This window comes from Mytilus trossulus, chromosome 6 (genome assembly GCF_036588685.1).
Source record: "Mytilus trossulus isolate FHL-02 chromosome 6, PNRI_Mtr1.1.1.hap1, whole genome shotgun sequence".
Classification (NCBI taxonomy): Eukaryota; Metazoa; Mollusca; class Bivalvia; order Mytilida; family Mytilidae; genus Mytilus; species Mytilus trossulus.
This window is the reverse complement of record NC_086378.1, coordinates 17,717,140-17,831,891: the sequence shown is the minus strand read 5'-3', so window position 1 is coordinate 17,831,891 and position 114,752 is coordinate 17,717,140. Positions and strand designations below refer to the sequence as shown.

At 32.5% G+C, this 114,752-nt stretch overlaps 1 protein-coding gene across 1 annotated transcript; it reads left to right on the top strand.

Moving 5' to 3' along the window:
* Window positions 1–23,639: 23,639 nt before the first annotated feature.
* LOC134722374 (uncharacterized) lies at window positions 23,640–104,602 on the top strand. The gene is made up of 11 exons (XM_063585991.1): window positions 23,640–23,660; window positions 26,169–26,265; window positions 27,003–27,167; window positions 47,987–48,250; window positions 50,326–50,450; window positions 56,392–56,488; window positions 89,613–89,870; window positions 94,312–94,430; window positions 97,817–97,913; window positions 98,860–99,024; window positions 104,328–104,602. Exons 1-11 carry the CDS (start codon window positions 23,640–23,642, stop codon window positions 104,600–104,602), a joined length of 1,683 nt encoding a protein of 560 aa, XP_063442061.1.
* Window positions 104,603–114,752: the final 10,150 nt, after the last annotated feature.

Below are 114,752 nucleotides of genomic sequence, written 5' to 3'. Positions count from 1 at the left end.
GACTATGCTAGAGGACAGGCTTAATGAAAATGATTTGAACTGAACACTTTCAAAATGGATTCAAACAATCAGGTATATGAAATAACGTCACATGACCGTTTAAAGAGACAAATAGGCTGTTATATTCTGACAACTGGATTTAATTTTTATTTGAACCTAACTTTCTTTTGAATGGAAATTGAAAAAAGAGATAACTTTTACTGTGGAATCATTTATTTTCGTGGGTACCTATTTTCGTGGATTAAGGAAAACTAGCATATTCGTGGATATTTAATTTCGTGGATTGCTGAAGTATGGATATAAGCCTATAAAAACTTTATCATTTATTGAACATCTAATTTATACCAACGAATAATAGTGAATCCCCAGTAGACCAAAGAGCAGAAAACAACCGAAGGCCACCAATGGGTCTTCAACACAGCAACAAAATCCGGCACCCGGAAGCGGGCTTCAGCTGGTATCTAATGAGTATTAGACGAAAATAGACGTCACACCGAATTAAAGAAAATTATAAAAATGAACTAAAAATTAAAAACATACAAGACTAACAAAGGCCAGAGGCGCAGTCCTAACTTGGGACAGACGCAAACATGCGACAGGGTAAACCGTTTTATGTAAGATAATAATCCCATCTATACATTTAGCAAATAAAAATGAAACACCACATAACAATATGCACAGTGAAACCCTGTTCAAAAGAATTCCAGGTCCGATGACAGAATAGGTAACACAAAAAACAAAATAACATTGATAAATAAATAAAAAAGGACTCGGACTACAAGCTGTTACTTACATGCCAGCTCCAGACCTCAATAAAAATTATTGAAAGATTATGTCTTCAACATATCAAAATCAAACACAATCCCTCCTATTAAAGATTTTGGATCATACCGACACAAAGCATCTGTCAATAACATAACCGCTCTTTGTCTGGCAAACAGCCACAAAAAAGAAATGCATAATTAAAAATACCAAAAGAATATAAAAAAGAAGATGTTGTATATTACAAAAAAATAATTGCCAATGAGACAACTCTCCACAAGAGACCAAATGACACGGAATGTAACACCTAATAATTCACCGTACGGCATTCAACAGTGAGCAGAGCCCATACCGCAATGTCAGCTATAAAAGGCCTCGAAATAAAAAATGTAAAACAATTCCAACTAAAAAACTAACGGCCTAATTCATATAAAAAGAATGAAAGAAAAAAAGCATGTAACACTTCAACCACAGAATCACAGGCTCGCTCCATACTTTGGACAGACACATTGATACATAATGTGGCTGGGTTAAACATGTTAGCGTGATCCAAACACTAATAACCTGGGACAGTGGTGTAACATTACAACTTAAGAACTAACTATAAAAATCAGTTGGAAAAGGCTGAACTCATCACATGAATACAAATAAAAATACCAAAAAGAGTGAACGTGGTCGGGAACTTATATAATCCATCAAGAAAAGGACATTACGTATATATCTGAGAGTACTCGCAGTGGCTGAGAGCCCACTTATAACTAATAAAAACAAATTATGCATTTAAGACTAAACTATCAATCCGTACACATCCAACATCCAGGGGATTACTTGTAAAGACGTCATAAACAATCAGAGAAAAACATGACCATGGGCAATGCCAAGATATTAGTATCGACAGATAGTAGATTCATGAATGTAAATATGTATGTAACAATAAAATTTAGTTTGCTTTTAATTTACTAATTACAAAATAAATATCAATAAAATATAAACCAACACAATATTCAAGGATATAATTATAGTTTTGAATTGTCAACCTTTATAGAGAATAAGTTTATATTAAAAGGATCGATAAGTTTACCAGGATCGTTTCTAAACATTTACGTAAAAATGAGGATATGTTATCCCGTTTGAAATACATTTTCTACAGATATAACCAAACTTTAAAATCAAATTTATATATTTATGGAAGAATTCAGTAAGAGTTTTAAGTAATTTATGGTAACGAAATCCCTGGCTTCATAATTTACCAGTTATATATAGATTGCGTTCGTTAATTCAAACACGCCACAACAGACACTGGTATTGCAAACTTGTTGTGAAATAGAAACACCGTAAGATGGTGTCATAGAATCAACAATGTCCAATAATGGAAAATTAACAATAAAGACGAAAAAAATGGAGTTTCTTCTGTAAAGCCGAAATATCTAAAACTAGAAAAGGACAGTTATTATTGTTTAAATTTGATTGATTTAAAATAAGTTCTTTTGGGTAATTTTCGGCAGTATTTGTAGAAAATTATCAAGTATCTAACGAAAGAAAAAGAATGCTTATTGCAATACACGTATGATGTCAGTTTTTTTCAAACCACTTGTACTGCCTACTTAAAAGTACCAAGTCTACATTGAGATTCAATTTTGGATAATATTCATGTAAAAGGACGAAACTCACAAGGCCTTACTGATTTTAAGAACTGAATTGCGTTATTTACACATTTACGTCCATATTTGAGGTAATGACAACCATGTTCTATTCTTAATCCCTGATTTAGAAACTATATGTCCCTTTTTACTTCTGCACTTTCCCTCACCGAGATCAATCATTTATAACTTTCCTTCTAAAGTTCGCCGTGCCCTTAAAATAGCCTAATACTAATTTTGAGTGTTAAGCCAATCCAAATGCAAGATGGCCAACACACTAGACATACTTTAAAAAACCAAAACTATGAAAAATGCACAACCAAAGCATTTCCTCATAAGATATCTCGCATATTTAAAACACAATGTAACTTGTATGATCCTACATGAGTATTTTTGATTTTGAATGCCACACTGAAATAAGACATGACAACCTTGGAACATTATAAATTTAAGCCATACTAGAAAAAATTAGCCTTTCTAAAACTATATCGCACACTATAAAAACAGAGTAGGTTTTTCGTTAACTCACTTTTTAATTAAAAAAAAGCCACAAAATTATTTATTTTAGACAATAATCATAGTAAAATGATAGTCTATATAAGAGTAAAAATCTGTTAACAGCGCTTTATTTGTGAACTATTCAGATCGGACCTGGTTAATTAAGGGAGACTGATAAACACTTATATAAGTTTGAGATCAACTTAAATTATTGACTTACATGTACAATGTACGTAAATCTTGAACGAAATTTAAATGAATAAAAATAAAAACAAAAATATGCATTCTCAAATCCATATTTCGGTCCTTAACGAAGTCATGCAGTCATAAGATGTCTAACTTTAATGACAGGGTAGTTAATTATAAATTAATGCTAAAATCCACATTTCATTTCTTTATGAAGTGACACAGGTAACTCGATATCGGATCTATCATTTATTTTTTGTTTTGGTGTTAAATTTCTCTATTAGTACGTAAATTAATTTTGCTATTTTCAATTAATTAAAAATATATAACTGGCGACTGGAGATCAAAGAAAAAGACGTTATACTGCTCGAATTATTTCGGTTCTTTACCATGTTTACATATGATACAACTTATTATGAATTTCATAACGTAACAATGCATTTTGATTGTTTCTATTATATACTTGTGATTTAAAGAATTTTAAGTTTTTCATTCTGCCGTCGATAGCCGAAAACCTACCCTCCCATTATTTATCCCATCCAAGATTGATAATCAGAAGTTCCAGTCTCATTTCCTGTGGAAGTCTTTCAGCGTATGTTCCTTGCTGATGTTACTGTTGTAGACGAATTTACAATATAATTGACAGATTAAAGGACGTTCAGAATTATCGTTACCCGCTGGATATAGCCGGACGTGCGATCAAAGTGTTGTTGATGAATGGTGCTGAACATTGATTGAATTAACTTATATCTTTGATATATCTGCGTCTATATACTTCGCAAGAGCAAAATATGTACTTTTCAACGAATGATTAGACCCTGAGTTTTAGCGGGAAATTTTGACTGTGACATTCAATATTTTCTGTTACTGCAATTACATATAAAAAACGCCTTTTAAAATGTAAAGATATGACAATAGAGACGATTTGTATTTTACTGATTAATTTTTGGACGGTAATATTTTTATTGTCCCTTCTGATGGGGGTCTATATTTTCAAATTATTTCACTTTTCCGAGACTGTTATTGCGTTTTACAAAGTTTCTAGACATGTTTAGTAAATCCTGTAGCCAATCAAGTATTTCGTTGACAAAACTTTCTATATGTTCTTTCATTTATACAAATATTTGATACATACATAAGAAGGTGGTATGGTATGATAGCTTAGGATTAATATATTGTTGGTTGCTTAAAGTCCAGTGGCAAATAATTAACGAAACGAAGGCCCATCGCTTAATCAATTTTGACAATTTCTGATAGATATTTTGTCTTTGGTTCTCATCAAGTTTTATGACTAAATATACAGGAGGAAAGTATGCGAGGAAAGGTACAATTTTAGCTGACTAGCTAAACTACAAATACGATTCAGCAAATTAATAAGTCAGTCTTGAATAACATTTAGAATATATACATTGTCAATTTTGAAATTACCATAGCAATTATTTCGTCAGCGATCTTTTAGTCTACCACAAAAGCCAAATAGAACACTTCCATGGAGGTCGGATCTGCTTCCGACAACGTAAGCTTGTTTGCTTAGTTTACTTTCGAACAGACAAGAATCGCAACAATCTTTAAGTTTGCTCAAAATTGAAATTCTATTAAGAAATCCAGAACATTAAACATACCTTGAAATTTCTACTGTATACATACATTGGTAATGTTACATTGACACCGACCAAGGGTGCTTCACATATGGATGACCAGTAATATGCAAACACGTAGGAACCTGTCTAAATAGCAAATAGAAATGCATTCTGGAAAAAAATGTTCTGTGTGTGTAACAATTTAACGTTGTGTTTCCGTTGTGTCGTTTGTTTTCTTTTATATTTGAGTGTGAATTCACATTACTATAAGACGGCATTTTTCTATCCCATATTCATGTATTTGGTTTTGATGTTATATTTGTTATTCTAATCGGATTTTGTCTTATGCTTAGTCAATTTCTGTGTGTGTTTCATTTGAATATTGTGTCGTTGTTCTCCTCTTATATTTGATGCGTTTCTCTCAGTTTTAGTTTGTTGCCCTATTTTTGTTTTTGTCCATAGATTTACGAGTTGTAAATAGCGGTATACTACTGTTGCCTTTATAGATTGATTTAACGTAAAAATAAAATGTCTTGCCCTTTAGGCTATGGTTAATAAATTTCTGATTTTCAATTATACAAGCCTTCTAATATTTAGGTCGCGTTACCCATTGGGCTTATAGCTTGGAGTCCGTCGTCTATCGTTTATCGTCGTCGTCAGATAATTTTTTCAAATTCATTCTCCTCTGAAACAACAAGGCAAAATTTAACAAAACTTGGCTAAAATATTCATTGTGATGTCTAATGTAAAACAAATATGTGTCCGATAAACTATCCGGCCATAGAAGATGGCCACGATGGCTAAAAATAGAACAATCGGGTAAAATGTAGAATTTGGCTTATATCTTTTGAATCAAAGTATTTGAATTAAACCTGATATCGTTGAGTTGTCCACCAGGTCAAGATCTTTCTGTCCTGAAATATTCAGACAACCCGTTGTTGTGTTGCTTCCCTTGAATAATTTCTTTTAAAAGGAAACTTTCCAGTTTTTTGGCTTATCTCTTCAATTTTATTATCAATTGGCCCCTTTAGGAGTTATTGCCCTTTCAAGTCATTTTTAACATTTTTATGAATTTGTTTTTTTGTAATCTTTTACAAAAATCAATTGAATTCATTCAGCCTGGCTACAATAATCATCATCGTATCTTGTTGAATCCATTGACACTGCCTACCAACCAACATGTCAAACGTGGCTAAAAATGGAACGCAGGGGTAAAATAGAGATTTTGGCTTAATATATCTCATAAGCATTTAAAAGAGCAAATCTGACAATGTGTTAAGATTTTTACTAGATTGAGATCTATCTGCCTTATAAATTTTAGACGAATTAGACAATATTTTGTGTGGTTGCTGCCCCTGAATTTGTAGTTTTACGGAAATTGTGCAGTTATTTATTATCATATTGAATATTATCATATATAGAGATAAACTTTAAACAGCCATAATGTTCTTCAAAGTTAGATATACAAATCAGAAAGCATGATCAAATGTCAATTGAACCCTTAAGGAGTTATTGCTCTTTAAAGTCACATGTTAACAATTTCTTTATTATTTTTTCTTATTCATTATTAGTTTAGTTTTGAACAGTCGACATCATCAGAATATTTATTTTTGAAATTACTATTGCCATGTGTTTGTTTTCCTCTTTTCTGATGCAATCAGCAGTACAATTTCTGTTTGTGTCTCATTCATAAAGGACGTTTCATTATTGTAACGGCATCAATGCTGTCACAAATCTTTATTCAGATTCTGAAATACCGACATTGAACAAAAACCATAAAATAAAAAAATCTATGCAAAAAGGAAAAAGGGAAATATAAAGCATATAAAATCAATGTATTCACTACATTATAAAACACTAAAAATATCAGCGTGCTACTTTTATTACCACTGTCAAGCTGTTTGGATTTTGCAGGCATGCGTTTGTAAAAATCACTGACAATCTCATAATAATAGCATGTACCCGACACATGAATGTACCTTTATTGATTTTTTTTTTAAAGAAATGTCTTCAAAGCAGCCTGTTTAGTCATTTAAAAGTGAATATAGACGATTAGATTTTTTTATATGGATAACAAGAACAAACATGGATATTTTGGCTTCAATGGCATATACAGATACAATTTTCATACGGAAATACTGACGATAAATATAAAAAAGAAAAACAAAGAACCATACTTTGATTATTATGTGTTCTTACTAAACCAGGAAGAAGTTCTCTTTCTTCAATCATCAACAAGCTTTGTTAGTTAAATGAATGGTATGACACTTTTGTTTTAAATTTAATAAACTTAAGGCAATAGAAGTATACCGGTGTTCATCAATCGGTTTAGAGAAAACACACCCGGCGGGTTATAAACTAAAACCAAGGGAAATGCACCAACTATAAGAGGAAAATAAAGGAACAAAAGAAACATTGGAGTGCAACAAAACCAAACCCAACAAAAATAGAAACAAAATATTTGTTAACAAGTGCCATATTTCTGACTTGGTACAGAACATGTCAAGAACAAGTGGTTGACCGAACTTGGGTAAATTGATAGCCAAACATCCCGCTTTATTAAAAAAATATCCATAAAATAACGTGACAGAAATACAACAAAACACACACAATAACATTCACCACAGAGAAAAACACAAGTAACATAATATTAACCTCTGAATCTGGCTAATTCTAAAATTGCAGAAAAATAAAATATTGAAAATACAGATATACTGTACACATATTATACCTAAGCCTGTATGCAGAATACATCTTAACTTATATGCTTCTCTTATAATTTCTTTAGTTATTTGAAATATTTAAGTCTGCATTTGTTAAGCATTAAAATGTTTCAAAATGACCCATACACATCTTTTATCAAAGTTTTCAGTAAATTCTGAAATTCTAAAACCAATTCCAAAGATTTCAAATTCAGTGTAAATATTAATCAGATGTATCCCGTTTCTAAGGCATCGACCTTTTATTTTCCATGGGGGTTGGGAATAAGGAGGGACAAACACAATTGTTCAACTCTGACAGAAACAAGACCAATACTATGTCTGGGTCTGCGTTGCTGCATGCAATTGATTGTGGTAACAAATTAACTTGAGCAGAACTGAGCATTTTTTATAACCAATTATCGAACGAAGCCAACAAATATCTTCTATGAAAACTTTTTAATATGCAATAAGTGTTGTAAATTCGATAATGTCGACAAATATGAAGTGGCTACATGGCGGATATAAAATTTGACTACACTCTTAAACTCAACATGGGGGTGGGGGTCTGTTGCTACACATGGTTATATTCTTTCTGCCACTTTGCTTTTTTTCTTTTGTACAAATTTGTACCCTGGACTGTCCTGCATTCTATGTTACAGAGTATTCTTGCAACTTGATGAGACTGTCATCAACATGAAAGGTTTAGCGCTATAAAACCATGTTTGATCCACCATTTTCTACATTTGAAAATGCCTGTACCAAGTCAGGAATATGAGATTCTTGTCCATTCGTTTTTGATGTGTTTTATTATTAGACTTTGCCATGTGATTATGGACTTTCCGATTAGAATTTTCTCTAAGTTCGGTATTTTTGTGGTTTACTTTTCAATTGTAATTGTTTCTGTTTCGAGAGGGTTGGCGTCATCATAAATGTTTGAACACGCCACATTCAGAAGGCTGAGATTCAATGTTTGGAGTTTGTTGTTGTGTGTCATACATTTGCGTAATTCTTTTCGTTTATTGTTTAGAAATATATTAGGTCGTTAGTTCCGTCATATGAATTAACCATTTTTGGGTCTTTTTTTATTCGAAAATGAAGGTCATACGGTGATCTGTAGTTGTAACTTTATACGTCATTTTGGTGTTTGCTGGATAGTAATCTTATTGGCCATCATATCTCCTTACATTTATATTACAGCCCTTTTTTAATACTTGTAGAATAAAACGTCGTTTGTTTCTCCTGCTTTGATAGTATAAACGTTTACGCAAGCTTGGTTATCAAGTTTGACATCTTTAAACAATATATACAGGCATAGTTAAATCTTTATATATTATATTTAAATTTGATTGGACTTTATTCCAAATACAATTGTACAATATACAAACAAAGCTAGTAAATTAACCAAAGTCTTGCTTTACATGCATTGAGAAATTAGCTCGCACATATTTTACGAATTATTGTTCAATATAAACAAATGAGAATATTTAGCACATTAAAAACATCCGGTAGAAAGGCGTATTACACTACTAGAAAAATTTACTAGTAAATGAAATCGATACTTTCTACCTTCCTTCTGAAAATATATTGGATACTATATATATAGGAATTAAATCTTTACTGTATCTTTGCATCAATTCTGTTGACTGTGTCATCCTGCTATAAAAGAGCTAGTTTTATTAATGAACACATATGTCATCTATTTTAACTACTAATGAATAGGGACAGCATGATTCTCATCATAATTATGTATGGTGTCTTTGTAATATACCCAATTTGCCATGGAACGTCAGATATTAAGAATAAAATGAAATTCATATTAGAAAAGGAAGAGACAATTATTTCAAGTGGTTCAACAATCACAACTAAAGCAGATTCTGTAATAGAGTGTATCATGATGTGTACGAGCGAACAGGGGTGCGAGACTGCAAGCTATGATCGTACCACAGAACAATGCAAATTGGATTCCAGCTGTAACCCAGAGACAGAAAAAATTAAAACTGGAACTCTCGTCCTTAAAAGTAAGTAAGATTAACATATATAAGATACATGTAAATATTTCACTTAGCAATATTTTCACCGATATTTAAAACAAAATATTGTTTCAGAAATTCACACATTCGAAATATGAAATGGGTTTGAAATTACTTTACAAGGATTTGAAATCTTCACTTCCCTCCTGTTTAATATATGACCTTGGTATCGTGATCCCATTTTGTACAGCCTATATAGTTTCTGAGCTGTACAGAATTAAATGGATCAACATCAACAGAATAGCTTGACCATGCGTTGTTGGTCATATTTAGTCTTTGTTGGTAGATCTTTTATTAAAAAAAGAATAATGTACTGTGTGAATCTAACATCAGTGTGATGCATTGCAAATGTAATGTCTTTATTTAACAACAGACTGGTGTGATGTTTAAATTTATTAGTCAACACGGAAGAGACACAATTGAATTATACAGATGTGGTCTTCTTCAAAATGCAATATTAATATACTTATAATAATTTTAATTGTGAGCACGCTTGTAAGAATTACGTTAAGTAGGTTAGGTTTAAAAAAGGCAATAATTTTTCAAGGAGATATATTGCGATTGAGCTAAATTAGTATCCATTTTTTCTTGGACCGGAATATGACAGTTGCTATCCATTCGTTCGATGTGCTTTTTCATTTGCTTTTGCAATTTGATAGGGACTTTCCGATTGAATTTTCCTAGGAGTTAAGTATTTTTGTGATTTTACTTTATACTACGTTGTCAATGTACATAGCAAACAACTTATTTTAAAATTCTTTCCGAAGAGAAAAGAGGCGAAAGATGTATCAAATACCAATCTGCTTTGATGTGACTGGTAAGAGTTTATTCAACACCAGTATAAAATTAAAATTGAGAATGGAAATGGGGAATGTGTCAAAGAGACAACAACCCGACCAAAATAAAAAAATACAACAGCAGAAGGTCACCAACAGGTCTTCAATGTAGCGAGAAATTCCCGCACCCGGAGGCGTCCTTCAGCTGGCCCCTAAACAAATATATACTAGTTCAGTGATAATGAACGCCATACTAATTTCCAAATTGTACACAAGAAACTAAAATTTAAATAATACAAGACTAACAAAGGCCAGAGGCTCCTGACTTGGGACAGGCGCAAAAATGCGGCGGGGTTAAACATGTTTGTGAGATCTCAACCCTCCCCCTATACCTCTAACCAGTGTAGAAAAGTAAAAGCATAACAATACGCACATTAAAATTCAGTTCAAGAGAAGTCCGAGTCTGATGTCAGAAGATGTAACCAAAGAAAATAAACAAAATGACAATAATACATAAATAACAACAGACTACTAGCAGTTAACTGACATGCCAGCTCCAGACTTCAATTAAACTGACTGAAAGATTATGATTTCATCATATGAACATCAGGCACAATCCTTCCCGTAAGGGGTTTAGTATCATACCATCATAACATATATGAGAAGAACATAACCCGTGTCATGCCAACAACTGTTTTTAGAATAAATGTGTTTAGTTCCGACGCAAAGACCTTATCAGTGACTCAATATTAACTCCAAAATATGCAATCTTTAATGACTTGACAACAGTATCGTAATTATATCCCTTCTTAATAAGTCTATTCAAAGGTTTTGTAAGTTTATGAGGTGAATACTGACACCTTTGTGCTTTATAAAGAATATTTCCATAAAAAATTGGATGTGAAATACCTGAACGTATAAAAAGTCTGCATGTTGAGCTATATTTTCGAATGATGTCTTTATACCGATGATAAAATTTAGTAAATGTTTTGACTAGTTTGTGATATCGAAAACCCTGGTGTAATAATTTTTCAGTAATACATAAATTTCTCTCGTTAAAATCTAAAACATTGTTACATACACGAGCGAATCGTACAAGTTGAGATATATAAACACCGTAAGATGGTGACAAGGGAACGTCACCATCTAAAAACGGATAATTAACGATAGGAAATGAAAAATCATCCCTTTTATCATAAATTTTAGTATTCAGCTTTCCGTTAGTGATATAGATATCAAGATCGAGGAAAGGGCAGTGGTCATTGTTAGTATTAGCTTTATTTAAAGTGAGTTCACCAGGATAAATTTCATTAATATACATACTGAAGTCGTCATTATTGAGAGCCAAAATATCATCCAAATATCTAAAAGTATTATTAAATTTGTTTATCAGATGTTGTTTTGATGGGTCTTTGCTTATTTTTGTCATAAATTGTAACTCGTAACAATACAAAAAGAGGTCCGCAATAAGTGGTGCACAGTTAGTCCCCATTGGAATTCCGATAATCTGACGATATACGGAATCCCCAAAGCGAACAAAAATGTTATCTAGTAAAAATTCAAGGGCATATATAGTATCAAAGCATGTCCAATTAACATAGTTTTTTTGTTTATTGCTACTAAAAAATGACCTAAAAGAGTTTGAACATATATATTCACACTCTGATTTTTTGAATGCCCATTTAATAAGGTGTGTGAATTTTTTCTTAATGAGAATGTGAGGCAATGTGGTATACAGGGTAGAAAAATCAAAACTTTGAACAGATTCAAAATCACCAATATAAGCATGCAATTTATCAAGTACTTCCAACGAGTTCTTGACACTCCAAAAGTAATTTATTCCACTATTTTCGAAGGCCTTATTTGAACAATTTATTATAAGGTTTTTAATTGTACCAAGTGTGCTGGTAAGAATAATAGACAATTTAGTAGTTGAACAATGGCTTGAAGACGAAATAAATCTATATTTGTAAGGGGTTTTGTGTAGCTTCGGAAGCCAATACATAGTTGGAACTTTCATTGTATTTGGCTCTGCTTGTAAAGCGGTGGCTAAAAGTTTATGTTTGTTACAGATTTCGTTTTCTGAAAATGGAGTCAGTTGGAATGTTGGTGAATTGGTGATTTCCTTTTTCAGAACCTCGATGTAAAATTTACGTCAAACAATAATAATATTATTAGCAGCTTTATCGGCCGGGACAAAAACAAATTCCTTGGCTAGTTCTTTTAGTTTATGTTTGATACGAGAAATAGGTTTATTGTGGTTATTGTTAATAGTAAAATGTTCTTTAAAATGTTGAATACGTATATCAACTATCTTCATTACTGAATTAAAAAAAGAGTCCAAAGATTTTTTGTCAGCTTTTTCCCGTTTTATCCATTTCATACAGTAAGTATGAAGTGAGTCGTGGATGATATTACGACACTCATTCCAATTAATAATTGACGGGGGACGATATTTAGGTCCTTTACTGAGAAATGATTTTAACTCTCGGTCTTGAACGATGTTAAGATCTCCTGTTATAACATGGGAAATGGGTCCATAAATATATTCGGAATTACTGCAATTACATGAAGTAGGTGTATTTTCACTGATATTAACATCTTTACACAATTGACTATAATTAAACACAAATTTCCGGGTAGATTTCTTATAAATATAACAAATAAGAGGTAGCTCAGTATTGTCAAAATATCCAGGAATTTGTTCTTTAACAGAATGGTCGTTAAATATACCGGCAATATTTACAAAATCAAAGCCTTTATTGACATACTTAATTTTAATAAAATGTTTTTTATGATCTTCAGGGCGATCAATTTTGGGAAATAATTTAGAATAACAATATGCCATAATAATTTGAACAATTTCATACTTAGGACTGCTATATGAAATTGTGTTGCAATCCTCCAAAATTTTATTTAACTTATTAACCGGTAACGAACAGAGTTTTGTTAACAGATAATGTCTGCCGTTGTTTTTTGAAATAGAAATTAGGTCCGAAATATTGGTATGATTGGCCCGAAATTTTCTTTGATTGCGATTTGTTCTACAACCGTGAGAACGGTTTTTACGAACAGTTTTAGAAACAATATCCAAAATGTTAACGGAATTGGTTCTAGATATATTACCAATTCCCATGATATTATCATTTAGACCGAGAGGGTAAACTGTCTGTAATTTTTTAATCCAATTTAATTCAATTATTTTCCGTGATCGTACAAACTTTGAATGCGATTCACCAGGCTGCTTATTATATGAATGAATCTTGTGGTATAATCGTCAATCAGTGGGGTGTTGTGTGAATCAATTAGTTTAACAATCACCAGTTGTCAGTGATATGACTATAAATATCGTATCACCGATTCAAATGAGTTTTTTTAGCAGACGTTTAGCGTGATCTGATATAAAGTGCTTATCAAACACCAGTTTGGTTTGATGTAAATGTACAATTTTATTAAAAATCTGTATGGTGTAGTATTAATTGTAATCAGTTGATGTAACCCCAGTGTTGTAATGTGAATGCATTGAGTTTATCTGTATGGTGTTGTATTAATTGTAATCAGTTTATGTAACCTCAGTGTTGTAATGTGAATGCATTGAGTTTATATGTATGGTGTAGTATTAATTATAATCAGTTGATGTAACCCCAGTGTTGTAATGTGAATGTATTGAGTTTATCTGTATGGTGTAGTGTTAAATGTAATCAGTTTATGTAACCCCAGTGTTGTAATATGAATGCATTGAGTTTATCTGTATGGTGAAGTATTAATTGTAATCAGTTGATGTAACCCAAGTGTTGTAATGTGAATGCATGGAGTTTATCTGTATGGTGAAGTATTAATTGTAATCAGTTGATGTAACCCAAGTGTTGTAATGTGAATGCATTGAGTTTATCTGTATGGTGTAGTATTAATTGTAATCAGTTGATGTAACCCAAGTGTTGTAATGTGAATGCATGGAGTTTATCTGTATGGTGTAGTATTAATCGTAATCAGTTGATGTATCCCCAGTGTTGTAATGTGAATGCATTGAGTTTATCTGTATGGTGAAGTATTAATTGTAATCAGTTTATGTATCCCCAGTGTTGTAATGTGAATGCATTGAGTTTATCTGTATGGTGTAGTATTAATTGTAATCCGTTGATGTAACCCCAGTGTTGTTAGTGAATGCATTGAGTTTATCTGTATGGTGTAGTATTAATTGTAATCAGTTGATGTAACCCCAGTGTTGTTAGTGAATGCATTGAGTTTATCTGTATGGTGTAGTATTAATTGTAATCAGTTGATGTAACCCCAGTGTTGTTAGTGAATGCATTGAGTTTATCTGTATGGTGTAGTATTAATTGTAATCAGTTTATATAACCCAAGTGTTGTAATGTGAATGCATTGAGTTTATCTGTATGGTGTAGTATTAATTGTAATCAGTTGATGTAACCCCAGTGTTGTTAGTGAATGCATTGAGTTTATCTGTATGGTGTAGTATTAATTGTAATCAGTTGATGTAACCCCAGTGTTGTTAGTGAATGCATTGAGTTTATCTGTATGGTGTAATATTAATTGTAATCAGTTGATGTAACCCCAGTGTTGTTAGTGAATGCATTGAGTTTATCTGTATGGTGTAGTATTAATTGTAATCAGTTTATGTAACCCCAGTGTTGTAATGTGAATGCATTGAGTTTATCTGGATGGTGAAGTATTAATTGTAATCAGTTTATGTAACCCCAGTGTTGTAATGTGAATGCATTGAGTTTATCTGGATGGTGAAGTATTAATTGTAATCAGTTTATGTAACCCAAGTGTTGTAATGTGAATGCATTGAGTTTATCTGGATGGTGAAGTATTAATTGTAATCAGTTTATGTAACCCCAGTGTTGTAATGTGAATGCATTGAGTTTATCTGGATGGTGTAGTATTAATTGTAATCAGTTTATATAACCCCAGTGTTGTAATGTGAATGCATTGAGTTTATCTGGATGGTGAAGTATTAATTGTAATCAGTTGATGTAACCCCAGTGTTGTTAGTGAATGCATTGAGTTTATCTGTATGGTGAAGTATTAATTGTAATCAGTTTATGTAACCCCAGTGTTGTTAGTGAATGCATTGAGTTTATCTGTATGGAGTAGTTTTAGTTGTAATCAGTTGATGTAACCCCAGTGTTGTTAGTGAATGCATTGAGTTTATCTGTATGGTGTAGTATTAATTGTAATCAGTTTATGTAACCCCAGTGTTGTAATGTGAATGCATTGAGTTTATCTGTATGGTGTAGTATTAATTGTAATCAGTTTATATAACCCCAGTGTTGTTAGTGAATGCATTGAGTTTATCTGGATGGTGTAGTATTAATTGTAATCAGTTTATATAACCCCAGTGTTGTTAGTGAATGCATTGAGTTTATCTGTATGGTGTAGTATTAATTGTAATCAGTTGATGTAACCCCAGTGTTGTAATGTGAATGCATTGAGTTTATCTGTATGGTGAAGTATTAATTGTAATCAGTTGATGTAACCCCAGTGTTGTTAGTGAATGCATTGAGTTTATCTGTATGGTGTAGTATTAATTGTAATCAGTTGATGTAACCCCAGTGTTGTAATGTGAATGCATTGAGTTTATCTGTATGGTGAAGTATTAATTGTAATCAGTTGATGTAACCCCAGTGTTGTAATATGAATGCATTGAGTTTATCTGTATGGTGTAGTATTAATTGTAATCAGTTGATGTAACCCCAGTGTTGTAATGTGAATGCATTGAGTTTATATGTATGGTGTAGTATTAATTATAATCAGTTTATGTAACCCCAGTGTTGTTAGTGAATGCATTGAGTTTATCTGTATGGTGTAGTATTAATTATAATCAGTTGATGTATCCCCAGTGTTGTAATGTGAATGCATTGAGTTTATCTGCATGGTGTAGTATTAATCGTAATCAGTTGATGTAACCCCAGTGTTGTTAGTGAATGCATTGAGTTTATCTGTATGGTGAAGTATTAATTGTAATCAGTTGATGTAACCCCAGTGTTGTTAGTGAATGCATTGAGTTTATCTGTATGGTGTAGTATTAATCGTAATCAGTTGATGTAACCCCAGTGTTGTTAGTGAATGCATTGAGTTTATCTGTATGGTGAAGTATTAATTGTAATCAGTTGATGTAACCCCAGTGTTGTTAGTGAATGCATTGAGTTTATCTGTATGGTGTAGTATTAATTGTAATCAGTTGATGTAACCCCAGTGTTGTTAGTGAATGCATTGAGTTTATCTGTATGGTGTAGTATTAATTGTAATCAGTTGATGTAACCCCAGTGTTGTAATGTGAATGCATTGAGTTTATCTGTATGGTGAAGTATTAATTGTAATCAGTTTATGTATCCCCAGTGTTGTAATGTGAATGCATTGAGTTTATCTGTATGGTGTAGTATTAATTGTAATCAGTTGATGTAACCCCAGTGTTGTTAGTGAATGCATTGAGTTTATCTGTATGGTGAAGTATTAATTGTAATCAGTTGATGTAACCCCAGTGTTGTTTGTGAATGCATTGAGTTTATCTGTATGGAGTAGTTTTAGTTGTAATCAGTTGATGTAACCCAAGTGTTGTAATGTGAATGCATTGAGTTTATCTGTTTGGTGTAGTATTAGTTTTAATCAGTTGATGTAACCCCAGTGTTGTTAGTGAATGCATTGAGTTTATCTGTATGGTGTAGTATTAATTGTAATCAGTTAATGTAACCCCAGTGTTGTAATGTGAAAGCATTGAATTTAACTGTATGGTGTAGTATTAATTGTAATCAGTTTATATAACCCAAGTGTTGTAATGTGAATGCATTGAGTTTATCTGTTTGGTGTAGTATTAGTTTTAATCAGTTGATGTAACCCCAGTGTTGTTAGTGAATGCATTGAGTTTATCTGTATGGTGTAGTATTAATTGTAATCAGTTTATGTAACCCCAGTGTTGTAATGTGAATGCATTGAGTTTATCTGTTTGGTGTAGTATTAGTTTTAATCAGTTGATGTAACCCCAGTGTTGTTAGTGAATGCATTGAGTTTATCTGTATGGTGTAGTATTAATTGTAATCAGTTTATGTAACCCCAGTGTTGTAATGTGAATGCATTGAGTTTATCTGTTTGGTGTAGTATTAGTTTTAATCAGTTGATGTAACCCCAGTGTTGTTAGTGAATGCATTGAGTTTATCTGTATGGTGAAGTATTAATTGTAATCAGTTTATGTAACCCCAGTGTTGTAATGTGAAAGCATTGAATTTAACTGTATGGTGTAGTATTAATTGTAATCAGTTTATATAACCCAAGTGTTGTAATGTGAATGCATTGAGTTTATCTGTATGGTGTAGTATTAATTGTAATCAGTTTATATAACCCAAGTGTTGTAATGTGAATGCATTGAGTTTATCTGTATGGTGAAGTATTAATTGTAATCAGTTAATGTAACCCCAGTGTTGTAATGTGAATGTATTGAGTTTATCTGTATGGTGTAGTATTAATTGTAATCAGTTGATGTAACCCCAGTGTTGTAAAGTGAATGCATTGAGTTTATCTGTATGGTGTAGTATTAATTGTAATCAGTTTATGTAACCCCAGTGTTGTTAGTGAATGCATTGAGTTTATCTGTATGGTGTAGTATTAATTGTAATCAGTTTATGTAACCCCAGTGTTGTAATGTGAAAGCATTGAGTTTATCTGTATGGTGTAGTATTAATTGTAATCCGTTGATGTAACCCCAGTGTTGTAATGCGAATGCATTGAGTTTATCTGTATGGTGTAGTATTAATTGTAATCAGTTTATGTAACCCCAGTGTTGTTAGTGAATGCATTGAGTTTATCTGTATGGTGTAGTATTAATTGTAATCAGTTTATGTAACCCCAGTGTTGTAATGTGAAAGCATTGAGTTTATCTGTATGGTGTAGTATTAATTGTAATCAGTTGATGTAACCCCAGTGTTGTTAGTGAATGCATTGAGTTTATCTGTATGGTGAAGTATTAATTGTAATCAGTTTATGTAACCCCAGTGTTGTAATGTGAATGCATTGAGTTTATCTGTATGGTGAAGTATTAATTGTAATCAGTTTATGTAACCCCAGTGTTGTAATGTGAATGCATTGAGTTTATCTGTATGGTGAAGTATTAATTGTAATCAGTTTATGTAACCCCAGTGTTGTAATGTGAATGCATTGAGTTTATCTGTTAGGTGAAGTATTAATTGTAATCAGTTGATGTAACCCCAGTGTTGTTAGTGAATGCATTGAGTTTATCTGTATGGTGTAGTATTAATTGTAATCGGTTTATATAACCCAAGTGTTGTAATGTGAATGCATTGAGTTTATCTGTATGGTGAAGTATTAATTGTAATCAGTTGATGTAACCCCAGTGTTGTAATGTGAATGCATTGAGTTTATCTGTATGGTGTAGTATTAATTGTAATCAGTTGATGTAACCCAAGTGTTGTAATGTGAATGCATTGAGTTTATCTGTATGGTATAGTATTAATTGTAATCAGTTGATGTAACCCCAGTGTTGTAATTGGAATGCATTGAGTTTATCTGTATGGTGTAGTATTAATTGTAATCAGTTGATGTAACCCCAGTGTTGTTAGTGAATGCATTGAGTTTATCTGTATGGTGTAGTATTAATCGTAATCAGTTGATGTAACCCCAGTGTTGTAATGTGAATGCATTGAGTTTATCTGTATGGTGTAGTATTAATTGTAATCAGTTGATGTAACCCAAGTGTTGTAATGTGAATGCATTGAGTTTATCTGTATGGTGTAGTATTAATTGTAATCAGTTGATGTAACCCCAGTGTTGTTAGTGAATGCATTGAGTTTATCTGTATGGTGTAGTATTAATCGTAATCAGTTCATGTAACCCCAGTGTTGTAATGTGAATGCATTGAGTTTATCTGTATGGTGAAGTATTAATTGTAATCAGTTGATGTAACCCCAGTGTTGAAATGTGAATGCATTGAGTTTATCTGTTTGGTGTAGTATTAGTTGTAATCAGTTGATGTAACCCCAGTGTTGTAATGTGAATGCATTGAGTTTATCTGTTTGGTGTAGTATTAGTTTTAATCAGTTGATGTAACCCCAGTGTTGTTAGTGAATGCATTGAGTTTATCTGTATGGTGTAGTATTAATCGTAATCAGTTGATGTAACCGCAGTGTTGTAATGTGAATGCATTGAGTTTATCTGTATGGTGTAGTATTAATTGTAATCAGTTTATGTATCCCCAGTGTTGTAATGTGAATGCATTGAGTTTATCTGTATGGTGAAGTATTAATTGTAATCAGTTGATGTAACCCCAGTGTTGTTAGTGAATGCATTGAGTTTATCTGTATGGTGAAGTATTAATTGTAATCAGTTTATGCATCCCCAGTGTTGTAATGTGAATGCATTGAGTTTATCTGTATGGTGTAGTATTAATTGTAATCAGTTTATGTAACCCCAGTGTTGTTAGTGAATGCATTGAGTTTATCTGTATGGTGTAGTATTAATTGTAATCAGTTGATGTAACCCCAGTGTTGTAATGTGAATGCATTGAGTTTATCTGTATGGTGAAGTATTAATTGTAATCAGTTGATGTAACCCCAGTGTTGTAATGTGAATGCATTGAGTTTATCTGTATGGTGTAGTATTAGTTTTAATCAGTTGATGTAACCCCAGTGTTGTTAGTGAATGCATTGAGTTTATCTGTATGGTGAAGTATTAATTGTAATCAGTTGATGTAACCCTAGTGTTGTAATGTGAATGCATTGAGTTTATCTGTATGGTGTAGTATTAATTGTAATCCGTTGATGTAACCCCAGTGTTGTTAGTGAATGCATTGAGTTTATCTGTATGGTGTAGTATTAATTGTAATCAGTTGATGTAACCCAAGTGTTGTTAGTGAATGCATTGAGTTTATCTGTATGGTGTAGTATTTTATAAAATTGTAATCAGTTGATGTAACCCCAGTGTTGATAGTGAATGCTTTGAGTTTATCTGTATGGTGTAGTATTAATTGTAATCAGTTGATGTAACCCCAGTGTTGTAATGTGAATGCATTGAGTTTATCTGTATGGTGAAGTATTAATTGTAATCAGTTGATGTAACCCCAGTGTTGTAATGTGAATGCATTGAGTTTATCTGTATGGTGTAGTATTAATTGTAATCCGTTGATGTAACCCCAGTGTTGTTAGTGAATGCATTGAGTTTATCTGTTTGGTGTAGTATTAATTGTAATCAGTTGATGTAACCCCAGTGTTGTAATGTGAATGCATTGAGTTTATCTGTATGGTGTAGTATTAATTGTAATCAGTTGATGTAACCCCAGTGTTGTTAGTGAATGCATTGAGTTTATCTGTATGGTGTAATATTAATTGTAATCAGTTTATGTAACCCCAGTGTTGTAATGTGAATGTATTGAGTTTATCTGTATGGTGTAGTATTAATTGTAATCAGTTGATGTAACCCAAGTGTTGTTAGTGAATGCATTGAGTTTATCTGTATGGTGTAGTAATAATTGTAATCAGTTTATGTAACCCCAGTGTTGTAATATGAAAGCATTGAGTTTATCTGTATGGTGTAGTATTAATTGTAATCAGTTTATATAACCCCAGTGTTGTAATGTGAATGCATTGAGTTTATCTGTATGGTGTAGTATTAATTGTAATCAGTTGATGTAACCCCAGTGTTGTTAGTGAATGCATTGAGTTTATCTGGATGGTGAAGTATTAATTGTAATCAGTTTATGTAACCCCAGTGTTGTAATATGAAAGCATTGAGTTTATCTGTATGGTGTAGTATTAATTGTAATCAGTTTATATAACCCCAGTGTTGTAATGTGAATGCATTGAGTTTATCTGTATGGTGTAGTATTAATTGTAATCAGTTGATGTAACCCCAGTGTTGTTAGTGAATGCATTGAGTTTATCTGTATGGTGTAGTATTAATTGTAATTAGTTTATGTAACCCCAGTGTTGTAATGTGAATGCATTGAGTTTATCTGTATGGAGTAGTTTTAGTTGTAATCAGTTGATGTAACCCCAGTGTTGTAATGTGAATGCATGGAGTTTAACTGTATGGTGTAGTATTAATTGTAATCAGTTTATGTAACCCCAGAGTTGTTAGAAAATGCATTGAGTTTATCTGTATGGTGTAGTATTACTCGTAATTAGTTTATGTAACCCCAGTGTTGTAATGTGAATGCATTGAGTTTATCTGTATGGTATAGTATTAATTGTAATCAGTTGATGTAACCCCAGTGTTGTTAGTGAATGCATTGAGTTTATTTGTATGGTGTAGTATTAATTGTAATCAGTTGATGTAACCCCAGTGTTGAAATGTGAATGCATTGAATTTAACTGTATGGTGTAGTATTTATTGTAATCAGTTGATGTAACCCAAGTGTTGTAATGTGAATGCATTGAGTTTATCTGTATGGTGTAGTATTAATTGTAATCAGTTGATGTAACCCCAGTGTTGTAATGTGAATGCATTGAGTTTATCTGTATGGTGAAGTATTAATTGTAATCAGTTGATGTAACCCAAGTGTTGTTAGTGAATGCATTGAGTTTATCTGTATGGTGTAGTATTTTATAAAATTGTAATCAGTTGATGTAACCCCAGTGTTGTTAGTGAATGCATTGAGTTTATCTGTATGGTGTAGTATTAATTGTAATCAGTTGATGTAACCCCAGTGTTGTAATGTGAATGCATTGAATTTAACTGTATGGTGTAGTATTTATTGTAATCAGTTGATGTAACCCAAGTGTTGTAATGTGAATGCATTGAGTTTATCTGTATGGTGTAGTATTAATTGTAATCCGTTGATGTAACCCCAGTGTTGTTAGTGAATGCATTGAGTTTATCTGTATGGTGTAGTATTAATTGTAATCAGTTGATGTAACCCCAGTGTTGTAATGTGAATGCATTGAGTTTATCTGTATGGTGAAGTATTAATTGTAATCAGTTGATGTAACCCCAGTGTTGTAATGTGAATGCATTGAGTTTATCTGTATGGAGTAGTTTTAGTTGTAATCAGTTGATGTAACCCCAGTGTTGTAATGTGAATGCATGGAGTTTATCTGTATGGTGTAGTATTAGTTGTAATCAGTTGATGTAACCCCAGTGTTGTAATGTGAATGCATTGAGTTTATCTGTATGATGTAGTATTAATTGTAATCAGTTGATTTAACCCCAGTGTTGTAATGTGAATGCATTGAGTTTATCTGTATGGTGTAGTATTAATTGTAATCAGTTGATGTAATCCCAGTGTTGTTAGTGAATGCATTGAGTTTATCTGTATGGTGAAGTATTAATTGTAATCAGTTGATGTAACCCAAGTGTTGTAATGTGAATGCATTGAGTTTATCTGTATGGTGTAGTATTAATTGTAATCAGTTGATGTAACCCCAGTGTTGTAATGTGAATGCATTGAGTTTATCTGTATGGTGTAGTATTAATTGTAATCAGTTGATGTAACCCCAGTGTTGTTAGTGAATGCATTGAGTTTATCTGTATGGTGTAGTATTAATCGTAATCAGTTGATGTAACCCAAGTGTTGTAATGTGAATGCATTGAGTTTATCTGTATGGTATAGTATTAATTGTAATCAGTTGATGTAACCCCAGTGTTGTAATGTGAATGCATTGAGTTTATCTGTATGGTGTAGTATTAATTGTAATCAGTTGATGTAACCCCAGTGTTGTTAGTGAATGCATTGAGTTTATCTGTATGGTGTAGTATTAATTGTAATCAGTTAATGTAACCCCAGTGTTGTAATGTGAAAGCATTGAATTTAACTGTATGGTGTAGTATTAATTGTAATCAGTTGATGTAACCCAAGTGTTGTAATGTGAATGCATTGAGTTTATCTGTATGGTGAAGTATTAGTTGTAATCAGTTTATGTAACCCCAGTGTTGAAATGTGAATGCATTGAGTTTATCTGTTTGGTGTAGTATTAATTGTAATCAGTTGATGTAACCCCAGTGTTGTAATGTGAATGCATTGAGTTTATCTGTATGGTGAAGTATTAATTGTAATCAGTTGATGTAACCCAAGTGTTGTAATGTGAATGCATTGAGTTTATCTGCATGGTGAAGTATTAATTGTAATCAGTTGATGTAACCCCAGTGTTGAAATGTGAATGCATTGAGTTTATCTGTTTGGTGTAGTATTAGTTGTAATCAGTTGATGTAACCCCAGTGTTGTAATGTGAATGCATTGAGTTTATCTGTATGGTGAAGTATTAATTGTAATCAGTTGATGTAACCCCAGTGTTGTAATGTGAATGCATTGAGTTTATTAAAAATGATATGAATCAATGTAATGTACCACACTGGTGCTAGATACACTATATATATGCAGGAATATTTTTAAATTATAGGTCATGAACCAACAGACTGTTCAAACATTCCACAGGAAAATGACAACGGTGTGTACTGGATTTTTGCAAACAACAGATGTAGAACTGTGTACTGCGATATGACAGGCGGTGGATGGCTGGTATGTACATTTTAAGATTTAAGGGGAAATGAGGGAACCAATCCATTTTCTTTCTTAACATAACACTATGTTTTTCTGTAAACAAACTTTATCATATACTTAATAGAAAAATTAAATAAAAAATGGAGTCACAGTTCATTTAAGCTCACAATCTGCCTTTAAAAGAATTATGCATTCGTGTTTATGTACTTTTATGGGCATAATGTTGGCTGGGCTGTGCGTCTGTTCGTTCGTAGGTTGGTTCGTTCGTCCATTCGTTTGTCCGTCCGACTGTCCCGCTACAGGTTAAAGTTTTTGGTCGAGGTAGTCCAAACAACTCTAAACCAAGTACACGCCATGTTCCCTTTGCTATGATCTTTCTAACTTGAATGCCAATTTAGAGTTTTTATCCTAATTTCATGTGATAACTTACTAACGTCATACTTAATCCGAAATATATAAAAGAAACTTGGTAAGTTTTTTTTGTGGAGGAAGCTAGAATGCCCGGAGAAAACAACATAACTTCGATAGGAAACTATGTTATTTATTAATAACGCTAGGTAGGAATTAAACAGTTTTAGCTTTGTTATATAGTGATGATATAATCGGACGAAAAAAGTATCCTTTTTGTGAATATTGATGAGTATCGTCTTCAATTGAATACTAAATTTTCTTGTTTTAAAATAAAAAAAATTTCAAACACATTAATCGATAATAAATTTCAGTTATTTACAACCGGCAGAAAAGTAACGTTTTGAACTTTATCAAAAAGTGCTTTATAATTATGAACATTAATGAGTGTCGTCTTAAATTGAATATTTCTTGTTTTTAACTATCTTTATTTCAAATACCCAAATTGATTTTAGTTTTTTGCAATCTAATCTGTTTCCAGTTCATTTTAAAAAAAAATTAATGCGAACAAGAAATGTATTTTAAACTTGACTTCAAAAGTGGAAATTATCGCTTTTTTACTAAGTTTTGTCATAGGACAATACTCCGATTATTATTGTAGAGAGGTAAATAATACATTGTAATAAAAGATAGATTTTATCGGAAAACTTTGTTACATTTTAAAGATTATTTAAAAGTAAAATCATAAAAATAATGAACCCCGAGGAAAACTTAAATGGGAAGTCCCTAATCAATTGGCAAAGTAAAGAGCTCGATCTCATCAAACAAATAAATTACAACTGTCATTTTCTTGACCTGGTACAGGCATTTTCCTATGTAGAACATTGTGAATTCAACCTGGTTTATAGCTGGTCAAACGTGTCATTTGTATAACAGTCGCAGCAAATTCAATCATATTGACAACAATACGTGAATAAAACAAACATACATTGTAGGTAAAAAATGGTTACAGTTGTCACTAATGTTTAATCATTTTAATCATTAAAAACCAAACAAATATCTTACAAAGACGCTCAAAGTAGCATATAAATCAAGCGTATTAGCAATAATTAAAGACAAGGATATACTGATGTACTATGGAACATTAACTCAATGCAGGATTTATACATACAAATCCAAGTCATATATTTATCAACGCAACTTGTAAACTGTTCATTTCTTTGTAGCAACATTCCATCAGCGCCTGCGTATGGATTATATTTATCCAAATTAAAACAATACTTCAGGGCTTGTATTTCCTACCATGATTTTCTTGATAAAGGTTTGCTGCCCACAGGAAAGCTATTAAACCAAGAGTTCCGAATCGGGAAGTTGAAATCATCCCTTCGTAAATTTTACGAACGCCATCACGAGTTGTTAGATCGGTAAGGAAAAACTGGTTCACAGATGCTATCGAAAATGTTTTTAACGTCGTTAGTGAAATCCCCCTCTCTTTTAATGAATGTGACCTTCCTAATTAGACTTTTTACTGGGTTTGTAATAAAATGTGGAACACGACGGGTGCCACATATTGAGCAGAACATGCGTACCCTTCCGGAGCACCTGATATCACCTCCAGTTTTTGGTGGGGTTCTTGTGGCTCAATCTTTAGTTGTTCTATGTTGTTTCCCGTGTACCATTATTTCTCTTGTTTTTTTTAAATTTTAGTCATGCCGTTGACATTTTTTTCCCTTTCGATTGATGAGTTTAACCGGTCCTCGGGTATCTTTCGCCCGTCTTTCATTTAATTTAATTAGTATTATATTCACTTGATGTTAATTACCCAAATATTAGAATTGACGAAAAGACGGCATTGATGACTTTTTGTATACTTCTTCACTGTAAGACAGATATATATTTAGTAAAAGTTAAGTAGAAAATACAGACGGACGCATGGCACAACATGATATGCTTACCCTTTTAACGCACCAAGTACCATTATTTTCAGGATTTATCCGAATACCCAAGTTTTTGTTTACTTTATCGGTAGACTAATGTCGCCTTAATTTATACAAGTAACTAAATCGATTAGCCTTCAATGGGACCAAAACTTCTTAGTTTGTTAAGATTGAGTTCTTAATACACCGTTCCTTTATTTAAACTGGATTACTATGATTAGATTCATTATCTATGTTATAGGTTATCCAAAGACGACTAGATGGGTCGGAAGATTTCTATAGAGATTGGACAGACTATAAGAAAGGATTTGGAAGCGTTTCGGGAGAATACTGGCTTGGTAAGTTTGAGTATAAGTAACATATTGTTATTTGTGTTTTCGTAGTTACAAACCAAATTAAAAAGTGAAATTTAGCACCTGAAAGAGCAAGAATCTAAACACAACTTTAGTTTCTCTGATAAATCTTATCATAACTCAGGTAAAAATTCACATAACATAAGATTAAGATTAAGCATTTTCCATCGTTGCACTTCTATGTTGACATGGATTTTAATTGATAAATTATGGTCAAACTTATAAACTAACTATATCAGTGATAGGTTACATTAATTGTACCTGTCTAAACTTTTAGGAATTTCTTGTCCTCAATATTCTTCAACTTCGTACTTTATCGGCAATTTTAAGATTATTTTATTCAAGCGTCATTGATGAAACTTTTACTAACGAAACGCGCGTCTGGTGCAAAAATCAAATTGTAATCCTTATAACTATAATGAATTTATTTCTTTGTATTATGAAAATAGTAATAAGAAGATGTTGAAATCAAACAGAACATTGATTGAATCTTAAAAGACTTATGTTACAGAAGTCAGTCAGTCAACAGAGAAAAAATAATAAATAGTTATCACGACGTTGTATGTCGTTATTAAAAATGGAAAAATATTCCGTATGACGACAATTTATGTTGTTTTAAAATGATCACTATAACAGTCTGCCGTGCAATGACATCATCATATTGTCAGTAAAATAATACTCAAAATTAACCTTGAAAAGACAATCTTGTTTGATATCTAAAGGTAACGACAACATCTTTAATTTGTTGAATGGAAAGTCGTATAGTTTGAGATTTGACATAGAAAACGTGAATGGAGAATGGCGCTACGCCCAATACGATACTTTCAAAATAGCAGACGAGTCTGACGATTATAGATTAACATTAGCTGGGTACAACGGAACAGCTGGTAAGCTTACAAGTAAGAGTACGACATATACTTTGGACCACACGATAATGTTTTGATTTTCTTTTACGGAAGCGTATTAGCACCATAATCTATTTTTTATGTTTAAAGTCTTTTCTTTTCAAAAAGGGAAATACCGTTTTGTATTTGTTCTGATTATTATAAGGTTTTTCCTTTTTCAAACGTAAAAGACTTTACTGTATTTCTTCTGATTAGTTTTACTAATATGACCTTTCCTTTTCCAAGGGGAGAAGACCATACAAGTGAATGTGTACTTTCGATATATGATCACGTCTCTGTGACCTTCAAATTGAGGTCCGATTCAAAGCTCAATTAGACATTCTAAAGTTGACCCTTGCTAATAATTATATCTGGTTCGTTATAAACAATTAAGTCTTCTGCATTAATTTGTAGATATTTCACCGTTTATCAGTTCAACCAGAAATTAACGTATCAAAACCGGTAGTAGCCTTCTTCAGACTATTTCTATGAAAAAAATACCTAGGACTTTTATTTTTTTAATATCAGTTCAAAGTAACTAATTACATGAACCTGGAGATAAATTTTCCAGCACACTTTTTAAATTTCCTATTTTATTATCGAGGTGGAAAGACCTTCAATCATTCTCTGAATAATTGGTTTTTAATATTTATTTCTTTTCTTCTGCCGTCTGAGATGTTTTTATGTTTTACGACACATTGGTTAGAATGTGTTGCGAATGATGTCGTAAAGTTATTGGGATTTCAAAACTGTGCCAAATACTTGTTTTACGGTAGGGCGCTACTTCAACCTTTTTAGATTGAAATGTTTTGTTCATCCTTTATAGGAGTTTTCTCCCCTTATTCATTTGAAATCAGTATTGCTCCTCAACAATACAAGTGAACGACAAAGAATGTTTCAGTTTGAAATTATTGACCTATGACCTTGAAATTGAGATCAAGGTGAAGGTAGATTTCATATTCTAGATTTTGACCTGTGCTATAAATTATACTGGTTCATAAAAAAACACAAAAACATTAGTTTTTGTTTGCATTTGGTTTAGTTGACATTTGAATGGTGAAGCGGAAGTGACATTATCTTAAGTGGAAGTATCCTATTTCGATGAAAAATACCAAGAATCTTATTTTATAAGATCTGTTTGAAGATACAAATTACACCAACAATTATACCTTAAACACTGTTTTTGAAATTTAATTCTATATTTTAGAAGTTCAGTTGGAAATACCTTCAATTGTTATTATTCTTTTTGTGCCGCCAAACTTTGAAAAAATATACTGCCGTAACCATAACTCATGTTGCTTTCAGGTTCACACTTTGTTATGAAGTCACACCTATCCGAAACTCACTCTTTGAATCGTAAAATTTTGTCGGTCTGAAGTTATATGCCGAAAGCCTAAAGACCCCTGTTATCATTCAAACACCGTTTCCGTAATAAGAAGAAAATAAACTTTAGGATGGAATTAGTTAGATACTAAAGCCTGGATCTTGGTTATATTTGGTCCAATGATTCTATGACTCTTTAGTAGGGTTATTCCCCTTTGAAAATTAACCGATGTCGATTGACACTAGTCGTATTCACCTAGGATTTTCACAAATGATCACCAACTTATTAGACTTTAAAAATGCATCAAGGTCACAATTGCATGTTGACCTTGGTCTTTGACCTTAAACCTTGGTTTAGGATAATCTCCAAAATCATTATTCTTAAAGTCTTAAATCGTGGAAAATGCTTTGATCATTAAGGCACAACTGCTGTTCATTTCGACCGAAGAGATTTTACCTTCCTGCAAGAGGCATAATCCCATTTTTAGGTTTATAAAGACAAAATAAGCTTTACTATTAAACCAAAGGTCCTAGACTCATTGGTCTTTAACAATGCTCGTTTTAAAGCTAAAAATAGGATTAGGAGTACATTGTTTTTTTTCGTAAAAATCGAACAAGGAATACATTGTTTTTCGTAAAACCGAATAAGAAATACATTGTTTTTTAAAAGTTCTATAAAAAATCATCAATTTACATCAACATGCAGACATCTTATAAGTTCAGGTATTTCACATCAAATCTTTAGTGAAAAAATAAAATCACAAAAATACTGAACTTAGAGGAAAATCAATTCGGAAAGTTTATTATCACATGGCAAAAATATCACTTCAAAAGCATAAAAATGTCGGTAGTCACCTCAAAATGTAACCAAACCTTTTTGTAAGGAGACTTATGAAAATGTATAGGATTACAATTCTGTTGTCAGGTCATCAAGGATGGCATACTTTGACATTAATGACGATTCAATTATTGGATCTTTGCATCGGACATATACATGTTGGTGACCTTCTGTTGTTGTTATTTTCTGTGATCGAGTTGTTGCCTCTTTGACACCTTCCCCATTTCTATTCTCAATTATTAATTTTTATACTTTTCTAAAACCATTTGTTGTCACGATACGGGTAATGTTCACATATGTTTTATGGTGGTATAATACTTAGCCCCTAACGGAACAGTAAATTCTTGTAGTCCTTTGTTAATTTATGTATCATTGCCATTTGACTAGTTTTTTTATACCAATTCTTATATCGGACTCGGACTTCATTTTAAGTTTGTGTTACTGCGCGTATTGGTGTGGGTTTCTTTATTCTACATCTCTTAGAGGTTTACCGAAGGGTTGAGATCTCACAAAACATGGTTAACCTCACGGGATTGTTGTGCCTTTCCCAAGTCAGGAGCTCCTGACCTTTGTAAGTCTTGTAAGTCTTGTTTTTTTTTAGTTCAGTTATATGCTTAAGAGTTTAGTAAGAAGTCCATTTTTTTTCTGAACTATTGCCTCTTTGACATATTCCCCATAACCATTCTCAATTTAATTAAATCTATACATTCTCATCATCGAAAACTCCATATTCCTTCAAATGACATTTACTCATTCTTAATTTAAGATTGAGTTTGTTACGCTGAATCTAATGTCTACTTAACTTTGTTCCTGCTTATATTTAAGGTTGAGTTTGTTACGCTGAATCTTATGTTTACTTAACTTTGTTTCTGCTATTATTCTTTTTATCTTTACCAACATTTGTTTTGTCTTTTGTTTATTAATTTTCCAACTGTAAGTGTCTACTATAGTTTTATCATTCTACTAGACTTCCGAGACTGACATTTTTATTCTATTTATAAAAACTTAGGGGATGCCGTGGCGGACACCTACCCTCAATTATCCGGTCAACCATTTTCAACCAAAGATCGTGACAATGACAACTGGTCCGGAGGGCAATGTACTGACTATTTGAAAGCTGGATGGTGGTATGCTAAAGAATCATCGTCTTATGGTCGGTGCACCTATGTCAATCCAAATGGCAAGTACGTAAAGGTATTTGGAGATTCATTCTACGCTACAGTCTACTGGTACCCATGGACAAATTCATTCGTTAGTATGAAATCTGTCACAATGAAGATAAAACATTTTTGAATGCACAATTATGTAAACTGTCAGCAGATGACTCCAGATAACGTGTCAAAAGCCTCATGGACTGCCAAACGTTCACTTTCCATTCACTTGAACTGCAGGTATCACGAAATTCTTTTATGGCCAGGCCTTGCGGCCATAAAACTTCAGAGTAAGTTTTTCGGAGTCGTACTCGAAAATCAACAAATCAAAACGTTGGGTTTCATGTTAATAGCATGATTTTTATGATCCAAGCAGCGAGCAAAGTTATATTGACTTCAACCCTAGACCTACTTCGAGATAAAAAGAGTCAATTTTATATTTCTTGATTTAATTTGAGAGCTTAGACGCATGTTTTATTTTGTATTTGGATTGTCTAAAGTCTATCAGTTTTTTGTAGTTTATTGTTTTCTTCATAAAGAATACTGTTATTATTTTACTGTTGGAATTTATTTTTATGCCCACCTACCTAATATGTTTTCTGGTCCGTGCGTCTGTGCGTCCGTGCGTCCGTGCATCCGTGCGTCCGTTCGTTCGTCCGTTCGTCTGTCTGTCCCGCCTCAGGTTAAAGTTTTTGGTCAAGGTAGTTTTTGATGAAGTTGATGTCCAATCAACTTCAAACTTAGTACACATGTTGCCTATGATATGATCTTTCTAATTTTAATGCCAAGTTAGAGCTTTTATCCCAATTTCACGGTCCACTGAACATAGAAAATGATTATGCGAGTGGGGCATTCGATACTGAGGACACATTCTTGTTCATATTATTTTATGTCAGATTATTTTACAGCTCACTGTATGGGTTTTGTTTATTGTTTGAGGCCATCGATGACATTTGGGCTTTTATTGATAAATGTCTCATTGGCATTTATGCACCATATTCTTATGTTTATGTTCCGGACCATATGAGTATTTGGACCATACGCGTATGGTCATGACCGTATGCGTATACTCATATGGTCCGACCGTACGCGTATGGTCGGACCATATGAGTATAATACTCGTTTGGTTATTAACGGGCCGGACCATATGAGTATTTGGACCATATAGGTATATGTATTTTTTCAAATTACATTATAAACGTTTCAATAATACAAAAACTTTATCTAAAAAAACAGTGATGGTTTAAAACATGACAATTTTTTTTAAATTTTATAATCCAAAAAACTACGTAAAAAAAGTATTGATGCCATAGTTAGTTTTCATCGCTAGTTACATTCGTGCATATAGGTTTGGATGACATTAAATTCCACACGGTATCATAGCTTTTTTGCATTTGCAAGAAATTTGTGTACGATCTTTTTCATTTACACATTTTGTTTGCGAGTGAAAAAAAAGCCTTTTTGCAGCGGCGTTCAGTGATACCAAGGTGTTTGGCAATTCTGATGTCTACGGTGTTTTTAAGAAGCTCTAGATCTCAAATATCGTAAAATGACTGCAATACACCATCTTCACAACACAACTTAAATAAACTAGTAGTATGCTACTTTCCAGTGACTTCTTATGTAACAGTTCATTAAGAATTTTTTGGAATTTAATTTTTTAGTCGACATATTGCCAATTACTCGTAATAACTAATCGGTAATGACCATCGGTATAAAATGTGTTTACTTTAAATTCGACAATTAAGTAAAATTAACTATGTGAAAATCTTATTTTTATTTAGCTTATCTTTTTATTATAATATAATGATAGAATTACCTATATGATAGCGTATTTTGAATGAACGGTCATACCATATGAATAGTTTAGAAGTATTAAAAGTAAACTGTAACAGAGTGTTAATTACCCCGACCATACGCGTATGGTCGGACCATATGAGAATATACCCATATGGTCATGACCATACGTGTATGGTCTAAATACTCATATGGTCCGGAACATTTATATGAACTGTTTGTACATTTTGTTTTTGTGTATTAAAAGCTAACTCATTCAAAACTTCAGGCTTATAGTTGGTAAGCCAGACGAGTGTGTAATTAAGACGCACAAGTGGAACTAGAACTAAAAAAAGCTGAATCGTAAAATCAAAACAAAGTTGATTCAGAAAAGTTGTGCTCAGACATTTTATAACTTGGTTTTAAAAGCCATTGTATTTTGATCATTTCAACACTTTAATAACACTGAACTACAAGAAAACTAACAAATCAATGATAATTCATATCTGCACGGAGGCAGATAACATTACGTAAATATTTACAAAGTGTACATCCTCTCATCTTTGCAGATTAAACCAACACTTGTGATTATAATGCTGCGCCATCTACAGGAATTTAAAAGACACGCTTATTCCGAAATCATCCGCCTTGATCAATGACATGACTCGAACTCTCTTAAGTGAAGACTTGTAAACATAGTTTTGTCTTGTTTTTTTTACAAATTGCCGGAAGCATACGCGTATGGTCCAAATACTCATATGGTCCGGAACATTTACAAATGGAAAAGAAAGATTTCACGGAACACTTTTGTGTTAGATTGACAGATTTAATACTTTAAAACTCAAGTTGAAGTACATCAACATGCAGATCAAACAATATAGAAAAGATAGTAATGTAAAAGATTCCTTTACATCAGCACAAGCAGCCCAAATAATAATAAAACTCAAACAGTCAAACTTCATGATGAGAGCAAAAACAACACGCAAGAATGGAAAACGCTTAATGACAATGTCACGTTACAACATAAAAAAAGGCAAATACACTGCTTTGTGCTCTATACCGTCTAATAAGTTCATGATGATTTGTAATATTTACAATTCTTTGACTCATTACGTTAGAACAGAATTTTCAATATATTAGCTTTAAACGCTCATAACTACAAGCAGATAGTACACATGTTCCAAATGTATAGTAATCGTATATGATTCCAGAGAACAGTTAGAGCTAACCCTAATACCTTCTTTAGGTTAACCATAACCTGAAAATATCAAAATATGCAATGGAAACTCATATACCTAAATGGAGTAATTCTCTTTCAGAACCATAGGTCATTCTATCTCAGAATCAAGCCGGACAATACCATGCTTCAATGAAAATATGCTCCAAGGCATAAAATAATGACCTGTGTTTATTTTCCTTCATTAAAATGCAATCTATAATTTAGTTCTAAATTATATTCATTTCATCGTTTTTTATTGCCGATTTTGGAATTTATTTTTAAAAGTTCAATCGATGATAGGTGTTAAACAGCCATACAAGTGCAGATTAAAGAGCATTGAAGACCAAAAACATCCCAAAATATGGCTAAGATAATCTATTCCTGGGATAAGGATTTCTTTAGTATTTCGACAAATTCAAAAGTTTTGTAAAATAAAAATGACCATATAATTGATATTCATTCAACACCGAAGTGCTGACTACTGTGCTGGTTATACCCTCGGGGACGAAACGTCCACCAGCAGTGACATCGACCCAATGGTGTAAACTAGTTTTTAAAGGTACCAGGATTATAATTTAATACGTCAGACGCGCGTAACACACACAGAAACGAACTACAACATAAAAATGGCTATTTTTGATCTTCAGTGCTGTACAACTTTGTACTTTTTTTCACTTTCGATCTTGTATATCTGGGCGTTATGTATTCGGGTTTAGTTTTCTGTAATTAGTTTTTACTTCAGTTTCATAATGTATATCTCTTTCATATTCATTTGTTAAAATTTACTGTTTGCAATAGTGTTAATTGTTTTATATAATATGAATGTTCTTATCCTGGACATACAAACAATGCCGTATTTGGCAAAACCTTTTCAACTTTTGATCTTCAGTGCTGTACAATTTTGTATTTTTTTCGTCACTGGTGAGTCTCGTGTGGACAAGACGCGTTTTTGGCGTATTGAATTTTAAACCTGATGCTTTTTGTTATCTATTAATCATGCTTTTCTTTGTCTAATATGTTCTGCTTTTTATTTGTATTGTAGTCCTGTAATTTTTTGTTTTCATTTCAATGTTATATTTAACTGTGCCATTAAAGTGCGAGGTTTGGCATGCCTTAAAACCAGGTTCAACCCACCACTTTTATTCCCCTTTAAAAGTGTCCTGTACCAAGTCAGGAAGATGGCCATTGTTATAATATTGTTCGTTTCTGTGTGTGTGTTGCATTTTAACGTTGAGTCGTTTCTGTTTTCTCTTATTTTTGAGATAAGACGTGGCACGGTACTTGTCTATCCCATATTCATGTATTTGGTTTTGATGTTATATTTGTTATTCTCGTGGTGTATTGTCTGTTGCTTGGTCCGTTTCTGTGTGCTGTTGTGTCGTTGTTCTCCTCTTATATTTAATGCGTTTCCCTCGGTTTTGGTTTGTTGCCCCGATTTTGTTTTTTGTCCATGGATTTATGAGTTTTGAACAGCGGTATACTACTGTTGCCTTTATTTCTAACTTAGTTTAGGACATTTTGGACAAAAAAAAAAGATGTATTAAACCTGTGTGTGTGGTATGCGATCCCTCTCGAATTTTATGGCGATGTTAAAAATAACATTAAAATGACAACATTACAAATGTACATGACAGGAGTACAATACAAACATATAGGACAGAGAAACACACGAATAATAGCTAACACAAGGTACCAGGTTTAAAATTTAATACCCCAGACGTGCATTTTGTTTATACAAGACTAACCAGTGACGCTCAGATAAAAAAAAATTCGAAAGCCTAAAAAGGTGTGCAGAATACGGCTAGTGTTTCTGCCTGGAAGGTGAACATCCTTATTATTTAGAATAATTCATACTTAAGCAAATTTAAACAGTAAATTTTATAAAATGACTATATAAAAGATATATATACGATACAATCGAATTGGGGACTTACTATAGAATAAAGCGGATAAATTACGTAAAACAAACTAAACCAGCATATAGGAATACACAGTCGAGTAAACCAAAGCCATCAACGCACAAATTGACGTCACATTTCAATTTTTAGAAAGATTTCATAAAAATAAGATGGAATAAGGATATAATTCAAAATTAGATATGTAAGACTGATATAACATTTATTAACGACAGTGAAAGTTACAATACTAATAAATATCAAATTGTGGAATTTATTAAAGAATTTACTGAGAAAAAAATGAATTGCGTGAACAATTAAGTTGATGTTATAAGTTCAACAAAGGCAAATATGAGAGAAGAAAGCTGAATGTATCATTGGTGAACGTATATTACTAGCTAAAGAAGTAAAGGAACAATGCAAGAAAATCACCAAACAACATGTACACCCTGCAAAATGTAGACTCAATAAAAACATTTAACATTAAATTATCACAATTGAAGAAGACATACACAATATGTATAGATTCAATTGAGGACTGCGCTAGAGCACTGGCTTAACAAAAATGATTTGAACTGGACACTTTGTCAGAATGGATTCAAACAATCAGGTATATGATATAACGTCACAAGACCGTTTTCAGAGACAATGAGGCTGTAATATTCTGACAGCTGGATTTAAATTTTATTTGAATCTAACATTATTTTGAATGGAAATTGAAAGAAGAGATAACAATTAGACCAAAGAGCAGAACACAGCCGAAGGCCACCAACGGGTCTTCAACACAGCAACAAAATCCGGCACCCAGAAGCGGGCTTCAGCTGGTTTCTAATGAGTACTAGTTCAATGAAAATAGACGTCACACCTAATTAAAAAAACATATATAAATAAACTATGAAATAAAAACATAAAAGACTAATAAACGCCAGAGGCGCAGTCCTGACTTGGGACAGACGCAAACATGCGACAGGGTAAACCGTTTTTTTTGTAAGATCGTAATTCCATCTATACATCTAGCAAATGAAAATGAAACAACACATAACAATATGCACAGTGAAACCCTTTTTAAAAGAATTCCAGGTCCGATGACAGAATAGGTAACAAAAGATACTTAACAAAATGACATTGATAAATAAATTTAAAAAAAGGACTCAGATTACAAGCAGTGACTTACATGCCAGCTCAAGACCTCAATACAACTGATTGAAAGATTATGTCTTTATCAAACAAAATGAAACACAATCCCTCCTATTAAAGATTTTGGATCATACCGAAATAAAATATATGTCAATAACATAACCGCTCTTTGTCTGGCAAACAGCCACACAAAGAAATGCATAATTTAAAATACAAAAAGAATATAAAAAAGAAGATGTTGTATACTATAACTATTGTCAATGCGATAACTCTCCACAAGAGACCAAATGACAGAGAATGTAACAACTAATAAGTCACCATACAGCTTTCAACAATGAGCAAAGCCCATACCGCAAAGTCAGCTATAAAAGGCCCCGAAATGACAAATGTAAAATAATTCCAACTAGAAAACTAACGGTTTTATTCATATAAAAAGATTGAAACACAGGCTCCATACTTTGGACAGACACATACATACAGAATGTGGCGGGGTTAAACATGTTAACGTGATCCCAACACTAATAACCTGGGACAGTGGTGTACCATTACAACATGAGAACTAACTATAAAAATCAGTTGGAAAAGACTGAACTCATCACATGCATACAAATAAAAATACCACACAGAGTGGACGTGGTCGAGAACTTAAATACTCCATCAACAAAAAGACATTACGTATATATCTGGGAGTACTCGCAGTGGCTGAGAACCCACTAATAACTAATAAAAATGAATTATACATCTAAGACTAAATTATCAATCAGTACTCATCCAACATCCAGTGGATTACGTGTAAAGATGTCATAAACAGTCAGAGAAAAACATGACTATACGCAATGCCAAGATACAGGTATTGACAGATCGTAGATTCATGAATGTCAATATGTGTGTAACAATAATATTTTGTTTGTTTTTCATTTACTAATAATAAAAATCAATATCAATACAAAAAAAACCAACAATATTCAATAATATAATTAGAATGTTGAATTGGCAATCTTAAAAAATAAGTTTATTTAAAGGATCGATAAGTTTACCAGGATCGGAATTTGATGCAACTGTCATACAAGTGAGAGTTTTAGCTAGCTATAAAACCAGGTTCAATCCACCATTTTCTACATTAGAAAATGCCTGTTCCAAGTCAGGAATATGACAGTTGTTATCCATTCGTTTGATGTGTTTGGACTTTTGATTTTGCCTTTTGATTTTGGATTTTCCTTTAAGAATTTTCCTCGGAGTTCAGTATTTTTGTGTTTTTACTTTTGTCTAATTTTTGGTGTAAAAATGAAGATATGTTATCCCGCTTGAAATAAATTTTCAACTGGAATAACCAAACTTTAAAATCATTTTTTTATATTTCTGGAAGAATTCAGTAAAAGTTTAAAGTAGTTTATTGTTACGAAATCCCTGGCTTTATAATTTACCAGTTATATATAGATTGCTTTCGTTAAATCAAACAGGTCACAACATGAAAGTGGCATAGCAAACTACTTGTGAAATAGAAACACCGTAAGATGATTTCAAAGGATCATCACAATCCAATAATGGATGATTAACAACAAGGAACGAAAAATATCCCATTTTGTCGTAAAATTAGTGTGGAGCTTCTTGTGTAAAACCGAAATATCTAAAACTAAAAAAGGACAGTTGTTATTGTTTTTAAAATTTTGATTGATTTAAAGTAAGTTCCTTCGGTAATTTTCGGCAGTATTTGTAGAAAATTATTAATTATTTAACGAAAGAAAAAGAATGCTTATTGCAATACACGTATGATGTCAGTTTTTTTCATTACAACTTGTACTGCCTACTTAAGAGTACCAAGTACACATTGACATTCAAGTTTGTATGATTTTCATTATAAAGGACGAAACTCACAAGGCGTTATTGATTTTTAGAACTAAATTGCTTTATTTACTCATTTACGTCCATATTTGAGGTAATGACAACCCTGCTCTATTCTTAATCCCTGATTTAGAAACTATATGCCCCTTTTTTACTTCTGCACTTTCCCTCACCGAGATTAATCATTTATAACTTTCCTCACAAAACAGATGTTTAAAAATGGTTGATTATGCAACAAATACTAACTGAGGGTGTTAAATTTGTATGCTTCATATTTCTCTTATTCTCCCTCGTAGAAATATATAATCATTAAACAATAAATGGAAGTTACCAGTTCATTAAAAGTAAAACTATATTTGAAAAAAACTTTTATATTTTTTCAACCAAACCATGGGACTTATGTAAGTACTTGCTTTCTAGAAACACAACAATAGTTAAGTTTATGCTCCTACAATGTATGTATAAGTTCACCGTGCCCTTAAAATAGCCTAATACAAATTTTGAGTGTAAAGCCAATCTAAATGCAAGATGGCCAACACTCAGGCATAGTTTAAAAAACCAAAACTATGAAAAACGCACAATCAAAGTCTTTCCTCATGAGATATCTCTTTTGTTTTAACATTCATAAATTCTTTATTGCACTCTTTGCTGTTATAATTAATTACTTAATGTACAGCATTCCATCAAGTATCCCTGTTACATACAATTATAACTGATATCCAGGGAGAATATACAGTAAAACTTATTTTATTTTATACATAGTCATTTAATACATTTCTATTTTCTATAATTACTTAATAAATAAACATAATATCATATAAAATCTTATCTCATGAGATATCTTGCACATTTAAAACAAACTGTAACTTGTATGATTCTACATGAGTTTTTTTGATTTTGAATGCCACACTAAAATAAGACATGACTACAACCTTGGAACATTATAAATTTAAGCCATACTAGAACAACTTAGCCTCTCTGAAACTATAAAGCCCACTATAAAGACAGAGTATGTTCTTCGTTAAATCACTTTTTAATTAAAAAAAACAATAAATTATTCATCCTAGACAATACCGAGAAACTTGCTGATTTTTTGATATTTTATTTTTAAATATAATCATAGTAAAATGATAGTCTATATAAGAGTAGAAATCTGTTAATGGCACTAAATTTGTGAACCATTTAGATCGGACTGGTCATTCAAGGGAGACTAATAAACAATTTTATATAAGTTTGAGATCAACTTAAATTATTGACTTACAATGTAAGTAAATCATGAACGAAATTGACATGAATGACAATGAAAAAAAAATATGCATTCTCAAATCTATATTTCGTTCCTTTACGAAGTCATGCAGTCATAAGATGTCTAACTTTAATGACAGGGTATTAAATTATAAATTAACGCTAAAATCCACATTTCATATATTTAAGAAGTGACGCTGGTAACTCGTTATCCGATCTATCATTAACCTTTTTTTGGTGTTCAATTTCTCTGTTAGTACGTAAACTAATTTTGCTATTTTGCATTAATTAAAAATATATAATTGGCGACTGGAGATATAAGAAATAGACTGTATACTGTTCGAATTATTTCGGTTCTCTACCATGTGTTTACACACAGCTCATGATACAACTTATTATGAATTTTAAAACATAACAATGCATTTTGATTGGATCCTTTTTATACTTGTGATTTAAAGATTTTAAGTTTTTCATTCTGCCTTCGATAGCCGAAAACTAACCCTCTCATTATTTATTCCACCCAATATTTATAATCAGTAGTTCCCGTCGCATTTCCTTTGGAAGTTTTATTTTTCAGCGTATGTTCCATGCTGATGTTACTGTGGATATGCAAATTCTCAATATAATTGACTGATTAAAGGACGTTGGAGCAACAGAGTTTACAATCGATCATTTGGATTTGGATTTATTCAAAATGGTGTAGATGTCATTACCTGCTGGATATAGCCGGACGTGCGATCAAAGTGTTGTTGATGAATGTTGCTGAACATTGATTGAATTCACTTTAACGCCTATTATTGTTTTTTCATTAGAGATTGTAATAATTTGCCAAAATGAAATGTTCTATTTCAATTCGTTTGAATTCTTGAGCATTTATTTAGTATTGCTTTGCATCCAGTCTCATATTTTATCTATCTGCGTCTATTTACTTCGCAAGAACAAATTATGTGTTTTTCTCTAGAATGATTAGACCCTGAATACTAGCGGGAAATTTTGACTGTGACATTTAATATTTTCTGTTATTGCAATTACATAAAAAAAAAACGCCATTTAAAACTCTATGTAAAGATATGACAATAGAGACGATTTTTATTTTACTGATTTATTTTTGAACAACAATGTTTCTATACACCTTATCGCTATTAGTCTACTTGGCCGGCCGACCCGGCCGCTTGACCTTTTGACGCATACAACAATCACTTTTCCATTGTGCCGTCAGATATTTTGTTTTATGATGTCAAAATTTTACGGGAACCTGTGTGATGTCCAGTAATGGCGGACAAATAGCGATTAGGTGTATTGTCCCTTCTGATTGGGTCTATATTTTCAAAATAGTTGGCTTTTCCGAGACTGTTATTGCGTTTTACAAAGTTTCTAGACATGTCTAGTAAATCCTGTAGCCAATCAAGTATTTTGTTGACGAAACTTTTTATATATTCATTCATTTATACAAATACTTGATACATACATAAGAAGGTGGTATGGTATGATAGCTTAGGATTAATACATTGATGGTTGCTTAACGTCCAGTGGCAAATATTTCATGAAACGAATGCCAATCGCTTGATAAATTTTGACAATTTCTGATAGATATTTTGTGTTTGGTTCTCATAAAGTTTTATGACTACATATTCAGGAGAGCAGTATGCAAGAAAAAGTATGATTCTTAGCTGACTAGCTAAACTACAAATACGCTTCAGCAAATTCAGTCAATCTTGAACAATCTAGAATATCTACATGGTCAATTTTGAAATCACCATAGCAATTATTTCGTCAGCGATCTTTAAGTTTACCACAAAAGGCTTAAAGAACACATCCACTGAGATCGGATCTGCTTCCGACTACGTAAGCTCGTCTGCTTAGTTTACTTTCGAACAGACAAGAATCGCAACACTCTTTTAAGTTTGCTCAAAATTGAAATTCCAATTTACAAAGTTTCCATTATACAAACCTTCTTATATCTAGGTCGCCTTACGCATAGGGCTCATAGCTCGATGTCCGTCGTCTATCGTTTATAGTCGTCGTCCGTTACTTTTTTCAAATATATTCTCCTCTGAAACAACAAGGCAAAATTTAACAAAACTTGGCTAAAATCATCATTATGATGTCTAATTTAAAAAATTGTGTCCGATAAACTGTCCGGCCATACGAGATGGCCATCATAGCTTAAAATAGAACAAAGGGATAAAATGTAGAATTTGGCTTATATCTCTTGAATCAAAGTATTTAGATTAAATCTGACATCGTTGAGTTGTCCACCAGGTCAAGATCTTTTTGTCTTGAAATATTTAGACAACCCGCTGTTGTGTTGCTTCCCTTGAATTATTGTGTTTTTAAAGGAAAGTTTCCAGTTTTTGACTAATCTCTTGAATATCATTATATATAAAGATAAACTGTAACAGCTATCATGTTCAGCATAATAAGATCTACAAATAAGTCAAAATGACCAAAATGGTCAATTTGCCCCTTTAGGAGTTATTGCCCTTTTAAGTCTTTTTTTTACATTTTTTATGTATTTTTTTGTAATCATTTACATAAATCTTTTCCTTAAAAACTACCGTATCAAATTTGAGTCAGCTTGGCTACAATAATCATCATTGTATATTGTTGAATACAATGACCTGCCTACCAACCAACATGTCAGACGTGGCTAAAAATTAAACACAGGGGTAGAATAGAGATTTTGGCTTAATGCATCTCTGAATCTTAAGCATATAAAATAGCAAATCTGACATTGTGTTAAAATTTTAACTACATTGAGGTCTGTCTGCCATGAAATTTTTAGACAAATCAGACAACCCGTTGTGTGCTTGCTGCCCTGAATTGGTTTTATTTATGCCCGCGTCACACTGTCCCGATTTTTATATACTAAGGACACCCGAATGCGAAAATTGTAAGTTCGTACGAAGTTGGTCCCGATCTCGTTAAAATATCAAAAAGTGACCGAAGCAAGTACGATGAATAGCGAAGTCTATTCGATGGTGCCGAAATTATATACGATAGCAAAAGATGGACAGACGAAGGTTAACCGAATACGGGTATTTAAGCTTCATATCTCAGCCGAAGCCTACACGATGGATCACGAAGGCTACACGGTAGATTACGAAGGCTACACGATGGATTTCGATGATGGCGCGATGGCCACACGATGTCTAAAAGACGTTGTGTACAGCTTACGATGCATTTAAATTATATGCAAAAGGCATAATGTGTTTTTGTCTAATTCTTATAAAAATTAGTTTATTATCCCCTCGCCTACTACATGTTAGTTGCGTGTAGATAAAATTGTTATGGACACTCTAGAACCAAAATGCTCAAAACTTGGTATGGTGTTACTCGTTGAGAATATCTTAATCGCTATTGACTTTAAAGTTCAAAGGTCAAGGTCACAGTGGCAGTTGTAATAAAAAGCAATATGACCCTTGTGGACATTCTAAAACCAATATGCTTCAAAAATTGTTAACCACATTTGGTATATTGTTCCTCCTTGTAATGATCTGACATTTTTTATGTTTAAGGCCAAAGGTCAATGTCATGCAGATGGACTTGTTTTTTCTCCTTGAATAGCATAATACACAGGAAATTGGTTGCCCATTTTTTACCTGCTGGTTCTTAAGACAATATTAAAGGTATTTTCAGTTACTGAATGCTTTGGTTGATTTCTAAAAAAATAGTATATGTATCAAATATGTCAATTTCCCATTTTCTGCATGTGTCATATACAAATATATTGTCCCTATTAGTCCCCAATATGTTACATACGAGGGGATGCCATGCTCGGCATTGCCTTGTTTGAACTGTAAAATGTGTGCACTAGTCTGAATAATCACCCATAATTATGCCCATGTTTACTGATCTATTTTAAAGGTAAGGTAATGGGTTCGTTGATCCCTTTTACTCAAAAAGAGCTCTTTCCAGGAGAATATCATAATAATCTGAGACGATACATAAAAAATTAGAATCATGAAGAAAAAAAATGGTTTCCCTATATACGTGTACCTGCAGTTTTGGTGTATGAGGCGCGTTTATGATTTTCATTTTTGATATGAAAAATTGACAAAAAATAATATTTTACTTTGAAAAGTAAATCCTGAGCCTTTAATAGTTGCTCTTCTTGTTCCATTTGAATTAATTGAAACAACGCTGTCGCCTTTCTTGATCTCAGAGAATCATATGACATGAGCTCCATGTTTTGTGAACGTCTTTCTTAACTGTCGTATCAGACTGACCAGTGCATATCGCGCATGGCACTTTAAATGTATTTTAGCGCGAAAATTAACTTACATTTAGCTGGATTTATTGCCGTTGTAGTTCCATCTTGTCGCCTTCGTACTTTTATTCGATGGCAACACGACGGAATTATGAGGTCTTTACGAAGTCGTGTTGCCATCGTAAGACCTTCGGGTAGCTTCGTGATTCATTCGTGTAGACATCGTAATGTCAAAACTGCCCGATGGAAACGATGGAAACACGAAAGCAATACGATGTTTAAAGATGCATTCCCGGTGACATTACGATGGTGAGGATGGTGATATGAACTCAATACGAACCCTCAACATCGGACGCACCTTGGGGAATTTTTTAACATGTTAAAAAATTTAGAACCCTTCCCGAAGTTGTCCCCGAAGGCTAGAAAAAGTGGCCGATTTTTCTACGATGATAAAAAAGGGCACTACAAATTAGCCCGATCTGGATACCATCAGTCCCGATTCTGAAAATTTCCATAATCGTGTATCCATCGGCGTAAATATCGGGACAGTGTGACTCGGGCATTACACAAGTATTCCACATTCCAAATTAAAAGACAATTTGAGAGAGTTGGTATTGCTTTGCCTCATAAAAAAGAATAGCCAACGTAGACACAAGTATCTTGTTTAAGGGAGGGATAAATCCTTCTTTTTAAAGGAACACTCTAATTCAAACAAAAAATTCACTGAAAATTGATGTTATCAAGATGCTTGATTTCTTAATTTCTTATTTGTTACGTTCGGCGGACGTGTTTTTAAACAGACTGTCGGCATTGCAATGGGAACGAAATGTGCCCTTCTAATTGCCGACTTGTTTCTTTATTATTACGAGGATGACTTCATGCAGGAACTTCCTTCGAACAAAGACAAGTATTTAGCAATATCCTTTAACTCTACTTTTCGCTATATAGATGATATTCACTAAATAATTCAAAATTTGGTGACTATGTGGAAAGCATCTATCCCATCGAACTAAAGATAACTGATACTTCAGATTCAGTTAAGTCGACCTTATATCTTGACTTACATCTAGATATTGACAATGAAGGTCGGTTGAAAACAAAACTTTACGACAAAAGAGATGATTTCAGCTTTTCAATTGTGAACTTGCCATTTCTAACATGTCTAAGAAGCAATATTACAGCATCACCTGCATACGGGGTATGCATCTCCCAATTGATACGATATTCCCGTGCTTGCATTTCCTATCATGATTTTCTTGATAGAGAGTTGCTGCTTACTAGAAAGCTATTAGAACAAGAGTTCCAAATGGTAAAGTTGAAATCTTCCCTTCGTAAATTTTACGGACGCCACCACGAGTTGGTTGACTGCTATTGAATAACCGTTTCAAATGATATCGGATATGTTCCTTAAGTCGTAGCTACAATCCCCTCTCCTTTAATTAATGACCTACTGAATTAAAATTGGGAGTGTGTCAAAGCGACAACAACCCGACCACAGAGTAGACAAAAGCCGAAGGCCACCAATGGGTCTTCAATGTAGCGAGAATCCCCACACCCGAAGGTGTACTTCAGCTGGTTCCTAAAAATATGTATACTAGTACAGTGATAATGGATGTCATACTTTACTCCGAATTAAACACAAGAAACTAAAATTAAAAGATAAATACCACTGGCAAGTTTATTTGATCTACCAGGTCAATATACTGATTTGTGTAGGCTTAGAATGAGACGGTAAATACCACGGAAAAGTTTATGAGATCTACCAGGTCAATTTACTGATTTGTGTAGGCTTAGTATGAGAAGTTATTTACCACTTTTTTTTCTTTTTTTTTAAAAATATACCAGGTCTATATACTGATTTTTACAGGCTTAGCAGGAGAAGGTACATATCACTGACAAGTTTTTTTTAGATCTAACAGGTCTATATCTTAATTTGTGTAGGCTTACATGTAGTATAAGAAGGTAAATATAACTGACAAGTTTATTAGATCAACAAGGTCAATATACTAATTTGTGCAGTCTGAGCATGAGAAGGTTTATACCACTGACAAGTTTATTAGATCTACCAGATTAATATACTGATTTGTGTAGGCTTAGTACGAGAAGGTAAATACCACTTACAAGCTGTTTTTTAAATCTACCAGGTAAATGCACTAATTTGTTATAAACATCAAAAAGCCAATTGGTAAAATAATGACAAAGTAATATCACGTGCATATATATCTATCTCAATTGATTTCTCTGGTAAATGTCATCGAATCAGTTTTTATCGTAATTTAAAAGTAAACATATGTTATGTTGACACGACTACTATGCATTCATGTTGATTACATGTACAAAACAAAACATTTGATACTTTGATTTCCCTGACAAATGCAGAAACAGATACGGAAAGACCTGTGATTTATTTGAAAAAGACAAAATAAACGTATTCATAATTATCATCATATGTTCTTACTTAACCAGGAAGAAGGACTCGGTTTTTCAATTACCAACAACCATGGTTAGTAAAATGAATGATATGATACTAGTATGTCTAATGTAAATAAACTTAAAGGCAACAGTAGTACACCGCTGTTCATAATTTATAAATGAATTAAGATAAAAGAAATCCGGGTAACAAACTTAAACCGAGGAAAATACACAAACTATAAGAGGATAACAAAAAAACAAGAGAAATACTGAACCCTAACATATATGGAAACGAAATGTTTGATAACAACTGCCATAGTAATTCCTGACTTGGTACAGGGCATTTTAAACAAATGGTGAATTGAACCTGGTTAAATGGCAAGCCAAACTTCCCGCTTATATGGCAATGTTAAAAATAATGCTGAAAGGACGTGACAGAAATACAGCAAAATCACACGCAATAACAATCCTTACAGAAAAACTGAAAAATAAATGATATACTAAATTCTGAATCAAGCTAATTATGAAAGTACAGAAAACACAGTAGACAAATATTACCTGGACCTGTATGCAGGAAATATCTTAACTGAAATTTTCCTCAAATAATTTCCTTAATCAAATAAAATATTTAAGTATGCACATTTCAAAAAAGGAAACGATTGATGTAAGGCTTCAAAGTATTTCGAAATGATCCACAAACATCTTTTTTTCGACATTTCAGTAATATTTGAACTTCCAAAAGAAATTCAAAAGATTCCTAATTCATTGTTCCTTGTCCGTGGGGGTTTGGGTTTAGGAGACGTAATTTCTGGGTACAAACAAGATTTTTCAACTCTTATAAACAAAGACAAATACCGTGCTGAATCTGCGTTGATGCATTCTATTGGGTGTTAATAGGTATACAGGAGCAAAAATTATTATTTTCTACAACCAAATTGATGATAGTAACATGTTTACTGGATCATAACTGAGTACTCTATACACTCAGGTGATTTTGGTAACGGGTATACTGGAGCATAATTGATAATTCTGTACAACCATTGATTGAATGCAGCCAGATTGATCAATGAGTTTTACTGTCCTTTTGGTATATTACGCCCCTCTTTGAATATCAAATTGAAACTTTAAGTTTAGTTCATATATTCCTTATCAGATAATATTTCGCATTTCAAATTAGACTGTTGACCCGAATTTCACTGAACATAATAAAATAATAGTGCGTGTTGGAATCATCGTACTATGCACACATTTTTTTTCGTTTATTGTTTTTTACATATATATCAGGTCGTCAATTTTCTCCTTTTGATTCATAATTTCAGTGTCTTATCTGTTTGTATTTTGCAACAAAAAAGGCCATACGGTGATATATGTATTCGTTATATTATACATCATTTGGTTTTTGTTGGAACGTTGTCTCAATTATTGGCAATCATATCAGATCTTCATATCTTATATTTATATTAACACATAATTTGCAAAGTTTTATGAATAGAAATAAATGACAATATTAAGCACTTTAAAAACATGTGTCAGCGGTGTTTATTACAATATATGAAATAATTTTGAAAAAATCGATATTTTCTGCATTCCTACTGCAAATATATTGGATACTATATACAGAAATTAAATCTTTACTGTATCTTTGCATCAATTTTATCGACTGTGTCATCCTGCTATAAAAGAGCTAGTTTTATTAACGGACACATATTTCATCTATTTTAACTACTGATGAATAGGGACAGCATGATTCTCATCATAATTATTTATGGTGTAGTTGCTATAAACCCAATATGCCATGGAACATCAGATATTAAAAGGAATATGAAATTTATATTAGAAAAGGAAGAGACAATTGTTTCAAGTGATTCAACCATTACAACTCGTAAAGCAGATTCTGTTATACAATGCACCATGTTGTGTACTAGTGAACAGGAGTGTGAGACCGCAAGCTATGATCGTACAACAGAACAATGCAGGTTGGATTCCAACAGTAACCCACAGACAAAAACGATTAAAACTGGAATTCTTGTCTTTAAAAGTAAGTAAGACTTATCATATGTAAAATACATGTAAATAATTCACCGAGACATGATTTCTCCGATATTGAAAGTTTCAGAATTTAGAATGAGAAATGGGTTAAAAATTCCTCAACAAGGATATAAATTCTTCACTTCTTCCCGTTTCATATATGACCGGAGTATCGTAGTTGCATTCTGTACAGCATATATAGTTTCTGAGCTGTACAAGACTAATTGAGTCAACATCAAGTATAGGTAGGGCATACGTTCTGGTTAGGTCAACATATAGGATAGCTGGACAATACGTTGTCTGTTAAAATTGTCTTTGTTGGTTAGTTTATTAAAAAGATTTATGTACTCCTATGTAATGTAAATATAATGTCTTTATCTAACGCCAGCTGTCTTCTGTAATGTAAAGTTAATTTACTTAGCTCACAGCAGTCTGGTGTGATGTAAAGTTAATGTGCATGTCTAACAACAGTCAAGTGTGTTTATATAGTTATATGTATATGTGTCAACAGTCTGGTGTGATGTAAAGTTAATGTGTTTATCTTACAAGAGTCTGGTGTGATTTAAAGTTAATGTGTTTATTTGACAAGAGTCTGGTGTGATGTAAAGTTAATGTGTTTATCTAACGCCAGTCTGGTGTGATGTAAAGTTAGTGTCTTTATCTAACAACAGTCTGATGTGATGTAAAGTTAGTGTCTCTATTTTCAACAGTCTGATGTGATGTAAAGTTAATTTGTTTATCTTACAAGAGTCTGGTTTGATTTAAAGTTAATGTGTTTATCTTCAACTGTCTGGTGTGATGTAAAGTTAATGTGTTTATCTAACAACTGTTTGGTGTGATGTAAAGTTAATGTCTTTATCTAACAACAGTCTGATGTGATGTAAAGTTAGTGTCTTTATCTTCAACAGTCTAGTGTGATGTAAAGTTAATGTGTTTATCTTACAACAGTCAGGTGAGATGTAAAGTTAATGTGTATATCTTCAACTGTCTGGTGAGATGTTAAGTTAATGTGTATATCTTCAACTGTCTGGTGAGATGTAAAGTTAATGTGTTTTATTTACCAACATTCTGGTGCAATGTTAAGTCAATGTGTTTATCTAACAACAATTTGGTTTTTAATTTCAACATATTTTATTTGCTAAAATTAAGCAAAATTATTGAGAAACAAATATATTATACATTTGATGTTAAATGCATATTCTTATAATAACAATGATATAAGCATGCTTGTAAGAATCAAGTAAAGGAGGTTCGCTTTGAAAAATGCATTAGTTTTAGAATGACACATATCGCAGTTGAGTTAAAATAATATTTTTTTGTTTTAGACCGTACAGATACTACGTTGTTAATGTACATAGAAGACAATATGTAATAAAATTCTTTCTAAAAAAGGAAGAGTCGAAGGATATAACTAATACCAGTCTGGTGTCATAAGACTGGTAAATACATTCATCATAAATACCATATTTGGAATTTTGTATTTGCGCCAAACACACGTTTCGTCTATAAAAAACTCACAAGTGACGCTTGAATAAAAAAGTACGAAGTTGACGAACATTGAGGACCAAAAATTCCTAAACGTTTTGCCAAATACAGCTAAAGTATTCTATTTCTGAGGTAGAAAAGCCTTAGTATTTCAAAAATGCAAAGTTTCGTTAACTTATAATTATGAACATGTCAATCTAACTCAAGTCAACACAGTAGTGCTGACTACTGGGCTGGTAATACCCTTGCATATTCGTTCATTGTATTCCACCAGCAGCGGCATCGACCTAGACGCGCTTTTCGTCTCCAAAAGACTCACCAGTGACGCTCGAATCAACAAATAACAGTTTATTCAAAACCAGAAGTTTAGCTTGATCTGACCGGGATAAGCGATCTAATACCAGTTTAGTCTGATGAAATTTGAAGATTTAATTAAACATAAGTACTGTATATATAAATTGTAATCAGTTAATGCAGCTCCAGTGGTGTAATGTGAATGTATTGCGTTTATTGAATATCAAGTGAAACAATGCAATGTATCAGACTGGTGCTAAATACAATTTATTTATCTCTATATGCATAAATATTTTAAAATTATAGATCACGAACCAACGGACTGCTCCAAAATGCCCAACGGAAGTATCAACGGCGTCTACAAGATTTTTGTAAACAATGTTAACAGATATCTTGATGTATATTGTGATATGACAGCCGGTGGATGGACGGTATGTTCAATTTAAGAATCAGAGCTTCAAAGATTCTGAAAATGTTTGAATGATAGTCGGTTCAGATAAATTTGTCATCTTGATATTCTTTTCCCATAAATATGTTAAATTAAGGCAACAGTAGTAAACCGCTGTTCCAAAGTCATTAAAGATGTCCGGGTTACAAACAGAAAAAAATGAGAGAAACACATCCACTCTCTAAGGCTGAAACAACTTGACACCAGATACACTGCAATGCAACAAAAACAATCGCCAATGCAATATACTTACAGTCAGAATATGAATATGTTAATGCATATACAATTGGATTTTATTATAATTGAGGTATGTTGACATGGTTAATATGTGTTCCAACTGACTACATTTTCAGAACACGATATCTGTAACAAACATAAGCTTTTGGCTACCTCTTTACAAGCAGAACCAAAAACAATGAAAGTCCCAACTATGTACTCGCTTCCGAAGCTTTACAAAACACCGTACAAATACAGATTTATTTCGTCTTCAAGTTAACTTTCCACTACTACATTTTCTATTCTTTTTACTAGTACACTTGGTACAATCAAAAACCTGATAATAAATTGTTCAAATAAGGCCTTTGAAAATGGTGTCATTAATTACTTTTGGAGTGTCAAAAACTCGTTGAAAGTACTTGATGAACTGCATGCTTGTATTGGTGATTTTAAATCTACTCAAAGTTTTGATTTTTCTACCACTTTGTCTAATATTCTCATTAAGAAAAAAGATCACAACCTATTTAAATGGAAATTTAAAAAGTGAGAATGTTAATACATATGCTCAAACTCTTTTAGTTCTGTTTAAGTAGCAATTAACAAATAAATTATTTCAACTGGACATGCTTTGATACTATATTTGCCCTTGAATTTTTACTAGATTACATTTTTGTTTGCACTGGAGATTCCGTATATCGTCAAGTTATCGGAATTTAAACTGTGCATCGCTTATTGCGGACCTGTTGTTGTATTGCTATGAGTTACAAATTATGTCTAAAATTCGCAAACAACATCTGATACAAACATTTTTAAATAATACTTTTATATATTTGAGCTAAAGATAAAGCTAATACTAACAATGACCAATGCTCTTTCCTCGATCTTGATATCTATATCATTACCGGAAAGCTTATTACAAAAATTTCCTATCGTTATTTATTCACTTTTAGATCGTTTCCTTGTCACCATCTTACGGTGTTTATATATCTTAACTGGTACGATTCACTCGTGTATTAAACAACGTTTTAGATTTTAGCGAGAGAAATTTATGTAATATTGAAAAATTATTACAACAGGGTTTTCGATATCACAAACTAGTCAAAACATTTACTAAATTTTATCATCGGTACAAGGACCACATTCGTAAATATAACTCAACATTCAGACATCTTATACGTTCAGGTATTGTTTACATTCAATTTTAATGGTAATATTCTTACAAAGCACAAAAATGTCAATATTCACCTCAAAAGCTAACAAAACCTTTAAACAGACTTATAAAGAAGGGACAACGTTACAATACTGTTGTCAAGTCATTTAAGTTTACATATTTTTGCTTTAATATTGATTCACTTATAGGGACTTTGTATCGAAATAATTAAGAATTGAATGCTTCTTTTTGTAAATTTATTGGGTGGTAAAAGCGTTGACCGAAGTACATTTTGTATGAAGCGCGGAAGCGCTTCATTCTTAAAATGTACGCACGGTCAACGCTTTTACAACCCTATAAAGTTTCAAAAAGAAGTATTCAATACTTATAATTACATTTTTTAGCTAAAATCATGAAAAAACGATTTTTATCCAGTTTTATTTAATTCTAATCACCTGTGCACTTTTTTGTGGGACCTCGTGTCATCATGCATGATAAATGTTATTGTCTGATGCAATTGTTTACGGAATAACATGTTAGCCAATCAGAATAACGTATTATAATGAAACTTACATCTAATGTAATTATAACACATTTATTTAAAAAGCAGTTGTTGGCATGACACGGGTTATGTTTTTCTCGTATATTTTCGATGGTATAATACTAAACCCCTAACGGGAGGGATTGTGCCTGATATTCATATGATGAAGACATAATTTTTCAATCAGTTTAATTGAGGTCTAAAGCTGGCATGCCAGAAACTGCTAGTAGTCTGTTGTTATTTATGTATTAATGTCATATTTTCTTTTGTTACCTCTTCTGAATCGGACTAGGACTTCTCTTGAACTGAAATTTACTGTGCGTATTGTTATGCGATAACTTTTCTACATTGGCTAGAGGTTTACGGGGAGGGTTTAGATCTAAAAAACATGTTTAACCTTCTGCATTTTTGCACCTGGCCCAACTCAAGAACCTCTTGTCTTTGTTAGTCTGGTATGATTTTCAATTTAAGTTTCTTGTGTTAAATTCGGAGTTTAGTATGGCGTCCATTATCACTGTACTAGTATCGATATTTGTAAAGGGGCCAGCTTCTGAGTGCGGGAGATTCCCGTTGCATCGAAGACCTATTGGTGACCTTTTGCTGTTGTCTGTTCTATAGTCGGGTTGTTGTCTCTTTGACATATTCCCCATTTTCATTCTCAATTTTATTCTTGTTTGTCGTTTTTATTTAGATTAGACCGTTGGTTTGATTGTTTGAATAGTTTTGCACTATTCATTGTTGGTCCTTTATAGCTTGCCGTACTTTGACCTATAATATTTTACTAAAATTATAAATTGTGACTTTGATGGATAGTTGTCTCATTGACTCTCATATCATATCTTCTACATAAAATTGAGAATGGAAATGGGGAATGTGTCAAAGAGACAACAACCCGACCAAAATAAAAAAACACAACAGCAGAAGGTCACCAACAGGTCTTCAATGTAGCGTGAAATTCCCGCACCCGGAGGCGTCCTTCAGCTGGCCCCTAAACAAATATATACTAGTTCAGTGATAATGAACGCCATACTAATTTCCAAATTGTACACAAGAAACTAAAATTTAAATAATACAAGACTAACAAAGGCCAGAGGCTCCTGACTTGGGACAGGCGCAAAAATGCGGCAGGGTTAAACATGTTTGTGAGATCTCAACCCTCCCCCTATACCTCTAACCAGTGTAGAAAAGTAAAAGCATAACAATACATATATACAACTGTGATAGTGTTAACTGTATTGAAGATTGAAAAATCTTTTTAATCAATTCAAAATGTGCTCAAGTTAAAACAATTTGGAGAAAAAGGAGGAGGCCATACCGAAAGGTATTGTTTTTGTAAAATGAATTGTAACAAAGAATATTTTAGTGCATGAATTTATATATTTTGTTGTTGTTGGACAATATGTATTGAACACCCTACTATAGACCACAGATTTACAAGTAGTCATAGCTATTCAAGCTATATCATTTAGTAATAATGTATCAATAAGAGCATGAAAGGAATCAAAAATATTAAACAAACGTTTAAACATTATATTGGGAACATATTATAGTATACCATTGCTTGTCCCTCAGTTTGTCCGTACATCGTCAACATGTCGGACAATGACTCAAAAACGAGTTAACTAATTTTCATGAAACTTTGATGAATTGTTTATATCGATTGCCGAGAGCTGCTGTTTTTTGTTTTCATGAAACTGACGTCTCGAAGTTGCTTGATTTTTTTATGAAAGTGTTATGGAAAAGGGGAAATTGTCCTGTTTTCGGACAATCAATCAATATCTAAAAAGTAAAATCACAAAAATACTGAACTCCGAGGAAAATTCAAAACGGAAAGTCCCAAATCAAATGACAAAATCAAATGACAAAACACGTCAAACGAATGGACAACATCTGTCATATTCTTGACTTGGAAAAGGCATTTTAAAATGTAGAAATGGTAGATTAAACCGGTTTTATAGCGCGTAACCTCTCACCTGTACATTAAATTCCAAAAAGGTCGCATCAAATTCCTTTATACTTACAACGATGCATGAACAAAACAGACCTTGAAGGCCGTACCTTGACCTGTAATGGTTTAATTTTATAAGTTGTTACTTGTTAGTTGTCTCATTGCCACTCATACCACATCTTCATATATCTATGATCTGTAGATAGACAGCAACCATTACTGTGTCACAATCACTAAACAAACAAATATTAAACATTAAAACACATAATGCATCTAGACAAATTAAAAAAAACCCACATGCATTGCTTCGCGTGTTTGACGTCAGAAAATGTGAACGTCACATATATAGAATTAAACTTTAGTAAATTGTTCATATATATTCACGTACAATTCCATTTGATTTTTAACGTTTTTAGATTTTAGGTTTCTAAGTTCATGAAGTTATTAGTTTTTGTTGAAAAAAATTAGTTTATTTTTCCAGTTTCAGACAATATCTTAAAAAAATCTTTCAGCAGTTTTCATGAAATATTGGTGGCATGTTTATATCTTTCAGTATACGATTTTTTATTCTTATTTTTTATCATTGTTTGATACGACATAGCTCATATCACATCTCTTCATTTATTTCATTTTACTGAATCATTTCGCAGTAACATATTACTGTACAAGCTTTGTAAAAGTCAATCGCCGTTTGTAGTTTGACACATTTTTAAGAAAATTTTGTAAACAAAGTTGCCCACTTTTATACTTTTCCCGGAAAATTGAAAATATCCTTTCTTAAAATAACATCTTCAAAGTGTAAGCAATGTAGTTTCGCATCACTAACATATTGCGAACATGTACAATTATGCGAAAAGGATTTATAACAGGCTTGCAATAAAGTTTATACAATTTGCAATGTTTTGATCAAGTAATAATTTAAAAACTAGTTACAGGGTTAACAAAAAAACGTCAGTTTATACACAAATTTACAAATATACTTGACTGCTTAAATCTCATTTCTGATTATCAACTAGCAAATGTAAATGACAGGTGTTTTCCGTTCTTAGATACAACCAACATTATTGTCACTGAGAACAAATATTAATATAAAAGCCGGATTCCAAAAGGTGGCCTATGTATGTTAGTAGCCAATGTTACGGTATAATAAATCAAGGTGTACAAATGTATTGACTGTCTTCTGATTGGTTAAAAATATTAGCTTTATTTTTAAACTTGTTAATTTTTAGGGCGACTCGCCCACTCTGACGTTATGTATTCATACGCCAACATGTGTGTACGTTGTTATTGTTAATATAAATAATATAAAAAGTTCTTTGAGCTTTATGTTTGATAGAAATGTACTTATAATGAATGGTAATAATTTATTTTGAATTTATTGAACCATAAAATGAATTTTTGACTTCACATTTTACATAATTATTAAATGTGAAGAGTCAAAAATTTATTTTATGGTTCAATAAATTCAAAATAAATAATGACTATCCATTAAATGTATAAAATTAGCCTGAACAAAGGTCTTGAATTAAATGAAACTGTGCTAATAGAATCATGCCGGGTGGACGAATCTCTCTTTGTAATGAACACTTTCTTCAATTTTATAGTATTACCTGTTTAAATATAACCAATCAACTTTTTATTATTCATTTGTTCGATGTGTTTGAATTTTTGATTTTGCCGTTTGATTTCTGTCTTTCTGTTTTGAGTTTTGAGTGTTCGGTATTTTTATTTTATCTAACTTTTTATCATGTTTATATACCTATTTAACTGGTAAAAATATATTTAATAAACATTGAGTAGAAAATACAGAGGAATGCACGACATAACAGGAGTTGCTTACCCTTTCAACACACCAGGTCCCGCTCTTTTAAGAGCTCATCTGATTACCCATATTTTTATTTGCTACATCGGTAAACTACTGTTGCCTTGATTCATACAAGTAACTAAATTTATAAGTTTCACTTGGATCATAATTTCTAAGTATATAAATATTGACTTGTGAGTTCTGAATACGCCGTTCCTTTATTGCAACTAGATTACTACGAAACAGTTTATTATCTATGTTATAGGTGATTCAAAGACGACAAGATGGTTCAGTAGATTTTTATAGAGACTGGTTACACTACAAGAAAGGATTTGGCAACGTTTCTGGAGAATACTGGCTAGGTTAGTTTGAGTATAACTAACATATTGACATTTGTGTTTTTGCAGTTTCAAACCAGATAAAAAAAACGACGGATTAAACCTAGCCCGTAAAAAAGCTAGAATCTTAAAGCTACGTAAGTTTCTCTGATACATCTTTTTTCTGTGAAACTTCGAGATTGTGGGTAAGTTAATTGTTTGCGCCATTAAAAGCAAAGTCACGTGATCTTTGGGGAAAAGTCTTTTTTTTTGTAGAAAATTGCAAATCAATTACAATTACAATGTAAATAATGTCAATATATTTTAATTCAAAATGGATTTATTTCTAAGACGGTAAACTAAATAAATACACAATGACTTATAATTATAACACAGGTCAAAATTTTCACAAAAAAGTTTAGATTAAGTATCTAACATCGTTGCACTTTTGTGTTGACATAAACTGTCATTGATATGGTCATAATAATAAATTTCCTGCCTCAGGAATATATTACATTAACTATATTTGGCAAAACTTATAGGAGTTTCTGGTCTTCAACTTCGTACTTTATTTGATTTGAGCGTAACTGATGAGTTGTTTATAGACGAAACTCGCGTATGGCGCAAACATATAAATTTCAATCTTAGTTCCTATAATAAATCTATTTCTTTGTATTATGTTTAACTTAATAGAAATAAGTAGATGTTGACACCAAACAGATAATCAGTTCAATCTAAAATAAATACTTATGATACAGAAGTCGGTTAGTACAATAGAGAAAAAATAATTACATTGTATGTTGTTATAAAAAATGGAAAGATATTTCGTATAAGCAACAATTTATGTTGTTGAAAAATCACTATAACTTTAACTGGTTTCTGTGTAATGACATCATTATATTGTCAGTAAACAAAAAGTACAAAACATCAACCTTGAAAAGACACGTATATATATATGCGAAAGCAAATTTACAGATCTAACATTGTTGGGTTGATGTTTAGACGAGTTGTATATACATTATGTACACAGCCATGTATCACCATCATTGATGGTGATCCGATGGATACATCTGTTGTAGGGTTGTCACTGACTCAGACGTACTTATGAATATAATTATTTTCTGTGACTGTATCTTACATTAATTTGTAGGATCCTTTACTATAGATAATTTAGCTGATCTGTAACAATAACATCTTCATGCCTTATATATCATGTACTGTAGTACGCCGCTAGATTAAAACTGACGTGGAAAGGTAACATATGGCCACCGAAAGCTCTTTTTTTGAGAGCCCAGGTGGTCGTGTGGTCTAGCGGGACGGCTGCAGTGCAGGCGATTTGGTGTCACGATATCACAGTAGCATGGGTTCGAATCCCGGCGAGGGAAGAACCAAAAATTTGCGAAAGCAAATTTACAGATCTAACATTGTTGGGTTGATGTTTAGACGAGTTGTATATATATACATATACATATTTGTTTTATTTAGATAAAGATGTGATACATCAGGACTGAAACAATCTAGTGACACATTATAGTATTTATTGTCCCTGAAATGTTTTATTTTAAGGTAAATGACGTATTTCGTCAGATTGGTACATGATACAGCGCTAATATGTTTTGCAAAATGTTTGGTGACAAATCAGACCTAACTGTATTTCTTCCGGCTATTATTTTCATTATTCTTTTAGTTCCTCCAAACTTTAACAAAATTTTCCTCTGTTACATTTAGCTATGTCGCTTTGAGGTTCACACTTTGTATGGGTGTCGTAATTACCCATCCGGAACTTACCTTGTGAATAGTTAAATTTTATCGGTCTGGAATCATCTGCCCAAAACTAAAAACCTTGTTATCATTCAAACAACGTAACCCTAATAGGTAATTGATAGGATTATGCCCCTGTGTCGATTGGCCATTAAGACTTAGAAAAAATAAGTCGTAGCCACTTAGGATATTCACCAATGATCATCCATTGATGTGACTTTGGAAAATACCTCCAGGTAAAATTTGTATGTTGACATTGACTTTTGACCTAACACGTTGTTATGAGACAATCTCAGAAACCATTTTACTAACAGAAGTTATGAATCCCGGGAAATGTTCGGGTCATTATGACGCAACTGCGTTACATTTTGATCAAAGAGATTTTATCCTTCTGTAGGGAGGATACTCTCTGTTTTAGGTCTCTGAAAAGACTAAATCAACTTAAACTATTAAGCCAAAGGTCTTAGACCAATAGGGTCTTCAGCAATGCATTGGGTATTGTCGAGTTTTGGTCCCAGATAGCAGAAAAAGTGGTTTTTTAAATTTATTTTTTATCTTATTTAAAGAATTAAAGTGTGTTTTAAGGGATTTTAACGGTGACCATGACTTTTGACCCAACCACTTTTTATTGGATATCTCAAAAACGATTATACTTACATTAATTGTACATAATGACAGAATAGATTTGACCTTTCCCTTATTACAGGCAAAATTATAAAGAGAAAATTTATTTTGGGAATCAATGTGAATAAAGCTATCATATGATGCCGAAAGTAACATTGTTTTAAACTGAAGTTGTCATTTATATCCACATTTCAGGCAAAAATGTAAAGAAACCATATATTTATTGAATCAAAAAAAGAAACCTATACTTGGACGTCAATAGTAACTATAAGAAAATCGGAAGTAGCTTCTTATCAATAATTAAGCAAATTGATGTGGATTTTAATTATTTGTTCTATTCATATAGTTAGGTCTTTCCACTTTTCATATTGAAATGAATTTGTTGCCAATGATGTGGAATAGAAATGGGGATTTCCAAACTCTCCCTGTATAACCAACCACTTATTCTTATAGGTGCTATCTCCCCGTGTCTCCTGTTTCTTGTTATCCTTATTTTATTAAAACCATAAAAGATATCAACACATTTTTTATACAAAATTGATCAACTACTCTTAGAAATGTTTTAATTAATCTTACCATAGTGGTCTGATAGCATCTTTTTTTGAGTTATTTCCCTTTTAAAATTAGAAATAAGTGATATGTTAAAAAAAAATCATACATCATAAGTCATAGAGGCCTCAGGTCTTTTCATATGAAGTCTCTGTTCCTTTTGGAGAAATTGAGGTCAAGATCATAGGTCAATATTGAAGGTCAATGTCACCTTTCAATTCTTTGCTGATTGTCTATGTTCAAAAGAAACCGTACAAGTGAATGATATGATGTGCTTGCCAAAAAAATGTTTACGGTTTGGCGCAACTTCAACCTATTTAAGTCGAAGAGTTTTGGTCACCCTTTATATAAGTTTTCTCTTCTTATGTATTTGAAATCAGGATTACTCATCACCCCTACAAGTGAATGACCTAGGATTTTTCTTTTTGGAATAACTGACTTATGACCTTAAAATTGAGGTCAAGGGGAAAGGTCGATTTCACGTTCTAGATTTTGACTTTTGCTAAACGTTCACAATGTTCATTCTAAAACCAAGAGTTTTTTAGCATTTAGTTTTGTTGACTTTGAACTTTTATAAGTTAAAGCGGAAGTGACCATATCGTAACTTGAAGTTTTCTATTTCGATGAAAAAGTACATAATCTTATTTTATCAAATCATATTTGAAGTTTTGAAATTACATCAAAAGTGGTACCTTACATACCGTCTTTTAAATTTCATTCTATAGTTTCGAAGTTCAGATGGAATGACGTTCAATTGTTGTCTGAACAATGCTTTTTGATAATTATTCTTTTTGTTCCTCTAAATTTTGACAAAATTTCCCTTCGTAACAATAGGCCATGTCACTTTCAGGTCAACACTTTCTATCGGTATCAGAAAAACCTATTCGCATCCCACCCTGTGAGTCGTTTAAGTTTGTCGATCTCCACTTATCTGACCAAAACCTAAAACCTGTTAACTTTGAAACGCCGTAACCGTAATAGGTAGGGAAAAAAGATTGATGGAATTTGTTCCAGATAAGAGCCTAGTTCTTCTTTACATTTGTTTCGAAAAGATTAACGACTCATTAAAAGGGTTATTCCCCTTTGAAAATTAACCAATGTTGGTTGGTCACTAAAACACAGAAACCGTAAGTCGTAGCCAACTAGGAACTTCACCAATGATTATCAGCTTACGTGAAAATGCTTCAAGGTCAAGTGTGTATGTTGACCTAGACCTGTGACCTTATACCTTGTTTTGGGATAATCTCAGAAATAGTTTACAGAAGTCTTGAAAAGTGGTAAATAATTGAGTGATTAAGGCACAAATTCTGCAGATTGTGACCGAAGAGATTTGACATTCCAGTCGGGGGCATAACCCCTATAAAAGACAAAATGAGCTTTTTCTATTACACCAAAGGTTCCAGACTCGTAGGGTCTTTAACAATACTCATTTTCAAGCTACTGACTATAAATCGGATTAAAATATATCTTTTCCTGAATTTACATTTTGATTTATTAAAAAAAATCAAGGTATTACGAGATTGTTTATAATCGTTCAGGCTTAACTAGTTCGTGTTTTAGATGAAACGCCACGTTACAGTTATTCCATAGCAAATAGGACATGCTTAAACAGCTGTTTAGATCGACTGCCTGAGGGAACCAACATTTTGGAAAGTCTGTATTAAATTGAATCTCAATGCTGTTTACAAGTTCTATGAAAATTCCATATATTGTGGATCATTTGTAAATATAAATCAACATGCAGACATCTTATATGTTCAAGTATTTCACATCCAATCTTTAATGGTAATATTATTTCCAAAGCACAACAATATCGGTACTAGTATTCACCTCAAAATCTTACCTTTGAACAGACTTTAATAATTCACTATTAGGGTCTTTGCATCAGAAAGAAACATATTTGTCAAACCAGTGGTTGGCATGACATGGGTTATGTTCTTACATTTTTTATGATGGTAATATACCTAACCCCTAACGGTATTGTGCTCGATTTTCCTATGACGAAGACATAATCTTTCAATAAGTATAATTGATGTTTGAAACTGACATGTCATTCACTTCTAGTAGTCCTTTTATTTTATGAATCATTGACATTTTGCCTCGTTTCTGGTTTTTTTTATATCTGACTCCGATTATGATATAATATAAGGAAAAAGATGTTTTACATAGTGTTGCGTTAAAGACAAATTGATGCGTCAATGATCGAAAAGATGACTTTATTAATAACAATTGATTTTAATGAGGAGTCAACCCGATTTTGAAGACAGTTTTGCCATTTTAACTTATCCCAGATATAACGACACCAGTAAAAAAGATTTTATATATTAAACGATCCATTCAAAACAGTACCATCAGTTGTGTAACGTACCAATCGTACCTGATACGTTTCAAATCGGGAAACCTCCGCTGTGCGTATTGCTGGAGGTAAGTTTTATTCTAGATTTGCTAGAGGTTCACTGGAGGCTTGAGATCTCACAAAACATGTTTAGCCCCAAGGAAAGGTTGCGCCTATCCCATGTCAAGAACTTCTGGCCTTTGTAAGTCTTGTAGGTTTTTTTTAGTTTAAGTTCAGTTATATGTTTTGGAGTTTAGTATTACGTCTATTGTCACTGAAATGTTGTCTCTTTGACATATTCTCTTAATTTTCTTCTCAATTTTATTAGATCTATACAATATCATCATCGATACAAAAATTTTCGTACAATTTTGTCTTCGAAGAACTCATTAGTGATTCTCAAATAAAAAAAATTAAAAATACCAAATAAAATACAGAATAAAAGGTAGCGCAGCAATGATGAGTCAAATTTACGAATATTTTTGACTGTTGTTAAGCAAAATTAAAAAAATTAAAACAACAGGTTTAATAATCTAAGAATTCCATATTCCTTTAAATTACATTTACTCATTCTTAATTTTAGATTGAGTTTTTTCGCTGAATCTTATGTCTACTTAACTTTGTTCCTGCTATTATTCTTTTTACCTTTACCAACATTTGTATGTCTTTTTTTCTATTAGATTTTTCTCTGTAAGTGTCTACTATAGCATCATCATTCTACTAGACCTCCGAGACTGATATTTTTATTCTATTTATTTAAACTTAGGGGATGCCGTGGGGGACCCCTCCTCTGAAATATCCGGTCAGTTATTTTCAACCAGTGATAGGGACAATGACAACTGGTCCGGAGGAAAATGCGCTGATTTTAATAAAGCTGGATGGTGGTATGCTAAAGAATCAAGTGATCAGTATTATTGCACCTGGGTTAATCCAAATGGTATGTACTATGTTGAAAATGAAGAAGAAAGTGTCTACTGGTTTCCTTGGAAAATTTCACATGAAAGTATGAAGTCTGTCACAATGAAGATTAAACATTTGTGATTGCACAATTATGTAAGCTGTCAGCAGATGACTCAAGCTACCTTGTTGAAAAGACCATGAACTGACAAACTTTCGCTCTTTCATTGAGTTGAATTACAGATATCTTGACATTCTTTTTTGACTAGACATATTTCGAGATAACAAGAGTCAATTGTATCTTTCCTGATTAAACTTGTAAGCTCAGACGCATGTTTATTTTGTATTTAAATTGGTTAAAGTCTTTTATATTTTTGAAGTCACATGTTTTCTGCATATATAGGGCTGTTGATTTTCTTGTTGGAATTTATGTTTTACATTATTTCATGTCAGGTTCTTTTACAGCTCACTGTATGCGTTTTGCTTATTGTTGGAGGCAACGATGACATTTGGTCTTTTTTGGTAATTGTCTCATTGGCAATATGCACCATATTCTTATGTTTATGTTAACACGCTGTTCATTTTGATTTTGTGGTTAAAAAACTAACTCATTAAAGATTCCAGGCTTATCATTGGTAAGCCAGTCGAGCGTTTAGCGGAATTTAGAACACAACAAATGGAAGTTTTTAACGACCTTGACTGGTTATACAGCCCTTGCACGGTCGGTTTTAGAACACTAAACTACAAGAAAACTTTTATATCAATGATATGTCATGTCCGCACAAAGGCATCACATATGCATTATATATATAATAACAAAGGGTACCTAAACAAGCTAATCATCCCGTCTTTTGCTTTCCACCATTTGCAGATTAAACTAACACACGTGATTATAATGCTGCAGCATCTACTGGAATATTGAGGTAACGCCCATTCCGACACCATCCTTCTTGATCAGTGATAGTACTCGAAATGTAGACGGGTAAATATAGTTGTGTCTTGTTTTTACAAACTTCCTAAAGCAGGAACTGCAAAAATATGCTTACATCCCAAAATTTGCGCGGAAAACACACTCAGGTAGTTCAATTAATTAATTTAGAACTTTAGATTGTTATTTTAAGTTTTTGGGGATACTTGATGCATAATCACTACGTGGAAATTTTATTTAAATTTAATACACACACATATAATGACAACTATCTGTTAAGTTTAACGAGCGCTATTTCATTCTTGTGTACATAGCCTTTAAAGACATTACCAGTATCGTCTTAATCCATATTAGGGAAATCTTCTTCACAGATATTTCCCAATCAACTCGTTATGTCGTTCGTAATACTTTATAAATATCAAACACGTGTCTAAGCTGTAACTTCATTTTATCTCATGCATATAAATGACAAGAAATATTTTCATGGAGCACCTTTTTAAAAGTTAAATTGACAGATTTAATGCTCTAGAACCCAAGTTAAAGAAGAAATGAAAATCAAACATACTTGCACCACAATCAATTATAAATTGACAATTGAAAAAGTCTATTTTATGTATAACAACAAATATTACAGTAGAGGCGTTCCCGAGTACCATCAACATGCAGACCCAAATATTAACTATAAAATTTTGAAGATAGAAATGTAAAAGAAACACTACATTACATCAGCAGAAGTGTCCTAAATAATGATAAAACTCGAACAGTTGATCAATTACTTCATACTGAGAGAAAAATCCAACGCAAAAATGGTAAACGCAAAATGTAACGTTACAAGACAAAAAAGGTAATTGCACTGCTATGTGCTCAATTATTTTCAATGCGTTCATGATTATTTGTAATATGTTTAATTCTTGGACTCTTAACATATGAACAGAATTGTCATTATATTAGCTTTAAACGCTTACAACTACATGCAGAAGGTACACCTGATCCAAATGCACAGTAATCATACATGACTTTAGAGAACACTTAGAACTTAAACTTTTCTGTTCTTAATGCATAGTTATCCTACAAAAGAGGGATGACAGATACCACAGGGACAGTCAAACTTATAAATCAAATATAAATCGACAAAGCCATGGCTAAAAATGAAAAAGGCAAAGAGACAAACAAAAATACTAATGACAAAACATAGGAAACCAAAGAATTAAGCAACACGAACTAAAACTTATCCGTTCAAAATGCACAGTAATTCTACATGACTTCAGATTACCATAGGAGCTCAAACTAACCCGTTCCGAATGCACAGTAATTCAGAGGCAAAGAGGCTGTGAAATTCTTACTACTGTACCGTTATTCTTAACATTTCTACCTGTCGCAATGTTTTGTAAACACATTGTTGTCTATATCGTGATTTTTTGCGGCTGTCATACAATGAGAAGTTGAACAACTAGAAAACCACTTTCTACAAAAGAAAATTCCGGTTCCAAGTCATAAATGTGACAGTTGTTATCAATTCGATTGATGTGTTTGATCTTTTGATTTTGCCATTTTATTAAGGAATTTCCGTTTTGAATTTTCCTCGATGTACAGTATTTTTGTGATGTTACTTTATACATACACTTAAATATAACTAAAAAAGGAATCTCTACATTCCATCAAGACTCAATTAGTGACAATATCTGATAAATGCAAAAGGAAATCCTTTTTTATATCCGAAGGAAACATTTTCAAGAGGCTAAACAAGAAACCTATAAATACAATGAATCAATTCAGTAATTTGCAAATACAGTAGATTTGACGTATTTATAATAGATCAGTCGAAAATACCTCCATATTTTAAAGATCAGTCTTTACCAATAATTTCTTATACCTAAACCAAACCAATTGCAACTAAAGTTTTCAATTACAAACACGTTTTGCAGGATCTTAAAATTGACGACTTCAAGTCTAAACCTTCTGTTTGCATCTGTACTAGTTCCCAATTCACATATAATTCTGCTGGCCACATTATTATCGGAGACCTCAATAATTCAAATAACACTTCTCTACGAAATTTGTTATCCAAAAGTCCGGAAATTGGAAAACAACTTCAAAATACTGATGGATTCAGTCGAGGATTATGCCAAGCAATGAGTGAAACGCGAAAAAGAAGACGCAGATACTCTTTCCGTATAAATTAAGGCTGTGAGGTCGTTAATACAATTCCGAATTAGGAAACTCAATGGGTCTATCAATACCCACGCTAAGTCAATTTTTAAAAACCCAAATGTTGCAAAACACTTGTCTTACCTCCAAGACAAATATGTTGCTGTCCCCGCAGATAAAGCCCCGAACAATATCGTTTTTGTAGGTAAATATTTTTACATAACCTGATTGATAAATGAATTAAGTATTGACAATTCACTTGGAAACATAACATATACCCTAACGACAATAACCAAAAAGGAAATCCTGGATAATCATAGGTCTGCTCTATGTTCCTTTGGAATTTCAACCAATAATGAAGAGCAGTATCTTCCATCGCTGTATTGGATGAATATACTACATAAGTGTCCTTACAAACAACGGTATACTACAGGGTCTTCCAAGTGCTCCACGAAACATCATTCTGAACAAGTAACATCTATATGATCAGCAATCAAAGCCGGGGGCGGGCACCAAAGTTATTGTAAAGCTGCATTGTCTAGAGGTGGCGTGAATCAGATGTGGATCCTAAGAAATCCGAAGATCTTTTAGAGTACACTTAATCTAAGAATCTTTCATCTTGCAATCGTTTTACAAAATGACTTTTCTACACTTTACACAGTATTTCCCAATCTTAGCTGAAAGACGAATTGAAAAGTATTCCTTTGTTTCATTAAAAAAAGTACGAACGTATATACAAATATCTTGTAAAAAATTACTCTGATTTAAACCTAAAAATCTCTGAAACTGATATTATTAAGATGCTTGAATTTTTGATAGACAACATATTTGCTACGTTTGGAGGACGTTTTTAAACCGACTGTCTGAATTCCAATAGGAACCAATTAAGCCCATCTTCTTCTTACCGACTTGTTTCGTTATTATTATGAGGCTGACTTCATGCAGGAACTTCTTATGAAGAAAGATAAGAAGTTAGCAATATCCTTTGACTTTACATTCCGCTATTTAGTTGATGTGCTTTCACTTAGTAATACTAAGTTTGGTGACTATTACACAAATAAATTCCATCGAACTAGATATAAATGATACTACAGATACAGATAAGTCTGCTCCATATCTTGACTTACATCTAGAAATTAACATGAGGGTCGGTTGCAAACGAAACTGTACGACAAAAATGGTGATTTCAGCTTCCAAATTGTGAACTGTCCATTGTTATGTAGCAACATTCCAGCAGCGTCTGCATATGAAGTATATATGCCCAAATTGTTACGATATGCCCGGGCTTGTATTTCCTATCATGATTTTCTTGAAAAAAGATTGCTACTCACAATGAAGCTTACAAAAATCAAGAGTTCCAAATGGTGAAGTTGAAATCCCTTCGTAATTTTTTCGGACGCCATCACGAACTGGTTGAATAATCGTTTTACAGATGATATCGGATATGTTCCTTATTAACTACAATACCCTTCCCTTTTGACGAATGTGACCTACCGAATCATACTTTTACCGGATTTATTATACCATAAGCAACACGATGCTACATATATGTTTTATCTATGAGTTTGACTCTCCCTCGTGTACCTTACGTCCCTCCTTTTTAATCAAGTTTGTATGGTAGGAAGTTCATACTTTCAGATAATTAAAACGTCACACTTAAGTTTTGGTGAAACGTGTAAAGTTACAAAAAGTCCACTCATTGTATTAAAGAGCCGACACAAGTCATTTCAGATTTAAAATAGGAGATGCAATGCATATTTATTCTATAATTTTCAAAAGATATCCATGTTGAGACAAAACTAGACTACATTGTATCAATAACAAGTCTGTTAGTCAAATACTTGTACTAGCTTAATGACCAAAGTGCCAAATAATCATACACAACGAGAAAGCTGATGCAGCCAACATTGAAGTCATGCAAATTTTTTTAAGGACACTCATATTTACATGTGTGACAAATCTGGATTTAATTCAAGAGGAAATCAATACGTTATTTCTTGGACAGGCACAATGCACATTGGGAATATTTTAATTAAAGAAGATCGTATTTCATGTATTCTGTTCTATTAATAATTATCATTCAGATAAAACATTTTCATACTGGTTGCAAATTGATTTATTTCAGTCTTGTAAAGATCTTTTATAGTACTTGCTTTGATTATAAGGTCTTTCCACTTTTCTTGGAAAGGTCTTTCACTTTTGTTCTGATTATATTTTTACTTTTAAAACACAAACTGTGTTACCAAACACCTATTTAATGTTCATAGGAGTTGTATTCCTGCGTCACCTTTTTTCTTGTTATCTTAATTTCTCAAAACTGTGAAAGATTTCAACAAACTGTTTTGGTTAAGTTAAGAGGCGCGTTTTTGGCGTATTGTATTTTAAACCTGATGCTTTTTGTTATCTATTAATCATGTGTTTCTTTGTCTAATATGTTCTCATTTTTATTTGTATTGTAGTCCTGTAATATTATGTTGTCATTTCAACGTTATATTTAACATTGTCATTAAAGTGCGAGGTTTGGCATGCAACAAAACCAGGTTCAACCCACAATTTTTGTGCTTTAAAAATGTCCTGTACCAAGTCAGGAAGATGGCTATTGTTATATTATTATTCGTTCCTGTTTGTGTTACATTTTAATGTTGCGTCGTTTGTTTCTTTTATTTTTGAGTGTAAATTCAAATTGCGATAAGACGTGTCACGGTACTTGTCTATCCCAAATTTATGTATTTGGTTTTGATATTATATTTGTTATTCTCGTGGGATTTTGTCTGATGCTTTGTCCGTTTCTGTGTGTGTTACATTTCAGTGTTGTTTCGTTGCTCTCCTCTTATTTTTAACGCGTTTCTCTCGGTTTAAGTTTGTTACCCTGATTTTGTTTTTTGTTTATAGATTTATGAGTTTTGAACAGCGGTATACTAATGTTGCCTTTATTTAACTGATGTGATCTGGTGACATCCTATAAGAGTTATTTCCTTTTGAAAATCTAACATAGGTGATACTCAGATTTATATGTTGACCTTGACCTTTGACTTGATTAGTGGTAAATGTTTGGGTCATTAAGGCGGAACTTCTATACATTTTGACCGAAGAGAATTGAACTTCTTTTAAAGGGCATAAACCCTATTTAACGTCATCAAAAGACAAAATCAGATTTTACTATTAAACCAAAGGTCATAGACTCATGGGGTTTTCAACAATGCTGTTTTTGATTTAAAATCGGATTAAGAAAACATCTTTTTCTGAAGTTTCATTTTAATTTACCAAGAAACCAGGTATTGCGAGATTGTTTATAATCGTTTAGGCAATACAAGGTCGTGTTTTGAGATGAAACACCAAGTTAAAGTTATTCCATGGCAAAATGGACATACTTGAACAGCTGCATAGAACGACTGCCTGTATCTCATTGTTTGCTGTTTTTGTAAGTTATATATATAAAATTCCATATAATTTGTATCATTCGTACATATAAATCAGCTTGCAGACATCCTATACGTTCAGGTATTTCACATCCAATCTTTAATGGTAATATCATTTCCAAAGGACAAAAATGTCGGTGTCTTCCTCAAAATCTAACCAAAAATTAAACAGACTTATTTAGATTTGATATAGGTACATTTCTGTTGTCTGGCCATTAAGGATGGCATGTTTTGACATTAATGTTGATTCACTTATAGGATCTTTGAATCGGAAATAAACATATTTTTCTAAAACTGTTTGTTGGCATGATACGGATTATGTTCTCATACATTTCATGATTGTATGATAATAAACCCTAACGGAAAAATTAGTTAATTTATGTGTCATTGACATTTTGCCTCGTTCCTTTTCTCGCTTATTCTGACATCAGACTCAAACTTTGTTTTACTAGAGGTTTACCGCACTGAGAGCCATCATTTAACTTTGAAAATAATTGATGTATACAGTTAATATCAACGCATGTTTTATGAATCATATATATAGAACTATTTTAAGAATTTCAAGATGTTAATTGGTACTAATTTCATGCGAATACTTCTTGTATTCTTGTATACATAATACACAATATAGTGTGTACTCAATTATGCTTTCAAACAACCGTTGCAATCAGCCGTTGTCATGAAAGGTTTACAGTTAAAAGTAAAAAGACAAAATGAAGCTAAATAAAAAAAAAATGTAATTTTTTTTTCGTAATAATTTTATAATAGTATAAAACGATTGAGTTTTGTATATTTTTGGTAGGTTTTTGGAAAATATAAACACATTAAATATATTTTAACAAGGAATTGAATTTATTAACAAAAGTCTGAAATACATTAAGATAAGAAAAGTATATCCACAATTCGTTTTTCGGTTAGATTGACTTCAAAAATTGAAAATTAGATGAAACTGTCTATGTTTACATTTTTGTGAGTATGTATTTGTTTAATCTGTAGATAAAAAAAGGAATGCACATTGTATAAGTATGAACTATATACACTTGTGATTCCTCAGATAGAATACAGTCCCTGTAACATAGGTCAACTTCTGTCATAAATAAATATAAGAAGATGTGGTATGAGTGCCAAGGATATGAAAATAGGTCAGAAACGAGGACTTTATCCGTTGTTAACCTATGAAAGTTGTTGCTCTTAAATGGCTATGTTAAAACTTTTTTTAAGTTTGTAAGGCAAACTTTTGAAGATAGAGAGAAATTTAAAAAGACAAATGATCAACATTAAAAAGATTTTGGTCAAGAATTATATTCTACTCTTTAGAGTCTCTTGTTACATTTTATTTCGATAACCTGTTAGCTAAGAAATAATTAGCCTTTGAGCAATTATGCATACAGCTAAAACTGATGTCGTATTCATTTTGCATACTTCCTCTTATTTTTAAATTAATTTTACCCTCGGACTGGTAGTCATAAATGGTGCAAAAGACACTGCATAGCAACATATATTTCCGGTATAACAATACCAAGAATTCGGAAGACATATTCAAATTGAATTAGTGCAAATATAGCGTCATATTATTGGCGTAATCAGATAAAAAAAAACCGCAGTAACGCAGTAAACAGTTTTGTCTAGCATTGCAGTACGACAAAAGGATCGATGGATGGATATTGGTTAACATTAAACCTTGAAATATATATACTGCTCTCCAGCTCGAACAGTATACAAATTTACTCGCTTCTATAATAACTCATAATAACTCATAATGTACTGATAAATATTTCGACTCTAGGAATGGTTTTCATCAGTGTCATAATACGTATATTATTTTTTTAAGGATGAAACATTCAACTTCAAAAAGGGAGGAGGTTGGTTGTGATATGGTTTAAGTCTGAAATTTTATATCATATTTCACTGCTACCATACAGGAACATATTTTGATATACCGTCCCTAGTACCCATATATACTGTACCCTGTACCAAACAAGTGATTTATTTCAAAATGTAACGCTATAAGGAAAGGGGAAAATTTGGGTTTATTATTTTTTTATCCTTTGTTTCTATAGATTTTTTCTTCTTCATCACAATGGGGATCAGAATATTTTTTTGGGGAAAAATCCATACCCCATAAGAAGCTAAATGTTCTTTCTAAAAGTAATATAAGGATATTTTTTCAATGTGTTGCTTTTCAGACAATATGTAACTTCAATGATCGAAAAGATGAATGTGTTAAAAACAATTGATTTTAATGAGAAACCAACACAATTTCGCCATTTTAACGTATCCTTGTTATACAATTTTATCTGATTAATTAAGATACGACTACAAAAATTATGAATAGATAATTTCTTATTATTCCAAATTCTATTCTATTAATTCTTTATTCTATTTTATTTTCTAAATATACCCCAAAAAAAACCCAACAAAATATACAGAAACGCAAATCTATATTCAGAATCTGAAGGTCCAGACAACTCAGTAAGGACTGTTTGATTCATTCTCTTTGTGCATACAATAAATATTATTGTATAAAAATACAAACACAGTGTTCTTGAAGCAGTAAAATCGTAAATAAATAAAAGTTAAAGTTTTTTATCACAGATATGCAATTCGATTTCTTTAATTTCATATTGATAAATACAATAATATCATATCTTAAACGACACCTCCATAACAGCATGCACGGTTGTGTTACGTACCAATCGCACCTGATACATAGCAAATCAGGAAACTTCTATTGCTATCGGTTTCTTTATTCTTCATTTGCTAGAGGTTTGATTGGGGTGAGATCTCCAAAACATGTTTAACCCCACGGGATTGTTGCGCCTTTCCCAAGTTAAGAGCTTCTTGTTTTTGTTAATCTTGTGTAGTTTTTTTTGTTTTAGCTCAGTTATATGTTTTACAGTTTAGTATGACATTCATGTTCACTGAACTGTTGCCTCTTTGACATTTTCCCCATATCCATTCTCAATTTTATTAGATCTATACAATCTCATCATATATACCAGAATTTTCGTAGAATTTTGTCTTCGAAGTACACATCAGTGATACTCGAATCAAAAATGTAAAAAATGCCCCAAAACGGTGAAGCATTGATGAGTCAAAATAAAATTACGAATATGTTTGATTGTTGGGGTATACATAAGTAAAGGAGACGGATTAAGACCCTGCAACCATTTCTAAGTCTAGAAGTTATCTACTGAACTCTTAGATAGGTATGCTATTAGAATAATTAATACAGTGGATTTATCTATGGAACAAAAACTCCATAGTCCTTCAAATTCCATTTACTCATTCGTTATTTCAGATTGATTTTGTGACACTGAATCTTATGTTTAGATAACTTTTTTCTTGCTTTTATTCTTTTTTACTTTCACCAAAATCTGTTTTTCTGTTTCTGTTTATTATTTTGCCATCTGTTAGTGTCTACTATAGTTTTATCATTCTACCAGATACTCTACAAAACAAGACTTATTGATTATCTTGTTAGCATTTTTTGTACATTATTTCATGTCAAGTTCTTTTACAGCTCACTGTATGTGTTTTGCTCATTGTTGAAGGCCATCGATGACATTTAGTCTTTGATTGCCAATTGTCACATTTGCAATTTTGCAATATATTATGTTGATAATAACTGAACATTTTGTTCTTGTCTATTGAACACACACTCATTTAAGATTCCAGTCTTATAGCTGGTAAGCCAGACGAGCGTGTAATTAAGACGCACCAGTGGAACTAGAATCAAAACAAAAGCTGAATAGAAAAATCAAAACAAAGTTGAAGAGCACTGATAACCGAACGTTTGAATTCAGAAAAATTGTGCTCAGACATTTTACAACTTAGTCTTTTGAATAATTCAACACTTTATCAACACTGAACTACAAGAAAACTAAGAAATCATTGATATTTCATGCCTGCACGGAGGCAGATAACATTATGTACATATTTACAAACGGTACTTTTCTCATCTTCGCTAGCCAAGGGTAACAATCCCGTCCTTTACTCTCAACCCTTTGCAGATTAAACCAACACTTGTGAGTTTAACGCTGCGCCACTTACTGTATTAAAGAACGCCCATTCCGACATCACCCCCCTTGAACAATGACATGACACAAACCCTCTTAATTGAATACGGGTAAACATAGTTGGTCCAACTACTCATATGGTCCGGAACATAAATATATGGCAAGGCAAGTTTTCACGGAACAGTTTTGTGTAAGATTGACAGATGTCATGCTCTAAAACTCAGGTTGAAGAACATCAACATGCAGACCAAACAATATGCAAAAGACTCCATTACATCAGCGCAAGGAGCCCAAATAATAATAAAGCTCAAACAGTTGATCAAGACCTACATGATGAGAGCAAAAAGCTCCGAGAATTGAATTAAAAACACTTAATGACAATGTCACACTACAACACATAACAAAGGTAAACACACTGCTATGTGCTCAATACCGTCTAATAAGTTCATGATGATTTGAAATATTTTTAATGAACTCATTACATAAGAACAGAATTATCAATATATTAGCATTACACGCTCACAACTACAAGCAGAAAGTACAAATGTTCAAAATATACAGTAATCCTACATGATTTCGGAAAACAGTTAGAGCTAAAAAAAAAATACCTTTGTTAGGTTAACCAAAACCTGAAATTATTAAAAAAAAAAGTTGCATGAAGAGATATTTAGATAAGTAAAACTCAGTTATACCAATGTAAATAAAGACAAAAGTAAAATACCGCTAAACACAAATCCGGGTTACAAACTAAAACTGAAGGAAACGAAACAAATATAAGAGGAGAACTACGACACTACAGAAACACAACATTAAAATGTGACGCTCAGATGAAAAAGTTCGAAAGCCAAAACAAGTACAGAATTGAAGATCATTGAGGACCAAAAGTTCCAAACAGTTGTGCCTAATATAGCTAGGGTTTCTGCCTAAAATAAAAATATCTTTATTATTTAGAATAATTCATACTTTTGAAAACAGTAAACACAACGTTAAAATGTTAAATAGTTATCAAAGGTACCAGGATTGTAATTTAAAACGCAGGACGCGCGTTTTGTCTACATGAAACTCATCAGTGATACTCATATCAAAACATGTAAACCGCCAAACAAGTACAAAATTTAAGAATATTGTGGACCCAAAAAGTTCTAAATATACAACTGAAATCTACTCCTTGGATAAGAAAATTCTTAGTATTTTGAAAAATTCATAGTTTTTAACAGGAAATTTATAAAAATTCCCATATAATTGATATTCATGTCAACACCAAAGTGTTGACTACTGAGCTGGTGATACGCTCGGGGACGAAACATCCTCCAGCAGTGGTATCGACCCAGTGGTGTAAACTAGTTATCAAAGGTGCCAGGATCATAATATGATACGCCAAACGCGCGTAACACACACAGACAGAAACTATAATATAACAATGGCTATTTTCCTAACTTGGTTTAGGACATTTTAGAAGAAAAAAAAATGGATTGAACCTAGTTGTGTGGCATGCAAAACTCCCAATTGTATGGCAATGGGCAATGTTAAATATAACATCAAAATGACAACATTACATGACAGGACTACGGTACAAATGAATGGGAAAACATATAGAACAGAGAAACACACGAATAATAACTAACAAAAGGTACCAGGTTTAAAATTTTATACCCTAGAATTGCGTTTCGTTCACACAAGACTAACCAGTGACGCTCAGATAATAAGTTCGAAAGCAAAATTAGTTGAAACAGATGAATACGGTTAGGGTTTCTGCCTGGGATAAGAACATTCCTTATATTTAGAACAATTCATACTTTAGCAAACAGTAAATTTTATAAAATGACTATATAAAAGATATATACATGGTAAAACCGAAGTGGTGACTTACTATGGAATAAAAGCGGAAACATTACGCAAAGCAGCCTAAACCAGCACATAAAAATACAGAGTCATGTTAATTAAAACCAGCAACGCACAAATTATTTTTTTCTAAAAAGATTTCATAGAAATAAGATAGACATAGGATAAAATTCAAAATTAGATATGTAAGACTGAGATAACAATTATTAATAACATTGAAACTTACAATACTAATTAATATCGAATTGTGAGAAAAAAATGAATTGCGTGAACAATAGGTTTTGAGCTTTCTCGCCTCCATAAACTATTCAGTTAAACAGAGGCAATTATGAGAGAAGAAAGCTGTATGTCTCATTGGTGAACAAAGCATTTTACTAGCTGAAGAGGTAAAGGAATCAACAAACGTCTTTGTAACCATTGTGGGAACAATGAAACAAAATCATCAAACAACATGTACACCCTTCTGAATGTAGACTCTTTACAAAACATTTACCGTTCAATCATCACAATTGAACAAGACATACACATATATTTCTATATTCCATTGAGGACTACACTAGAACACTGGCTTAACGAAAATGATTTGAATTGGACATTTTGTCAAAATGGATTCAAACAATCAGGTATAGAACGCAACATTCATGAGTTAAAAAACTGTGTGAATGATCGACCAAAGACCGTTTTATTAATATTTTGATATGAGCGTCACTGATGAGTCTAATGTTAACGAACCACGCATATGGCGTACTAATTTATAACCCTGGTACCTTTCATTACTAATTATGAGACAAAGAAACTGTAAAATTCTGACAAGTAGATTTATTTTTTATTTGAACCTAACATTCTTTTGAATGGAAATTGAAAGTTCGTCAAAGAGATAACAACTAGACCAAAGAGCAGAAAAGAGTCGAAGGCCATCAGAGGGTCTTCAACACAGCAACAAAATCACGCAACCGGAAGCGGGTTTCAGCTGGTCCCTAATGAGTACTAGTTCAATGAAAATGGACATCACACCAAATTCCCAAAAAATATAAATGAACTAAGAATTAAAAACATGCAAGACTTACAAAGGCCATAGGCTCAGTCCTTACTTGGGACAGGTGCAAACATGCGACAGGGTTTAACGTGTTCTGTGAGATCGTAATCTCCATCTATACATCTAGCCAATGTAGAGGAAACAAACACACGGCAATATGCACAGTAAAACCCCGTATAAACGAATTCCAGGTGGTCCGAGGTCAGAATATGTAACAAAAGAAACTAATCAAAATGACATTGAAAAATAAATAAATAGGCCCAGACTATAAGCAGTTACTTACATACCAGCTCTAGACCTCAATAAAACTGATTGAAAGATTATGTCTTCATCATATAAAAATCAAACACAATCCCTACCATTTAAGATTTAGTATCATACCGACATAAAATATGTGACAATAACTTAACCCGTCTTTGTCTTACAAGTAGCCAAACAAAGAAATCCATCCTTAAATACACACAGAATATAAAAAAGAAGATGTTGTATAATTGCCAATAAGATAACTCTCCAAAAGAAACCAAATGACACAGAATTTAACAACTAATAAGTCACCATACGGCATTCAACAATGAGCCAAGCCCATACCACAAAGACAGCTATAAAAGGACCCAATATGACAAATGTAAAACAATTCAAACTAGAAAACTAACGGCCTAATTCATGTTAAAATAATGAAATTGTAACACATCTACCACTGACTCACAGGCTCCATACTTTGGACAGATAATTACATACAGAATGTGGCGAGGTTATACATGTTAGCGTGATCCCAACACTAAAAACCTGTGACAGTGGTGTAACATTACAACATGAGCAATAATTATAAAAATCAGTTGGAAAAGGCTGAACTAATCACATGCATACAAATTAAAATACCATACAGAGTGGACATGGCTGGGAACTTATATATTCCAACAACAAAAAAGAAATAACGTATACATCTGAGAGTACTTGCAGTGGCTGAGAGCCCCCTAATAACTAATAAAACAAATTATGCATCTAAGACTAAATAATCAATCAGTACTCATCCAACATCCAGTGGATTACGTGTAAAGATGTCATAAACAGTCAGAGAAAAACATGATCATGCGCAATGCTGAGGTATTGACAGATTGTAGATTCATGAATGTGAATATGTTTGTAACAATGATATTTAGTTTGCTTTTAATTAACTAATAACAAAAAAAATATCAATACAAAAAAAACCAACACAATATTCAATGATATAATTATAGTCTTGAATTGGCAACCTTTACGAATAAGTTTATTTAAAGGATCGATAAATTTACCAGGATCGTTTCTAAACATTTGTGTCAAAATGATGATACGTTATCCCGTTTGAAATTAATTTTTACAGGTAAAACCAAACTTTAAAATAATTTTTTTATATTTATGGAAGAGTTCAGTAAAAGTTTTAAGTAATTTATGGTAACGAAATCCCTGGTTTCACAATTTACCAGTTGTATATAGATTGCGTTTGTTAAATCAAACACGTCACAACATACACTGGCATGGCAACAAGTTGTGAAATATAAACACCGTAAGATGGTGTCAGAGGATCATCACAATCCAATAATGGAAGATTAACAACAAGGAACGAAAAATCGCCCATTTTGTCGTAAAATTAGTGTGGAGCTTCTTGTGTAAAACCGAAATATCAAAATCTAAAAAAGGATAGTTATTACCGTCTAAATTTATTTGATTTAAAATAAGTTCCTTTCGGTAATTTTCGGCAGTATATGTAAAAATCATTAATTATTTAACGAAAGAAAAAGAATGCTTATTGAAAAACACGTATGATGTCAGGTGTTTTTTTATAACCACTTGTACTGCTAACTTAAGAAACGCGTATGATGTCAGGTTTTTTATTACTACTTGGACTGCTTATTTAAGAGTACCAAGTACACATTGACATTCCATTTTGGCTAATATTCGTGTAAAAGGACGAAACTCACAAAGCCTTACTGATTTCTAGAAATGAATTGCGTTATTTACTCATTTACGTCAAAATTAGCGATAATGACAACCCTGTTGTATTCTTATTCGATGATTTAAAAACTATGTGATCCTTTTCACTTCTGCACTTGTCTTTACTGAGCTTCACCATTTATAACTTTCCTCACAAATCATATGTTTACACATAATATTTAATTGATCACGCAAGAAATAATAACTCAGAATTTTAAATTTATTTGCTTCATATTTCCTTTTTTCTCCTTCGTAGAAATCTATGATCATTGAACAATCCATCGAATTTACCAGTCTATTGAAGAGGCGAATCGATATAAACTTTTCTTATATCAACGAGTTTCATTGTGGGAAATTTCAAACGAATGTTAGCATTTGTACGAAGAAAGGCAGATTTCTCGGTATAAAGTAATGACTCTTTTCTTAAAACAGGGTGACATTTAACACGACATACGTCTGTTGTATAATTTCCATGAATTATATTATGTAGTAACAAGCAAGGTGTGTTTAAACGAGAAAAATGAATTGTTGAATAAATGAAACATAAAAGCACAATTTATCATTTGTACACATTCAATAAATATCATGAAGCAAATTCAGTGGAATGCAATTGAGATGAATTCAATTGTTTGCTAAGCCAAAAATACCTATAATTCAAAGATACTGCTATATTTTATTATATCAACCCCCAAGGGTGACTGGGGTATAGAAATATGGTCACTTGGTCTTCTTCCGATCGGCAGTTACACGCTTGCCGAAGTGGGCGTCCGTTTAGCTGTGCGGGATGTATCAAGTTCGCAGTCACGTCCGGTCAGAAGGGGGCGTTAAATCCGATGCCTCGTGTAAAGAGAGTGCCAATCTCTTTGCACGTTAAGAACCATGGCAACAACTCTTTTGAGGGGTCCGTATGTGGCCTGTTGCAAGGCAAAATTTCTGTCCCTAACCAAGATACCCTAATTTTCCAGTGGCAGTCCAAATTTTCCCGACCATCATCCCAGATGGCCTCTATCAACCTACCTTTTGTATTTATTGTGAACTTAATCTCGTCCTGAATATGCATGAAATATTTGCCACTAGACGTTAAGCAACCAACAATCAATCAATATTATATCAATGCGATGTTTGTCTTAAATCATAGCGAATTGTTTTTAATAGAAAAAAATTATGAATGCGATACTTTTCTAATATAACCGCTATAGTTTTCAAATATAAAATGAATACGATGATACGTCCCAATGCATGTCCGCACACATAATTCACAAACTTAGTCCATGACCGGCTTAATGTTTGAGGATAAATATCACTAAAATTTCGTATCTGTAATAAGGTTAACGCTTATATTAACTTATCATTTCGAAAATGTTGCTTGACCCTATTGATAGTTGAAAGTGTTAACAACCTGTTCAGTTTACTGTATTCAATCACATTGCTTAACAGACTAATTCTATTTGAAGTGATGATGCAAATGCGGTTGTAAATAGTCTACCGACCTATTAGATTCTAATAAAGGTCCAGTGGCGGATTCAAACGGGAGTCCCCCTTTTTTTGACCGATCAATGAATTTGAATGGGGCATATGGTTGGAAATCCCCCCTTTATCCTGAGTTTGAACCCCCCTTTTGAAAGCGACTGGATCCGCCTTTGAGGTCACACTGCTATAGCCTATTCACATGGGTAATATCGAAATACAAAAAAAATATCATTACTTTAAATAAAATAAAATTCATTCAAACAATCCAATCCAATACAGCTTCAGATTACAATGAATATTCAAATGGTAAAATAAATATTCCAAACAAATTAAAATGTACAAATGCTGATGTTCCGAACTTTGAAGATACAAAATGAGTAGCCTAAGACTATAAATTGAACAACTTCAGATACAACGAAAATCAACAACCTTGTCAAACAGAAATTGTATTTATTATTAACATAGAAAAAAAAAATATTGAGTACTTTTTGGATATCAAAGACTTTTCCCGTTGCTAAATCGATATCTCTATGAACACAATCAGCTCGCCACGTGGACGCCCTTTTACATCACGATGACAGTGAAGGCCTTCCCATGTATTGTGTCCACATAGATTTGACTTTCGGTTTTGACTAGAACCAACTGATCGTATAAACACGTGGACATTTCTTAGTGCAACATAACAATCCGTATTGCTTGTTACAAATTCATTTCTTTAATGAATACTTAAAAAAATGTTTCAGAAAACAAAAAGATAAGATGTAAATGTCTGTTGGTGTTAGAAATGTGTCTTTATCACTACACACCATTAAAAGTCTGAAATGGCCTATATCTGTACTCGACTGTACTGATTTTTACTCGACCAGTCTGAATTGGTCTGAAATTTACTTGATAATACTCGATTGTAGTCTGGACCATACTTAAAACTAGGTTCACACTGCCGATCAGATCAACTCGATCGGACATTTGTCGAGTTAATCTGGAAATGATTGGACTTTAGTCGAGCTACACGATCAATTCCAGATCAATTCGACCACTACTCGACGACTTCTCGATTTCGTCTCGAGTGGCTTGCTTTTCGTTCCTTACTCAATTATTTTTTGACATGTCAAAAACTCTCGGGTAGAAAGTCAGATCGATGACGAGTAAGGTAGACTATCCCGAACATCCTTGTCGATTGAATCAGACCAGTCTCCCGATCACGTAATTTGTCTTGATCGGGCTTGATCGAGTTGATCTGATCAGAAGTGTGAATCTATTTTAAGGTAGACTATCCCGAACATCCTTGTCGATTGAATCAGACCAGTTTCCCGATCACGTAATTTGTCTTGATCGGGCTTGATCGAATTGATCTGATCGGCAGTGGAACTTAACAGTCTGAATGTGTACTTGATCAGTAACTAACCATTTTATATGAGTCTGAACCGTACTCGACCTAGTCTGAAACGTACTCGGCCTAGTCTGAACCATACTCGACCTAGTCTGAACCGTACTCGACCTAGTCTAAACTTTACTCGACCTAGTCTTAACCAACCTAGACATATGTTGGATATATCAACTGAATTTGATCAATTTAGGAAATATTTTTAATAAAAATGAAATTTGAACAGCAACTTGAAATTAAAAATGTATTCAATTTAGTATTGAAATTAAATATCAAAATAATCAATCATGATATAACTTCAACACAATATTAATCAACACTTACATAATATATATATCAATTTTTGAAATACAAATAAGACAAGCTGATCAAATAATCTAAAAAATGAACTGTGACTTATATTTTCAATATTATTCAACATTTTATGAATATTTCGGAAGCATTTCATGGTAACTGGACTATTTTCACCAGTAACTTAATTAAGCCTAGTATAGATTTATGGTGTTAGTTGAGTTTAGTTAAAAATGCAGTGAATGTTTTTTCCATTAATATAGATATAAAATAGTATATAAAACAACATAAAAAATGAGACCTTAATTGTTTTGTTTTATTAAACCAATAATTTAATATAATCATGATAATATAATTTCTATACACTAAAACCCTGGTGTTTTCCTAATCAATTAACTTGTAAACGCCAAAAGCGATGACGTCTTGCATCAAACGTAGACATGATTATAAGAAAGGTCAACAAATTCTGTTCAGCAGGTTTTTTGTTCTGTTTTTCACCTTCTGATTTCACCGTTGTTCCATTCATAACAACGGATTTTGGGAAAATATGCTGTTGAAACTTTATGGCTTTAAATGTGTTTTGCAGTCGATTCTTTGGCAGTTCAGTTAATGAGAAATATTCATGGCATAAATCTGTGCAAAATGACATTCATCAATTTGATTAGCAGTAGACGTTGCGGCCGTAGGTTTGTCTCGCAAATGACGTTACGTAATGGTATTCTATTGACGTTGCATTATCAATACATGTTGATCTAGTTATTGAAAGATATAAACAAATCCCTTTTACTGGTATCATTGACGGAAAGACAGTAAGACGAGTTTCCGACGTCAAATTGTCTGCCTGCAGCACATTCACGTTTTCCTGTTTGCAGTATTCTAATGGGTTAATTCAGTTGTTTTTATTCCTCAGTCTAGGCAATATGGAGATGCAATATCTTTTTACCGATTTTTAAAAGTGTGTCCAAGGATTAAAAGAACTGTTATACAAAGAAAAAAAATGAAGAGAAAAAAAATTGGGTTCGAAATTTCGATCTCTTAAATTCGTGCAATATTAATAGTTCGGTATGTTTAATAACCATAGGTACATATAAAAAAGAAAATGTGGTATGATTGCCAATGAGACAACTATGCACATAAGACCAAAATGACACAAACATTAACAATTATAGGTCACCGTACGGCCTTCAACAATGAGCAAAGCCCATACCGCATATAGTCAGCTATAAAAGGCCCCGATAAGACAATGTAAAACAATTCAGACGAGAAAACTAACGGCCTTATTTATGTAAAAAAACGAACGAAAAACAAATATGTAACACATAAACAAACGACAACCACTGAATTACAGTCTCCTGACTTGGGACAGGCACATACATAAATAATGTGGCGGGGTTAAAGATGTAAGTGTTAGTTATGTAAGTTTAATGTTGATTTTTTTTCGAAAGAGAAAGAAGTATAATTAGCATGGAAATCAGTTTTAAAAGGATTAAACTTGATTTGGTAAAATAAATCTACAAAAATGATGATTGCGTTTTTAAAGTCAGTCAGTATATGTGAACAATAATTTTGATTATTAGCTCATTTTTGATTACAACATTGTTATTAAACCCCATTGGTACTGGCATTTTCAAATAAAATTGGTGGATGGAACCTGGTTTTATAGTGTTTGACAGTCTCTTTAAATTCTGTCATATTTACAACGATGTCATAATTGTAAAGATGCGTGAACAAAACAGACATACTAGGTAAAATTGTGAAAATATGGGCACAGCAGTCACATATTAATAATAATGAGTACTGATATTGATTTAACAAAAACACCGCTATGATATTTTAAAAGTATTGCATTGATAGAAGAACTAATAGCATTTGGGTATATAAGAAAAACACAACACTTCAAATTTACACGGACATAAACGTTTGATTATAACTAATTTCTAAATGTATATTTAGACTCAATGTTGTTTATTTTTTAACAATAAGTTTTACAGTTAGTATTTTATTATTTTTTCGTTGCCGAAAACAACATTTTCCGCGTGGATTGTCTGCATATTAACAATTGTTATTATTAGTTACATAGTATGTTAGTGACCTTATATGATATATACAGGGTCAATAAATTCCATATGGGATGAGAGCGAATGTATTAATGTAAAGTATAATGTATAATGATTAATATACGGGGCTTTGTATACCTAAGGCCAAAGGAATTTCGCGACCGGCTGAAATTTTCAAAATGCGAGTAATGTACCTTCTTTTATATTAAGGTATATAGGAATTTTTTTTCTGAGACAAGTGTCTGTGCTACCTACAATTTTTTTCAAAGATGTAAATTGAAACACATAATTTTTTATAGTATTTTATCTAACCTAACTGTGTTTTTTTTTTTCTCATTGTTAAAGGTGGTATGATGACATCCATATTTAATTCTGGCCCTTTAGGCGCTGGTTAATAAATATCTGATTTTTAATTATGCAAACCTCCTAATATTTAGCTCGCCTAACCCATTGGGCTCATAGCATGGTGTTTGTCGTCTATCGATCATCGTCGTTGTCCGTGAATTTTTACAAATATACACATGAAAAAAGTATTTCAACACCAAATTGAAATTCAAAATAAAAAAAAAACTATATTTTGTTTGTGATATCATTTGTTGAAATATAACTAGTTAAACATTATTTAAATCTCACCTGAGTTTAACCAATAAATATCGACTCGATAATTTCTTATCTGCACATGCAGCTACTGAACCCGTAAACAATAAAACAGATGGTTTTTTTTTAATCCTCATTGCTTTCAACACTCTTAACTGCAGCAATATGGCTGAGTATCAGCACGAGAGAAGCAGGTATATCGCTGGGACAATTGCACTTATTGTTGGTCATCACAATTCCACTATAAGTCGTTTTGAGAACAAAAAAGCAGCCAATAAACGATGTTAAAGACCTTTTGAGATCAAGAAGACCACCTTTAACATCTGCTAAGGAAAATCAAGCATAATGAAGATTGGTCAGAAGGAAAACTATTGCAAACAAAACAATCCTGAAGAGAGAGTGGTTACCAAACTGGAGACTTTAAACAAGAACTGTTCGAGATCGACTCATAGGTGCTGATAATCGTGGGGAAGGACAACTTCGGGAACCTTTGTTAACGAACAGACAAACAGTTTTCCGTATCCATCGTAGTGCAGAGACGCCGATGTTTGAAATAACCATCTTTGAGAAAGATCCATTTTTCAAATGGAATTCTGTTTATCTTCTTTGCTCGATCGTAGCCCGGATTTGAACCATCAAGAGCATATATGGAACATTATTGGGCGTAAATTGCGCGAAAGGACACCCCAGTTTAAATACGTCATGAAATAAACTATGCCCTTCATCAGAAATGTTTGCTGCTACCTGAGAAGGAAATTATTCGACTTATGGCATGAATCAGAAGACGCTAAGAGGCGCTTATCCGTTTGAATTGAAGCTGTGTACAAAGTACTATTCTTTGTCGTATAACGATCAACCATGATGTGAACAATCATCTTAAGATTAATTTTGAAATGTCTGACATTGTAAACTATTTTATCATATTTCATCCAAAATAAGAGGCTGATTTTTCAAGTTTTAAAAAATCAAGGTGTGCAATACTTTTTCCATTTGTATATATTCTCCTCTGAAACAACAAGGCAAAGTTTAAACAAATTTGGCTCGAATCATTATTGTGATGTCTAATTTAAAAAAAAAATGTGTCCGATTACCTGTCCGGCAAGCCAAGATGGCCACACCATGGCTGAAAATAGAACAAAGGGTTAAATGTAGATGTTGGCTTAAAGCGAATCTGACATCGTTGAGTTGTTCACCAGGTCAAGATCTTTCCATCCTTAAATATTCAGACAACCTCGCGCCTGTTCTGTAGCTTCCCTTGAATTATTATTTTTTGTAAAGAAAAGTTAGCACTTTTTGGTTAATCTCTTGAATATCATTACAGATAAAGGTAATCTGTAACAGCAATTATGTTCAGCAAAATAAAATCTACAAATTAGTAAAAATTACAAAAATGGTCAATTGACCCCTTTAGAAGTTATTGCCCTTTAAAGTCATTTTTTAACATTTTTATGTATTTTTTGTAATCTTTTACATAAATCTTTTCCTTAAAAACGACCGTATCCAAATGTGATTCAACTTGGCTACAATAATCATCATCGTATCTTGTTGAATCCATTGACCCTGACTACCAATCAACATGTCAGACGTAGTTGAAAATTGAACACAATGGTAAAATAGAGATTTTGGTTTTATACATCCCTGAAACATAGGCATTTAAAAGGGCAAATCTGACAATGTGTTCAAATTTTTACTCCATTAAGGTGTGTCTGCCCTGTAATTTTAAGACGAATCAGACAACCCGTTGTGTGCTTGCTGCCCCTGAATTGGTAGTTTTAAGGAAATTGTGCAGTTTTTTGCTATTACATTGAAATTATTATAAATAGTGATAAACTGTAAACAGCTATAATGTTCAAGAAAGTAAGATATACAAATCAGAAAGAATGATCAAATTGTCAATTGATCCTTTAAGGAGTTATTTATCTTTAAAGTCACATGTTTACAATTTTTTCTTATTTTTTCTTTGTCATTTATCAGTGTATTATAATGTTTAATGTTATATTTGTAATTCTCATCGCATTTTGTCAAATGTGTTGACGACTTTTTTATTATGTTTATGCGTTACGGAAAGAAAAATTAATCACCGCCTTGATTTGTTTTATTTGATTTTGTTCCACGTAATCTGTACGATAATTTACGTTTGATTCATAACAAACTGGACATATATATATATTAAAGTTAATTGCTATTAATAAGCATTGCAATATGCATTGTGTTTAGTTTAAATGTAATATCAGTATTTAGTTCTATAATAATCTTAAATCAATTCTAATTTTATCTTACTTTTGAGATATAGTTTTTCATATGTGACGTCATTTTTTTTTTATCTGAGCGTCACTGATGAGTCTTATGTAGACGAAACGCGCGTCTGGCGTATTAAATTATAATCCTGGTACCTTTGATAACTATTTACACCACTGGGTCGATGCCACTGCTGGTGGACGTTTCGTCCCCGAGGGTATCACCAGCCCAGTAGTCAGCACTTCGGTGTTGACATGAATATCAATTATATGGTCATTTTTATAAATTTTCTGTTTACAAAACTTTGAATTTTTCGAAAAAACTAAGGATTTTCTTACGCCCAGGAGTAGATTACCTTAGCCGTATTTGTCACAACTTTTTGGAATTTTTGGGTCCTCAATGCTCTTCAACTTTGTATTTGTTTGGCATTTTAACTGTTTTGATCTGAGCGTCACTGATGAGTCTTATGTAGACGAAACGCGCGTCTGGCGTATTAAATTATAATCCTGATACCTTTGATAACTATTTAGCTGTTTCGGAAAATTCATAAATTCAAATGTGACGTATTTTTTGTGCCTTTTCGCAAATTCGTATGTGACGTTATTTTTATATGTATTGCGTTAATGCCTGGACTGAGTCGGGTGTGTCAATTCTGTGTTGGTTTTTGTATTATGTATTCGGGTTTTGTTTTCTTTAATTAGTTAATACTTTAGTTTCATTATGTATATCTTTTATATTCGTTTGATAAAATTTAATGTTTGCAATAGCATTGATTTTTCTAAGTAATAAGGATGTTCTTATACCATTAAAAACAAAGTTGTATTTGACACAACCTTTTTCAACTTTTGATCTTCAGTGCTGTACAAGTTTTTACTTTTTTTCACTTTCGATCTTTTATATCTGGGCGTCACTAGTGAGTCTTGTGTGGACAAGGCGCGTTGTTTTGGCGTATTAAATTTCAAACCTGATGCTTTTTGTTATCTATTAATCATGTGTTTCTTTGTATAATACGTTCTCCTATTTATTTGTATTTGTAATATTATGTTGTCATTTCAATGTTATATTTAACATTGCCATTAAAGTGCGAGGTTTGGCATGCCACAAAACCAGGTTCAACCCACCATTTTTCCTTTAAAAATGTCTTGTTCCAAGTCAGGAATATGGCCATTGTTATATTATTGTTCGTTTCTGGGTGTGTTACATTTAAACGTTGCGTCGTTTGTTTTCTCTTATTTTTGAGTGTACAATCATATTGCGATAAGACGTGTCACGGTACTTGTCTATCCCAAATTCATTTGGTTTTGATGTTATATTTGTTATTCTCGTGGAATTTTGTCAGATGCTTGGTCCGTTTCTGTGTGTGTTACATTTTAGTGTTGTGTCGTTGTTCTCCTCTTATATTTAATGCGTTTCCCTCGATTTTAGTTTGTTACCCCGATTTTGCTTTTTTGTCCATGGATTTATGAGTTTGAACAGCGGTATACCACTGTTGCTTTTATTTTGTACAGTCGGCATCATACATAATATTTATTTGTGAAATTGATATTGCTGTGTGTTTGTTTTCCTTTCTTTTTTTCTGATGCAGTCAGTACAATTTCAGTCTGTGTCTAATTTATAAAAGACGTTTCATTATTGTAACGGCATCCATGATGTCACAAATCTTTATTCTGATAGGACGAAATACCAGCATTTAACAAAAACTGAAAAAAACATTCTATGCGAAAATGAAAAAAAGGGAAACATAACGGATAACAAATCCATATTTTCACTGCATGATAAAAGACTAAGGTTTCAAAAATACCAGTGTGCTACTTTTATTACTACTGTCAAGATGTTTGGATTTTAAAAGCTTAGCATGCGTTTGTAAAAATCACTGACAGTTTTATGATAATAGCATGTACGCGACACATCCATGTACCTTTATTGATTTTTTTAAGGAAATTGTTTTTATAGCAGCTTTTTTCGTCATTTTAAAGTGAATATAAACGATAAGATTTTATTGACAGACTTATGTGCATTGATATGGATTACAAAAACAAACATTTGATATTTTGGCTTCAATGGAATATGCAGATACAGTTTATTTACGGAAATACTGAGATTCATATAAAAAAGAAAAACAAAGAACCATACTTTGATTATTATGTGTTCTTACTAAACCAGGAAGAAGCACTCTTTCTTTCAATTATCAACAAGCTAAGTTAGTTAAATGAATGGTATGACACTTTTGTTTTAAATGTAAATAAACGTAAATAAATCGTATTGGTTTTTGAAAATGAAGGTCATACGGTGATCTGTAGTTGTTACTTTATACGTCTTTTGGTGTTTGTTAGATAGTTACCTTATTGACAATCATATCTCCTTACATTTATATTACAGCGATTTTTTTTATACTTGTAGAATAAAACGTCGTTTTCCCTCCTGCTTTGTTTGTATAAACGTTTACGCAAGCTTGGTTATAAGGTAGCACTCCGGATCCACAGTAAGAAAATAAAATTAAAAATGAGCCACACAATGTTTTATCATCTCCTTTTCCTGGATTTCTAATACATTAACCTAACTGTTTGTGTTGTACATGTGCATATGTATGTAATCAGTATCTTCCATAGATTTCATTTTCAAAAGTTGAAAGAGTGAAAATTAATTCCTTTTATGTGTATCAATGGCAACATTCTGCATTTATTTACCATAAAATATTGCAAAAAGGGGGGTGAACATGTCACATATCTCCCCAAAATGTGAATCAAACTGGAATTTCAATGCCTTTGAGTGATACCTTTTTAGAAACTGTTTTCATAAATCTTCTTAATGATCAAATAAAAAATGGGTGTCTTTCGCCTCATTTATTCGTAAAATCCAATCACAAAGTTCGTGCGATAAAGTATTTGGAAAAAAACATTACAATAATTAACGGACCAATGTAAGGTAGGGAAATGCAAATATAGACTGTCATACAGAAAACAGCCTATATTACATACATTGCATAATCTTGATGTTCATATAAACCCAATAAGGAGGCTATTTTAATAACCCGCTATCCAAAAATTAATCTAGCTCTCATATTTGAAACTCCACAGAGGCCAAAATGAGAAACTACACAACTAACTATGGAGTGCTACCTTAAGTTTGTCGTCTTCAAATAATATATACAGGCATAGTTAAACCGTTATATATTATATATCTAAATTTGCTTGGACTTTATCCCAAAAACAATTAAACAGTATACAAACAAAGCAAGTAAATTAACCAAAGTCTTGTTTTTCATGCATTACGGAATTAGCTCTTACACATATTGTACGAATTATTGTTAAGTATAAACAAATGATAACATTTTGCATCTCAAAAACTTCCGTCAGAAAGGTGTTTTACACTACTAGAAATATTTAAAAAGAAATCGATATTTTCTACCTTCCTTCTGACAATACATTGGATACTATATATAGGGATTAAATATTCACTGTATCTTTGTATCAATTATTTCGACTGTGTCATTCTGCTATAAAAGAGCTAGTTTTATTATAGGATGCATATTTCATCTATTTTAACTACTGATGGATAAGGACAGCATGGTTTTCATCATAATTATGTATGGTGTCTTTGTAGTATACCCAATATGCCATGGAACATCAGATATCAACAATAAAATGAAATTTATATTAGAAAAGGAAGAGGGAATTGTTTCAAGTGATTCAACAATTACAACTTTTAAAACAGATTCTATTATACTATGTACCTTTTTGTGTATGAGCGAAAAGGAGTGTGAGACCGCAAGCTATGATCTTATCACAGGACAGTGTAAATTGGATTCCGACTGTAACCCAAAGACAGAAAAAATAGAAACTGGAATTCTCGTCGTCAAGAGTAAGTAAGACTTATCATATGTTAAAAACATGTGAATAATTTGCTGAGTAATGCTTTTTCTCCGTTATTGAAAATAAAATATTCTTCCTATTAAACTTTCACCCTTTGGTACGAATTTCTTTTACAAGGATTTAAAATCTGAATTTGTCCCCTGTTTATTATATGACCTGGGTATCGCAGTTGTATTTTGTACATCCTATATAGTTTCTGAGCTGAACAAGACTAAATGGGTCAACATATGATAGCTGGGTCATACGATATTGGTTAGTTTATCATCTAGGATTGCTGGACCACACGTTGTTTGTTAGGTCAACACGTAACATAGCTGGGCCACATGTTGTTAGTTGCAAGTAGGTCAAAATAGGATAGCTGAACCATACGTTGTTGGTAATGTCAACATCTAGGACAGTGGGGCCACACTTTGTTGGTTGTATGTAGGTCATATCTAGGATAGCTGGACTATACGTTTTTGGTTATGTCAACATCTAGGATAGCTGGACAATAGGTTGTTGGAAATAGTTTGTCTATGTTGATATGTCAATTAAAAAGAATAATATACTTTGGTGTGATGTAAATATAATCTCTTTATCTAACAACAGACTGGTGTTATGTGAAGTAAGTGTTTTACATAACAACAGTCTGGTGTGATGTTAAAATAATGTTTTATCTAACAACAGTCTGGTGTGATCTAAGGTTGATGTTTTTATCTAACAACAGTCTGGTGTTATGTAAAGTTAATGTCTTTATCTTACAACAGTCTGGTGTGATGTGAAGTTATTGTAATTTTTCAACAACAGCCTGGTGTTATGTAAAGTAAATGTTTTTATTTAACAACAGTCTGGTGTTATGAAAAGTAAATGTTTTTATTTAACAACAGTCTGGTGTTATGTAAACTTAATGTCTTTATCTTACAACAGTCTGGTGTGATGTGAAGTTATTGTAATTTTTCAACAACAGTCTGGTGTGATGTAAAGCAAATATTTTTATTTAACAACAGCCTGGTGTTATGTAAAGTACATGTTTTTATTTAACAACAGTCTGGTGTTATGAAAAGTTAATGTTTTTATTTAACAACAGTCTGGTATTATGTAAAGTAAATGTTTTATCTAACAACAGTCTGGTGTTATGTAAATTAAATGTTTTTATTTCACAACAGTCTGGTGTTATGTAAAGTAAATGTTTTTATCTTACAACAGTCTGGTGTTATTTAAAGTAAGTGTTTTATATAACAACAGTCTGGTGTGATGTAAAGTAAGTGTTTTATATAACAACAGTTTGGTGTGATGTTAAGTTAATGTTTTTCTCTAACAACAGTCTGGTGTTATGTAAAGTAAATGTTTTTATCTAACAACAGTCTGGTGTTATGAAAAGTAAATGTTTGTTATCTAACGACAGTCTGGTGTTATGTAAAGTTAGTGTTTTATATAACAACAGTCTGGTGTGATGTTAAGTTAATGTTTTATCTAACAACAGTCTGGTATGATGTAAAGTTAATGTTTTATCTAACAACAGTCTGGTATGATATAAAGTTAATGGCTTTATCTAGCAACATTATGGTGTTACGCAATGGTAATGCGTGCATCTTACAGCAATCTGGTGTGATGTAAAGTCAATGTTTTATCTAACAACAGACTGGTTTGATCTAAATTCAATGTCTTTATTTAACAATAGTCTGGTGTGATATGAAGTTATTGTAATTATCCAACAACAGTCTGGTGTTATGTAAAGTAAATGTTTTTATTTAACAACAGTCTGGTGTTATGTAAAGTAAATGTTTTATTAAACAACAGTCTGGTGTTATGTAAAGTAAATGTTTTTATCTAACAATAGTCTGGTATGATGTAATGTTAATGTTTTATCTAACAACAGTCTGGTATGATATAAAGTTAATGTTTTATCTTACAACAGACTGGTGTGGTCTAAATTTAATGTCTTTATTTAACAACAGTCTGGTGTGATGTGAAGTTATTGTAATTATCCAACAACAGTCTGGTATGATGTAAAGGTTATGTGTTTATCTAGCAACAGTCTGGTGTTAGATAAAGTTAATATGTATCTCTACCAACAATCTGGTGTGATGTAAAGTAAGTGTTTTATATAATAACAGTCTGGTGTGATGATAAGTTAATGTTTTATCTAACAACAGTCTGGTATGATGTAAAGTTAATGTTTTATCTAACAACAGTCTCGTATGATATAAAGTTAATGTCTTTATCTAGCAACATTATGGTGTGCCGCAAAGGTAATGCGTGCATCTTACAGCAATCTGGTGTGATGTAAAGTCAATGTTTTATCTAACAACAGACTGGTGTGATCTCAATTTAATGTCTTTATTTAACAACAGTCTGGTGTGATGTGAAGTTATTGTAATTATCCAACAACAGTCTGGTACGATGTTAAGGTAATATGTATCTCTACCAACAATCTGGTGTGATCTAAAGTTTATGTCTTTATCTATCAACAGTCTGGTGAGGTTTAAATATGCTGTCTTTATCTAACAATAGCCTGGTAAGGTTTAAATATGCTGTCTTGATCTAACAACAGTCTGGTGTGGTGTAAAGTTGATGTCTTTATATAACAACAGTCTGGGGTGATGTTAAAAAAATGAGTATATCTAACAACAGTCTAGTATGAGGTAAAGTTTTATTTCATTTAAAAGTGGGTTTTTATTTTGCTGTTTGTAGTGATAAATTATAAATTGGAACTAGTATAAAAAGTCCTGATACTGGGTCAGCAACGGTATGTACTTTTAATAAAGTTTGATGTTAGGTGCATAAGGCATGAGGAAAATTGTTGCAGTTTCTCTGGCTGGGGTTTAATGGTACTATATAAAGTTGTCATTTAGATGTATTAGTATCGAAGGTTCTCGCAGTCACGTCAAATTGAAGTTGCTCACATTGGTATATATATATATACAGTTGCTGCTATGGCGATTGAACGTACAGGCGTTTGATGTAATGCCGTAGAAAAAGAAACGATGCGAAAGAGGAACAATGTTATATGTATTGTATTTATATGTTGTTTGCATCGAAATAATCTATACAATAAAGTAAAATAAGATATTGTATCACAAGAGAAAATAATATGCTACTACAAGCAACATATCATGTAACTGTGTTTGTCTTGTTTATAGTACATTGCATTTAGAGATGAGATTAAATACTTTTAATTCGAACGAACAGGGCGAGGGAGAAATTGATGTATTTATCTAACAACAGCTTGTTGTGATGTAAAGTTAATGTGTTTTTAACAACAGTCTGGTGTTTGATTTCAACATATCTTATTGTCTAAAATTAGGCAAAATGCATGAGACACAAGTACGTTATTCATATTTAACCTGATGCAAAATAAATATTCTTATAATAACAATGATATAAGCATGAGTGTAAGAGTCAAGTAAAGAAGGTTCGCTTTAAAAAAGGCAATAGTTTCAGAACGGCAAATATCGCAGTTGAATTAAAAAACTATTTATTGTTTTTACCTTTGATGATTATTTAGACCGGACAGAAACTACGCTGTTGTAACGTACATGTTGGATTTACGTTTTTTGATTGAGTTAAGGCTGCCAATTGATATTTTATCGTGTGTTTTTCTATGTTGTGATGCTATGCTATTGTTTCAGAAACAGGGAGAAGATTTGGTACCATTAAAACGTTTAATCCCGCTGCAAATGTTTGCACCTGTCCTAAGTCAGAAATCAGATGTACAATAGTTGTCGTTTGTATATGTTACTTGTACGTGTTTCCTTTCTCGTTTTTATATAGATTAAACCGTTGGTTTTCCCTTTTGAATGTTTTTATACTTGTAATTTTGGGGCCCTTCATAGCTTGTTGTTCGGTGTGAGCCAATGCTCCGTGTTGAAGGCCGTTCATTGACCTATAATGGTTTACCTTTATAAATTGTTATTTTGAATTGATAGATGTCTCATTGGCACTCACACCAAATGTTCCTATATCTAAAGAAGACAACCTGTTTTAAAGTGTTTTTTTTTCAAAAGAAGATAGTCGATAGTTGTAGCTAATACCAGTCAGGTGTCATATGACGTGGTAAATAAGCACATCATAGATACCAGGATTCGAATTTGTATTTGCGCCACACGCACGTTTCGTCTACAAAACACTCATCATTAGGGACGCTCGAATTAAAATATGTTAAAAAGGTCAAATAAAGTACGAAGTTGAAGAGCATTGGGGACCAAAAAGTCCTAAAGTTTTGCTAAATACAGCTAAAGTAATACATTTCTGAGGTAGAAAAGCCTTAGTATTTCAAAAATGCTAAGTTTTGTTAATTGGTAAGTATGAACATGTCAATCTAACTCAAGTAAACACAGGTGTGCTGACTTCTGGGTTGGTGATACCCTTAGGGAACTCAAATTCAATCACCAGTGGCATCGACCCAGACTTTATTTATCTCTATATGCATAAATATTTGGATATTATAGATCAAGAACCAACTGACTGCTCCAAAATGCCCATGGGAAGTATCAACGGCGTCTACAAGATTTTTACAAACAACAGATGTATAAATGTGTATTGCGATATGACAGACGATGGATGGACGGTATGTTAAATCTAAGAATCAGAACCTCAAAGATTCTGAAAATGTTTGAATCATAGTCGGTTCAGATAAATTTGTCATCTTGATATTCCTTTCCCATACATATATTAAATAAAGCAACAGTAGTATACCGCTGTTTCAAAGTCATACGAGATGTCCGGGTTACAAACAAAAAAACCACACGAGAGAAACACATCAACTCTTTTGCTGAAAGAACGGGACACCAGAAACCCCTCAGTGCAACAAAAACAATCATCAATGCAACATACTTAGAGTCAGAACAAGAATATATCAATGCATATAAAATTGAATTTTATGATAATTGAGGTATGTTGACGTTTTCAGAATACGATATATGTAACAAACATAAAATTTTAGCTACCAGGCAGAACCAAAAACGATGCAGATCCCAACTATTTATGTAATGGCTTGCGCAGCTTCACAAAACACCTTACAAATATAGATTTCTTTCGTCTTCAAGCCATTGTTCCACTACTTAATTTTCTATTACTGTACTAGTGCACTTGGTACAATCAAAAACCTGATAATAAATTGTTCAAATAAGGAAGTACTTGATAAATTGAATGTTTGCTTTAGAGATTCCGTATATCGTCAAATTATCGGAATTACAATTGGTATTAATGCATCACTTATTGCGGACCTGTTTTTGTTTTTATTGCTTTGAGTTATAATTTATGACTGAAATACGCAAAGACCTATCCAAACAACATCTGATACACAAATTTAATGATACTTTTAGATATTTGGATGATATATTGATTCTCAATAATGACGACTTCAGTATGTATGTAGAATTTAGAGAGAGAATTTAATGCTTTACTGAAAAACTATTACACCAGGGTTTTCGATATCACAAACTAGTCAAAACATTTACTTAATTTTATCATCGGTACAAGGATATCATTCGTAAAAATAATTCAACATGCAGACATCTTATACGTTCAGGTATTTTACGTCCAATTTAATGGTAATGTTTTTTTACAAACCACACAAATGTCAGTTTTCACCTCAAAAGCTTACAAAACCTTTCAACAGACTTATTTAGAAAAAAACAAAGTTACAATACTGTTGTCAAGTCATTAAAATTTGCATATTTTGGCTTTAATATTGATTCACTTAGGTCTCTACATCGGAATTAAACACATTTATGTAAAAAAAAAAAAACAGTTGTTGGCATGACACGGGTTATGTTTTTCTCAAATATTTTATAATGATATAATAGTACTAAACCATTAACGGGAGAGAATGTACCTAATATTCATATAATGAAGACATAATCTTTCAATCAGTTTAATTTAGGTCAGGAGCTGGCATGCCATTAAGTGCTAGTATTCTGTTGTTATTTATGTATTAATGTCAGTTTGTTTATTGTCTTTTGTTACCTCTTCTGACAACGGACTAGGACTTCTCTTGAACTGATTTTTGTTTGGGTATTGTTATGCGTTTACTTTTCTACATTGGCTAGAGGTATAGGTTGAGGATAAGATATTAAAAAAACATTTTTAGCCCCCCTAATTTTTACACCTGGCCCAAGTCAAGGGCCTCTGGCCTTTGTTAGTTTCATGATTTCCAAATTTAGTGTATTGTGTTTAAATTGGAGTTTAATATTGCGTCTATAATTACTGTTCTAGTATCGATATCTGTTAAGAGGCCAACTGAAGGATGCTTCCGGGTGCGGAAGTTTCTCGCTGCATTGAAGACCTATTGGTGACTTTCTGCTGTTTTCTGTTCTATGGTCTGGTTGTTAGTGCATGAATTTATATATTTTTTGGTTGTTGAACAAGATGTATTGAACAACCTTCTCCCCCTATAAGCCTCAGATTTTGAAGTAGTCATAGCTATTAATATTTAAGCGATATCAATTAAGAATTGAATGCTTCTTTTTTTAAATTTATTGGGGTGTAAAAGCGTTGACCGAAGTAAATTTTGTATAAAGCGCGGAATTTACAAAGTGCAGTGTAACATGTGTTATGTGATAACATATCTATAAACAGGTTTCTTTTCTCTATGTAAAAGATATAACTTTGTTTTGTCTAAACAATATTAGAAGTGTTCAATCAAGGAACAAAACAATGCTTTCAAGGCATATGTTTTTCCCATAAGAGCTAAATCTAACAACGAAACATAAGAAAGGCAAATTCCTTGAGTAAACAAAATAAAACACATGGTTATTCACAATAGTGAAAACTAGTTTCATGATTTTCCGTTTATGCTTTACATTTTCTTATTTTCATATCGTCTATCAAAAACTATTTTCATTAATATATATAAGATTTGTAATCAGCAAGTAAACATACGAATGTCATTTTAACGTAATCTAAACGTAATCATGCTTACGCCTGTTTTTTTGCAATGTAATCAATTACATTACAAGTACTTAAAATCAGAAATTGCATGATTAATGATTACATAGGATTACACTGCAAAATGTTATCCATTACAGCTGAATACGATTACACCTGGTCTGGATGTAAATAGTCAAAATGTGGGTACATCAGTCATCACTGTGTCACAATAAAAACAAACAAATGTTTAACAATAAAGCACAAAAGCATCTATCAAATTTTAAAAACCACATGCATTTCTTCGCGTGTTTGACGTCTTAAAATGTAAACGTCACATATAGAAGTAAAACTTTAGTAGACTGTTTATATATATTCACGTAAGATCTCTACCGATTTTTTACGTTTTTAGATTTTAGGTTTCTAAGTTAGCGGTTTTTGTTGCTAAAAAAGGGTTTATTTCCAGTTTCAGACCATTACTTAAAAAATCTTTAATCAGTTTTCATGAAACTTTGGTTACATGTTTATATCCTTTAGTATACAATTTTTTAGTTTAATTTGTTTATCAGTTGTTGTTATGACATTGTTCACTTCACATCTCTTCATTTATGTCATTTTACTGAATCATGTCGCAGTTATATATTACTGTACAAGCTATGTAAAAGTGAATCGCCGATTGTAGTTTGACACATTTTTTCTATAATTTTTGTAAACAAAGTTGCCTATTTTAATACTTTTCACGGACAATTGAAAAAATAATTTCTTACAGTAACATCTTCAAAGTGTACGCAATGTAGTTTCGCTTCACTAACATATTGCGAACAGGTACAATTATGCGAACAGATTTATAAGCAGCTAGCGATAAAAATTTATACCATTTGCATTGTTTTGATCATGTAATAATTTGAAAAACTAGTTACAGGGTTACCAAAAAACGTCACTTTACACACAAATTTACAAATATACTTATAAGTCTTCACTTGGACCATCATTTCTTAGTATATAAATATTGACTTGTGAGTTCTGAATACACCTTTCCCTAATTGCAACTACATAACTACGAAACAATGTATTATATATTTTTAGGTGATCCAAAGACGACAAGATGGGTCAGTAGATTTTTATAGAGACTGGTTAGACTACAAGAAAGGATTTGGCACCGTTTCTGGAGAATACTGGCTAGGTGAATTTGAGTATAACTAACATATTGATATTTGTGTTTTCGCATTTTAAAACCAGATTCAAAATGACGGGTTAAATTAAGGACGTGAAAGAACTAGAACCTAAAAACAACGAAATAGTCTCTGATAAATCTTTTTTCCTGTGAATTTATGAAATCGGAGTAATGTTATTGTGTGAACCATTACAATTGAAGCCAAATCACGTGATCTTTGGGGAAATGACATATTGTTTTCGAAATCTGCAAATCAATAACAACGTATTTGTGTTAATATATTTTAATTCAAAATGAATTTATATCTAAGACTCTGAACTAAATAAATACACAATAACTTATAATTATAACACAGGTCAGAATTTGCATAAACAAGTTTAGATTAAGTATCTAACATCGTCGCACTATGTGTAGACATGAACTATCATTGATGGTCAGAATTATACATTTTCTGTCTAAGGAGTATATTACATTAGCTGTATTGAGCAAATCTCTAAGGAATTTCTGGTCCACAATGCTCATTAACTGCGTACTTTATTTTTGCCATTTGAAGATAATTTGATTCGAGCGTCACTGATAAAACTTTTATAGATAAAACGCGCGTATGGCGCAAAAATCAAATTGTAATCCTAGTTCCTATAATAAATTTATTTCTTTATATTATGTTAATAGAAAAAAGAAGATGTTGACATCAAACAGATAATTTATTCAATCTTAAGATATTTATACTTTACTTACAGAAATCGGTCAGGATAGCAGAGAAAAAAATGATAAATCATTATTACGACAAGTATGTCGTTATAAAATATGGAAAGATATTTCGTGTAAGAAACAATTGGTTGTTAAGAAAATTCACTTAAACTTTAACAGATTTCTGTGCAATGACATCATTATATTATTAGTAAAAAAGTACAAAAACTCAACCTTGAAAAGACAATTTGTTTTATTTCTAAAGGTAACGACAACATCTTTAATATCTTGAATGGAAAGTCGTATAGTTTGAGATTTGACTTAGAGAGGGGTTCTGGAGAGCGGAGCTATGCTCAGTACGAGACATTCAAAATAGCAGACGAATCTGACAATTATAGATTAACATTAGCTGGGTATAGAGGAACAGCTGGTAAGCTTACAAGGAAGAGCATGCCATATTTGTTGGACCAAATATTACTGAAGCGTATAAGGGACACAATTGTTTTTAATTTTTATGTTGAAGGTTATTAGTTTTCCAAAAGGGAAAGTCCTAACTATATTTCTTCTGATAATTATTATTAAGGTCTTCCCTGTTCCAAAAGAGAAAGACCTTACTGTATTTCTTCCGATTATTATTATCATAAAGGTCATTCCTTTTCCAAAAGGAGAAACCTTACTGTATTTCTTCAATTTATTATTATTAGGTCTTTCAACTTTTCGATGTTACCTCTTGCTTCTTCTGATGTTTAAGTCTTTCCAAATTTCGTGCATACATTTTGCCTCTGTTTTATTTAGTAAGTCTTTCCACTTTTCTGTGAGAGGATCTTTTCTAAACTTGTTTTGATTATTAGGTCTTTCCACTTTTCGTGGAAAGACCTTTTACTTTTGTTCTGATAGTTTTTTTCACATTTAAAAAATTTTTCTTCAGCTGCTTTTTGTTTTACAACATATCGATAGGATTTTTGGCTCGGTTGATATACAGTGATGGGAACGTCAAAACACAACCTGTGTAACTAAACACCTTTTCTTATAGGAGTTATCTCCACGTGTTCCCTTTTTCTTGTTATCTTTTCAACAAACTGTTTTGGTTAAATTTAACTGATGTTATTGGATGACATCTTATTGGAGTTATTTCCCTTTGAAAATTTAACATAGGTGATATGTTGAATAGATTCCTACAGTAAAAGCCACATGGGCATTTAGTCGTTTGGCATAGAGTCCATGGTCCATTTGGATGAAATTGAGATTAACGTCAAAGGTCAAGGTCATGTTCAAAGTTTTGTATATTGCTTGTAATCTTAACTCAGATTTATATGTTGACCTTGACCTTTGACTTGATTTGTGGTAAATGTTTGGGTCATTAAGGTGCAACTTCTGTACATTTTGACCGAGGAGATTTGACCTTCTTGTAAGAGGCATACCCCTATTTTAGCTTTATAAAAAGACAAAATCAGATTTTACTATTAAACCGATGGTCCTATACTCATGAGGTCTTCAATAATGCTCTTTTTTAAGTTATTGACTTAAAATCGCATTAAGAAAACATTATTCCTGAAGTTACATTTTGATTAACCAATAAACCAGGTATTGCGAGATTGTTTATAATCGTTCAGGCAATACCAGGTCGTGTTTTGAGATGATACGCCACGTTAAAGTTATTCCGTGGCAAATAGGACACACTTAAACAGCTGCTTAGAACGACTGCCTGTATCTCATTGTTGTTGTTTTTTAGTTATATAAAATTCCATATAATTTGTATCATTCGTAAATATAAATCAGCATGGAGACATCTTATACGTTCAGGTATTTCACATCCAATCTTTAATGGTAATATCATTTCCAAAGCACAAAAATGTCGGTATTTTCCTCAAAATCTAACTAAACCTTTAAACAAACTTATTCATATGGGATATGGGTACAATTCTGTTTTCTGGCCATTAAGGATGGCATTTTTTACATTAATGTTGATTCACTTTTAGGATCTTTGAATCGGAAATAAACATATTTTTCTAATACACAATATTGCGTGTATTCGATTATGCTTTCAAACAACCGTTGGCACGAAAGGTTGACAGTAAAAAGTAAATAACAAGAAAACTTTGTAATTTTTTTTGTAATAACTTTATAATGGTATAAAACGATTCAGTTTAGTTTATATTTTTGATAGGTTTTTGGAAAATATAAACACATAAGATATATTTTAAGAAGGAATTAAATTTATTAACAAAAGTAAAAAAAACTAAAAGTATTTAACGTAGAACAATAAAAAAATCGAAAGACATTTTCAAATTAAATTAGTGCAAATATAGCGTCATGTTATTGGCGTAATCAGTTAAAACAAACGCAGTGATGTAAACAGTTTTTCTAGCATCGCAGTACGACAAAAGGATTGATGGATGGATATTGGTTAACATTAAACCTTGTAATTATATATATACTACTCTCCAGCTCGTACAGTATACAAATTTACTCGCTTCTATATTCACTCATAATGTACTGATAAATATTTTGACTCTAGAAATGGTTTTCGTCAGTGTCATAATACGTATATTCATTATACATTTAACTTCAAAAAGCGAGGGGGTTGGTTGTGATATGGTTTAAGTCAGAAATGTTATATCATATTTCACTGCTACCATACAGGAACATATTTTGATATACCGTTCCCAGCACCCATATATACTGTTCCCTGTACCAAACATGTGATTTATTTCAAAATGTAACTCTATAAGGAAAGGGGGAAATTTGTGTTCATAATATTTGTTTTGTCCTCTGTTTCCACAGAATTTTTTTCTTCATCACAATGGGGATCAGAATATTTTTTTTTTTTAAATCTATACCCTCTTTGAAGTTAAATGTTCGTTCTATAAGTTATATAAGCATCATTTTTTATAATGATTACATAAACCGAAATGTCCAGTTACAAAATATAAGGAAAAGGATATTTTAACAATGTGTTGCGTTTTAGACAAAATGTTGCTTCAATGATAGAAAAGATGAATATGTTAATAACAATTGATTTTAAAGAGAAACCAACACGATTTTGAACGTAATTTTGCCATTTTCACGTATCCTTGGTAGATTATATCATCTAAGTAATTAAGAATCGACTACGAAAGTAAATTTTTAACGTGTTGTTTTTAATATTTTACATCACTGGGTCGATACCTCTGCTGGTGGACTATCAGTCCCCGAGGGTATCATCAGCTCGGTAGTCAGTATTTCGGTACTGACATAATTTAACAAACTTTACTAAAATTGTCCGTTTATAAATTTATAAATTATTAAGAAACTAAGGTTTAAACTCTCTCAGGCAAAGTTGGCTTTAGATGAAATTGGCTATTTATTTTAGGTATTTTTTGACATACAGCTCTTCAACGGTTTCGGTACTTATACATCTTCGGATTTCAAATGCTTGGCTTTGAGCGTTCCTGATGAAGGTAAATCCAGAAAAGCGCTTCGGACGCAAGAAATTTTTAACGTGTTGTTTTTGATATTTTACATCACTGGGTCGATAACTCTGCTGGTGGACTATCAGTCCCCGAGGGTATCATCAGCTCGGTAGTCAGTATTTCGGTACTGACATGATTTAACAAACTTTACTAAAATTGTCCGTTTATAAATTTATAAATTATTAAGAAACTAAGGTTTCAACTCCCTCAGGCAAAGTTGGCTTTAGATGAAATTGGCTATTTATTTGAGGTATTTTTTGACATACAGCTCTTCAACGGTTTCGGTACTTATACATCTTCGGATTTCAAATGTTTGGCTTTGAGCGTTCCTGATGAAGGTAAATCCAGGAAAGCGCTTCGGACGCAAGAAATTTTTAACGTGTTGTTTTTAATATTTTACATCACTGGATGGATACCTCTGCTGGTGGACTATCAGTCCCCGAGGGTATCATCAGCTCGGTAGTCAGTATTTCGGTACTGACATGCTTTAACAAACTTTACTAAAATTGTCCGTTTATAAATTTATAAATTATTAAGAAACTAAGGTTTCAACTCTCTCAGGCAAAGTTGGCTTTAGATGAAATTGGCTATTTATTTTAGGTATTTTTTGACATACAGCTCTTCAACGGTTTCGGTACTTATACATCTTCGGATTTCAAATGTTTGGCTTTGAGCGTTCCTGATGAAGGTAAATCCAGAAAAGCGCTTCGGACGCAAGAAATTTTTAACGTGTTGTTTTTAATATTTTACATCACTGGGTCGATACCTCTGCTGGTGGACTATCAGTCCCCGAGGGTATCATCAGCTCGGTAGTCAGTATTTCGGTACTGCCATGATTTAACAAACTTTACTAAAATTGTCCGTTTATAAATTTATAAATTATTAAGAAACTAAGGTTTCAACTCTCTCAGGCAAAGTTGGCTTTAGATGAAATTGTCTATTTATTTTATGTATTTTTTGACATACAGCTCTTCAACGGTTTCGGTACTTATACATCTTCGGATTTCAAATGCTTGGCTTTGAGCGTTCCTGATGAAGGTAAATCAAGAAAAGCGCTTCGGACGCAAGAAATTTTAAACGTGTTGTTTTTAATATATTATGAATATATATTTTCTTATTATTCCAAATTCTATTCAAATATCAGAACAAATTCTTTATTCTATTTTATTTTCTGAAAATACACAAAAAAAAAAAAAAAAATCACCAAGATATACAGAAACGCAAAACCTATATTCAGAATCTAAAAGTCCAAACAACTCAATACCAGTAAGGACTGTTTGGTTCATTCTCCTTGTGCATACAATAAATATTATTGTATAAAACACAAACAAAGTGTTCTAGAAGCAGTGAAATCGTAAATAAATAAAAGATTAAGGTTTTTATCACAAATATGCAATTCGATTTTTTAAATTTCATATTGATGAATACAATAATAACATATTTTAAACGACACCTCAATAACAGCATGCAAGGTTGTGTTACATACCAATTGCACCTGATACATACCAGTTCAGGAAACCTCTATTGATATGGGTTTCTTTATTGTACATTTGCTAGAGGTTTACTGGGGGGGGGGAGATCTCCAAAACATGTTTAACCCCACGGGATTTTTGCGCCTTTCCCAAGTCAAGAGCTTCTTGTCTTTGTTACTCTTGTAGTTTTTCTTCGTTTGAGTTCAGTTATATGTTTTGGAGTTTAGTATGACGTCAATGTTCACTGAACTGTTGCCTCTTTGACATTTTCCCCATATCCATTCTCAATTTTATTAGATTTATACAATCTCATCATATATACCAGAATTTCCGTATAACTTTGTGTTCGAAGTACACATCAGTGATACTCGAATCAAAAATGTAAAAAAAGCCAAATAAAATACAAAGTGAAAGGAAGGGAAGCATTGATGAGTCAAGATAAAATTACGGATATGTTTGATTGTTAAGGAGACGGATTATGACCCTGCAAACATTTCTAGTTCTAGAAGTTATCTACTAGAATAATTAATACAGCTGATTGATCTATGGAAAAAAACTTCATATTCTTTCAAATTCCATTTACTCATTCGTAATTTTAGATTGATTTTGTTACACTGAATCTTATGTCTGGATAACTTTTTTCTTGCTTTTATTCTTTTTCACTTTAACCAAAATCTGATTGTCTGTTTTTGTTTATTATTTTGCCATCTGTTAGTGTCTACTATAGTTTTATCATTCTACCAGATACTCTGCAAAACCAAGATTAAAGTTCCAAGACTAATATTTTTATTCTATTTAATAAAACTTAGGGGATGCCGTGATGGACATCTTCTCTCAATTATCCGGTCAACCATTTTCAACCAAAGATCGTGATAATGACAACTGGTCCGGTGGGCAATGCACTTACTATATGAAAGCTGGATGGTGGTATGCTAAAGAAGCATGGACTAATTATCGGTGCACCTTTGTCAATCCAAATGGAAAGTACAATGGTGGAATTGAAGAAGAAAGTGTCTACTGGTATCCATGGACATTTTCAAACGAAGGTATGAAATCTGTCACAATGAAGATTAAACATTCTTGATTGCAGAATTCTGTAAATTGTCGGCAAATGACTCCAAAAACCTTTTCAAAAGGACCAGTTGAACTACTGGTATCTCGAAATTCTTTTGTGGCCAGACATACTTCGAGATAACGAGAGTCAATTGTATACTTCTTAAATGTAACTTGTGAGCTGAGACGCATGTTTTTTTGTATTTGGATATTTTTAAAGCCTATCATATTTTTGTAGTTTATTATTTTATTCATATTAACTGTACATTTTGTTCTTGTGTATTAAAAAAACAAACTCATCAGAGAATCCAGTCTTATAATTATTGAGCCGTTTTGTCTACATAAGATGTACCAGTGGAACTAAAATTTAAAAAGCTGAATATAAAAATCAAAACATAGTTGAAGAGCATTATTACCGAAAAGTTAAGTTTAGAAAAGTTATGCTCAGGTAATTTTTAACATGTGTTAAAAAACCATCGTATTTTAAAGATTACAATACTTTAGCAACAGTAAACTACAAGAAAAATTACATATCAATTATATTTCATGTCCACACAAAGGCAGATAACATAAAGTATATATACACATGGAAAAACACCAAATTGAAATTCAAATTAAAAAAATTATTTTATTATCACCCGAGTTTAATCAATAAATATCGACTCTATCAGTTCTTATCTGCACATACAGCTACTGTACATGTACACACTAAAAAAAGATTTTTTTATCCTCATTGTTTTCAACACTTAAAATAACCAAGTTGATAAATTTATAATATTGACACCTTGTAATTGATCATCCACAACTCATAACTGCAGCAAGATCGCAGATATACAGCATGAGGGAAGTAGGTATGTCGCTGTGATCATAGCACGTATTGTTGGTTATCACCATTCCTCTATAAGTCGTTTTGAAAATAAAATCAGGCAAGAAACGATGTGAAAGACCTTCCGAGGTCAAGAAGACCCCCTATAACATCTGCTAGGGAAAATAAAGAATAATGAAGGTTGGTCAGAAGAAAACCCATTGCAAACAATACAAACCTAAAAATGTTTGTCTCTAATATTTAATTAACTGTGCATTTGTATTCAGATATCGCAGATCAAATTTATTCGTTCATTGTGTAATCATACGTTTTTAGATTGAGTTAAGTCTGCCAATTGATATTTTATCGTATGTTTTTCTATGTTGTGATGTTATGCTATTGTTTCAGAAAAAGGGAGAAGGTTTGGATCCATTAAAACGTTTAATCCCGCTGCAAATGTTTGCACCTGTCCTAAGTCAGGAATCTGATGTACAGTAGTTGTCGTTTGTTTATGTAATATATACGTGTTTCTAGTTTCTCGTTTTGTTTATATAGATAAGACCGTTGGTTTTCCCGTTTGAATGGTTTTACACTAGTAATTTTGGGGCCCTTTATAGCTTGTTGTTCGGTGTGAGCCAAGGCTCCGTGTTGAAGGTCGTACTTTAACCCATAATGGTTTAATTTTTAAATTGTTATTTGGAAGGAGAGTTGTCTCATTGGCACTCACACCACATCTTCCTATATCTACTAAAAGGAGAATGATGACCATACAGGAGCCTTTAAACAAGAACTGTTCGAGATCGGCTCATCGCTACTGGTTATCGTGCGATAATACCATTTCGGTGACCTTTGCCTAAGAACAGAAACACAGATGCCCGTATCCAATATAGTGCAGAGCTCGCCAAAGTTGGAAATTATTGTCGTGGGGGAGATCCATTGTTCCAATGGAATTCGGTGTATCTTCCGTGGCCCAATCGTAGCCCGAATTTGAACTACTTTCAATATTATTTTACAAATATTTTATCATATTCCTTCCAAAACAAGAGACTGATTTTTCAAGTTTTAAAAAATCCAGGCAATACTTTTTCCGTGTGTATATTTACAAAGAGTAACTTTTCTCATCTTCGCTAGCCAAGGGTAACCATCACAGCCTTTGCTCTCCACCCTTTGCAGATTAAACCAACACTTGTGATTATAATGATGCGTCATGTACTGGAATATTAAAGTAACGCCGATTCAAACAACATCATTATTGATCAATGGCAGCACTCGAACTCTCTTAAATGCAGACGTGTACAAATAGTTGCGTCTTGGTTTTGTAATTTTTCTGAAGCAGGAACTAAAAATTTATAATGTTAGTTTTACATTTTTTAGGGGGTGGGGTAGGGGGAATTGTTGCAAAAATCAGTACGTGTCTAAAACTCAAATTAAAGACCAGAAACTTGCAGACACAAAGATCAAATATAAAATTTTGAAGATACATCAGTACAAGGTGACCCAAATAATGAAGAAACGCAAACTACAGCATGATGAGAGCCTGAATGGTAAACGCAAAATTGACAATGTCACGTTACAAGATATAAAAAAAAGTTAATTGCACTGCTATGTTCTCAATTCCGTCCAATAAGTTCATGACTATTTGTAATATTTATAATTCTTGGACTCATAACATATAAACAGAATTGTCCATATACTGGCTTTACACGCTAACAACTACAAGCAGAAAGTACACATGTTCCAAATGCACAGTAATCCTACGTGACTTAAGAGAAGAGTTAGAGCTAAAACCAATTCATCCCTTAGCTATAGGTTAACCAACACCTGAAAATATTAAAATAGGCGATGGAAACCTAATCACAAACTTTGAGGTAAAAATTACTGCGGCAATAATTAATGTACAAGGCATGCTACGATAAAGATATTATAAGTTTTAACTTTACTAAAATTGTCCGTTTATAAATTTATAGATTATTAAGAAACTAAGGTTTTAACTCCCTCAGGCAAAGTTGGCTTAAGATGAATTTGGCTAATTATTTTAGGTATTTTTTGACATACAGCTCTTCAACAGTTTCGGTACTTATACATCTTCGGATTTCAAATGTTTGGCTTTGAGCGTTCCTGATGAAGGTATATCCAGAAAAGCGCTTCGGACGCAAGAAATTATTAAAGTGTTGTTTTCAATATTTTAAACCTGGTTTGCATGAACAGACATTTCAATTGGAAAAACTAAGTAATACCAATGTTAATAGAGACAAACGTTGTATACCGCTGTTCGCAATTTAAATCGATTGAGAAAAAAAACAAATGCGGGTTACAAACTAGAACAGAGGGAAACTCATCAAATATAAGAGGAGAACTGGAACACAACGGAAACACAACATTAAAATGTGACGCTTAGATGTAAAGTTCAAGAGCCAAAACAAGTAAAAAAAAATGAAGAGCATAGAGCTCCAAAAGAGGGACGAAAGATACCAAAGGGACAGTCAAACTCATAAATCTTAAACAAACTGACTTTTAACGCCATGGCCAAAAATGAAAAAGACAAACAGAAAAACAATAGCACACATGCCACAAAATAGAAAACTATAGAGTAAACAACACGAACCCAACCAAAAACTAGGGTGATCTCAGATGCTCCAGAAGGGTAAGCAGATCCTGCTCCACATGTGGCACCCTTCGTGTTGCTTATGTGATTACAAATCCGCTAAATAGTCTAATTCGGTAGGTCACATTCATAAAAGGGAAGGGGATTGTAGTTACGACGTAAGGAACATATCCGATATCATTTGTGAAACGGTTATTCCATAACGGTCAACCAACTCGTGATGGCGTCCGTAAAATTAACGAAGGGATGATAACAACTTCACCATTTGGAACTCTTGGTTTAATAGTTTACTTGTGAGCTGTAACCCTCTATCAAGGCAATCATGATAGGAAATGCAAGCACGGGAATATCGTATCAATTGGGAGATATATACCCCGCATGCAGGTGCTGCTGGAATGTTGCTACTTAGAAATGGAAAGTTCACAATTGAAAAGCTGAAATCATCTCTTTTGTCGTAAAGTTTTGTTTTCAACCAACCCTCATTTTCAATTTCTAGATGCAAGTCAAGATATGAAGCCGACTTAACTGTTCTGTAGTATCCTTTATCTCCAATTCGATTGGATATATGCGTTCCACATAGTCACCAAATTTTGAATTGTTTAGTGAAAGAATGTCATCTATATAGCGGAAAGTATAGTTAAAGGATATTGCTAACTTTTTATCTTTCTTCCGAGGAAGAGTTTGCATGAAGTCAGCCTCATAATAATAAAGAAACAAGTCGGCAAATTGAGGGGCACAGTTTATTCCCATTGGGATGTCGACAGTCTGTTGAAAAACACGTCTTCCGAACGTAACAAATATGTTGTCAATCAAGAAATAAAGTATCTTGATAATATCGGTGTCAGAGAATATTTTGTTTGAATCAGAGCGATTCTTTACAAAGTAGGATTTATCCCTCCCTAAGACAAGATACTTGTAACTTCTATGGCCAATCTTTTTTATGAGGCAAAGTAATACCAACTCTTTCAATTTGTCCTTTAGTTTGGAATGTGGAATACTTGTGTAAAGAGTAGATAAGTCAAATGATTAAATACTGTTACAAGATGAAAAAGAGCTAGATTGTATGTACTCTAAAAGATCCTTGGAATTTTTAAGTATCCACATCTTTTTCACGCCACTTCTAGATTAGGCAGAAAGATAAAAAAAAAATGTGCATAAAAACAGCTAGGATTTTCCGCCCAGAATAAGAACATCCTTATTATAAAGAGTAATTCATACTTTTGCAAACATTCAACACAACTTTAAAATGTAACACACATATACAGAAACGAACTCTGATATAACAATGGGCATTTTCCTGATTTGGGACAGGACATTTTCAGAATAAAAAAGGTAGATTAAAGTGGTTGTGTGACATGCCTAACCCCACGCAATTTTGGCAATGTTGGATATAACATAAAAATGGTAACTTTACATGACAGGTCTACAATTAAAAAGAAAGGAGAGAACATATAGGCCAGAGAAACACGTGAAAAATAGCTAACAAAAGGTACCAGGTTTAAAATGTTATACGCTAGACTTGCGTTTCGTCCCAACAGAGAATTTTATGTTTTAAACGTAACTTACGTACGTTAACGCAAGAAACTTAGGCTTACAATTAATCGGACTTTTAAGACATAAAATAAATTGTGATTGTCTCCCTTCGCCGGTTTCTGTATTTAAAATTTCAGTCGGATAGTTATAATATTGTTTTATTTCTGAAATAAATTCATGTAACAGGCACGGACCATTCGGGGGGGGGGGGGGGGGGGGGGGGGGGGGGGGTCGGGGCGGGGTGTGGGTCTGGAAATTTAAAATGAAGATATTTCTGCCCATTAGATAATTTTGATAAAACAAATTCAACGAAAAAGTCACCTCCCTTCCCCCCCCCCCCCAAAAAAAATGACTTCATTAAAAATTAAATACAAAATAACCATAAATTGTCTTGAAGTATCAATTTTAGTTGTACAAGGCTTAGAAACGGGCACAAAGCGAGGCTGTTTCTAAGCATTGATATTTTGAGACAATATATGGTTATTCTATATTTATGCGTTAAACGTTAGCTTTTTTCATAACAATTGTATCTATTTGGGAGGGGCCTGGACAAAATAGGGTCAATCGAAATCGCCTTAAAAGTTTATCCATGCACCCCCTCCCCTGAAATAAATTAGTTGCGTCCTTATTAAAAACAATGAACATTTATTAAGCCGAACGAAGGTAAAATGTTTACCAAAAAATAGATAAAAAATCAACATTTATAGGAAAATAATTTAAACGTTTTAGGTATTTGAATGTCAATATTTTCCATTCCTTTTTATCCGTCTTCCGTCTTCTCGGGACTGAGGAAATCATCGACCTTACTATACCAGAATACAAATAGGTATGCGTGATCGGCGTTCTATCGAACTGACAAAAGCAGTTCAACTATCTGACTATACCTCATAGGATCGGGTCAATTAAGATAAACGGTACTGTAGTTCCATCGGTTTACACTAAGAAGTAAATCGGCTAAGTGATGTTTGTACATAAGTTGACAGAGTAAGAGGTCGACAGGTTTACACTAGAAAGGTTAACAAGTTGACCTTAGAAAGGTCTTCAAAGTTGATAAGTGCTAAGGTTAGAAGGTTGACTGTCCCGTTGGTATCTTTTGTCCCTCTTTGACAAGTCGACATGTTGAAAAGTCGATAAAATTATAGTTCGAAGGGTTGATAAGTGTAAAGGTAAACTCTCGTGTATTGTTGAATTATGTGTTGGACTTGCAAAGAGAAGGGCTGAATTTATAAATGATATTGATGAAAAACAAGATGTTTCTATGGTTGGAGAATAATGCCATGCAAGATTTGTTTTTATTTCGTTCTTACAAGATAAAATTGTCAATGTTTAAAAACCTTTTCAAATTATTTTTCAAATTACAGTCCTTGAGGTAAATTAAGAAAGGACGATTCCTTTTCTTTTTTTCATACCAACTCGTGAGTGGTAAGAGATGAGTGAGTTTAAACAGACTAAACTGATATACATTACAGAACGGATTGTGATTTGAAAGTTGAACTGTAAAAACTGAAAAATCTAAACATTATTTTTTTTGTTTCTCAGTCATTTAACATGTTTAAGACTTTTCGGTTCGATTTGGCCGTATCAGTCTAATTATTGGTAACTATCGTCAAATTTTTCACTTCGAAAACATTTTTGTTCATCAAGTTTAATTTAAAACAAACAAGTTTAATAACTAAACGTTTGTCTCGTGATTATAGTACTCGAAACACAATAACTGTCTAGAAAACGAGTTGTGTACTGAACAATAATAATATATTATTTATACATTTAAAAAAAAATTATGAATCAGAAAAGAAATTTAATTTTTTTTTTAAATGTATAAATAATAAAAATGGTAATAAACAACTAAAAAGGCAAAGGTTAGGGTCATCAATTATGAAATCTTGCGCATCACTTTCGGTAGTTTGCTTGCAGACAATGCAATATAAAAAAAAGAAGATGTGGAATGATTGCAAATGAGACAACTATCCACAAAAGACCAAACTGACACAAACATTTACAACTATAGGTCACCGTAAGCTTACCAAGTACAACGGATAAACAGTTACAAATAATTTACTCAGTGGTGGGGATCTACGATTGGATTTTTTTTTTTTTTTTAAAAACAAAAAAAAAACGTGAATATTGCGATAAAAGAGACATTTTTTTTGTATCTGGATCCCTCTTTTTGAAATTTTTGTATCCGCCCCAGTTACTTATCTACCACTTTAGAACCACGGTTTTACTATTTAAGAGGCCCCTCATGGGGGGGTCCTAGTAATAATCACATAATCACCATTTTTTTTGCCAATATAATCACATAATCATTAAATATTTGCTTATCCTTAGTAATCAAATAATCATAAACTAAAAATACAGTCCTAGGTAATCAAATAATCATGAAATATTAGGCTTAATAATCAAATAATCATTAAAAAAACGACCAAGTAATCACATAATCAAAAACCCCATGAGGGCCCTCATTTAACAAAGATTGTTGTAGTCTGGATTATCTACAATACCCTTCTCTTTTCCAGAGTTATAACCTTTCATCAGGGATGCTTCGAATGGTAATAGTAACACAATGTAATCTTCCATTGCGCTGTCGGTCCGTAGGTCCGTCCGTTTGTAACACACCTGTTGGCCCTCTTGAATCTGCATCCTTCAAGGGATTCTAAACATGGCAAATTTAACACACCGCCATATGTTTTTTTTTTCACTTGCCATAACGAATTTTCCAGGTAAAAGGTTTTTTTGTAAGATTGTGGCACACGCGACACATATCATTCATTGAAAAGTCAATAAAAGCTGAGTTATCAATAAGACAAAAAATTATGTTTGGTAATCTTACCAATATTAACAAAAGTCCTTACTCATGTTAATGGCAATCAAATAAAATAACACCCAAATCGATCAAATAATCCAGGTATTTTAATATGCCTAATTATTATAAAGACACTATGTACAACCTACATGTATATATTTACCTAAATTACTGAACTTGTACAAGGTCCTTTTTAGACTAAGTATGTTCAAAACTCATTTTCCCGTATACTCTCTGGTACGCTATATTCACAAATTAGTTGAAAAGAAACTCTTTACGAAAACAGTATCATTGTTAACTGTATATCATTCTAAATATACCTGTGTACCCTGCGAGCAAAGTTTGCTTTTTGTTTACGTATGTTCAGATATAAGACAAGTGTACTTAACTCTCGCTCGTGGAATACTCTATTTTAAAGAGATTTGATCTTAATGGGAAAAGGGAGACAAACGTACGTCAAAAACCTAAATTTCTCTAAAAAAAATTACCAGTGACGCTCAAATGAAAAACGTGCGAAAGCAAAAACAAGTACACAATTGAAAAAATTGTGCACAATACGGCTAGGACTTTCTGCCTGGGATAAGAACATCGTTATTATTTAAAATAATTCATACTTATACTTACCGTAAATTCTATAGATAAACATGATAAAACCGAAGTAGTGACTTACTACAGAATAAAAACGGATACATTACATAGAACAACATAAACCAGCAAATAAAGATCCACAGTCCAGATAGCCAAAGCCATCAACGCACAAAGTGACGACACATTAAAATATCTAAACAATTTCTCAAATAAAAGATGGAATTGGAGAGAATTCAAAATCAAATTTGACAATTTGATATAACATTTATTAATAACAATGAAAATCTAATACTAGTTCATATCTAAGTGAAGTAGTAATTAGAGAAATCTGACTGAGAAAAAAAATGAATTGCGTGAACAATACAGATTTTTCTATTTATCTCGTCTCCTTTAACTATTAAGTTGATGTTATAAGTTAAACAGAGGCAACAATCAAGAAATCTTCAGGTCTCAATGGTAAACAAAAAAGCAAAGTCAATACGTTATTTCTTGGCCAGGGACAATGTACATCTATTTAAGATGCAGAGAATTAACAGTTGCGAAATTTAATTCGGGGTTGTCCAAAAATTATACCAAAACCTATGTACAACAACAATGCACGGATTGAAACACGATTATTGACATTAGAAAACCAATAATAATACACGCAAAAAGTACTATTATCATCACAAAAATAACCAGTACACGACTTCTTCAAATAATGATTGGGAATATTATGAGTAAAGAAGCCCTTATTTCATGTATACTGTGTTATCAATAAGTATTATTGCTCAAATCGTTAAGATAGAACAGTTACATACTGGTTGCAAATTGGTTTATTTCAGTCTTGTAAAGAATTTGATTTTGCTATATATGAAAATAAAAAAAATCATCTTAGCATTTATCTTTATTTAATTAAAATTGAGAATGGAAACGTGGAATGTGTCAAAGAGACATCAACCCGACCATAGAAAAAACACCAGCAGAAGGTCACCAACAGGTCTTCCATGTTGCGAGAAATTCCCGCACCCGGAGGCGTCCTTCAGCTGGCGCCTAAACAAATTGTGTGTGTGTGTGTATATATGACCACTGTTATTCTTGTAAGTTCATAGCAGTGTCGATATTAAAAATCAAAGAATAATTCAACATTAACCTCTAGTTAGAAGAAAAATTATATGTGCATTATTTGTTTTAATACTATTGAACGAAAGATAACTCAAAACTTCTTCTATATTACCTTTTAATAGACCAAATAGGAAGAAGCTAGCTACAATAGCGTGTTTATAACAAAGAGACAAAGAGGCCATGAAATGTCTATCAACTCTTCATGATATGTTGTTGTTCCTGCGGACAAAAGCTTCAAATTATATTGTCTTTGTATGTAAATGGTATTACTACGAATGTCTTCAGAAAGAATTGGGTATAACGGAGTACTCAGGTAATCCCACATACAAATACATATCATTTGACAAGGATGATATTTTAGCAAATCACAAGTTCTTTATGGCTTCAATAAACATTACATTGAACACCAAATCGGAGGACTTACCTTATCTAATTAGTTATCAAAGGTTCTTCTTTTTCTTAATAACCAAAATTTCTTTTGAAAATGGTAACAGGATAGACAAAATATTGTATCACCGATCAAAAAATGTTTCAAGATATTCTTGTGTGACATCATTAAGATTGCATCTTTTACTATGTTGTTTTTAAAGTACTGTGTGTGTTGATTTGCCTATGTTGAGGGTTGTTTGAAGAAGTAGTTTTTAATAAATTTTTCAGTTTCACAATTCGACATATTCTGAAAATTACCCATATAAGATCACCCAGGACAATTGTTTACTTTATATATTATAGTAGTTAAATGT

Excerpts from the sequence above, each read along its gene's own strand:
- LOC134722374 (XM_063585991.1), top strand. The coding sequence starts at position 23,640 with ATGACAGGCGGTGGATGGCTG. Across the intron at positions 50,451-56,391 it reads TGACAGCCGGTGGATGGACG|GTGATTCAAAGACGACAAGA; the intron begins GTATGTTCAATT and ends TCTATGTTATAG. Across the intron at positions 97,914-98,859 it reads TTCTGGAGAATACTGGCTAG|GTAACGACAACATCTTTAAT; the intron begins GTGAATTTGAGT and ends TTATTTCTAAAG.